Genomic DNA, 136,590 nt, shown 5'->3' with positions numbered 1-136,590 from the left:
GCGTCCCCAGCAACCTAAGGTCCCTTCTGGCTCTGATCCCCCCTCCGCCCCTCCCACCTCATGCCAAGTCAAAGCAGAGAAGGGGTCATGTACAGGCAGGGCATAGGGTTGATCTGCTGCAGAGGCTCCAGGGCCCCGCCAAAGAGAGGGTGTGGAATTGGTTTCTGCCCTAAGGAAAGGAAGTCTCAACCCTGAGGTCCTTTTTGAGGGCATCAGGCAACTTGAAGAAGCCGAGATGGGGGATCAGGGACAGGCTAGCAGGTTCGTGAGGAATGGTCACTTCCATGGCATGGGCTGGGCCTGCCAACCTAGCAACAGACCATGGTGGGGACTGGGGTGGATGGAGAAGTGAAAGCAGGTCTTGTTCTTCAACCTGCTGTTTAACCAGCAGTGGAGCCTGGGCCGCACCCAGGCACGAGGAGCCTGCCAGGGACCAGCCACAGCCCTGTCATTCACAGGCCTCTCCCACCTGTCCTGAGAGAATTAGCCACCACCGCCTCTTTCCACCCACCTGGGGTGCGGGTGCCCTAGGTGACAGGCCTAGATGACAGGATTGCCAGGAAGAATGTAAGAGAGGCCCAGCCCGGGGCCGCCCCAGGGACCTCACGCGTGACCTTTCTTCTCCAGGGCCTCTGGACAAGGACTGCGCGGGCATTTGGTAGACTGTGCAGAGAGGCAGCAATAGTCATTAGATCTGACTTCAGGTCTATAATGATGTGACCCAATTTCTCTGCCTCAGTCTCTCCTCCTGTAAAATGGACTCATAACCTGCCTGTTGGGATGCTTACATCAGATAACATGTGGGTAACACCGTATGCCCTGCTCATCTCCCAGCAGTGGCCAAGGAATGGAGCTTTTCTTCCCGATTAGAGCGGCCAGGCCCAGACTATGCCCCTACAGGAACCACCAAGCCCCAGAAGAGTCGCCTTGGCTAGCTGTGCCCCACCACTCCCAGCTTCCTGCCATCGATTGCTCAAAAACCCGAGCCCAGAAGAAGAAAGTCAACAAACACACGAGAACTTCGGTGTGGAAATGGAGCACACAGAAGGAAAACATTAGGAGCAGAACAAACAGGAATGCCATTTAGTTCAGCCACCCCACGGCAGCTCCAGAACCAAACAGCCCGCAAACAAGGCCACATTCAGCTCCCATCTCTGGTTTCTCCCCACAGTCAGGCTTTGCCCTCATCCCTGTGACGTTAGTTCTCTCAGCACTGCTTGCCAGACAGCTGCCCAACCCTTGGGGCTGCCCATTCGTGCCTGACACCTGAGATCTTGAGAGATAATAATGGTTCTTTTGCAGCCTCCCGTTAAACACACACACACACACTCACTCACTCATTCACATCCCACCTGATTCCCTACATTAGAAAGAATTCCCATAACCCTAAGCAGGTGGCGCCCTCTCCCACCACAAAGGAAAAGGACAGGAAGGCAAGGTCCCTGATAGCCAGATTTATTTTACATTCTCTTCCACGGGGGACTTGGGGGGTGGGGGCCGCTGGGCAGGCAGGAGGACAGCACACATCAGTCTCCCTGGAATGCATCTGGGACAGGCCAGTCCTCGGAGGCCCCACCCTTTCTGGGCGCTACAGCAGCAGGAGGATGAGCAGGACCCAGGTCCAGGGCTCGGCAGCCTGTGGGAAGAGGGAGCCTTCGGGCAAGACCTCTTGCCAGGCCTCGAATGCTAAGGAAGTGCTGCAGCCATCCTCCATCTCACTCCCAGGCCCAGCTGGAGGCAGGAAGACAAAGGGGATGGCAGGCAAGCTGGAGTGAAAGGGGAGGAATCCCTTCCAGGCGAAGACGGCCTTTGGTCTCTATTAGGTTAGGAAGCTGGTCCTTGTTAGAGGAACCCCATGGGGGTGAAGCTGGGAGCGGGCCCCTGTTAGAGGAAACGCCATAGCAGGGTGGGGTGGCGGACGCGGGGGTCTGGTCTCAATAAGGCCTGGAAATAGTCTCCACTTCAAAGCAGACCTCTATATTTGGGGAGTGGGGTAGGGGAGGAAATAAAAGGGCTGTTAGAGGAATGCTTGTGAATTGTGGGTGGGAATCAGTCCAGGGGGCTTCGAGGGAGGTTCCGTGGGAAAGGCTGCTGAGGTTGTCTGCAGATGCCAGCGGCTCAGGTCCTGGGGGAGGAGGATGGGGGGGCGACCTCTCTCCCGCCCATAAGTGCTCTGCTCCCCATCCCATCCTGGCTGGGCTCCGAGTTGCCATGGAGACCACTCACACCGGGGCTACATAATTTCCAGGGAACGTCCCAAATTTCTGGGTCCTCCGGGAGACACCTGAAATAGGAAAGACAGAAAGAGCATTCCCCACGTTTTACAAGAGGAATGGGGTTGGGGGAAGTGAGAGCCCTGCCCTCTGCTGGCAGAGCCCAGAACTGCAAGTGGAGTCCCGGTCCCAGGGAGGATTTGTTTTTTCTCGCTCCTGCCCCCTAGAGGCAGAAACTTAGGCGGGACAAGCCACACTTCATGATTTCGATAATGATAGACGAAACCTGAGCACTCAACAACTGTGTACAACTCTGCACACAGCACTGAATAACCCCACCCGTCCTTGGGAAAGCAAGGACACAGGAAGATGAATCACAGAACTTAAGCTGGGAGGAATCTCACTGGTCTAGTATGACACCCTAATTTTAGAGATGGGGCAGGTAAGGCCACATGAATTCCCCCAAAGCATTCAGCTGCTTAGAGGCAAAGGCGGGACTAAAATCCAGGCCTCTGTCTGCTACAACCCCAAAGAAACCTGTGTGCTGGGGTAGAGGAGGGAAAATGCTAGAAGACACAGGAATATAAAATGAAATTAAAGTCCTGGACCTTCCCTTCCCGGCAGGCAGCCATTCCATCCTCTCTTCTGAGCAGCCCAGGCCCATCTTGCCCACAGGCCTTGCTGATGCTCCTCCCCTGCCCGGAGTGCCTCCCCTCTCCCCTCTCCTCTCTCCTCCCCAAATCTTTCCCCTGTTCCCCTGCTTCCTCCAGAAAGCCTTCCCTGACCTGCACTATCCAAAATGATACCCACTAGCCACCCATCCAAGTAAGGACTGTTGACAAGGTGGTGCTTCATAATCACTGGTGTGTCCGCAGCTTAGTCAGCAATGAGGTGCTGGGATTCAGATGAGAAAGGGGGGTGCTGCCAGGTCAAGGGGCCACCCCTCCTCAGGCAGCCAGCCCTCCAACCCCTCAGGCCCTGCAGCCTGCTGAGTGGGAGCTTCTCCAGGATGTCCACTGCTCTCTGAGGACAGCCTCATCCTCTGAAGCTGAGGCCTGGACAGGGCCTGCCCACTCTGGGAAAAAGCCTGCTGGGTTGGTCACCTTGAACCAGGCCAAGGCCAACCTGAGGCTTCCTGCGTTAGTCCTTTGCCTGAGCTGCCCCTGGGAGCCGGGATCTTTCTCCTCTCTCTCCTCTTGGGGGTGGGAGGAGCTAGCTGCTAGCTGGGGGTGGGGATACACAGGTGTGAGACTTGCTCCTTCCCATCGGGGGCTTAGTGTCTCAGGAGATAGGACCCTTCCCCTGCAAGGACTGCTCCAGAGACAGAGGTGTATGATGGAAGGAGCAGGGGCCTGGGGGTTGGGAACCGTGCTGCCCTGAGTCCAGCTGGCTTCGCCAATGACCCTGAGCTGGTCTGCTTTCCTCCCAGGCCTCACCCCTCTTCAGGGAACGAAGGCAGGCAACAGAAGTGCTGGCTTTGGGGAAGCAGCCAGTGCCCGGCCGGAAGGGTGGGGGATGGTCAGTCCATGAACCTTTGCTGAACCAGCACTGGCCGCCAGTAGCAGTCACCCCAATCCCCCCAGGGACCCTGAGATACCCTTTCTGAACTGCCCTCAGCCCATCCCCCACAGGACCTGGAGATACCCCTTCTGGCCTGTCCCCCAACGCATCCCCCTAGCACCCTGAGATACACCTGGCCCCAGCCCACATACCTACAAACCAGCCGTCGTCACACTGCTGCATGACATCCACCCAATCCCCCTCCCGCAGCTCCAGCTCATCCTCATTCTGGGGCCTGTACTGGTACATCGCCCGGTACCTGCAGGAAACATCGCCATGGCAACCACCAGAGCCCTCACCCCTTCCCCAGACCAGGCCTGGAGTGTCTTAACACCAAGGTAGCCACATCCTCTGAATTTCCCAGCGTCTCTCCATGCTCCCATTAGCCCCTGGCCCAGTTCCAGGGATGGCGACTGTGTCTGGCTTTAGTGCATTCTTCCCCAGGCCTGCTCCCTGCTCTCCAAGCCCTAATCACCCAAACCCCACCTCCTCTGAGTTCCCAGTGCCTTCAAATCTGTCCTACCACTTCCCACACTTTGCGCACACACGCGCTGACCTCAGGGCTGGAAACGCAGTGAGGAGACGAAGGTCAGGGACCCAGTGTGGGAGGCTTGCTTTAAGGCCCAGGGCTGGCAGGGACAGGTCAGGAAGACCGCAGACAAGCACCCTCCCGCCCCCGCACCCCCCCACCCCACCAAAATCACCCGTAAGCACTGTAAGGACAAGCACTCTTTGGTAGGAATTTACCAACTCTATCCTGGGATGGGGGGAAGAGCAGGTTAGGGGGTCCGTGTGCTCAACACTCCCTGCGGGGCAGCCCCCCCACCCTGACCAAGCACCCCAGACAATACTCACAGGGTCCAGTGTATCTGAGTGGTGTTGGGGGGTGAGGTCCCCAGCTCCAGGGGACGGCTGGAGCCTCCAGGGTGGGACAGAGCTGACCCAAGGGTGCTGAGACTCTGGGGTCCACGGGAAGGCAGGCAGACACATGCAAGCATGAAGGAGGAGAAGTGAACGGGCCTGCCCACCTCACCAGGAGCAGCTTCCCATGATGCCTCATCTTATCTCGCAATCCCCACAGCACAGGGAGATCTGTCTGACTGTTTCCCTTCACAAGTGCTGAGAAGTTGGGCCCAGGTAGGGTAGATGGCTGATTTGAACACGTGCACGGACAAAGCCGGGAGCAGGAGAAGTCCTATGCGCTGGCTCTGTCTGCCCATAACAGTTTGCTGAGTGAGTGGATGAACCCAGGAGCAGATGCACTTGTCTGTGGGCTATGTCAGCACGAGGACCAATGGCTATCATTTACCCATCAGCTACTACCTACCAACTACCCTCTGCACCTCTGCAGTGGGGATTACTATCCCCATTCTACAGGCGAGGAAACCTAGAACCAGAGAGGGCAAGTCATCTGCCCAAGGTCACACAGCAGGTGAATGGCAGACCCCCGACTCATGGCACACCCTGTCCCAGAGGCTGATATAGGGAAATCCCAAGAGTGGATTCTGGAAGGTCAGGAGGTTGGTGCTGCCTTTGGGTCCTACCTAGAAACTCCTGCCTCCCTGGGCTGCAGCTCAAGGACAGAACCAAGGGTCTGAGGTCCTCAAGGCCAGGATGGGGCTGCAACACAAGGTTCTGCCCAGTCACCCCACTAGTCTGTCCTGAGCAGTCTGGGAGGGATTCCGAAGCACAGACCATCACAGGAATGGGAAATACAGTGCGCGGAGCAGGGCTCAGCTCTCCGGTCTAAGGCAGGTCACCTTACCTGGGTCTGGGGTCTGGGCTCCTGGGTGGGGAAGGAGAAGCCAGTGCGGCGGGGGGAGGTCCGGCCCCCCCAGTCGGTGGGGTCAAATGGGCTGCGCGGCATTAATGGGGAGCTGGGGTGATGGGCCAGGCGGGCAGTGGTCAGGCGGGGAGATGCAGGGAGCTGGGGGCTGTCGTCGCAGACCCGAATCCGGGGCTCCCGGGTCACTTGCACGTAGCTGGCAGGGAAGATGCCCTGGCGCCCGGTGCCTGAGATGCGGCCCTCGTACCAGTGCTCGTTCACCTTGCGGATCAGGCAGATGCGCTCCCCCTGGTCGCAGAGAGGGAGTTAGTACCTGCAGGGCCCTCCCGGGTGCCACGTACCAGAGGGAGCCTACGTGGAACAGTGTTATTTAAACCTAACACCTTGCACGAAGGGATCAGGTTCAGAGTGTGTCAGCAGGTTATACAGAGGTCACACAGCTCAATGCCAGGCTGGTAAGAAGCACTGGGCAGGCATTAGCCACCCCTGCCGTGACTGGGTCCTTCCCTGCCTCCGCCCTGGGTTATCCGGTCACCACTGCATAAAGCAACAAACTCTCTGAGGGCAGCTGGTGCGTCCTCAAGCCCCCATGCTGACTAGTGTTAGTGGGGCTGCCCTGGGAAGGATGGTCTCTGGCCTCCACCTGCCCCCACCTCTCTCCATCCAGCCACCTCCTTCCCCCTCTCTCCCTGGGCCAGTTCTTCTGGGGAAACATTCGCTAGTGGCAGTCATAGCCTCTGCCCCCAAAATCAGCCAAGGAGACCAGTTCCCTGCTTTCCAGGACAACATTTTTCAAGCTTTCTGAACCATGATCTATAGTAAAAAATGTCGTAACAACAATCTAGTACACACACAAACATATATACATAACTGTCCAAAAGTCTGTAAAACACCTTTCTACATGCAAGGCATTCTAAGATTTCCATTCTATTAAACATGCTGAGGAAATTCCCTGGCAGTCCAGTGGTTAGAACTCGATGCTCTCACTGCCATGGGCCCAGGTTCGATCCCTGGTTGGGGAACTATGAGGATCCCGCAAGCTATGAGGATCCCGCCACCAGAAAAAAAAAGAAAAAAGCTGACTGTGATCCTCACAGCCTATCAAACTGCAATTTGAACAAAGCACAACTACTCTAGAAGTTTTGAACATTTAAAAAATGGGCAAAATTAAGGGAAATATATCCAAAGAGACTGAGGAAAAAAATCTGAAATACTACTGAAGATGGGCACACCTGATTTTTTTTTTAATGTTTTTACTGCACATACTTACCTGTGTCTTCACCTGCCCCCGCCCTGCACCCACACTCCCTGCCTGGCCGCACCTTTCGGAAGGAAAGCTCCACCTCCAGGTCCCCCTTGAAGTTGTACTGGGCCACGGCTTCTCCATACTCCAGCACCTGGTAGGTCGGAGGCTTGATGGGCTTGGGGATCTCATCTGCAGGCAGCACCTGTGGGAAGACAGGGCATGAGAAAGAGTCACCTTGGGTATCAACTGGGCACAGACCTGGGGCTCCTGGGAGGGTGAGGCAATATGGGCAAGATCTGTCCCCAGCCCAGAGAGGAGACAGACACCAGACACAAGACTGAGGGTGGCCAGGGGTGAGCACAGGCAAGGGGGTGGTCGGTCCCAGAATGCTCCTGGAGGAAGAATTTCCATCGGAGGTATGTGGAGTGGGCATTATTAGAGTGGACCACAGCAGTGCAAATAGGAGACAGTTTAAATTGGAGCACAGAAGGACATGAGGAGTTCCAAGGAGCAGGGAACTCCTGGTTACCTAAAAGTGAGGCTCTACCATTTCACTGCTGCTGAGAACCAAGTGTCCCTCCTCCTCCTCCTCCTCCCCTTCTACCCCACCAGGTGCCCTGAGTCCCCACACTCTCTCTGCTTCACCCTACCCAGGAAATCAAGACACTAATAAACTAGTTCCTACTAAGATATAAATGCCTGATGACATAGAATACTATATATGCTTTGTGGAACTTCAGAATCAGGGACATCGTTCTGAGGATACGGGAGGTCTACTGATGCCTATGAGATGAAGAGCCTGAATTAGATGACCCAATCCATGAGTCAAAAAGGAAGCCACAGGGCTTCCCTGGTGGCGCAGTGGTTGAGAGTCTGCCTGCCGAGGCAGGGGACACAGGTCCGTGCCCTGGTCCGGGAAGATCCCACATGCCGCGGAGCGGCTGGGCCCGTGAGCCATAGCCGCTGAGCCTGCGCGTCCGGAGCCTGTGCTCCACAACGGGAGAGGCCACAGCAGTGAGAGGCCGGCGTACCGCAAAAAAAAAAAAAATAGAAAACCAATGAGTTGAAGTATTTCCAGCAGTAAGAGGCCTGTGTACCGTGGGGGAAAAAAAAAAAAAAAGAAGCCACAAAGGAAATGAGAATAGTTTGAGTTGAGTGAAAAAAACAAAATATCAAAATCTGTGGGATGTAGTTAAAGCAGTGCTTAGAGGAAAATTTATAGCATTACATGTTTCCATTAGGGGAAAAAGGTTTCAAATCAATAATCTGAACTACCACCCTAAAAAACTAGAAAAAGAACCTAATGCAAGCTGAAGGAAGGAAATAACGAAGTGGCAGAAATCAATGAAACTGAAAACAAAAATAGAGAAAAATCAGTGAAATCAAAAGTTGGTTCTTTGAAAAGATCAATAAAATTAACAAATCTCTAGCCAGGATAAGGAAAGATACAGATTACCAATATCGTGAATGAAAGAAAGGACATCACTCTGCATCTTACTGACATTAAAAGGATAATTAGGGGACTTCCCTGGTGGCACAGTGGTTAAGAATCCGCCTGCCAATGCAGGGGACACAGGTTCGATCCCTGGTCCAGGAAGATCCCACATGCCGCGGAACAACTAAGCCAGTGTGCCACAACTACAGAGCCTGTGCTTTAGAGCCCATGTGCCACAACTACTGGAGCTCGTGCTCCGCAACAAGAGAAGCCACTGCAATGAAGACGGAATGCAGCCAAAAATAAATAAATTTTTTTAGAAAAAGGATAATCAGAAAACATTATGAACAACTTTATGCCAATAAATTAGATAATTTAAAATTCCTTAAAAGATGCAAATACCAGAGATAACCTGTAGCCCTATATTTATCAAATCCAGAACCTGTCTCTGGATTCAGATTCTAGATCTTCTACTTAACGACTTGTCTCTGAACCTTAGCAAGTGCATCTGCAAAATGGGGATGATTTATCACTTTCCCACGTTAATGAGGGGAACAAGGGAAGTAATAACACGTGAAGAAGGTGATGCAAGTATATGTGATTTGTGAACTGTCACACGATTCGTACTCTTGCCAGTTGCAATTAGAATTCTTCCCAAAGATAGCTTGAGACAGGTAGATTCTGAGTGGTGAAAGTGGGGGAGGCCGACAGGGCTGGTGGCCTCTGGTACAGGAACTGAGTTGTTTGGTTCTTCCCCCCTGGGCTGGGCTCCACCTTTAGCCCTCATTTAACAAACATTTCCTGAGGGCATGAATGAGGCTGAGACTTGGCCCCTGCCCGGAGCTCACAGTTTTACGTCTTAGGAAACTTGCCATTTGTGAGGGAGCAGCCAGCTCCAGAGAGAGGGGCCCGGGATGGTTAAAGGGGTCTCCACTCTCTGCAAATCCATCCGCCCGCCCAGCCAGGCCCCTGCTTGTTGTTGCCCTGCTCACCTCCACGTAATTAGCAGGGAAGATGCCCAGCCGGCCGTGGTGCTCCCCCTCCAGCCAGTTCTTGTCCACCTCCTTGTGGATGTAGACAATGTCACCCTTCTTTAGAGTCAGCTCCCTGAAGGCCAGAGCAAGGACATCTAGCAACCTGAGGTCCTCCGGGTCCTCCTTCCGTTCGGACCCTGCGCAGGGCACCCAGAGTCCCCTCCGCCCTCTGGGGGGCCCACTGCAGCTCTGTCCTCCCAGAGACTGCCCCAGAGGGAAGGGGAGGGAAGAGAAGGGCACTTACTTCGGGGACTGTGCCTGGAAGTCAAACTTGAGCCGCGCGGCCTTCCTCTGGGCAGGGGGAGAGGACAGAGGGACTGACCTCAGTCAAGCAGCTGGCAGGTCGGGAAGAGCAGCCACCGGGACCCACCCCAGGCCCTCCTTGCACCCTGACCCTAACGCTCCCACCCCCCTTACCTTCTTCTCTTCCTTCCTGGCAGGGCTGCCCCCTGGTTCAGAGGCACTAGGGTCTGTGGAGAAGCACTACCTCAGCTTGGGAAGGCCATGTCTGGGGGGCAGGGTTGGGATGGGGTTCTGCTCCCCCTCCCCGCCCAGGACAGGAACCAGTGGAAGCAGGGGGCTCCATGACCTTCCTGCCACCTCCCCCGGGGCCCCAGCATATCTGGTGCCTGGTGGTGGTGGTGGGCGTCTGCCTGGGTGACAACAAGAGCAAGATCTGGTTCTTACCTCGGGTTGAGGAAGGGTAGTCGAAGTCCCTCCGACCTAGGAACGGGCTTCCTCCGTCCGCCATCCTGTGGGCGCTCAGGGAGGAACCCTGGTAAAGTGCATTCGGGGAACTGGAGCTCCAGGCGGAGGCCGGGCTGCGCGGGGGCACACGAGTGAGCCACCGGTCTGGAGCTTCACAGCCTACCCGGCTCACCCCTGACCACCCAGATGTCCCACCCACCCCCTTCTCCCATCTCCCGCCGCCTCCTCCCAAGGCGTCTCCCAGATCCCGGGCTCTCAGCAGGATGTCCTACTTCCCGAGCGGTAAAGGCCTGGAAAGGGTGCGGCCCGGGGTGGGGAGGCGGGAGTGCGCGGCAGGATCCCCTCGCCGCCACTACCCGAGTCCCGAGCTGGGGTTAGGCTTCCCTCTGCGGGCCAGGGACGGCCCCCCTGGCGGCGACCGGTGGATCGGGCCCCCGCCGGCCACTTTCCGCGCTCCGGGCCCCTCCTCCCGCCGTCAGTGTCCCGGGCTCGCCCCCTCCCCGCGCCACGTCCCCGCCGGCGGCCCTCCCGCCCCGCCCCGCTCCGCCGCCACTCACCGCGCGGGGGGCCGCGGCTCCCGGGACCGTCGGGGCGCCTGCGAGCTCTGTGCGGGAGACGGGCGCGGTCAGGGCCCGGGACGCCGGTGCCCGACACAGCCGAGGCCGCCGCCTCCGGAAAAGTTTGCGGCTCGTAGGAGAGCGGGAGGGGGAGGAGAGGGGCGGGAGGGGGAGGGGTCCTAGAGTCGCCTGCGCGGGCGGCGGGCTGGGAACTGGAGGAGCGAGGAGCCGGGGGAGGAACCGCGGGTGCGGAAGGGGGAGGGAGGCCGGGAAATCGGGGCCTGGTTGGGGTTGGGGTCCCAGCGGGCTGAGGTCTAGGGGGCGGGGCGAGGCGGGGGACCCCTCCGGCTCCGTACGGCAGGCTGCCGTGGAGTCGGCCTGGGAGGGTTCTTAGGGGTCACTAGGAACAGTGAACGCCTTGCATTTTAGGAAGGAGAGAGCAAACAGGGATGAAGTCTCCCAAGGTCGCGAGTGCAGCTGGAGGCGACGCCTCTCGTCGGCCTGCGCCTCCCACCCAAGCCCGGCAGCCGCGGCTCCGGGTTCCTGTGTACCCACCCCCCCGGGAGGGGCCTGGGAGGCCGGTACCTTGGGGGATGGCTGCCCGGTCTCAATGGCACGCAGGTCCTTGTCCAGCTCGGCGCTCAGCTTGGCCAGCTCTCTCTCCAGCAGGACCTGGCGGCGGGTTATGGGGGGAGACTTGGACAGCGGGGAGGGGCGGGGGGCAGTGCACCGTGGGGGCCACTGGTCAAAGGTCAGATGTGCGAAGCCCAGTGGGCAGCGGGACAAAGCACACGGTGCTTGGGTAAAGGGCAGGCTCAGGGCACAGGGCCAGGCCAGGCTGCCTACTTTTGGGCCTGCCAGGAGGTGCGTCTCAGGGTGTCAGGAGGGCCCTGCCCGCTGACCAAGCTCACCCATCCCCTACTCCCATAGTAATACTTTAGTACTTCCTGATGTGCCTCAGTACCATTTTCTGTTGTATTAGTTCTCTGTTCAAGAGCCTACAGGACTCCCTACTTCCTCGCCCATCAAGTCTTCTACGGCCTTCCACAGCCTGGCTTCACTCTACGCAACCTGCTTTCCCTCCCACTGCCCGTCCAGCAGGCTGTTACACACACACACACACACACACACACACACACACACGCCCCTCCAGCCTTTGCCTGTGTCTCCCCCATCCTGAGCCCCTCTCTCTGCCTGTCCTCCAAGCTCCACCTCCAAGAACATTTCCTGACAATTCCAGTCCACACTAATCACTCCCTTCTCAGCTCCTGTTTTCAACACACGTTTACTGAGCGCCTACTGTACGCCAGGCACTGTCCTGGGTGCTGGGGGTATAGAGGTAAACTGTATGGGACTGGAGAGGGTCAGAGTTTTGGGTCCGTGGCCTTTGCCCACGGTCACTGGGACCAACACCACCCATGATCTCCCTCGTTGTTCCCCCAACATGCTGTCTCCCCTCCTGCCCACCTGCCCGCAACACTCACCTCGATGGGCTGGGAAGGCTTCTCAACAGGGTCATCTACCAGTGGTTTCTTGGGCTAAGAGTGGGACGAGTGAGTCAGAGGGGGTGAACTTGCTCCCCAAATGCACTAGCTGAGGGTGCATCCTATTCCAGAGAACCAGGCCCACACTCACCTTCTTCCCAGTCTCTAGTTCTTGCAGAAACTGGTTCCAAGATTCTTCCGTCCAGACATTGTCTGCTTTGTCTCGGTGTCTGGACACCTGCATAGGGGTGGGTAGGCATCAGCCTGAGTAGAGAGGTACTGGGACACTGGCCAGGCTCAAAAAGCAGGCTTTCAGGCCACTGTCCCACCCCATCAGTGCCCTCCTAAGGATTCTGGGCTCTTCTGGCTGCACAGGCCCCAAGCTGAAAAAAAAGCCTTATCTGCGCTATTGCAGCCGAGGGCCTGGCCAAAGAGTGTGGTGGCCGGAGAAGTGGGGAGGCGGGGGACGAGGGGGGGGATGGAGGGGACGGGGAGGGCGGTGGGGGGGATGCTGGGCGAGCTACCTGATTTGGGGTCTGGTGCAGGGAGGAGGATGCTCCAGCATTGCAATTGAAGGTGTTTCTAAGAAACTCTTCGGAGATATCCCAGCTTCTTCTAAAAGAAGGGAAGGACATCTCTTCAGTTTCCTTTTAGGGAAACTGAGGCATGCGTGAGCACACAATCCTGGGGAGGGAGCTGCACCCCCTCCCCACCTGCCTCCGGGCTGTGGAAGCAGTGTTAAATAGTAAAACGTTATAAGCTCTGAGTTCGAATCCCAGCTGGCCCCACCACTTAGCTGTGTCACCTTTTGGCAAGTTAATGAATTCTCAGAGTCTCTGATTCAACACCTATAATATGAGAATGATTCCCACCTTCGTAAGGGTGTGGTAAAGCTTAGGTGGGGGAACATAATGTGAGACACCCAGGAGAAGGGCTGACACACACATCTGCTCCAGGAGTGGCCAGTCCCTTTCCTGCTGGCCTTGGAATACCCCGCATTTGTGTTCCGTCTGGCCCCGTGACTGTGGGTGTGTATGTTTGGGCAGCTTCGATGAAGCTGGTCGCCATGACTAAGTGCCTTGCACCAATGCCCAACGGTGTGGGACTATGTCTTAGCCCCAGGAAAACCCAGGACAGGGCAGAGAGCCTGCAGGCCTGACCCTGGAGCTCTGAGCAAGTTACTTCTGATCCGTGGGCCTCAGTTCCCTGAGGTGCTGGATCAGCGATGTCATCTGTCACATTTGCCTTAGTTCCCCTCCAGGGCTTCCTTCTTGGCTGGCTGAAATGTTCTAGCCTCTGCTGCGTTTAAATGTTTCCACCAAGTAGAACCATTGTACCAAGGTTATCAAATGATGGAATGTCTGACGGGAGGGTCAGTATTTGTTGGCTGTAACTATGACTCGATTCTCTATTTTAGAAAGAACATCAGTCATAACCCTGATAATGAGAATGGAATACATTGTTCCTAATTTAAGGAAGCTCTAGTCATAACTAAGCCTGTATAATAATGTTTGTGGAGACTTGCAATGTACCTTGATCTTCACGACCACCCTCTGATGCCCACTTAACAGATGGGGCTAGTGAGGCGTAGACTGGTTACCTCGGTCAAGGTCACATGGCTAGTGGCCGCACACCGGCTTTAATCCAGAACTCTGGGTCCAAATCTTGAGCAAATCTTAGTCTCTACCTTATCGATGATGCCAAGAGCCACAGCCCAGTTAAGACCGTGCTGATGAGGTCACCCCCTCCCCATAAAGGAATCAGAAACTCATTGATTACACTGTGACAGACAAGCTCCTGATTCTTAAGCTTGGGCCGAGCTCCTATAGGGCCCTGCAGCCCGGGCTGGGCTCAGGTGGTTTGCACAGAGAAAAGGAACTCCGTCCTTGACCTATCTGGAGGGTTCCTCTCTCAGCGGCATCTGGGAGAAAGCTTGGGATCCTCTGTGCCCCTTGTTTTCTTCCAGGCTTCCGAGTGGATGGCCACAGGTCCCAGGTCCACGCCTAGTCATGGGCTGCCCCACTCTCCACCCCATATGATGAGTGGATCTTTGGGGTGATGAGTTCCTGCTGCCAACCACAAAGGCATCACAGGCAGTCCTGACCAGGAATGGCGCAAAGTCCATCCCTGCCCGCCATTCCCCTTTGGCTCTGGCGGGGAGGGGAGCATCTGGAGCCGTGGGGACCCCGAGAAGGGGCAGAGCCATGGAGGGGAGCCAGCCGCCCTGCTCCAAGACTGTGCCAGCTGTGGCCACCAGGGGGCGCCAATCCCCACAAGGAAGCCAGCGCCCCTCTGCAGCTCCTCCCCACGTTGGCTCACCCGCTCAGAGACGACGTCTGGCCTGGCCTGGCAGCAGGTCTTTGCTGGGGCCCTGGATGCCTTGAATCTGCTGAGGTGGCACAAGAAGAAGCCACTGAAAGTGGGAGAAAACAAGCAGGGGTGGCGGCAGGTGACAGCTGGGGTTGAGGGCGCCTGGGTGACCCTTGAAGGTTCTGGCCCACACCCACCCGTGCTCCTGGATGGCTGATGGGAATGGGGGTGATAGTCTGGACCACGAAATATGGGCTTGGGGCCAAGAGCTTTACATTCTTCACTGAACCTTCCAAACATCTCTGGGGTGTTCCCGTTTTACACGTGAGGAAAGAGAGGCCCAGAGAAATCACGGCCAGGGCTAGGCGTCCGCTGGACAGTGAAGCAGAGGCTCTTAATTACCATCTACCAGGGCATTTGGAGCTCGTGGAAATGGGCTATATAAACTTCTCGAGCTGAGCTCAGCCAACTGGGGAGCCCCAAAGCCAGGTGTGGCTGCAGGGAAGGGCAGATGCAGGCGCCAGGCTGGGGTGGGACACCCGCACCCCCTCACCTTTGGGGGCTTCCTTGAAGGTCCGGTCCAGCTGCAGGTCTGTGGGAGCAGAAAGGACCAGGTCAGGGCTGGGGCAACAAGCGAGGATGGGGAGCCCCATGAGGCTGCCCCAGAGGCTCCCAGCACCCCTCCTGCCTAGAGCAGGGGCCAAGGGGCTGAGTCAGAGCCTGAAGAATGTCCCGAGGGAGGGAAGGAATTAGGTTTCTGGGAGGGCTTGAAATGCCTCTGGCCGACTTAGGGCCTGAGCGAGCCAACAGGGGCAGTGGCCTCGCCCAAACCCTCCTGGCCCTCCCTCCTGGCGTTCCCACACACACCCTCTCCCTGACCTTTGCTGACCTGCCCTCACCAGGTCAGTTTGGGGAATCCCACTTCCCCTTCACCCTCTTTCCCTTTCTGCACCCTCTTCTAAACACCTGTCCTTCCCCCTTTGCCCAGACCCACTCCTCAAGGTGCTCAGGACTTTCTGGGGCCCCCTAGGAAGAGCTGCTGACCAGGCAACCCACTTGATCCCCTTGGCACGCAGACACACGACCACAGTTCTGACCTCAAACGCAAACCAAAATGCCCCTCTCCGGATCCCACACCTTCCTCCAGCTCCCGGAGTTTTCTGCTTTCCTTTGCAGCAAACTGCTGGCCGTACGGAACTCAGTGTCTCCAGTTCCCCTTCCCGTTAAGCAGGCTTTCAGCCTGAGCCACCCTCCTCAAGTACCCCAGTGACCTCCGCCTTACCAGGTCAAAGGGCAGTCCCGCCTGACCATCAGCAGCATCTGTCACAGTGGATCACTTCCTCCTTTTGAAATTCCTTTTCACTTGGCTTCAGGGAGACCACTCCGGTTTTCCTCCTGCCTCCCCCCGGGCTGCCCCTTCCCAGGCTGCATAGCTGATGCCTGCCCATCTCTCAAACCAAGTGCTTCAGGGCTCAGTCCCTGGGCCTCTGTCTCTCTGTCTCCCTGGGTGACCTGGTCTAGTCTTCTACCTTAAAGATCACTGTCTATTCCAGGGACTCATAACCTTAGCTGCACATCGGAGTTACTTGGGGGAACCTTTACATCAAAATCTCTTTGAGTGGGTCCCAGGTATTAACAGCTGCAGCTTAAGCCTCGCCTCTGAACTGCAGACTTGTATGTCAGTTGCCACTTTGGGTGAACCTTATCGAAAACTGAACGCCCCTTAGACCTGCACCTCTCGCAGCCTCCCCTGTGTGTGTACATGCATTTACAAAGGGCAACTCCATCGACTCACTCAGGTTTAAAGTCATCCCTGACTCACCTCTTTGAATCCATCAGCAAATTCCCATGACTCTGTCTCCGGAATCGCACCAGGCCCGCTGCTACTGCCCTGGTCCGAGACTCTTTACTGGTCCCCCACCTCCGCCCAGCCCCACCTCTTCCCCGCCTGGCAGCCAGAGGGAGCCTCTTCAGCCATCACTTGTCAGAGCCTGTCACTCACTCTTCCGCTCAGAGCCTCTGGGTGGCTCCTCAGTTCTCACAGGGTAAAAGCCAAAGGCTCTGGGCGACCAGATCCCAGCACCTCTGTGATCCATCTCCTGACACGTGCCCCTCTCACTGTGGTCCAGCCCCTCCCTGCGGCTCCAGAACATGCCGGCCTGCTCTGCCTCGGGGTGTCTGGTGCTCCCCAAGCGGCAACGCTCCTCCCCCAGCCCTGCAGGCCAACTCCTTCACACCCTTAGCTCTCCGCTCAGATGCCACTTCTCAGGGGCCTTTCCCGACCAGCCTGCGTGAGGTGGCAGCCTCCCTGCACTGGGCACTCCCCCGGCTTTTTTTCCCTAGCCCTTCCCACCACCTGCCATGTTAAATACTTATCTGTTTATTCTGTGACAGCCCCCCCCCCCCCCGCCTTAAGCTTCGCTGGGCAGAGACATTCTCTTTTGCTCCCTGTTTTGTCCTCAGCACCTAGAATAGTGCTTAGCACACAGCAAGTGCTCAACAGTTGGTTAAGGGACTGACTGAACAAATGTGTGACCTCATGGCTTCCCAGGTCCTCAGAGGACACCGGGAACAGTGTCTGGTCATTGTACCCCGAGTACAGAAGGGAGATTGGCGGCTCCTTCCTTGGGCCTGTTTTAGCAACCACTCAACACAGAGCCTGGGGTGGGTGGAGAGACTTCCCTGGGCAGGTAAGTTCCCTTTTCTACCCCTTACTCCCCAAGCCCCAGGGGTCCGAGCCCACGTAGGCAGAGAGAGGGCTCTGGAAGGGTGTCTCACCCGGCATTTTCCGGTGAATCTGCTGGAACATTCTCCGGTACCAGTCCCTGGGGCTGTCAACACTCTGGGATGAGAGAAGGCGAAGTCAGGCTACCCTCCCAATATCAAACCACAGAAGTTTTCTCCTCCCTGAGTCCTTTCTCTGGCCACCCTTGAAGCCCCAGCGGGTGGGCTGCGGTGACATCTTTAACAACCATAACTTCGTGTAGCGTGTTACGTTTGAACAAGATATATGGAAGGATCTCCACCAGTGATGGTCCCTAAGCTGTGAGATTTGGGGTAGTTTCCATTTTTTTCTCTTAGCTTTTCTGTATTTCTGATGATTCCACACAGAACATGTGTTTCTATGTAATGAAAAATAAATGCAACAGTATCGGTGGGGGGATGGGGTGGGAATGGTATTTCACATCCTCTGCCTCACCTGTGACGCAAAAGTACCCTGGGAGGCAGAAGGGTATGTTACCAACTTGAGTTTCACTTGAGGGCGAGGAGGTGGAGAACTAGAGGAGGCGACTGGCTCAGGACAGGCCTGGGGGTGGAGGAAGGGCAGGTCCCCCACGCCTGGACCCCACCCCCGGATCCTCCCACGCCTGCCACCCCTTGAGGCCTTCTCAATCAGGACTCTCCCGTTCATCCCTTCAGCCGGTAACTTACTCAGCACCTGTTTCACGAGTGCCGTGCCAGGCCCTGGGGCCGTGAAAATGGGGGTCCCTGCCAGGGTCAACCCTTACACTAGTGGCGCTCTACCACTGAGAACCTGGTGGGCAGTCTAGAACCCCCCCCAAAAAAACCACTGTGCAACTCAGACGTGCAAGAGTGCCTGTAATTTTATGGGGCTCATGATCCCCCAAACCCATCATGGTTGAACCCCTGCTTTAGTCGGGCACGGCTTGGGTACAGCCTTTGTTGTCAGAGGTGGAGCTCAGCGTGGGTCCCTGGGCCCCATCGATCAGTGGCCCCAACCCTGGACTCACAGATCGGGGTGCAATAGGCATGCCGCTCTCATCCACAGGCCCGATTCCCTCATACTTGACCCAGCGCTTGTTCAGACGTTTGCTATCCTTGGTCCACGTGGCTGACCAGTTCTGGAGATGCTGGGAGGCAGGGGTCTTCTGGTTCCCAGAAGGCCGGCTCCCAGGACCTGGCCAGGTCTGATACCAGGCAGGGTCTGTGGGGCATGTACAGGGGAGCTTTAGCAAAGAGCAGGGGTCCCACCTGGGCTTGTTTGTCCCTTAGCTTCTCAGAACGCCGATCCCTGTGGGTTCAAAAGTTTCAACATCTCCTTGTCTGTCTGAGTTGACGACACAGATTGTCCAAATGTCCCCATCCCCAGCAGGACCACAGGCCTCTGTTTATTTTTTAGTAGTTAAAGTGAATGAAAATGGATTTTATCTTGAGAAATCTGTGCCCGTCCCCACTCCACCCTGCTTTGCTGGGGATGTCCTAAAAGTTTTCAGAATGAGAGCCAGGATCGTCACTTGCAGAGGATGCTGGGGGGAGACAGTCCAGGTGAGGAGGCAGCGGGGTGTGGCAGAAAAGGCCCTGGGGCCGGGGGCGAAGACTGAAACCAGACCTGGGCTCTGCCACCTACCGGCTGTGTGACCATGGGCACAGCAGTCAACCTCTCAGTGCCTGTTTCCACTTCTGTAAAATGAGGGTAGTCATGGCAGAGATGCAGGGAGAGCTAGTGCGTATGACTGTATTCAGGACAGTGCCTGACACACAGTCAACGGGCAAGGGACAGAAACTCATTCACCAGAACTTTCAGCCCCCAGGTGTAAAAACGTAAGGGCTTCAGGGCAGGATGGACGAGGGTTTGAATCTCAGTTCAGCCTCTGTGACTGAACATCCCTGAGACTCAGGTTCTTCAACGGGGAAGATGTTGATAATCACACCTTACCTTGTCAGGATATCAAGGGATGACGTGAGATAAGGCCTGTAGAGTGCCTGTACAGTGTCACAGAATTCTCTACGTGCTTAACAGCTATTTGTTAAATGAATGAACTACTTGACACAGGGCCTGCCTCAAGGGAATGCTCAGTAAAGGTTGCCACCCGCCTCAGGAGAGGGGCCCTTGGGATGGGCCTGCACCCAGGAGGCCCCAGGATCTCCCAGACCCCGTGGCCCAGGCGGGGCTGACTCACAGGATCCCGGGAGCTGGCAGGCTCCCAGAGCTGCTTCTCCGGCCTTCTGCTGGGCCAACGAGTACAGACCGGAGCAGCCCTTAGGGGGCCTGTCTTGAGTTCAGCCCCCTCCCCTTCTATTGGCAACACACACTCGCATTCCTTCACCCTCCATCCCCAGTCCAAGCTATCTCCTGGCCATCTGGAGGTCCGCCGGACCCCTGAGGCTATGTCCCCTGCACAGGGCCTTCCCCTGGCACTGGGTGGGGCAGGCAGGGGAAGGGATGTGTCAGCCGGGTCTCTCCCACAGCAGTTTCCCTCTCACAGGCCAGCAGGCTCACACGGGAGGGGCAGCTGGCTGAGCTAACTGGCCCCAGGCCCTCGAGAGGCCTCCATCCACCTCCTGCCCCTCCAGCCTGACCCAGGGTGGATCCGTAAGGCAGGGCCCAGGAAGCTCTGACCCCCACCTCCACGGCGCTCCTGGAGCACGTTTTCCTGAGCAGACCCACCTGGGTGCCTGGAAGCATCTCTCCTTGGTGGGAAGTACCCATTGCACACGGTCCTGGGCGCAGGGTCATGGAACTGGAAATTAAGGGTGTTGGAGCCACCATTCCGGATCACGGGCACCTGTGGGGAGGGGCCGGGAGCAGCAGGCAGCTCAGGCCCAGAGGGCTCTGCAGAGGGGTGGGAGGGATGGCTACCAGGGCACAGCCATACCCCATGGGGACGGCTTGACCCTCTCCAGGAAACCAGCGAGGCTCTCTAGAGCGATCACCCACCTCCTTCCCTCCCTCCATCCCTTTAATCCTCCCTCTGCTCCCCAACCTGTCCTGAGAGCCCCCCACCAACTACAGGCCCCCAGTAACGCGCTCTCTCTCTGTTTCACTCACCCGTGTCCCCCGGGGGGATGACCCTACATGGGCCCGGAGGTGGCTGGGGATGAAGTCATCCAGGCTGAGCGCAGCTGGGAGGCTGCGGGCTGAGGCCTGCATGCTTGGGTCAAGGCGGGGGGACCCCGGGGGTACCAGCTGCTCCTCTGCGTGTCCTCTGTGGGGAAGGGAGGGGGAAGGGAGAGCCCTGCTGGATCCAGGCTGCCCGTGCCCTCTGGGCCCGACCTCGGGGTCAGGCCAGCTGGGTGGGAGCTCACGGGCCCGGGAGAAAGGCCAGTGCGGGCACCCGCCTGCAGGCTTCCCGGGCCGGCTCCCAAAGTCACAATGGACCGCTTGTTAGGCCGCGGGCAGGAGCTCCGGGTGGGAGTGGGGGAGGGGAGGCCGGGCCGGGAGGAGGGGAGGCTGGCCGGGAGCGCGCCTGCTGGCCAGCCTCTCTGGGGCTCTCAGTGCACAGCGGGGCCCTCTCCCCCGGAGCGAAGGCACAGGGAACTGGGGCAGCTGGCAGGGAACGGCCTGGGCACTGGGACTTTGTTTCAGTTCCCTCTGCCACCCCCAGGCCCTGTGTGGGCATCTGCTTGTCAGCGGGCACAAGGGGCTCCTCAGGCGGGGAGGGGGCGGAGAGGCCCCGGGCCACGGTGAGGCCATCCGCGCACTGCCCAACAGGGCCAACGTTCCGGGGAGGCGGAGCGCGCCGAGCATTTCCAGGCCGCGGGAACCATTCCTTCTGAGCTCAGTGGAGTATCAGCTCTCTTCTTTGGCCTCTTTGCTCGGGCGGAAGCCTCAGAGGGCTCAGGGTGCCCGTGAGGGGTGGGGCGGGAGCAGAGCAGCGGGGGAGCAGGAAGGTGGACCTGCTCACGCGCAGGCGGTGCTGAGTGTCACGCACATGCACGCACACGCACAGATGTGCGCACACGACCCTCTTTCTCCTACACCTCCAGGCTGGTTTTTGAACAGAGGGTCTTCCTGGGAGTACCATGCCTGACTGGTCAGCTGGGTTCTTCTGCCCCGGGCAAAGGTTAGGTCAGGGGAAAGGGCTCCCAGCAGCCAGGAGAGGAGCCGGTGGGGTTTTCCACCAGAGAGCTCAGCTGTCCTGCCTCACCTGTCCTATTGGACATGGCCAGAGGCTGAGCCAACCTCTGCCACCTTCCGGCGCTGGACCAATTCTGGCACTTTTGTTCAGAGTTAAGGCTTGCGCGTGCCTGTGTGGTCTGGGGACTCACAGGAGGGCGGCGAGGGCCTTGTGAGGTGCTGTGTGTGCGGGGTGGAGTGTAAGCACAGTGCTCCGAATGTGACTTGTGCAGGGGGTACCATGAGGGGGGTGATGTGAGCAGCATGGGCATTGTGGGTACAGAGGGGGGTCAGCTGAATAGTAGGCGGGGGGGGTGCAGTGGAGGTGTGTGTGTGCACTGGAGGTGTGTGTGTGTGTAGTGGGGTGTGTGTGTGCAGTGCAGGGGTGTGTGTGCCGTGGAGGTGTGTGTGTGCAGTGGAGGTGTGTGTGTGTTGTAGTGGGGTGTGTGTGTGCAGTGTGTGTGTGTGTGCAGTGCGGGAGTGTGTGTGCCGTGGAGGTGTGTGTGTGCAGTGGGGGTGTGTGCAGTGGAGGTGTGCAGTGGAGATGTGTGTGCAGTGCAGGTGTGTGTGCAATGGGGGTGTGTGTGCAGTGGAGATGTGTGCGCATTGCAGGTGTGTGTGTGCAGTGTGTGTGTGTGCAGTGCAGGTGTGTTGTGCAGTGGGGGTGTATGTGTGCAGTGCAGGTGTGTGTGCAGTGGGGGTGCAGTGAAGATGTGTGTGTGCAGTGAAGGTGTGTGCAGTGGGGGTACGTGTGTGCAGTGGGGGTATGTATGTGCAGTGCAGGTGTGTGTGCAGAGTGTGTGCGCAGTGTGGGTGTGTGTGTGCAGTGTGGGTGTATGTGTGCAGTGCAGGTGCATGTGCAGTGTGGGTGGGTGTGCAGTGCAGGTGTGTGTGTGCAGTGGAGATGTGTGTGTGCAGTGCAGGTGTGTGTGTGCAGTGGGTGTATGTGTGTGCAGTGGGGGGCTCATATGAGCAGCACAAGTGTGGAGGCCAGAGAGGATGAAGGTGCAATGGGGGCTGTGATTACTGCTGTACCCAGTTCCTGCTCAGCCATGGTAGGGGGGCGGTGCTGCAGGGTACACACTAGGCTGGGGGCAGCTCCCTGACTCTAGTCTGAGTGGGGATTCCCTCTGACATTCGAAAAGACCTGCTGGGACCCAGCTTCTCCGGGCCCACCTCTAGCTGTGAGGGGAGTAGAGGGCTGAGGCTGGAGGAGGGGCCTCTCACCAGCTGGATCCAATTAGGACTCCTACCAAAACCGAAACAGGCAGACACACCCCTGTTCCTGCTGCTCTCCCTCCCTTTGCGGGGGAAATTGAGGCGGGGGAGAGCGGGAGATCCGAGGGCTGGGGCAGGCTGGTTCCTAGCCGCAGCCCCTCCCCCGCCAGCTGACCACCGGAGGCCAAGTTGCGAGGTCAGCACTGGCAGTCCTGCCCATCAGCTGACCCAGCCTGCTTCCCTCTCCCTGAGGCCCACCCTGCTGTGCTCACTGAGAAGGGCCCTCCAGTAAGGAAGGGGCGGGCAGGAGCTCTGCCCACACCACCTGATTTTCCAGGGTCTGCTGATCCTTGGTGGCCCAGCCTGACCCTCCCCAACACAGCTCCCGGGGACGCACGTCTCAGGATATGCAGGGGTGGGTGGGGAAGGGTGGGCTGAGTTTTCCTCCTGGCGGCTGCACCAGGAGACGATAAGGAGGACTTCTCGCAGGGAAGATGGAGGCACGGGGGTCAATGGGTCCAGCATCTGGCAGGGGACAGGGGTGCCAGGAAATTCCTGGGGTCCTCCCAGGATTCAGGCAGCCTTTCACCCCGGCAGCCAGCTCCAAAGGGCTAGAAGAGGTGAAGTAGCCCTGCTGTGGCTGGCAGACGCCTTCCTCCCTCTAAGTACTGCCCTGACCTTGGGGGCCTGGCCCTAGGCGTATTCCGGGGTATTTTCCAGCTACAAGTCCACGTGGACAAGGACAGGTTTTCTCGAATTTCACCTTATCTGGATTGAGGGGGGGACTTCTCACCTCTCTCCTCCCCGGAGTTTGGGACCAGGACCCCGGGGGGAGGGGCTCCTTGCCTTCCCCTCGTGTTGGATGCGGGTCCCTCCTCGACTGCGCCCCCCCGCCGCGTCTCCTCTCCACCGCCTCTCCTTCCCGGCACCTACCTTCCCAGGCAAGCAGGTGGCGGGGACTGAGGACGCCCGAGAAGACAGGAGCATCTCTGCGCGGCTCCTGCCTGGTGCAGCCGCGACGGGCCCTCGGGGAGGGAGGGCGGGCAGGGAGAAGTCCGGGCTGTGCCGTCCGCCCTCGTGACCGGGTCAGGACAGGCTCCGCTAGGCCGGCCCCAGAGGAGGAAGAGGGGAATCGACTGAGCCGGAGTTGGGGGAGGGGGGCGAGGGCCAGCGCTGGGAGGAAGGACCGTGAGAGGCGCGCGCGCGGCGTAATGTGTCTCCCTGCGATCTGGTCCGTGGGCCGGGCTGGAGTGGAGGGCGGGGGCTCGGGCCGGCCGGCCCGGAGCGGGCGAGTGCTCCCCGTCGGGGCGCGGGCGGGCGGGCGGGCAGCGAGGACGGCGTGGGCCCTGCCGGGGGCCGGGCCGGCCGCGAGGCGGCGCCGGGAGGAACCGCCCAGGGTCCCCGGGGAGCCCGCTCCGGTTTCCCAGCTGCTTCCCCGGCCCCCACCGCAGGGCGAGGGCCAGCGAGCGCCACTCAGAGTTTCCAGCGACATTTCCAGCGGGTGGGAAGGGAGCCGCTGCACGGCGGAGCCAGGACAGAGGGCAGGAATGATTAAAGAACCCGGGTCAGCCAGCAACTGATACGGAGCCGGCGGCCTCGGAAACGGGACCGGGATGCAGACAGGCTGGGGCCGTGATAAAGGCGCCGCACAGGCAGAGTGGCCTAGCGGGCCGAGTTTAGGCCCTGCCGCCTCTCTGCCCACTTGGGGAGAGAGTTTGTGATTGCGTGAGCGCGCGTCCGGGCGAGTGTAAACACACACACATGCGCGCATGCACTGGCAAACGGGCGGATGCTCACACACGTGCAAGGCCCGCGGAGGACAGCGCGGGAGGAAATCGGCCTAAAACAGCGACTCGCTGGGCGTGCCGCGCCCCTGAAGAGGACGAGGGCGGGGTCCCTTTGGCGGGGATGGGGTTACCAGGGTCCTGGTGTTCCCATACACCGTCCTTGTTTTGATCTTGCTGCTTTTCCGCTGTTCCTGCTGCTCTGACAACAGGTCCCAAGAGCCCACGCGCGCCAGTTGGCTCCCAACCCCTCTGGCCATCCCATCTTCCCCTTCTCCCCCAAGCCTCTGTGCCGGCATAGGGCCTGTTACAGCGAGGGTACTTAATGAATGCTTAACTGCTAGTGGACAGACTCTGGGGTACCACTTCTTAGCCCCCGGCTTGGCTCTGGGACCCCAAGCCCACCAGATAGCAAATACCTGCTGGACAATCTCAGATCTATTTTGGGAGTGATCAATTATAGATTATGAAAATATGAAAATGTTTATCGCAGACCTACTGGGAGTTAGATTGGTGCCCTAAGGTCACCATGCACTTCAGAGTGTTTCCCAAGCACATCGTTCAACTCAAAAGTTGAGAAAAAAGGGAATGGAGAAAGATGAAACCGTATTTTTAAATCCCTACCATCACTGATGCTATCAGCTATATCTTTTCCCAGTTCAGGTAAAAGAGCTATCCGGGTTGTGGGGAACCAGCTCGGAACAGTCTCACGTGTGAAAAGCGGAAGGAGAGGCTTAGGTTGAGAAGAGGCTTGAGAGAGAGAGGCATGCCACCTAGCTTCCAGTGTCTGCAGGGCTGTCAGTGTGGCAACAGACTGGCTGCACTAGCAGACTGGCTGCATGCTCCGAAGCAGATCCAAGGTCTCCAAGAAAGAGATTTCAGAGGTTCCAAGTCTGCCACTTGCGGGGCATCTTCGTAAAGGCAACTATTGCACTGAATAAGGGAACTGAACCAGATCCCCCTTTAAGGCCCCTTCCAAGAATCTCTGATTCACCAGGAAAGCTGAAGGGATGGGGGTGGGATGGGTAGCCCCTGCCCACAGAAGTCAGCTTCAGAAAGGAGGGAGGAGATCTGGGACTACCTGAGGGCAGGCAGCAGTGCATCTCCCCTCTCCTAAAGCTTGGATACCTGCCCACCCTTAGGCGCCATCCTCTTCCCTCCCTCAGGGACAAAGTATGTGCCTGCCTAGCCCGTCACCAGTTTTTTTCCCCACCTGTCAGGATCCTTGCGATTAAGGGCCACATCTCTTTCATGTTCTTCCTTTTCTCCAAAGATGGTGAAGCTGAAATCTTCCAACTCCAGGAATCCTGGCCATACCCCCTCTCACCAGCAGTGAGCTTCTCTTATTCTCTAGGGCTCTGACCTGGACTCCAAGATAAATATTTAATGTAGAGGGTGCAGCTGAGCCGACAAAGGTCCCAACTTCCTGTTTCTCACAAGGGGAGGTGGCAGCCATGGGCGAAGAGCTGGGGACTGGCTACCAGCCTCATCTCTATGGGGGTGGGGAGTCCGGTAAACAGCTTTGTAGGAGGAGGTGTGGTAGGCCCCGCTGGAGCCTTCCTCCTAAGCTGCTTTGACTTCTTCCCGTCCGCTTAGGCCCTGCTGGGCTCATCACCTTCTCTCTCAGGTCAGAACCTGCTTTGCCCTGGCACCACTGGAAATAACTCTCCCTCTCAGGAGTCACAGGCTGTGTGCTTGGACCAAGGAGGAGCTCTAACAGGATCCCTCCCACACACAGCCTCACGGGAGACAGGATGAGAGACCGGTGGGAGCACAGAGCCTAAGGAACCTGGACCGACGACTCCTTTTCTGCCCATGTTTAGGGAGAAGAATCCCTCCTCTTTGAAAAGTGGGAGATTAAAGGAAAAAGAGGAGTGAAATCCGAGATTCAGCCAAAAACCAGGTGTCTGATTTCTCTGCTCCTCCCCCCAGCCTCAGCTCTGCTTGCGGCTGGCCTGACCGGGCAGAGAGCTGGCATGGCTTAGGGAGAAGCTGAAGATAGGGAAGGCCGTGCTAGGTGACCTAGCTGTTGTCAACAACAGAGCAGATTCCTTTCATCCCAATGCACTATCTCCTCTGGCCAACTCGCTTATCGCCTGACAGGGACCTCTGTTCCTGTGAGTCTTCCCCATCTCTGGCACGGCCTTCTGTCAGGGGACTGCCTCTGCCTTCTCAGGGCCACCTGAGCCATAGTAAACACTGTTACATAACCGCTGTGTTTTTTCTAGCTATCTGATCCTGGTCGCAGCGGGCCCTACCCTCACCCTGCTCCTTGAGGCCGCCACCTTTTGTTCCACGGATTATCCCCCAGGGGCCCCCGTGTCAACTCAGGTCCGTCCACGCCCACCACACTACAGGATGATTAGCCAAGGGACTAGCAATAGATGTGGTGGCTCTTCACACGGAGGGGGAGAGGCGTGCTGGCTGTTCATACAGGAATGTGGGTCGCTCTGAACACCAGCCTCCGTCACCAAGAGGAAGGATGAATGGAAAGAGCACTTAGGTAGCTTTTTATTTAAGTGAGTAGGGTGAGCAGAGAATTCAGTTTCATTTCTCCAATGGGAAAAAGGAAGCCAGGGATCCCAGAAGACGCAAACCTGAACTCTCAGTTCTTGAGGAGTGTCTGTGTCTGGTGCTGGCGGTCTGGCATTTGAATGTCACACTCAGATGGACCCTGAGCAGGCAAGTGGCTCCCCGGCTCTGTGCCTCAGTCCCCCCCACGTTAGACAAAGGAAGAGCATCTGCTATTCCTTCTTTTCTCCTCCACAGGAATGAACGAACTCTCGTATATTCTTTAGTTAGGCTATGAGCGGGTGTTTAATTTGTGCTCTCAGAAGAGTGTTTTCTCCCCACCAGGGATACTGAGCAAAGTCCACCCGAATGGACTAGCAAAGAAAGCACTGTCCCATTTGAGGATTTTGGACTTCTCTACAGGGGGAGACCACAGTGACCCATTAGTGAGGAACTGAAACCAAGTCCCATCAGAGACAGGAGTACAGATCTGGACTGTTTCATCCCCTGGGCTCCATCCCTTTCTCCTGGGTCCACTCCTGATTCCAGCTCTTGCTAATGTTGCCAGCCAAGTTCTACCCAAGGTCCTCATCAGGCCAAACACTCATGGGAACAGGAGCAACAGAAGGGGAACACAAGTGACCCACTGTGGGTCTTGGAAGACCCTCTGAAGCTGACAATGGCATGGCCTAACCCAAGTGTTTTGGTGTAGTTGCTGTAAAGCAAGGGATCTCTGTGAGTGAAAAAATACCCATTACAGGTCAGGGATAGTCAGTGTTGGAGGCTGGCAGCCAGGGTGAGTGGATCCCCATGGGATACAGAATGAGGCCTTCAGGCCTGCCTGGCACAGATCTCTCCATAGCACACACATGATGTAACAGCAGTCTATTCAAGGTTCTCAGAGTCAGCCGCATCCAAACCCCGAAGACTGGGAGAGAACTCAGCCTTTTGACCAACTATCTAGTCTATCTTCAAGGAGGCCTTTACACTGACATCACACCAGCCACTGTTCTCTCTCTCCCTCCTTTTATAGATGAGCAAACAAGCACAATGTGCAGATGGGGTGTCTTTGAGAAGAACTGGGCTACAGATGAACCTCTTTTAGTTCTCAGGAAAGAAAGAAAGAGCAAGTGGCTGTCAGCTCTTCAGAAAGCAGATTTTATAAGGGAAAGATAAATAAGCAATGACCTCAGAGGGAAAACCCAGCCAAGTTAACTCAGCCACAAAGAAGGGCACACAGACCAAGAGCTGGAAAACTAGGTCTGCATCACCCTTTCCTAGCAGGTAAACTGAGATAAGGAAGATAAGACGGCTTGATTTGCTAGCCAGTGGACACCACGAGGTCTGGCCTCCAAACAAAGAATGACCTTGTCTTCCCACCTCCTTGAATTCTAAAATGAACCTTCTCCTGAACTGCAGCAACGTTAAAAAGGATAATTTACCATTATTAATCCACTGTATCAAAATTGAACCGACTTTCTAAAACCTGAAAGTTGTGATAGAAAAACAAAAAGACCAGGCGATTACACATAGCAGGCAAGAAAGTAGGCATTGGATCTAGATGTAGTGAGAGGTAAATATGACTTTGCATTTGAGTTCTTAATTTCCAGGCTTAAATTTTTTTTTTTTCACAACTCTGAAATAAGGGCAAATATGACCTCGTTTTACTGAAGCTTTAGCTGAGGTATAAGGACATTGCTAAGTTAGGATGCTATTGGGATAAACAAAGATCCCCAAATGCACACTTAACCATTTGGAATGAGAAATCTGGGCTCGTTTTTGAGCCTGTATGTGGCCCTTGGTGTGTCTGTACCGATGGTGAAATTGCCTTACTTAGGCCTGGCTGCTCCTGATTTAGACTTTCTGCCTCTACTGCCATAGCTCATAGAATCCCCTCACTGATGCATTTTCCTCTCTGAAGAGCCTATCCCCTAACCCCCACCTGCCCAGAGGAGTTATTTTTCCTTGTGAGTCCACAGCACCTCATGGTATTTCGACTTTCCAGAGGAATCAAGGCTGGTCTGACACTTCCTTTCTTGGGGGGTTCAACTCCACATTCAATTCCTCTCTGGCTTCTTCTTCTTCAACTTCTCCCAAGATGGAATTTATCTGTGTCTATTATTAGGACCATGTGCAGAGTTATTAAATTGCTCTAATAAAAATTATTTTTATCTTTTGTAAAGACTGTACATTTTCTGGGATGTCTTTCTTCCTTTTCTTCAAGTAGCGGCCTCTGCCGGAGAAACCACAGAAGGAGCTGGGACTTGAGTGTGATTTCGTGGTGGGCAAAGTGCCAGGAATGAGGCCAGGGCAAGGGAACGGGTTCTGAGTGGGAAAAATAGAACCACCACCGCAGCCAGCAAAGCAGATTGAAAACTAGGGAGCTGAAGACGTGAAGAAAAGAGGTTCCTTTTATTGTGATGGGATTCCTTTCCTTGAGGGGAGAATTCCTTGGCATTGTCAGGGACCAGACCAGACATCAAACATCAGGCTTTCCCTTGACTTCCAGAATTACTGAATGGGTAAGAGCCAAATACAAGTGTGCTCCACAAGGAAATAAAGACACAGGGAGCCAATAAAGTTATCATTTAATTTCTTCTTTTTTTCAAGATGACTTCTAATGTACAGTAAGAAAGTTTTAACAAATTAATTTCTTGTTCACAAAAAAGACTTATGATTTCTGCCAATAAATAACATTTCCACCATTTGCCTTAACATAACTGAAACAAGAAAAAGCCAGTAACCTCTAAGCACAAGCAAATAATTCATCATTCAGAAACGCCTTAAAAAATGTACACCACTAGCTAGTCTCATGTGTCTGACCCCCTCATTTAGGAAACAAAACCAGGATCCTTTCTTGGAAAATGCCTGCTGACATTTCTGTTAGGAAACAGAGCTATTGGTCACAGTACACTGAGAAAGGAAAAGTGGGGCATTCATGATGGTATCTTCAAAAAGTTTCTTTGACAGACAAAACCCACATCTTTATTGCCACGAATCAAAATGTACAGTAGAGTTCCTTCTTATTACAGACACTTCACTTTAACATGAACACACACACACACACACACAAGTTATGTGGAGACAGCTACGTTAAGGGAGTGAAGGGAATTTGGGCAAGAACTTACAAGAAGGCAGCGTACGTGGCCCTCCTTTAGAGCTGCTCAGAGGGACGATCCACATCCACTCCTCACTTCTTGATCTTAAACCACCTCGGCTTGTCATGGGGGTGTAGAAGACGAGAAGATGCATAACCCCGTCTTGGACAAAGGTGTTATTTAGCAAGTCTTGCCAAGGTTGATGGGGCGTGAGGCCACGGCCTCCCGGGAGGGAATATAGTCTCCAGTATCATCTTTACCTTTGTGACTGCATAGATGAAGGCAGCTAACCCTGACCCCATTCACTTTGGCTGGCTAGACATAGGCAGGTCAGGTCACAAGTCTCAGAGTAATATAGGTTTCCTCTTTCACACTCTATCAGTGGCACAAAGCTCTACTGTGAATGCAGTTCTCTGCTGGACTCAAGATAAGAGTAACAACCACGTTTTTCGACTACACAACTTGCTCTATGCGCGTCTGCCCTTTCTTATGGCTTTCCTCTGAGTGTTTGATCACAGCAGTGCTGAAGAGGGACTGTGGCATTACAATGCTTCGGAGGTGTCCTCCAGGTAATCCAAACCCTCCTCCAGCTATTGTTGGGCTCCCTAGACTGCCCTTTACTCTCTGCTATAGCAGATTTCAGAAAAGATATGGACCTGGGTGCCAGACAAGGTGGTATCCATGTTTATAACCACAAGTGATTTAGGAAATTGGAGCCTCATTCCCACAACTGGGGCTCTGGGTTCACGCTCCCTCTGAAGTCTTTTCTCCCAGGGCAGGGAAAGCTGAATAATGCTTTGAAAAACACTTGGGTTCCACTGTTACTATAACAACTATAATAAATATCGGAGATTCTAGAATGATATCTCAACAAGTCTTTCTGGGTACGAAAGTAATTTTCAATACAAAAACTGGGGGAAAAAATCTGAAAATTAATACAAAGAAAAACTATGAATCAGTCAATCTGGTACAAGCTCTTCCTACACCATTTTAACTAACTGGTCACCCAGATTGGTCAGGATGAACGTAACTCTCAAGAGCTTGAGTTTTGTATTTCTAGATATGGTACAGTCAAAACTTCTGGAGATCAGCTACAATATTTACATAAAACAAGGGAGGGTAGAGGGAACAGATTTCAGCCTTACTTACTCCAAGAGGCTAGAGGGACTATTGAGTAATGACCATGAGCAGTAAGTCTGGCTGTATCTCATGTAGGCATGGTTTGCAATATTTTTCTTACAGAGAGCAGCTGCCTCAAACTTTGTTTTGTTTTTTAATCTTTTGGCCGCACCCCAAGGCATGTGGAATCTTAGTTCCCCGACCAGGGATCGAACCCACGTCCCCTGTGTTGGAAGTGTGGAGTCTTAACCACTGGACCACCAGGGAAGTCCCAAACTTTGTGTTTTAAAATTACTCAGAAGAGGATCTAAGGGACAATGCCAAGGCCCCAAGTTATCCAATTTGAAGAAATCCCACCCTTGCTCCATAATGACATTAAATAATAATAATCTGTTTACAATACAATTAAGAGCTTTCCTTTTCCTATTCTGAATAGTGTCACGAAGTCAGTTATCCTGTTATCAGGATGAGAAAGCAAATCTTTGCTATTGAGAAAAACTTGATTCATGGAACTGCAAATGTTCTGTAGGAACAGAAAAGGCAAGGTAAATATAGATAAAAGGGTATGAAAAATACTGATATTCCTGGAGAGTCTGATTCTTCTATCCCTAGGCAAGAAGCCACATCATACCCATCCATAAGCCATTTTCACCCTGCTGGTCAATATCTAGTCAAAAAAGGCCAGCGAATCAGCAATGTCTGTACCCATAACCTAAGTGTTACCTTGAGGTTTTAAAGAAAACAGGCTGCTTTTGTTTTAGCATTCCGTCTCTCTCTCTCTCTCTCACACACACTACACGCACACGCACATGCACACACACGCGGCTTATTCTTTTACTTTTTCTCTAAATATTCAGAACACAGAGATTAAAAAAAGATGTATGTTTTGAACTTGTATTAGATGAGTTCTAAAATTTTTATTAACAAGAACTGTCATCTGATCAATTTGTAACTTCATATGACGTGGATGTAAACAAAATTGGGAAAACTGGTCTTCGGGAAGTGTCATTTCTAAACTGGTATTTCAGAAAAGTTTACAAAGGAGCCCTCTGATGCGTCCCCCCAACCCCCATGAGAGAAGTTGAATAACGTCTCTGTGGACTTTAAAGTGAAGGAGAACAAGAGAAAAGTATTTTTAGTATCTTTAGAACATTCAAGGGGGAAGATTTAGTAAAAACAGAAGAGGCTTTGAAAACAGCAACACCACAGAGCGCTGACAGCAGTCAAAATGTTTGTTTGAAATGATGGCCCCAGTCAGACTATCAGGCCCCAGGCAGTTTTATGGCAAACTCAGGGCAGGCCACCAGCCATCTCGGGAGCTACTATTCAGATTAAAACATTAAAAAATGTTAAAACCCTCCAATGAAGTCTAAAGGGAAGAACAAGTGCTGTTATATCAATATATTCCTAAGGTTCACACCTTCTATTATTATCTATTTATTTTTACCTTTTAAAAAAATTTATCTATTTTAATTATTTATTTTTGGCTGCGTTGGGTCTTCGTTGCTGCGCACAGGCTTTCTCTAGTTGCAGCGAGCGGGGGCTACTCTTCATTGTGGTGCGCGGGCTTCTCTCATTGTGGTGGCTTCTCTTGTTGCGGAGCACAGGCTCTAGGTGCGCAGGCTTCAGTCGTTGTGGCACGTGGGCTCAGTAGTTGTGGCTCATGGGCTGTAGAGTGCAGGCTCGGTAGTTGTGGCGCACGGGCTTAGTTGCTCCGCGGCATGTGGGATCTTCCTGGACCAGGGCTCAAACGCGTGTCCCCTGCATTGTCAGGAGGATTCTTAACCACTGCGCCACCAGGGAAGCACCGGTTTATGCCTTCTAAACTGTCTTGAATCACAGGTACAAATGCATATATAGGTGCACTGCCTGCTGGTCTGGCTTTAAGAAGCTACTTGTAGGACTTCCCTGGTGGGGCAGTGGATAAGAATCTGCCTGCCAATACAGGGGACACGCGTTCGAGCCCTGGTCCGGGAATATCCCACATGACGTGGAGCAACTAAGCATGTGAGCCACAACTACTGAGCCTGCGCTCTAGAGCCCGCGTGCCACAACTACTGAGCCTGTGTGCCACAAATACTGAAGCCCGCGCGCCTAGAGCCCGTGCTCCACAACAAGAGAAGCCACCGCAGTGAGAAGCCTGCGCACCGCAACGAAGAGTAGCCCCCGCTCACCGCAACTAGAGAGAGCCCAGGCGCAGCAACCAAGACCCAACGCAGCCAAAAATAAATAAATAAATTAATTAATTAAAAAAAAAAAAGCTACTTATACCAGACAGACACACTCACCACACAACTTTCTAAAGTGCTGAAATACACACCCCAGCTTTCTACAGAACATAAGAAATGCCTTTACCTTTAGAATTCAACAGGATCTTCAAACCTAACTTCCTTCCAGAGCTGCTGCTATGCTCTTTTAAACCCCCTCCAATTTTCTTGAATCGTGACCACTTAACTCTCTACTCCGGCTGAACCTTCAACAGCTCAAAAGTTACCTGTAAAATACATCTTTTCACATGGCTCTGTCAAGGAAAATTGCTTTATCGTACTACTTCATTTTGGGAAGAAAATGAAGACCTTCCTAAGTAATTGTCTTTTTTTTTTTTTCCTAATACTATTTTTTGCTTATAAGGATTTGTAGTAACTATTTCACTACTTGCCTGCTGATTGAAGTCCTTAAGATTGAAGCCCACGGTTTCTACCTGTGGACTGTGTGTGTATAACAATAGCCTCAATGGAAAAGAGAAAGGAATCAGGGACTCCCATCTATCAAACCTGTCCTGTGAACTGACTGTCACATTAGGTGAGATTTCCAAAACAGTGGCTCTTTCCCTATCGGGATTGGGGGAGGGAGGAGTATGAGGATATCCAGGTGATGAATTCCTCTTTGATTATAAAGAAATGATGATCAGTAAAGACAGCTACTGGAGACTCTTTCTCTCCTCTTTCAAAGATTTTACTCACAACCCAGTAAGAGATCTTTTATCTCCTTCCCAATATCCTTCCTATCTTTTTTGTTAACAGAGCACTCTACGCCACCAGATTCCAATCTCCAAAGTGCTTTGATCTCTGTCATAAACAAATTGGGAACTGTTAGCAAGGCATAGGAGAAAGAGATAGATGGGCTAAATCCTCATTCTTCTAATGAAATTATGTTTTGTTTTGAACCGTGCCACACGGCTTGTGGGATCCTAGTTCCCCGACCAGGGACTGAACCTGGGCCCTCAGCAGTGAAAGCCTAGAGTCCTAACCACTGGACTGCCAGGGAATTCCCTGAAATTATGTTTTTTGAAAAGAGGTTTCTGGTGTCCTTGAAGCTCCAAACATAAAGTACTACTGTCTGGGATACTTGCTTTAATGCTGGACTCCTATATCCCAAATGACATTAAGGAATTCCACAAATATGCAGTTTGATGTAGTGTGGCCCAGACATGCACTTTCACTACAGGCTGACCAATGAGTATTATGACATGGCACCTGTCATCAGGCTAAACCAAAAATGGGAGCCTAAGGATCCCTGAAATTTCCTTCACTAGTTGGCTGTGACTTGAAAAACTAAGGAAAGATTATTCAAACCTTGTATTTGATCACTTGTTTTTGTATTCCAAAATACGCTGACAGAGACCGACACACAGTTCAATATAATGAGTGCTGAAACATGGAGGAACATTCCAGTAATTGATAGACAGGAAATCCTCACTCATCCAATGCCCTTTAGCAAGACTTCCAGTTCACAGGGGGACCATGTTAACCTAGTCAGTTTCCATTACCCCTGTTGGTTTCAAAAATGCTGACACAGAAAAACAGATGGACGACGGGGAGGATAGATGTGAGAGCTGATGCAGTAACACAGAAGGGCATAAACACTTCCTACCATCGAAGGCTCTACAGAGGGCATTTATATTTAGAAATGTCGCTTCCTTTGCAGATGGCGTAAATCACCTAGTGTTCAAAAATAAAAGCAAGGGTGCTTCCCTGGTGGCGTGGTGGTTGAGAGGCCGCCTGCCGATGCAGGGGACATGGGTTCGTGCCCCGGTCCGGGAAGATCCCACATGCCGCGGAGCGGCTGGGCCCGTGAGCCATGGCCGCTGAGCCTGCGCGTCCGGAGCCTGTGCTCCGCAATGGGAGAGGCCACAGCAGTGAGAGGCCCGCGTACCGCAAAAAATTAAAATAAAAAAAAAAAAAAAAAGCAAAAGGATCTGGCAACAGTTAAGAAACCTCCAAAGTTCTAAGGGAAGTTTAAACCAATCATGCCCACGGTTAGATGAACAAATTTTAAGTAATTCTACGAAAATCCCTCATTATTTTTTATTTCGCCATACTAGAATACATTGAGTAATTGAGAGTCCAGAAGAAAGTAGGTTATCATGGAAAACATTTCCCTTGGCCCTTAAAATCACTGGGTTTGGGTTATTCACTTAGGAGTTCTACTATAATCAAGTTTTCCATAAGAAGAGAAGTTTTAGCCACTGAAATCTAAGAGATCTTCAATGGTACCCTGTAGAAAGGAAAAAAAAAAAAATAGAAAAGAAAAAACCCTTTTGTGTTTGAAAAATGATTAGTCTGAAATTAAAGATATTACCCTCCAAAAACAAGAGAAAAGGCTGGCTAGTTCAAGTCAGAAACCCAGGGTAGAGGTTTCCAAGGCCCTTTTATTAGGGGGAAGGTCCCCTTTATAGCACAAGACTTCACTATGTATCAGACAATCAGATCAGTTCCTAAAAATTAGGGGGGGGAAAAAAAGGAAAAACAAAACACATTCACTTTTTATGTATATATTAAACATAAATTAAAAGAATTTATAAAATGGTCACCTTTCTTACAGAGTAAATGCAGAGTGTATTATGAATGCACCTCCAGGTTTAAGTTGTTTCAGTTGTTTTTGTTTTGTTTTCCAATAATAAATAAATAAAATTGATTGTTAAGTCTTGGATCCACCTGTGCCACAGCAGGGCTCTGAGTCATTACTGGCTCTTCTCCCCTTGTCACTCCTGTGCGCAGCGTTTGGTTGGACTAATTTCACCGGCCCATCAAAGTACTGGCTATCTTTGCGGGGTGGCATCCGCTCATTAATTCGGTCCAGACCTCGGGCTTCTTCAAAACTCCGGATCCTGTGCTGAAGCGAAAACCCTCTGATGGCTACAGAAAAACAGGAAAGGGAGGAGCTCAATTAGACAGTAAAGCGACCAGCTTTAAGTTTCTTAGCATACAGCAACCTCCTAGAGAAAAACACAGAAGGGTGGCTGTGGAGCACATGTCTGGTGAAGGGATTGAGCAATATTTGATTTCAATTAGCCTGGTCTGAAGCTACTGCTTCCTTAAGGCCCAAAGGGCCACGGAAACTGTGAAAGTCATTTTCATAGCTCAATTAATCATAGCAGAAGTAGACCTGACAAAAAGCCCCAATACATTTGAAAGAGTCTCTTATGGGCCAGAAACGTGCTCAGTGAGAGAGAAAAAAAGGCAACACTAGAATAACAGAACAAGTTAAGCAGAGTAGCTGCTCTAACACAAACATCACATAGACCACACAAAAAAGTTTGTTTAGAAGGACAGCTTTTTATCTTGCACAACCAGGAGCTGAATGTAAGTTAAAAGCCATCTAAAAAATAGTTCCTAGATATTTTCTTTCTGATTGAACTTTTGTATTACCAAGGAAAGGCATTCCCATTGTGAACCATCTTATCTAACAGAACAATTAAATTTATAACACAAGTATATCGATTCCAATGGTTTTCATCCTCAGAATTCATAGATAATTTGTTACTTAAAATTTGTTTTCATAGAAACAAAGATAATTTAGCTTGACTGACTTAGGGCAACCTCAAAAACAAATCAAACTAAATCCTATCTACTTTTGCCTCCACTTTTGATGTCATTTGGAATCATTAGATAAAGAGGCTGAGGGTTTGAATTTCTGATAATCAAATGGATGCCTCTTGGATATGGAAGGGCTATGAGATTACACCATTTGAACCCCCATGACCAGTTGCTTAAGCTTCAGTCATTGCATTAAAACTGAGAGAGCCCAGAAAGGACTTCAGCTGTAGAGAAGATCATTTAAATTAATACAAATACAGGACACAAAGGAAATACTTTGTGAGCACGCCTGGAGATATCTCTTCCTTTCCTCACTGTTACAGTTCTGGTGATGCAATAATAAAAGATTTCGAATGTTGACAAAGCTTTTAAAACCAGTAGACAGACACATGATCACATCTATCATAGGAATATGGCCATACCTTCCCGGGCCTCTACCGCTTCTACTGTGGCTGTAAGAGGCAGGAGCAGTGGCATGCAAAAATGAAGGCAGAAAAAGAGTGAGTAAACCAACAGCACTGCTGCCAGCACAGACATCCCAGCGTCCCACCTTTAAGCCTATTCCCATCCCTAATAAAAGTCGACTAGTTAGAGAAGCGACAGGATTACTGCGAAAAACTAAATTGGGGGAAAATATGAGGCGGGGAGAGTTTCTAAGATTGTTCACATTGTGAGTGGCACGAGAACCTTTTAGCTAATGTCATCCATAGCTAAGACAATGGGGTCAATCAAGCTGACTAGAAGAAACAAGAGTTACGACGTTTTCCTCATTTTAAATAGCCAGCTGCTAATCTACGTCTTAACGTTCACATATCAAAATATGTCCAGTCAAATCATTTAATATTACAACTGTTCTTTAGTTTGTGATAGTTCAGATGATATTAGATCTGTAGCTGCTGTGTCCTATTTTAAAAAGTTATTTAAAACTATTTCTTAATGATTTCAAGCAACTTGTGTGGGGTCCAACTGTCCTTAATGAAAAGGAGTGGCCGTTGAATAACAGACTGGCATTTGGAAGGAGAGAAAAGTGGGTTATAAGTGAAGGGTTATTTCTTTTCCGGGGGTGGAGTACTAAGCTGGCAAAGGCATAAATCTATTCAATTCTGAATACAAATTCATGTACCATCTGGGAGGAGAGACACAGCAGAGGCTGACATTTCCAACCCACATGGCTTCCATTCGCTGTGCAAGACAGCAGGCCAATTACTAAGAAGGCCCTCTTCTTCCTCACTTTTGGAAAAGGAAGCTATTTAAGAATTAGTATCAACAGGTAAACTTTCTTGCATCTTCATTTTAAGACAGTAAAAGCGCTAATATATGAAAAGGTTACCAGTTGTAGCAAGAAAGATCTTATTAGGAGAACCCTGTTAGTTCCTCCAATACCAATTTTTTAAAAGAAGGCAGGGAAGAATAATGAACAGTAACAGTTTGCTGTTCCTGAGGCTTTTTATATCCATCAGAGAGGAGAAACTGGAAGAACTGAAAATTAACTTCCCAAGGCAATGGGGAAAATGGAAACTTGGAATCAACTTATCAACTGCTTACATTTGTCAACCATGTGTTGGCATGTGTTAAGGCAATGTCACACCCTCTCAAACCTCCTCACACAGAACAAATTTTCACAAGAAAACAATAATGCCTTCAAACAGTACATCACAAAAGCAACTGTTAAGAAGTGGGAGAACAAGGCTTTACCTGAAATTGTATACACAGTGTTGGTTAATTAGAATTTAAAAGCTATGTGTGTGGCAAAATGTGTCCTAGTATCACATTGTTTTGGGTCCTCCTAGAATTGCTTTTTGCATTGGGTATTAAGATAGCCTGCACTGAAGGATATTCCTTACAAGAAACAGTCGTATAAAACTGAGAAACTCTTTTTTCTTTTCCTTTACTGAAATATACTTTTCTTTACTGAATGAGATTTCTTTACTGAAACATAATTCACATAACCATAAAATTCACTTGTTCAAAGTGATAGTTCAATGATTTTAAGAGTTGTGCAGCCATTACCACAATCTATGGTTAGAATATTTTCATCACCTCCTAAAACCCCATTTCCCTCCCTCATCCCTTTCCCTAACTTTACAGTCAACCACTAAAGTACTTTCCGTCTCTACAGATTTGCCTGTTCTGGACATTTCGCATAAGTGGAATCATATAATATGTGGTTTTAGTGATTGGCTTCTTTCACTTAGCATAATGTTTTCAAGGTTCATTCATGTTGAGGATTGTATCAGTACATAATTCCTTTTTATGACTGAATAGTATTCCACTGTATGAATACACCACATTTTGTTTATCCATTCATCAGGTGATAGACATTTGTGTTGTTTCCACTTATTGGCTATTACAGAGCATGTTACTATGAACATTTGTGTACAAGTTTTTGTGTGGCTATGTTTTCATTTCTCTGGGTATGTAACTAGGAGTGTAACTGCTGGGTCATATGATTAACGGTATGTTTAATCATCTAAGAAACTGCCAGATTGGTTTCCAATGTGCTGCTCCATTTTAAATCCCCACCAGCAGTGTATGAGGGTCCTACTTTCTCTCCATTCTCACCAACACTTGTTTCTATCTGCCTTTTTGATTACAACTATCCAGTGGGCTTAAAGTGGTATCTCATTGTGGTTAATGTCTAATGATGTGGAACATCATTTCACATGCTTATTGGCCATTTGTATGTCTTCTTTGGAAAAATGTCTATTCAATTTTTTACCCATTTTAATTGGGTTATTTGCCTTTTTATTATTCAGTTACAAGAATTCTTTACAGTTTCTAGATACTAGTCTCTTATCAGATATATGCTTTGTAAATATTTTCACCCATGCTGTGGGTTGTGTTTTCACTTTCTTGATGGTTCCATTTTCAGCACAAAACTTTAAAACTTTTGATGGAGTCCAATTTATAACTGACCTGTTTTTTATCTTATGGTCTTTCCTCTTTATTTTGGCTACTAGGAAGCTTGGAGTCAAATTTGTGACTGACTACTGGCTTTCACTGGTTTGTTTTCCTTTGTGCTCCAATTTCCAAGCATATTTATTTCCCTTCACTGTGTTGGATGTATACTGTAGCTTACTCAAATCCCCCTTGGGACAAGGTGGGGTATAAATGAATGTAGGCTATAAGGCCATATAGGATGGGATATTGTTGGTTGAAGGCTCTCCAAGTAAAGTTACATGAACAATAAAAGATCTTTTTCAGCTAACGCTCCAGTTTGCCAGTGAACCTGTGGAACTGAGACTCTGATGGGAAAATGACAAATAAACTCAGTTCTTGTCAATCAATAAGAGAGAATAAGAAGCTCTACTGGCTGCAACTTTAGTTTTGTTCTTACACATTCCTGAGATTTCTATCAATTTTGGAGTACCAATAAACAATCCTATAGTGATTAAAACACTCATATTCAAATCAGGAATGAAGAGAAACTGCATATATTTGGGACTGAGAACAAAAGATAGACCAAGGATTATAAACAACAAATCTCCAAATAACACATCCATAGAATTCTCTTTGCTACTTAACTCAGATTTGCAGATTTACTCTTTCAAATCAAGGTCTAGAAAAATTTCATTCAGATTAAAACAACAACTCTGTGGATCAGCAAATTTCCAAAACTTTTCAAGAAAGGAGGTATAGGATGTTCCTTTCTTTCTTTACCCGTATTACTACCCATTAACTCTAAAATGCTTTGTCAGAGCTGCTCTCAGAATACTTCACATGACTAATAAGCAGAGCAATGACAGAAAAGTATTTTGCTTACAAGAAACTGCGCATCTGAGAGGGAAAATTCAGTCTGAAACAGTTTACTGATTCTTCCTATGAAACTACAGAACTTAAGAAAATTAATTTTATACTTCCAAGGAGAAAATGTTCACTCTTCCTTATAAATAACTAAACTCTAATATTTCAGTATTCAATTTGAAAGAGAAGGAGGAAATCAATCCTATAAAAAGAAGAGGGGGATGGGCTTCCCTGGTGGCGCAGTGGTTGAGAGTCCACCTGCCGATGCAGGGGACACGGGTTCGTGCCCCGGTCCGGGAAGATCCCACATGCCGTGGAGCGGCTGGGCCCATGAGCCATGGCCGCTGAGCCTGTGCGTCCGGAGCCTGTGCTCTGCGATGGGAGAGGCCACAACAGTGAGAGGCCCGCGTACCGCAAAAAAAAAAAAAAAAGAAGAGGGGGAAAAGGGGCTGTTCCTATTAATCAATAGCCCTGGAATGTTCACAAAATGCAAAGAATTCCTATAAGAGGCAGGGTGACAAGGAAAAGAAAAACTTAAGTAGAAGCAATTCAAAAAACAAGGGGGGCAAAAAAGCACTGAAACTCTACTTTAAGTTGTTGATGCTTCAACTCCAGTTTTCTTGCCTAGAATTAGTCATCCAATGACTTGATCTCACATTTCTTCCCCTTGCTTGACCAGATCTGTTTATTCTGACAAATATCGACCTTATCATTCCTGGGTTCCATAAAGTCCTCTCCTTAAAGTCAACGCCCACGTAATTTTCAGAACTGACACTCTGGTTGAAGCGGTGACTGAGGCACTGTTGTAGGATATGGTTTGCAGGCAAAGAGGCAAACTCCCTTTCTGACTGAGAAACTCTAACCCCCCAAAATTAAGGTATAAAACACACAAGTGAGGCATATGATGTGCATAAATCTGAAGTGTACTCATTAATACATTTTTATATATGCATGCACTTGTGTAACTACCACCTAGGTAGTGATATAGAACATTCCCACTACTCCAGAAGTCCCCTGGGCTCCTTCTGGGTCCATATGCTCCCACCAGAGGACGTGCCATTCTGACTTCTTTTACCATTGATGAGCCTGCCAGTTCCTTTTTTGTTGTTGTTGCTTGTGTTTCTGAGAACAGAAAGCACAAATACCTATCGAGTGTTTCACTTCAGTGCCTGGGACACGGTGAAGCTCTTTTTAAAAAATAATTATTTATTTATTTTTGGCTGCTCTGGGTCTTCGTTGCGGTGCGTGGGCTTTCTCTAATTGGAGCAAGCGGGGGCTACTCTTCGTTGCAGTGCGCAAGCTTCTCATTGCGGTGGATTGTCTTGTTGCAGAGCACGGGCTCTAGGCGCGCGGGCTTCAGTAGTTGCAGCATGCGGGTTCAGCAGCTGTGGCTCGCGGGCTTAGCTGCTCCATGGCATGGGGGATCTTCCTAGACCAGGGCTCAAAACCATGTCCCCTGCATTGACAGGCAGATTTTTAACCACTGTGCCACCAGGAAGTCCCAGTTCTTTTTTTTTTTTTTTTTTTGAAAACAGAAAAATAATTTATTCCAAAAGATAGCAGAAATAAATTCATCCTAAAAATATACTTTGGCATAATTCTGGTGGGACAGATCTTCCCTCTGAACGTGTTCTCCTATTGACCGCCCCACTGGAGTCTTCCTGTCTTGTAACAGCTCTTAAACACTTTGCTGATTCCCATGTAGTGAGCAGGCAGGAGCCACCTTCAAATCCACAGGTTCCAAAGAGAGAGTCATATATTTCTCAGAAGAACAGCATTTTCTATCTCAGAGCAGTGCACAGACATTTTATGGAGCCTGCACAGTTTAAGTAGGTACATAATTCATCAAAGTGTAAAAAAGGTGATGGGAAAAAAAATACTGCATTGTAGAATAAGATGTTCAAATGTGCTGTGAATGTTTAAGGAAGCTGATGGCCAAAATAGGCAAGTCAACAAAGGTGGTCTAGGTATGGAGGTGATTTAACAACTCTTCATGACTAGAGATAACAGCAAACTGAACAGGTCACCAACAAGGTGATGATAACTCCCAGTTGGGACCCTCAGGGATGAACCAGGGCTCCAAGAAGCTGACGAAGTCCCAGAACACGCTCATCATGATGAGAGGCACTGTGAGGCCCATATACGCCACGGTTGCTTCCCCGCCGCCTCACTTTGATCCCACCCAGAAATGTTAGTCTGCCTGTTCTTGCACATCATATAAATCAGACAGTCTGTGCTCTTTTCGGTGTAACTTTTTTAGTTTACCATGATGTCTGTGAGATTCAACCACGTTTTGCATGTATTCATAATGTTATTTTTTATTGCTGAGTAAATTCCATTGTATAAATATAACACAATTTATCTATTCTACTATTGATGGACATTTGGTTGTTTCCCATTTTGGACTATTATGAGTAAAGCTAAGGTGAGCATTCTTATGCACGTCCTTCGGTGGACATATGCACTAATTTCTCTTCTATAGAAACCAGGCATGGGGGCTTCCCTGGTGGCGCAGTGTTAAGAATCTGTCTGCCAATGCAGGGGACATGGGCTCGAGCCCTGGTCCGGGAAGATCCCACATGCCATGGAGCAACTGGGCCTGTGAGCCACAACTACTGAGCCCGCGTGCCTAGAGCCCATGCTCCACAACAAGAGAAGCCACTGCAATGAGAAGCCCGTGCACTGGAAGGAAGAGTAGCCCCTGCTCACCGCAACTAGAGAAAGCCCGCGTGCAGCAACAAAGACCCAATGCAGCCAAAAATAAAATAAAATAAACAAAAAAAAAACAGGCATGGATTTGCTGGGTTGTAGGGTAGACATATGTTTTGCTTTATTGCCCAACAGTTTTCCAAAGTGGTTGAACCAATTTACAAACCCACTAGCAATGTATCTAGTTTTAGTTCTCCACAAACTCATCAACACTTGGTATTGTCACACTTACAAATTTTAGCCATTCTAGAGAATATGTAGTGGTACCTCACTGTGGTTTTACATCCATTTCCCAGATGGGTAACTATTTTAAGCACCTTTTCATATGCTTTTTGGCCATTTTAATACCCTCTTTTGTGAAGTGTCTGTTAAAATCTTTTGACCATTAAAAAAATTTGGTTGTTTTGTGTTTTTCTTATTGAGTTGTACTTTTTTTTTTTTTTGCCACGGGGTGCGGCATGCGGGATCTTAGCTCCCCGACCAAGGATCAAACCCATGCCCCTTGTGATGGAAGCATGGAGTCTTAACCACTGGACCACCAGGAAGTCCCTGAGTTATGGTTCTTTATAGAACTACAGACTTTATAGAACTGTAGACTCTGAATATAAGTCCTTAGTCAGACATATGTACTGCAAAAATCTTCTCCCAGTTTATGGTTTGTATTTTTCCTTTCTTAATCATGAATTTCTGTGAATACACATTCTTAATTTTCATGAAAGTCATTTATTCAATTTTTCTTTTAAGGTTAGTATTTTTTGTGTCATATTTAAGGACTCTTTATCTACCCCAGTGCCTAGTTTCCATACCTTCTTCTGGGAGTTTTACTGTTTTAGATTTTACATTTAAGTTATAATTCATTTTGATTTAGTTTTTGTGTATGGAGATCCATTTTCCCCCAGAGATAGATATCCAATTACTTTAGTACCATTTATTGGAAGAAGCCCTAAGTTTCAATTTGACATTGACTGCTAGGTAACGGGAGCACACCTTCCATGAAAGGAGCATTTCTCATACTCACCTGTCTCAATAGTCTGCTTTCCTCCTGAGAGTACACCCAAAGGGAGTGTACCTGTAGGAGTCAGGCCCTTGAGAGTCAGCACACTCTCACTCTCTTCCCTGCAAAGGAAGATCAAAGCCCAGGGTTAATGCTAGGGTGTCTACCTCTCAGTACCTACAAAGATACTTGAAAGAAGTTAAGAAAAGATGTGCAGAGATGGAAGATAGCTTCTCCTTCTCCCTACCCCTTCCCTGACCCAAAGAAAGGGATGTTTTCTGTAAATATTCCAATTAACAACAATTAGCCAGGTCTTGTTTTCAATTAAAGCCATTTAATAATCAGGTGCTGTTCTAACGTTTTCCATATATTACCCCATATAATCCTCCAAAGAACCTTGTAAGGCAGATCTGCTATTATCACTCTTTTACAGACCAGGAAAATGAGGCACAAGATCACACAGCTGAGAAGATGCAGAGCCAGTATATGAACACAGGCAACCTGGCTCCAGAATCCACACTAAATCACTGCACTCACTGCACTGTATCTAAGCTCATACCAAATAAATGTTTGCCAGGCGTTTCTAGGCACTTTAACATGTAGGTCTGATTCAAATTGTACTCAACCCAAAGACCAACAGTTCTAATACCAAACTCCAATTCTAAAAAAACTGTTCTGAAATCAACTTCTAAATTACTCTCAAAATGCTTTTATCCCACAGTGTAATGACAGAGTTATCCTTACCGAAGAATTGAAAAGACCCGTGCCATCTTCCCAATGGCTCTGATTTTATTCTTGATGATCTCCTTTCGAACTGTAGTGCCTCCTTAGAGAATACAAAGAATAAGTGAGTTAAAGGAATATGTTAACAGGTTAGTTTTAAAAAATGCAGGATGAAGCGTCTTTCTAAGTTAAAGGAATTGTTTTTAAAAAAGAAATCAAGGCCTAAGTTTGTTTAAACAAACCAAAGTCCCAGGAAGTTGTAAGGAGCAAGAGAAAAAAAAAAATAACCCAGAAGAGAGAAAAAAAAAGGTGATGTAAAAAATGGAGGGGCCACAGAAAAGACAGACTGAGTGGATCTATGAGGTAGGAACTTATTTGTGGTTCTGGAATGTAAAACACAGGGAAGAATGAAATACACACATATAAACAAAGACAGTTGCTACAGCAAAGATCTCTTTTGAGAATGCTGTGGGCCACCTCAGGATGCAGGGTTTGGCCTGCCAAATGGCAAGTGATGACTTGAGCAGTTGTCTTCTGCATGTAAACACAACACACAGCTAGCTCTCCTGAACTTACTGAGAGCTGCTTTCATTTTACAGTCCTCACTTACTCACAAACTGGTGAGTTATTTCCTACCATAGACAACTGTGCAGTGTAAATTATGATGATGGGTAAGGTATTTTATAAAGCAACATCAAAAAAGTTAACGTTAAGACTTTATGGCCTTTTCTCATCCAAGATTTAGGAAACAGCTCACACATGAGAAGCCAATGTCCAGGCATGCATCAGGTGACCGCATTCAAACGTCAGAAACTAAGAAATGTGGCCTCTCCTTCCTCGCCCCCCAGTTCTAAATATCCTGCAGGATCATACAGCAGGGTTCAGAGAAAACATATACATTGAAACAGAAAGGGAGGATGGAGGGCCTGTCTGAAATTATTCAACTACAACTAAAAAAGTCTAATTAATAGATTGTGGTGGGACAGACAGCGAGTAGTAAGCTCATAGCACATTTTGGTCAGATACCTTTCTGATAGCTTGAAATGTAGTGATCTTCAGGGAGAAGAGACACCAAGAAACAAGGAGATGAAAATAGAAATATGGGAAGAGAAATTTAAGTTTGCATGGAAGAGAGAAAAGAAAAAATCAAAGCGAAATGCAATGAGAGAAGCAGGCTTTTATCTTTATCAGCTCAAAAGAGACATCCTTGGTATCATGATAGAATATTAAATTACAGATTTCTTGCCAGGAGTGTTTCTATTTCTTAAAAGTTTTACATTAATTCACATCTATTATTTTCCAACATGGTCTATCCCCATAGATCATGAAAATAAAATTAGACAAAGAAAAAGATACTATTTGGGGAACAAATAATGCTGAAACAATGAATAAAAACAAAGGACAGAATGAACAGCTTACAAATCTCTTAATAAGAGCATCATGCTTTTATATAATGGATTCAATATATTCTCATCTCTTTCTAGAGATATTACAGTTTTTCCATTTTTAAGTTTTATATTTTCTTCAGAATCTCACGTTCATTTGAGTTGTTTTTGCTGCTTTTGTTGTTGTCTCTCTTAGAGACTTTCCCGAAGAGTCCTATAATCCTTGGTGCCTGCTCATCATTAAGAATGAGGGGCTAGAAAGCTTTCAGAGTTGGTAGGTGGGCTGCTGACTTGGAGCTTTACATACACAGAATGACCAGGGGGGGGTCTTTGTTAGGGAATTCTCTGTATCAGTACTGAGATTGCGTATGGTCACGTAATTCGCCTGTTTTTGGCAAAGTATCGATGCCCTCAGTTGTATCCTGGTCCAGAAATTCTTTGCTTTACGCTTTTTAGAGGTTAGCCTCCAGTCTTGGAGAAGAGGCAGCTAGGACCTCAGCTGCCTTTCAAACAGCTTTTACCTACTCATTTTAGCTCAGCCCCCATCTCCCTCTTCCAATCAACTCAAGGTCCCCAATTCTAGCAACTGGTGTAGGCTACCAATTCCTTTGCTTTTTGAGGATTCTGTACTGGAACTCGGTATTCCCCATTACTAAACTGGTCTTTAGCTTTCTTGAATCAGCCAAGTCAGTAATACTAATTCATTTGTTTTCCAGCTTCCAAAATCCCTATAGAAATCTCCACATCTTCGTAGGCTTATAAATTTGTAAAAATCTTTTATTGTGAAGTATGATAAACATACAGAAAAGTACACAAAACAAATGTATAACTCAATGATTTATTAAAAGCAAGTGGCCATATAACCAGTCAGGACAATAAACAGAACCCTGCCAGCACCCCAGATTCCCCACCTTGGGCCCTTCCTAATAATTAGAGTCTCCCTCTTCCCAAAGAAAATCATTCTCTTGACTTCTATTGAAATCACTTTCTTGCTCTTCTTTATAGTTTTATCATTTAAGCATGTATCCACAAGTACAAGTTTTAATTTTTTTTTAATTTTATGTAATTGGAACAATCAAGTAATGTATTTTTGTGTCTGGCTTCTTTTGCTCAACATTATGTTTGTAAGACGCATCCATGTTTTCCCTGTTCCTGTAGTTCACTGTCATTATTGTATACAATTCCACTATATGAATATGCCACAACTTATTTATCCTTTCTTCTGTCAGTGGTCACTTGGGCTGATTCCAATTTTTGGCTATGTTGAATTCAGCTGCTGTGAATATTCCAGTGCATTTCTCTTTGCTGCACATATTTCTCTTAAGTACATTCCTATAATTAGAATGCTCAGTTATAGGGTATGTATATGTTCAATTCTGGATAACAGTTTAGCATTATCTACTAAAGTGTATGTACCAATTTACACTTCAGTATATGAGCATTCCTGTTGCTACACATTCTGGCCAACACTTGATGTTATTCATCTTCATTTTTAGCCAATTTGGTAGGTGTGTAGAATCATCCATTGTGGTTTTAATTTGCATTTTCATGATGACTAATGTGGTTGGATAACTTTTCATATTTTTACTGGCCATTTGGATACCCTCATTTGTGAAGTGCTCATTCAAGTCTCATCTCACTGATCTGTAGTTCTTTATATATTCTGCATGAGTCACTTTTTGGTTGTGTAGCAAATATCCTCTCCCACTCTGTAGCTTGTCTTTTCACACTCTTTTTTTAAATTTTAATTTAATTTTATTTATTTTTTTCCACCCCGCTGCATGCGGGATCTTAGTCTCCTGACCAGGGATCGAACCCATGCCCCCTGCAGTGGAAGCACAGAGTCTTAACCACTGGACTGCCAGGGAAGTCCCTTCACACTCTTTAAATAGAGTCTTTTGATAAATACAAGTTCTAATTATTATTATTTTTTTTTTTTGCGGTACGTAGGCCTCTCACTGTTGTGGCCTCTCCCGTTGCGGAGCATAGGCACCGAACGCGCAGGCTCAGCGGCCATGGCTCATGGGCCCAGCCGCTCCGCGGCAGGTGGCATCTTCCCGGACCGGGGCATAAACCCGTGTCCCCTTCATCTGCAGGCGGACTCTCAACCACTGTGCCACCAGGGAAGCCCCATTGGTTATTTCTGTCTTATCTTTTTTACTTCATAAGACTTGCCATGGATTTATCAATTTTATTAGTCTCTTGAAAAGAGTACATTCTGGTTTTACTGTTCCTCTATACTATATCTTATTTATTTATTTATTTATTTATTTATTTTGGGGGGCTACACCGCACAGCTTGTGGGATCTTAGTTCCCTGACCAGGGATCAAACCTGAGCCCTCAGCTGTGAAAGTGTGGAGTCCTAACCACTGGACCACCAGGGAATTCCCTATATTATATTTTATTTTCTGTTTTCTTATGCTGCTCTTAATTTTTTATTTCATTCCACCTCCTTTCTTTAGGTTTAATGTGCTATCCATTTTTTTCCCTTAACTTCCTTAGATGTTGATTTTTCACCTTTCTTCTTTTCCAATTTATGCATTTAAGGCTATAAATTTTCCTCTATGCATGGCTTTAGATGCATCCCTCAAGTTTTGTTGTTCTATGTTTTTCTTTCAATTTATATCATTTTGTATTTAAGCACTGATTTTACAAAAAGTGGTATAAAGGTGAACTAAATTTACAACTTAATTTGTTCATGTAAATTGCCTTCAAAATACATTGCAGCTAAGATGTGTATAAAATTTTACATACATTTGGAAGAAATCACACAGAAACAGTTGCTTTTTCAACAAACTTGGCTAATTTCACATCCCTTTTGGTCAGTCCCCCACGGACATGTGAGGTGAGGGGCATATGGACCTTGTACACACTGAACCATTCTGATGATGATTCATCTTCTCTGCTTGTAGGGTAATTTGAGACATAAAGCCAGATGCCTGATTACAATATTTGAAAGAGAACTCCTTGTAGACGGCACCTCTCTCACTTAATTCTGACCATCCTGCTGCTTTAAGGTCAACTTGGTTCCTCTCCTCTGCTGTCAACCAGTGAACATCTGCTGAGGTTCTGGTTCCAGCCCCAAACCCAGGCCTGCCTGGTGCACTGCCTGCCCTCAAGTTTTAATATGTACTGCTTTTTATTTTCATTCAGTTCAAAATATTTTGAAATTTTAATTGTGATATATGACCCATGGGTAATTCATTTCATTTCATTTTATTTTATTTTAATTTTTGGCTGCTCCATGTGGCATGCAGGATCTTAGTTCCCCGACCAGGGATTGAACCCACATCCTCAGCAGCGAAAGCGTGAAGTCCTAACTACTGGGCCGCCAGGGAATTCCCCATGTTATTTTTGTTTTAGCATTTATTTCATGTAATATTAGTCTATCTACAACAGCTTTTCTTTGGTTAGTATTTGGACTATATATTTATTCTCCTTTTACTTTCAAATTTTCTGTATCTTTATGTTTTAGATGTCTCTTATAAACCATCATAAAATGTTTTTTAAAAAATCTTACCTGACAATTTGTCTTTTATTCATTTACATTTAATGAAGTTGCTGATAAATTTATCAACATAATTTATTCTATTTGTCCTAGTGTTATAGGTACCTTCCCTCCTTTCTTGCCTTCTAGGTTATTTTTTTTATCATGCCATTTTTTCTATAACTTAAAGGGTACATACTTTTTAAAAAGCCCTCCTTTCTTTTTTTTTTTTTTTTGCGGTACACGGGCCTCTCACTGTTGTGGCCTCTCTCATTGCAGAGCACAGGCTCCAGACGCGCAGGCTCAGCGGCCATGGCTCACGGGCCCAGCCGCTCTGCGGCATGTGGGATATTCCCAGACCGGGGCACGAACCCGTGTCCCCTGCTTCAGCAGGCGGACTCTCAACCACTGCGCCACCAGGGAAGCCCCGCCCTCCTTTCTTGAAAATTACTCTTACACCATGCATCTCTTACTTATCAAAGTATAATGTTAACAGGTACTTTTCTCCTCTCCCCAGATAATATAGCGTCCTCACACACTTTAACTCTATCCCACTGCCGACTATTATGGTCATATATTTTAATTGTCTTTTAAATCCAACAAAAATTATTATTGTTTAATAAGGTCTAAATTCACTTGATTTACCCACATATTTTCTACTATTTGTACTCTTTATTTCTTCCTGATTCTCCAAGCTTCCATCTGGTATTTTCCTTCTGTTTGAATAATATTCTTCAGAACTTCATTTAGTGTGGGTTTCCTGGTAATTCTCTTAGTACCTTTTTTAAAGGGAAGAATAGCTGAAAAATGCTTATTTCTTCTTCATTTTTGAAGGGTATTTCTGCTAGGTATAGAATTCTAGATGTACCAATTATTATCTTTCAGTACTTTGAATATGTCATTCCATGGTTTCCTGCTTCCATTGTTTCCACTGAGAATCTACTGTCAGTTTAATTGTTCTCTTTTGAAGGTAATCGATTTTTTTTTTTCCTGGCTGCTTTAAGATTTTTTTCTTTGTCTTTCACCTGAAGCACTTTTACTATGATGTGCTTAGATATTGTTTTCTTTGTATTCATTCTGCTTTGGTTTGGGGAACTTCTTCGATCTGTGGCTTAACTTGTCAGTTTTAGAAAAATTTCAATCCATTATCTCTTCAAATACTGGTTCTACCCCATTCTCTCTCTCTTCTCTAGGATTCCAAACACACAGGTGATACCTATTCACTGTATCCTCCATGTCTCTTATACTTTTTGGGGTATTTTATTTTTTCTCTTTGTGATTTATTCCAGGTTGTTTCTTCTTATATTCTAGTTCATTTATTCTTTGTTTAGCTTTATTGAATCTGCTGTTAATTCATCTGCTGTGTTTTTTATTTTTCATTCCTAGAACTTTCTTTTTGTGCTTTATCAACTCTGCTACATCTCTTCTTATAATTCACAGTTCTCTGCCAAAATTTTTAATCTAGTCTTTTATGTTCTTGAATAGTTAGCATTGTTTTATTTTTTAGAATAGTTATTTTAAAGTTTGGTCTGATAAAGCCAGTGTCTGGAGAACCTGAGGGTCTGTTTTTATTTTTTGCTCTTTCTGCTGGTTCTCATTCATTTTGTTATGTCTCCTCATATGCCTAGTTATTTTTGGTTGTGAGCCATGTATTATATTTGAAAGACAGTTTGCAGTAGTTTAAAGTTCTACATAATGCTACCTTAGTCTAAAGAGGTTTGCTTTTGCCAGATGCTTGGGACTACCCTATTTAAATTTCAGAGACTGAAATGACTTGAAGACAGGCTGTAGTCCCTTCCAGGGCATTCTATTTCCAGTTCACCCTTACTCTTACATAGATGCAACCTCTGGGGGTCCCAAACCAATGAGCAGAAGCTTACCAGCACTCAATTCATCTTTGGCAAGTCATGAACCCCAACTTTTTCTAGCTTCTATCAAGAGGGCTGGTCAACCTCTCAGCCCCCTCTTTTGATATTCATGAATGCCTTTAGGAGAAAATTGGTCCCATACGTAACCAAATGTCTTACCTCTCTGGATTTATGCCTTTCTCCAGATCTCTACTTGGTAATTCTTTATTACTTTCTTAGTTTTCTGAATGCCTTTGAAGCAACTTTTTAAAATATTTTGTCTACCTTTTCTAGTTGTCTTAAGAGTCAGGATTGCTTTAAACTATCTGTCTGGCATTACTAAAGTGAAAATCCTTAGTTTATATCACTTAGATAAGACCAAAATTGTACTGTAGTTTTAGTGTGGTTTCAGGAAGGAATGGAATTAGAAGTGTGTTCAATTCACCAGCGTAACCTAAAGGTTATTCTTCATTTCCTTTCAGAAAAAAAGTCTTAAAATCCTGTATCAGTTTATACCCACATACCTTGTAAAAAATGGGAATAAGAGGATTCTATCCATTTACTTTTGTACTTAACATCTAATACACTTTCCATATCAGCACCAACAGCTCTACTCCATTCTTTTATTTTTTTAATAGTTGTACTTCATACCACAAATATTTACCTACTATGCTCATTGCACTATACTTGGCTTTAAGGTGATAATGGTAAGCAAGAACGAATTTTGTCCCAGCACTCAGGGAATTTACTGTTGAGTGACTTAACAGTATTAAGTCACTTATTAAATACATTAATATATTAATCTTGTAACAGTATAAATAAATGTAAAATCGCAACTCTATCAAATGCTAAGAAGTTAGCACCATTGATATGAGAGCATGACAGGGGTGTTGGATCTAGTCAGGGAGATCAGAAATATCTTCCATGACGAAGTAACAATAAGCTGAATAGGAACTAACTAGAAGAGAAGGGGAGAAGAAAGGAGGCTTACAGAAGAGAAATAATATTCCATGTGGAGAATCTATCATATGGATATATCGTGATTGATTTACCCAGCTCTCCACTGAGGGATATTTAGATTGTTTGACTCTTTTGCTACTACAGATGATACTTCAATAAATATATCCATATATAACTTTGGGCATAATTTAGTAAGCATGTCCTTATGATAATCAAGGATACATACACACAATAGAGTTAATACATACAATAGAGTTCACAATAATTTCCATTTCCACTTAGATTTAAATATAAAATTTACTAGATGTATTTCTTACATATTTCATCCTTTCCTAACTTAAATTCTTTGTTTTAATTTTCACTTGGCTGCACTATTTTCTCAAGACCTGGTTCCCTGCAGTGATCTCCTATCCCATTCATAAAGGTAAACACAAGCTATGCTCCATCTGCTCTGCACCTTCAATGTGGAATCTGAAGCATAAGTATGTATAGGACTCTCATCTATATTCTCAAAGTAAGCTAGGCTTTCTCCACTATGTACATAGCTCATCCTAACAGTTGAGTGAATCACCTTAGCATAAGCTTGGGGAGAATGAGACGGTCAGAGGTTTGTGCTAAGGTGCTACCATCTCTCCAGAATCTTCTGCATTCTCAGATAAGTTAGGATCTATCTTTAAAATCAAACCTCCTGAAACATATTAGGGAAAAAATACTTGGCTATGTATACAACAAAATGTAACTATATAAATATCGCTCACAGGCCAATAAGAAGAAAAACAAACAAACATGCACATAACAGTAGAAAAGTGGGCAAAATAAATGAATTGACAACTCATAAAAAGAAATAAAGGTGGTAAATAAATACAAGAAAAAAACTTCATTAGTCATCATAAAAATAAATATTTAAGTTAAAAAAAACAGCAGACTACAAAAATTATAATAAATAGTATTGGAGAGAACACTGTGAACTATGTATCACATACACAAAATGTAAACTGTTATAGCTTTTCTAGGTCATCTGTATCCAATTTAAAACTGTTAAGTACTAATTGACACAAATTTTCAATTTCTAGAAATTTATCCTATGGAAATAATCAAGAAAGTGTTAATTTTCATTTCCTAGTATTGTTTTCCTTTCTTTCATACCACATATCAATATTTGACTCATATGCATTGTTTGTTTGTTTTCCCACCACCAGAATGTAAGCTTTTTGAGAGCTTAGGACCTATACAATTGCTGGCACATATAAGGCGTATAATAAACATTGGTTGTTCAACAGAACAGGTAAAGATTTATCTATAAAAATTTTCAAAACTGTGGGGTTTTAAAAGAAAATTTGGAAAAAATCTAATATCCAACAGCAGGGGATTGGATAAAACAAAGAATGACTGACATGGATAACTACGTAACCATTAAAAAGTAGTCTACAAAAAACCCAGGAAATGTTTGTGAAACTATCACATGACTTCATTTTTGTTTAAAAGAAAAAAGAAAAAAAGACACTAATACAGTATTTATATCAAGATGTTAACAGTGGATATCTATGAGATGGTAGGATTATGGGTGACTTTTTTTTCTTATTTATGGTTTCCTGTATTTTTCAAATTTTATTTTTTCTACAATGAGCAGAATTCTTTTTTTAATTAGACAAAGAAAATTATTCACAACAAACTAAAACCAAAACCAAAACTTCTTCGTTTCTGATTCAAAGGAGGAAAAGGCAAGTTTACCTTCAATTTCATCATCGGAAATCAATTCATCATCAGAGCATATGTTGAGAATGTTAACCAGCATCTCTGTGACTAGATGATAAGACAAAATAACCCAAAATTTATATAATTAATAAGGTACTTTCTCTAAAATGATGTGGATATATAAACATACATGTTAAATAAACATAGATAAAAATGATTTGCCATTTTGCTATTCAGAGTAGCTGTAAGGAACAGCATTAAATGCAGACCTTCAAGTTTATATAGATTTGGGGGAGATTATTTGCTCCAGTTAAAGTATGGAGTCTTTGAAGATTCCATTGCATAACTACTACTTGATCTCATTAGACTGCTGCCAGAGCCTTTTCTTCACTGATATACATATGAAAGGATTTCCTCCCATTTTACAAAGAAGTTAAGCCACCAGGCCTATGTACAACAGGCTTATATATTTGCATAGCTTATTTGTATAGGTGCACAAATAAAATTCCAAGAAAAATAATTCCTATTTAAATCTCTTTATCACTGCAGAAATCACTGAAGGAATGGTTATTTTATTGTTACTTATGTTATTTTAACATCTTGATTATAGGACGACAGCTATTTTAAATTGATATTTAGAATAAGAAAAGCATAATCAACTAGAATTACAATTTAAAAACCAATTAAGCGCCACTTAAACATCTTTGTAGAGAACAATGAAAATAGAAAACATTTCTGATAACTTTAAGAAAAACATTTCTGAACCATCAGGGGACTCATGCAAATATAAGGGTGCTCAGTCACTAGTTAGGACAATTGATGGTCCAGATGCTTTAGTTCTCTTACCTTTTTCCCCAACAAAAGGCAAAGACCACGTGAAAACATCCATAAAGTTTGGAAGCCAGTATGGGTGTGGAGAACAGTTAAACTGCCTGATATTCATGACATTGTTTTCATATTTTAACACAGCAGCTAAAAAGGAAAAAGGAGGAAAGTCTGGCACAGAGGAAAATGACATGGCAACTGGTACACTTTGTACAGCTGTGTACCTATTACACAGAATTCAAGAACTTACTTTCCATTTATAAATTCAAGACAGATGGAAAATCTTAAAGCATGTTATATAGTTCATTCTTTTAAGAATTATCCCAAGAAACAAAGTTACCTGAAGAGCTCTTATATATAATAAAAGTACAAAAGAAACTAAACTCTGAAACTTCAAAGGGTCTTGCACAGTAACTATCTATAGAAATCTCAGATTCCACATGAGAAAAATTTCATCATAATTTCCCTTTATAGGCCAAGTGGTTACAATTACAACCTTCCTCTGAGGGCAAACATTTCTCATTAAATGAACACAGCCTGTTTTCCTAGTCATTAGCCAGAGCCAAAGATTTTATAAACTTTTTAGGAGTTTATAACATAGCAGTTATTAATTCATAGTGGGGGATACAGATAGATGGTAAACTTGGAGCAATTTAATAAGGTTCAAAGTAGATTAAATCATCTCTGCATACAGTATGTGAAGAAAAAAATGCCCGTCTCTCCTATACACAGTATATTGCTCACACTCTATAAATGTTTAATATTAACCAGTTCATATATATATTTTGGTACCAAACTGATTTTCTTTATATTTAAAACTTTTTAAAATCCAATCCCTTAGTTTTCATCACCAGAATGCAATGTGGTTTGCATTATTCTCCTAATTATTCTTACTATGATCATAAATAGAATAGGGTATAATAGTTCTCTAGAAATGACAGTTATAGGTCATCTCCTGATTCCTGTCTCTTTGCTTATTGCAGGATAGCCTAGTATTCTCAAAATTAAAGTCACTGGATGTTTAAAATGTACACCATAGATTATAAAGAAAATATATGAAAATAGGATTTTCAGCTTTTAAGAAGCTTCTAATATTGGTTACAATGTACATGTCCCATTATTTTCAAGTATATGTATTTTACTTAGGTTAGATGAATATGTAAATATTCAACAACTCCCTCAATCTACACAAGAAAAAGAGGTGGGAAGTGGACACAAAAATAGAAATAGAGATGTTTAAAAATCATGACTTAAAGGTCTTTCATGTAACCAGTGGAACTAAGAAATGCCTGTTGGTACCAATAAGTCTAAAGAATATACAAGAAAGAAAAACAACAGTAAAAGAAAGAGAAGAAGGAAAGGGGGATAGAGTTGCCTTCTTCAAGAAAAGAGGTACTTGTGCGGTGAATAACTGAGTACCACCAGAGATTATTTTAGATGCCACATGCCCCCCTCTCCCCGGCCAAAGGTTAAGAAACAACCAAGGAAAATAAGATTGTTTCAAGGTAAAGTATGTTACCAATTATGTCAAAGCCAACAAAAAACTCAGAATCAACTGTGACTTTAACAGTTTACTAAAGGAATAATCAAGAACAAGACCAGATTAGAATATGGCAAAGAATGAACTGGCAGTTAGTAAGCTAGTAAAGTGATTGCTGATTTAGATGACATGTTTCAGATTAGCACACTGATAAATCCATGGGGCAATCAATAGACACTTTTTTTTTTTTTGGCCAATGCTGTGCAGCTTGCAGGATCTTGGTTCTCCGACCAGGGACTGAACCCGGGCCCCTGGCAGTGAAAGCGCCAAGTCCTAACCACTGGACTGCCAGGGAATTCCCTCAATAGACACTTTTAATAGTAAGGTTAATAAAGGAAGTAAGAAGGGAAAGTCTTCTTCATAGATAAGAGGACTAGGGACACTGTCCTTGAGGAAGTTTGACAACATAAGTGGCACATACTATTCATAAGGGAGGAAACGAGAACAAAAACTAAGTCTCTAATGTATTGGAAATATTAGGAAAAAGGAAATAAGAAAGAATGGAGTTAGGGAGAAGCAGAGTATTATAGAATAGCTAAGACTCAGGAAAGATTGACGAGTAGCAAAAAGAAAATATAAGACTGGAAGAGAATTTAAGTCAAAGAAATGTCTTTTTAAAATGGACAGCAAGTCACGAAGGACATTCAGAGATAACTGTTCTAAAACAGACTGAAATGAGATGTGCCATTTCATAGTCTACTCTGAAATAGAGGAAGTAGTAAATATATTGTGGGCCTCTTTTAAACTTCTCTCCCAAACTGCATATACAAGATATGACTATAAAGTAATGAGACTTAAGAAACCACCAACGACAAACACACCAGACCTTATATATCAGATGAGTGTGGTCCTTTGCTGTAATCACACCAGGCACAATAACAGTAGAATGTTATAGTAGTAGAGCAATTTATAGTTTGACCAATGCTTTTAATATTCATTTTGATTATTCCAACTTATCTCCAACAAGCCTATATCACAGTTATTTTAAGGACAAACTGAGGCTCAGAGAAGTTAAGTATCTCATTAACTGTGAATTTAAAAGTGAAGCAGGACTAGACTAGGATTTCTGACTCCTAGCTCAGTGCTCTTATCAATATACCTTGCTGCCTTACCGTATATTTAATCCAAAGATGCTGCCATCACTCAAAACGTTTCTGGAACTCCTCTTTTGGAATTGCCTCCAGAGCCATTTTATGAGCAACACAAGAAAAACCAGTCTCATTACCTTATAATCATACCTTGTTCCTGACCCCAAATGGTATCGTCTAGCTTGATCACTCACCTTATTCATCAGTCTTGACTCCGAATGACTTTTGGCTGTTCCAAAAATCAAATCCACCCTCAAAGGACGAAGATTTCCCATCATTGAGGATAATCAAAAGAATGTGTCGCAGACTCTGAAGGCAATGCCAAAAGAGGAGTTCCAAAAATGTTTGAACAATGGGCAGCATTGTTGGAATAAGTGTATAACCTCCCAAGGTAACTACCTTGAAGGGACAATACTCACTTGGATATATTTGTTCTGGCATGTTTGTTTAAAAGTTCTATTATTTTATAGTCATACAGCAAAATAGTTACAGAGGCATGTTACAGAGGAGGTTTTTAAGTAGACCACTGCCCTGATACAAAACTTATGAACTAGGAATCATAAAAGTTAAATTTAAAAAAATGACTAAAATAGACTAAAAGTCTTAGAAGTAGAATTTCTGGATCAAAAGGCATGTGTATATCCAATTATCTTTTTTATATGGGAAACTGAGGTTAAGAAAGATTATATGACTTACCCAAAGTCACACTATTAGTTTCTGGCAGGGCTTGGACTAAAATGAAGATTTTTCTGACTTTTTGTAGAGTATTCATTCTAACAGTATTATTTCTTAAGAGCAAAAACAGCTTAACGGACAGACATTAAAACACTAAACAGTGACATTTTATTGAGGTAGTACTGTTATAAATAAATTAAATTCACCAAAGCCAATAATTTATGCTGACTGTTCTAACCTGAACCTGAAGTAATTTATTCTTCTTATATTTTGATTCAGTAGTATAAATCAGACCTATTGTAATCATTATTTATACTCACAAAGAGCCCAGTAATCCTTAGGAGATGAAAACCAAGCAGAAGCCCAAATTCTAAGTTTCTTGGCCTTTGTTTCAATTAAGACCCTTTTTTTTCTTATTTAAAATTTATATATATTCAGAAAATTACCTATGCACATACATATTCAACTAGAGCTCACATATACTCACTCACAAATTCAAACTCAAATATTGCTGGTCTCCTTTACCTTTATTGTTATAGACATCTAGGTAATTGGGGGCAGAGAAAATAGTAATGAGTGATGGAAAGCCTGTCGTTTGGCTCTTCCTGTACATTCGATACCTGGAAGAAAAATGACAGCCCGTCTGTCTTGATGTTAAAGGCAAAAACTTTGCAGTGCTGTTTGGTACAGTTGGTTGTTTTTGTTTGTTTGGTTTTGGTTTTGGCCACGCCACACCACAAGTAGGATCTTACTTCCCTGACCAGGGATTGAACCCGTGCCCCCCTGCAGTGGAATGTGGAGTCTTAACCACTGGACCACCAGGGAAGTCATGGTACAGTTTTAATATAACTTACCCAGCATCTTGGGCTTCATGGGCTCTGATTATTGATAACAGATTATTGTTCTGCAAAAATTCACAAACTGCAGGGTAACTGAAAAAGAAAATAGAAAACACAAATCCAGAATTAAAACACTTGTTTTTTAATAGGAGAAAGGGGAAAAGTCAAGATGAAATGAGTTGAACTTGTTTCAAAATTATAGGTTTTCATTACCACTGAACTTTTATTAATAGCTTAGCAATCATCGCTCTCGTTTTTCCATGTCACTGATATTCCTCATTCCAGATCAAGGACACAGATAACAGACAACCCTAGGACAGAAGCAGAGTTCCCCCACCTTTTTTTTTTTCTTAACCCACACAATAATAATACAACACCAAAACTTTTCTTGGTATCTTGATATAAAAAAAAGTATCACAGCAGTGTGTGTGTGTGTGTGTGTGTGTGTGTGTGTGCGCGTGTGTGTGTGTGTGTAGTAGGTGCTAAAAACTGAACACACAATTTTCAAATTGTCAAACTGTTAGAAAAGTTAAAGAACCTACTTATAGCTTCACAGGTAATATCAATATCAAGATGATATTATGCAGGAATATTTCAGGAGCAAATACAAATACTATATCCAACCTTATTCAAATGAAAGGTATGATATTTGCATCTCTCCTATCATATTCTTTTAGCACTAGTACCTTTCTGAATGGCAAATGTTTGATACGAAGAACTGGAGAATACAAAATTATCCTGGAATTATCCAAGTGTTAATTATTTAATTTATGTTTAATCTTTGTTTCTTATTATGTTCACTAGAAAAAGTAAGTTTTAAAATAGGTTGCACATTCACGTGGCATAAAATTAAAAGATATAAAAAGTTATACAGTGAAATGTCTCCCTCCATCTTACCTCTATCTTCCAGCTACCCTGGAAGCAACCAATGTTCTTGGTTTCTTTGAGTGCCCTTTCAGAGATACCATATTCAATTTCAAGCAATTATGCACACACATATGCACACCCCCCCTTTTAGAAATGTCATCAGACGGTACACATAGCTTTTTACTATGTCTTTTTTTTCACTTTACACTAGTGATTATTCCAACCAGTATATAAAGGATTTGTTTTCTTTTTTTCATTTTTAAAAAACAGCCTCATTGCATTGTCTGGTACATTCCATTGTCTGGATGTACAAGCATTTATTTAACTAGTCTCCTATTGAACGTTTAGGTTGTTTAAAACCATCATCATAAATAATGCAACAATGAAAAACTTGTACATGCATTTTACACGTTTTCAAGTAGAGTTGATTCCTATCATTTGCAGTAGCTGTGTTCTGTAAAGTTGCTGCAAAAACTGAGTTAGTGAATACTGAACGACTGCTCCTAGGGGAAATACAGGGTTTCGGTTCTGTGAGCCTCTGGTCACAACGTTTTCGTCAACTAATCAACACATAACCTTGTTTTATGTGTGTTTCTGTGTAAAATCACCTTATTTAATGTATATTGTTGATTCATTAACATGGGCCTCATGGCCAACAGTGCCACAACTCATTCCTGAATGGAGCTTATATAACACATCACAGCCTTCTTGCACATAGGAACACTAGATAGCACTTCAGCAGTATGCTTGGGGCCATTTTAAACAGCAAAACACCAACAAAAAATGTGGGAAATGTTTCACTAAATAGACCACAAAAAGAATACTTGCTTACAGTATGAGAGCTGAAACAAGAGGCAGAGCAGCTGCACGTTCAACCTCAGCCGGAACGTGCACAGGGTGTCTCAAATTTTCCGTTGCTCTGTACACTTGAATGTCTGTGAATGACTGGAAGTGTTGTGAGTATTGATTCCAGGGTTACAAATAAATCTTAGCAAGTAGGCAAATTTGCAAATCAGAATTCTTGAATAATGAGGACTGACTATATAGCCACAGGATTACATTTTAGAAGTAGAAATTCTGGAACAAAAGCCATGGCCATTTATAATTGAGAGATGTTGTCAAGCTCACTGCCATAGAAATTGTACCAATTTATAATGTGCTAAAAATAGAAGTTTTATATTCCTTATTTTAAGCAATGTAAAGAGAAGTAAAATTTAAATGACTTCATCATATTAGTCACTGCTAAAGTTGGCAGAATGGAATGAAAAAAGTTTACTTAGAAGAATGTTAAAACTATGGCAAAACTGAGGCTTCCTTTTGTGTGCAGGATTTCATTTAATGAATGCATTATCTTAGGCAATTATCAAAGATTTTTCAGGGTACTAAATACAGGTATTATTTATCAGAATAAAATATTTGGATTTTTAAAAAATTCAGGCTTCAAACTTCCCTGAATCTCCCTAATTTGGAGTGGCAAAGCACAATGGAAGCTCACATATGAGATTTAAGACAACAATCAACTTCCAGGAAATGTCCTGGGCTTAGTTCACAATGTCCTGTTCTTTTTATATCTTTGCCAATACCGGTGGTTCCAAAAGCTGGAGAGCTTTCTAAAAAAATAACAGGATTCCCTTGTCTCAGGCTTACTGAATCAGAATCTCTGAGGGAAGAGCCAAGAAATCTTTATTTTTAAAAAAAGTCAATAGATGATGTTTGGGAACAAATAATCTAGATCATTTAAAGTCAGACAACAATATTTAAGCACTGCAAGATGTTCTATTCAGTCATGTTCAGTATATTACACTTATTAGGGCATAATACTGAGTAAAATATAAAAAACAAAACAGAGTTTTCTGCCTTCAATTAATCAAAAAATTAAATAGAAGTCCCTGAGCGACACAAATTCAAGATACAAAATATGTAGTTAAAAATAATTTTGATAAAATATGTTACAATTTCCTTTTTCTAATTTTCTAACTGAGGATTAGCTTACCTGTAAAAATAAGAGCACCCTCGGACCGTGTTGTGGGTATAGTGTTCCAAGGTCTTTTCATTGCCATAATCCTCTGAGGGATCAGACCAAAGCAGGTCACACACTGGCCCAAAGGCTGGAGGTTCTTTAAACCTGTCTAACTAGAAGACACGTAAAAGCCAAAAGAAGAAAAATCATGAAAGCAAAAGAGCTTTTGGAAAATGGTATGGGTCAAAAAACACCTTTCCACCCATAAGAATGTATTAGGAGAGTGGGCGGTAAGCCCCTAAAGAATTTTCCTTTAGGAAGAAAATGAACATTTAATAAATGTAGATACAATTTTTATTTGTTTTTGGTATTAAATTTTAATAAATATCCCTATCCCTACAGTAGAAAAGGACCTCCTTACATCCTAATCTTAAAAGCGGTGCTCATTTAATTTGAATGTGAAATCAATCACTATAGAAACATACTATTTATTAGAAAGACCCTGTAAAGTTTATTTCAATTGCCTAGGTGAGCCAATGTTACCATGACAGCAGGAAGGGTTTTGAGTGTTTCTGTTCATTGTTTATCTCATTCCAATGGAGATTTCTTTATTTTAAAGAATGCTAGTTTTATTTTGCAAAAGGCTTTCATCCTTTCCATTCTATTCAGTGGAGGCATTTCAATATAAGTTATTAATTCAAGCCTTTAGTCACTGCTGCTTTGGTTAACGCATGAAAGCCAAGAGAAAACAAGTAACTAGGATAACTGAATGCCAAGAAGAGAACCTCTACTAAGTGAAAAGGGAGCTTTATATTAATACAATTGATTCAGAATTGTAAAATTCAAGATTTACTATGTAAAAGAGAAATGTTGTTTATTTAATAACAACACGGCAGCAGAAAAGGCTGTGCATACAGGCATACACCCTCTTACCTTGAGGACAGTAACTTTAATTCAGAGAAATTTTACAAACAGAAAATTTTTTAGTTTCAGTACCTATATAAGAGAGGTAAGAGAATACAAGGTACAGAAGAGAAGATGGTGATGTAGAACAATATAAATGAAAAACGACTGATCACCTTTTTTCAGTCATGAAGATACATAATCCTGAAAAATCACAATTACCAACTAAGGCAAGTGTAGCAATTAAACTCTATCATCTGAAATGTCAAAGTCAATGAATTTCAGAGCTGAGAGAGTCCTCAGACCATCCATTTCAACGTCCTCATTTTACAGAGAAGAAAATCTAAGAGGTTAAGTGATTTGGTAAAGGTTACACAATTAATGGCAGTACAGGGATTAGAACCCTGGCTTTTTTCCTTCCTATTGCTACATAATTTAAAGTTTCAGGGTTATACTCAAAATATGTTTCTAGTTGGTAAAAGCACAGACTTCGTTAAAAATTAGACATTTTCTGGGCTTCCCTGGTGGAGCAGTCGTTAAGAATCCGCCTGCCAATGCAGGGGACATGGGTTTGAACCCTGCTCCAGAAAGATCCCACATGCTGGGGAGCAACTAAGTCCGTGAGCCATAACTACTGAGCCTGCACTCTAGAGCTCGCGAGCCACAACTACTGAGCCTGCATGCCACAACTACTGAAGCCTGCATGCCTAGAGCCCGTGCTCCACAACAAGAGAAGCCACCGCAATGAGAAGCTTGCGCACTGCAATGAGGAGTGGCCCCCGCTCGCTGCAACTGGAGAAAGCCCGTGCGCAGCAACGAAGACCCAATGCAGCCAAAAATAAATAAATAAATAAAATAAATTTATTTAAAAAAATTAGACATTTTCTGGAAGATATATAGGAAAATGTTAACAGTAGTTATTGCCCAATGACAAGATCACAGGTGATTTCCATTTTCTTACTTTTAATTATCTGTATTTAAAAATTTTCAGCAATAAAGACATATTAGTTGACTGTAATAAAAAACAAAATTAAAAGCATATTTACTCCATGAGACTAATGAAAGATTACTTACTTTCCGAATGTCATCTAAACAAGTAATTTCAGGTGACATTCCTCCATGTACACACAGAAACTGCTGGTTTAAGAGGGCAGCAAGAGGAAGACAGTCAAATGTTTCCATACACGCATCATACACCTGTTCAGAATATTTGATTCGACCTATCAAAAAAGGAAAAACAAAGGAAGAGAGTTAAAATTTATCATACATGAAAAAGGATATATGCCAGTTGATTATGAAGCTACTCCAAAGCCATTTGTTACAGGCAAATTTGAAAACACAATCATCTTTGTACAGATATTTCTGAAAAGTTGTGGATAAAGGGCAAACAAAATCTCCCTCTTTTTCTACAAGTGTGACCTTGGATTAACTTTCTAGCTCTGTTGTCCTGGAAACCTGATAAGGTGAATGTAATCAGCTGTGTTATTAGGCAACATTTCTTATGGTAAAAATTACCCAATTACCTGGCGGAAGCTATAGCTTTGGGCTTCTCTGAGTGTGGTGACTCGTAAGGTATGTCCCTCGTGGGATCCTGGAAGCTATGCCAATAAAACTTTTACAAGAGATACTGGCATTTGTGATGCATGAGGCTTCTAAGCCAGGGTGGCTCCCTAATCTGCCCAATGTGGGTACTGTTTCCTTGCACCTGAGCTGTGACTAGGAGAGGGTGGGAGAAATGGAGGCAAAAGGCAGAAAAGCTCCAGACTGCGGCATGTACTTCTATGACGACTACTCCATGAAAAGGGATGCCTGATGCTGCCCTTCCTGAACTGTACTCTTCTAGGATGGACACCATGTATGCCCCATGGTCTCTCGTGAGTCTGCATTGGGTCTAAAAAGACTTCCTGGTGGTATTGAAGATATATAAATAGAAACTGAAGTTTTAGGCATCATCAATAAAATGTCAATAATATTTTTGCTCATGATTTTTAAGGTCTTCAACCAAATTATGTCCTGATTTTATTTTATGTAAAAATGTTCATCTCAGTGAACTGTATTTTGATGTGGTTGTCATTTTGAGGCTACAGAACAAAAAAACACTCCAGTGGGCAGACAGTGGGTTGGCTTCCACAATTATCTAAAAAGAACAGGTCATGAAATAGTAGTTGGCAGATGGCTTTAATTTAAAGAGAAAGGGAACGTTTTCTTCTTTGGCCTTGGGTTCAAAAAGCCAGTATGCTAGGAGGCGCATACTGGTGGAGACGGCCACAAGTTATACAGGCAGGCAGCCCTACAGAACTGTGAGCTCCTTCTCTTCCAAGATTCTGTGAAGATGAGACAAAGCCTACAGGCCCCAGAGAACAACACTATAGCAACTGAGTCAGATTATCTAGTTGGTAATTATTTCTGTGTTTATTTTCTTCTTGTAATCTCCATGCTTTTAGAAAAGACATGTTCAAGTACCAGAGCCTGGTCTTGGCAAGGCTCTGGGGAATAATGTGAAGGGTGATGTGTCCAGATTTGGGCCAGAGTGCAGTACATGGGTAGCAGGAATGACTGGAGAGAGATCCCTAAAGGGAAGGTGTAACCAGTGGACCACACTTAAGGTGCTTCATCCCAGAAGGTGAAGACTGTCTACTGCCAATACTGATCAGGATTTGAGGGCATTAAGGGAGGAGTGAGTTCCTTTATAAACTTTTAGAGCATTCTGTATTACCACAAAGGCAGTTAAGATCATCTATTTCACAATATATGCTAACTCTATTATGACATTCAAGTTAATAAAAGCCATATCTTCTGCATCTTTCTATCTCCTTGCAATTACATCCTTATATTCTGCTTTGTATCTGAGCACTACACGTTTGGCTATCTCTGAAGTAGACCCAGCACTGGCCAAAAAGTGTGTTAAAGGAAAAAAAATTAAGGGGAAAAAACCCTTTCATTTGTGGCCAGTGATTTGACTTTTTCTCCTGTAAATCCATGGAGCCAGAGTTCCCCCTGTTGCCAACATCAATAAGGAATTCCTTTGTAAGAGTCCTAAGGTTGCATATAGGCAGGGATTTTAATTAGTTATTAATTCATGCTCCAAATACCATTTTACATCAATAAGATGCCTTTCAACCCAAAGAATGACTCAAAGGAGTTCCTTAGCCTACTTCCAGAAGACTACCAAGTCTGGAGAAAGACAGAAAGTAATACAGTGTCCTAACCCATTTTGTAAATTAAAACAGAAAGTCACAAATCAAATTAAACAAAGTGCACAACCAAAATGGGTTACAGAATGTTACCATTTTAATTTTCTTAAAGTTTATGAATATGTATATAAATACCAACATTTTTATTTTCTGAGGGGTTAGATTGAAGATGACTTAGTTTAGCTGTATTTTCTAGGATGGATATATAATCCTTGTATAGTAATATTTATTGTTATATCACCTTTATTTTTGAAATCTGTTGAAGGCTCACAATGTACCTGTGCCATCAGTGAGTTAAGTGTTCAACACAGTGGAATGGAGTCTGGAACCTGACTGCCTGGATTCGAACCTCAGCTCCGCCACTTACTAGCAATAGTACTTTGGACGAATTACTTGACTCTCTGTGCCTTTACTTCCTCATCTATAATATAGGCCTAATAATAATACCCACCTACATTACAAGGTTGCTGTGAGGATTAAATGAATTCACATATGTAAAATGCTTTGAATAATGTATGACACAAAGTTGGTTCTATATAAGTGTTAACCAATAAAATTACCTTATTTTATCCTCACTGAAACCCTGTGAAGTAGGTACATAATCTTCATTAAAAAGCTGAGGAAGGGCTTCCCTGGTGGCGCAGTGGTTGAGAGTCCACCTGCCGATGCAGGGGATGCGGGTTCGTGGCCCAGTCCGGGAAGATCCCACATGCCGCGGAGCGGCTGGGCCCGTGAGCCATGGCCGCTGAGCCTGCGGGTCCAGAGCCTGTGCTCCGCAACGGGAGAGGCCACAACAGTGAGAGGCCCGCGTACCGCAAAAAAATAAAATAAAATAAAAATAAAAAGCTGAGGAAACTGGGCTCAGTTGTCCAAAGCTGCAACTAGTAAGTGGCAAAACTAGAACCTGTTCATGCTCTTAACATGATGCAATACTCCTCCCAATCATTACTTTTAAATTAAATATTTAGTAGGAGAATCTAAAGAGCCAAATATATAATTACCAAAGGTTAAATTAGCTGACTCAAGTGTTTTATTTTCATGATAAATTGTAAGATATATCCCACAATGAAGGAAACATGCACCTCAGTCATAGGTTCACACTGATACAAGTTCTAACTAGTATCAATAATATAACATTAACAAAACAAAATTTTCAACAATATTCTTTGAACGTAATTTTGAGAGTCAGCACTATTTGCAGGAAACCATGACCCGGTCTAAACAGTGATTATATATTTGTTTTAATTTTTATTTGCTTTCACTGTTTTTTTAAAACAAAGGTAATAGGTTCAAAAAAAGAAAGGTTCAGAATTAGTGCCTCCTCCCCCTCTTTGCAGGCAATTAGCTTCCTGGGTGTCTTTATAAAGATATTCTACGCATACATATGCAGATATGTATATTTATTCCATTTTCACAACATCCTTTTGTTTTTTAACATAAATGTAGAATATGTACACTGTTTTCACTTGCTCTTTGGACTTCTTTTTTTAAATAAATTTATTTATTTTGTTTTATTTATTTTACTTTTGGCTGCGTTGAGTCTTCATTGCTGCACGTGGGCTTTTCTCTGGTTGCAGCGAGCGGGGCCTACTCTTCGTTGCGGTGTGCAGGCCTCTTATTGTGGTGGCTTCTGTTGCAGAGCATGGGCTCTAGGCGTGCGGGCTTCAGTAGTTGTGGCTTGCAGGCTCAGTAGTTGTGGCTCTCGGGCTCAAGAGCACAAGCTCAGTAGATGTGCCACACGGGCTTAGTTGCTCCGCTGCTCGAACCCGTGTCTCCTGCATTGGCAGGCGAATTCTTAACCACTGAGCCACCAGGGATGCCCCTTTTTGTACTTTTCTTTTTTGGCTGCGCTGTGCAGCACGAGGGGTCTTAGTTCCCGGATCAGGGATTGAACCCAGGCACCTGGCAGTGAGAGCACGGAGTCCTAACCACTGCACCGCCAGGGAATTCCTATTTTTTGGACTTAGTAACATATTTTGGAGATCATGCCATATAGTTATATGAAGAGTTTTGGTTTTTTTTAATATCTATATAATATTTCACTTTATGGATATACCACAATCTAACCACACCAATCTCTTGCTACTATAAGTAATGAACAATGGCAAACATTTGTTTATTTCAAAAAAAAAATCAACCTGTCATAACAATACTGTTTTCATTAACAAAATTACAGGAGTTTCTGGAACCTCCTGTAATTTCAGTAAGCTGTTTAACTACACATCAAAAAAGGGGCCCTTGGAAATAAGAAATTAATTTACTTTAGAAATATGGACCCAGAGCTATGAGATGGAATCACAAAACCACTAGGTTTCTTGCTTTCCAAGTACATAACAATAAAGAGATGTTTTTGCAAAGATAAATGATATGTCAAAAATTAACTGTTATACTTTGCTACTCAAATTATCTCTGGATTTGAAAGAAATTTTAAAAATCTCTGCAATATAAAGCACTTTAAAACTTGATATAAGAAAAGAAACGCCTCCACCTGCCCCTCCTAGAAATATTAACAAGATTGCAGCTGCACAATTTGGAACTAAGCATCACTTAACAGTAGTTATAAGGTGCTGATTCTAAATGTTACAGTGGCCCTTTAAGAAAGATCAGCTTATCAGTAAAAACACTCATGCAAAGTGGCACACATGCTCTTTCCTTATATAGGAACAAAATTTGAAATTGTACTTGAATTTGTGTGCTTATTCCAAGATTTATTAACATTTCGGATGCAGCATTAGAATGAAACAGGAGTATATTGGCAGATAAGAGAAAAAGAAAGAAACGTGGTTTAAATTACAGCTGTGAAAAGCAAAGAAAAACCTGAGATAAGAAATCCTGTGCAAAATGACACACTCAAAATGTTTCCCAAACCTATTGTTCTATTTTCTGAAAACAGTCTGAACCAATTATACTAATCAAAAAAAGAACTCTGAAAAAACAGAGGAAGAATTACATAGAATGTTACCGAAAAAACATGAATCTTAATTCAGAGGCATCCATACACAGTTTTTTCTTCATTACTTATCTATTGCCAAATATTGAGCATTCCAGGGCCTTTGTTAACTGCTTGATAGGCACTGTTTAATTTTCCCAAGTAAGGAAACAGAGGTGTAATGAGGACCACCTTAATATTTGGCTTAGAAAAACAATGCAAAATATTTCCAATTTTTAAAGTACTTGATGAAGTGGTTCTCAAATGACAAACAGTAGATACTTTCCAAGCCTCTGGAAGAGGTGTTCTTAACCAGCAGTGTGCTACAGAATTACCTGGGATGCTTTAAAAAGCCTTTTAAATGCTTGGCCCTAAATGGATAATTTGAAAGTTACCAGTTTAAAAAATTGGTATAATAGTATTACATGGTGGTGGTGAAAAGCTAATTCACGGAGTCCTATGGGAAGGTAAAAAATTAAAAGTACTAGTCCTCCTGATCCAGTTTCCCACAGGTAATCACTGTTACCAATTACTTCTGCACCTTATATATTTTTAATTTACAAAGGAGATCACACCATACGTGTTCTGCAAATGGCTTCCATCACCTAACAATATATCTGAACAGCTCTCCATATCAGTACATCTAGATCCACCTTGATCTTACAACAGCTGCCTACCATTCCATTTTTTAGATATATTATCCCTTATTATTTTTTTTTTGCTATTACAATTAACACTATAATGAACATCCTTATACATCCATATCTTCTTATCTTTTTGAGTATATAGTGTGGTAGGCAGAATTCTAAAATGACCTGCAATGACCTATACCTTTGTATAATCTGTGCCCCTTTGAGTGGGTGGAACTTGGAAATACACTGAGACTCCCATGATTATGTATCATTATGGCAAAAGGGAGATTTTCCTGGATGGGCCTGACCTAATCAGGTGAGCCTCTGAAAAGCAGAGGGTTTTCTCCAGCTGGCTGATCACAGAAGAGGAAGGCAGAGAGATGCATTTGGGCTCTAGAAACTGAGGGCAGTTTCTAGCCAACAGCTAGCAGGAAAATAGGGGCCTTAATCCTACAGTCAATGAGGACCACCAACAACTAGTGAGCTTGGAAGACACCAAGCTCCAAATGAGAACACAGCCCTTGGTGACACCTTAATTTTGGCCCATTGAGACCCAGAGCAGCAAATTTAGCCATACTGTGCCTGGACTTCTGACCTGCAGTAACTATGAGATAACAAATGTGCTGTTTTAAGCAGCTGAATTTGTGGTAATTTGTTATGCAGTATTAAAAAATAAAGATACAGGGCTTCCCTGGTGGTGCAGCGGTTAAGAATCCGCCTGCCAATGCAGGGGACACGGGTTCGAGCCCTGGTCCAGGAAGATCCCACATGCCACAGAGCAACTAAGCCAGTGCGCCACAACTGAAGCCTGCACACCTAGAGCCTGTGCTGCACAACAAGAGAAGCCACCACAATGAGAAGACCGTGCACCACAACGAAGAGTAGCCCCTGCTCTCCGCAGCTAGAGAAAGCCCGCATGCAGCAACAAAGACCCGACGCAGCCAAAAATAAATAAAAATAAATAAATTAAAAAAAGAAAAGATACAATCTGCATGATAAACTCCTAGAAGCCAAACTGCTGGGTCAGAAATTTTTACGGATATTGCAAAATTACTCTTCAAGTACTTTACACCAATTTAAACACTCACCAACAGTAGATCTAATTTGTTTTAAACTTCCTGGTTAATTACTGATTTAAAGTGTTTATTTCAATAAGTTCCAAGGCCTGGAATGATCTATATCTTGCCCATTTGTAGCTGACTTTTCTCTCACAGGGTTTTTAAGTGTTCACACTCTAAAATTTCTTTCAATAAGAAAGACCTTTCATTTCAGGCGTTACTAGGAGGAAGGCTGTCATCACAACTGCTAACTTCAATGTAGGAAGCTACTGGTAACGAGTTAAAATGAGCATTGGGAACATTCTCAAGTTGTAAGTAGAGGGATTTTGTGGCAGCTGAATAAACTGAGTCTCTGAAAACAAATTTCAAAGTTTTTTTCAACTTTGAATATTCTTTTGGTAATAAAACTTCAAATATAATATATTCCTCCAAGATGATAATCTGAAGAGAAATCTGAATAGGACACAAAGTAAAATCCATGATCAAAATATCAATTATATGAACAATAAAGGTTTTTTTTTTTTTTTTGCCACACCACATGGCAGGTGGGATCTTACTTCCCTGACCAGGGGAGGAACCCTTGGCCCCTCGCAGTGGAAGTGCAGTCTTAACCAGTCGATCGCCAGGGAAGTCCCAAAGCATTTTTATATATTCAGGATTATGGGGGGAAAGAGGTAGACTTTAGAGCTAGACAAGAGATTATTCTACCTTTCTTGTTTTATAAAGAATGTACTAACACTTTAGAAATAAAAAAGGTATAATTCTGTTTTTTATTTCACTATTTTCCTTTCACTATAACAAAGGAATAGTGAATTTTGTATAGTAATACAAAAATTCCATGTAGTATAAACTGATATATAATTTTTCTGAGTGCTAGAGTATGTACCAAAAGTCTTTAAAATGTTCATGCCCTGACACCTAGTAATTCTTTTCTGAGAGTCTATTCTAAAGATATAAATCACAAAGAATCATTCATTCAACAATTTAATTCAATCAATATTTGTTAAGCATCTACTATGACTTATTAGATAGTGTTCTGGAAAAACAACAGAGAACAAAACACCTCCCTGCTGTCATGCAGCTTAAATTCTGGTGGGAGAGAAAGACAGTAAATAAATAAATATATTAAAAATATATAAATTATATATATATAGGATATATAAAAATTTCAGGTATTGATAGATGCTATGGGAAAAAAAAGTAGGGTATGAGAATAAAGTGATGAGATTTTAATTTAGAAAAAGCAACCAGGGAAGAAAATCTCTGAGGCTATGACACGAATGAAGTAAGGATGTAGGTCTTCTAAGCAGATAGACACCTGGGGAAACAAGAGATGATACGTGCAAATGTCCAGAGGCAAGTTCTCCCAAACAAGCCCAATATAGTCACCATCATGCTGCATGTTACTTAGAGCCAATTGTGAGTACCTAGATTCTGGTCAAAGAAATCTGTGAGGTTTTTGTTTTTGTTTTGGCTTCGCCTCACGGCTTGAGGCTTTGCAGGATCTTAGTTGGGCCTCGTGGAAGTGGAAGTGGAAGCACGGCATCCTGACCACTGGACCACCAGGGAATTCCCTGTTTTTGTTTTTTAAATCAGCTTGTAATGTTTTGAGTTTCAAAAAAATTCTACCTTTAATAATAAATTTTTTTTTACTATTACAGTATTATTTATAGTTGGAATCAACCTAAATGCCCTACAGTTGCTACTAAATTGGCCACACACGATAGTACATTCATGAGATGGAATACTTTAAAAACATTAATATTATATTTTAAAGTCATGTTAAAAAATATTTAATAAAATGGAAAAATGCTATTATATAACATGAAAAGAGCAGTTTATTAAACAGTACATATACTATGAGCCCAACTTTATTGCAAAAATATATACAGTTGGCTCTCCATAGCCACAGGTTCTGCATCCACGGATTCAACCAACTGCGGAACTAAAATATTTGGGGGGGGCTTCCCTGGTGGCGCAGTGGTTGAGAGTCCGCCTGCCGATGCAGGGGACACGGGTTCGTGCCCCGGTCCGGGAAGATCCCACATACCACGGAGCGGCTGGGCCCGTGAGCCATGGCCGCTGAGCCTGCGCGTCCGGAGCCTGGGCTCCGCAACGGGAGAGGCCACAACAGTGAGAGGCCCGCGTACCGCAAAAAAAAAAATAAATAAATAAAATAAAATAAAATAAAATAAAATATTTGGGGGAAAAAAAATTCCAGAAAGTTCCAACATGCAAAACTTAAATTTGCAGTGGGCCAGCAACTATTTACATAACATTTACATTGTATTTACAACTATTTACATGGCATTTGTATTAGGTATTATGAATAATCTAGAGATGACTTAAAGAATACAGGAGAATACATGAAGGTTATATGGAAATACTATATACCATTTTAGATAAGAGACTTGAGAATCTGCGGATGTGGGTATCTGTGGGGGTCCTGGAACCAATTCCCCGGAAATCAAGGGAGGATTGTATGGATATAGATATATCTGAACTATTTCATGATAGGTTTGTTTTTTTTTGTTTTCTTTTTTGCAGTACACGGGCCTCTCACTGCTGTGGCCTCTCCCGTTGCAGAGCACAGGCTCCAGACGCACAGGCTCAGCGGCCATGGCTCACGGGCCCAGCCCCTCCGCGGCATGTGGGATCTTCCCGGACCGGGGCACGAACCCACGTCCCCTGCATTGGCAGGTGGACTCTCAATCACTGCGCCACCAAGGAAGCCCAATGATAGGTTTTTATGTATACAGAAAAGAATAGAAGACTATATACCAAATAGTGAGATAATAGTGATTAATTTTAAGTGGTGTAATTGTGGACAATTTATATCTTTGGACTTTTTAACGTTTTCCAAATATCCTAAATGTATTACTTATAGACCCAGGGGGATACTCAAAAGTTATTTTCAAAACAAGTGTTAAAAAGTGGAATCTAGGTTCTCACCAGAAAACAAAACAAAACAAAAACAAAAACAGAACAGGAAGCATTTGAGGTCCATTAGTTTCTTTTCTTTGTGTTTAATTCGCTGGGACTGGCTAAAGGATAACTTAAAAAGTTCTGGAGGAGTGATTATACTTACATTCCTGTTTGAAGGTGAAATATTCTGTAAGATGCCTGCATTCATGATTTCCTCGAAGCAGAAACAATGTTTTGGGATGATTAATCTTTAAACTCCATAAAAACAGCACACACTACAAGACAAACACAAGGATAAAACTTTTATTTTTGAACACAATAACACATAAAGACAATTTATACAAATTCAAATGACTTGCTATAATGGCGTATCTCTTTGATATTCCCAAGTTGAAACATGAAGAATTCCAGCTTTTGAGTGTGTTGTGTTGTTGCCCTAGAATTTGTCTTTTTTGTTGTTTTTGGTTTTGTGGGTTTTTTTTTTTTTTTTGGCTGTGCCACATGGCATGTGGGATCTTAGTTCCCCGACCAGGGATTGAACCCGTGCCCCCTGAAGTGGAAGCACAGAGTCCCAACCACTAGACCTCCAGGGAACTCCCTGCCCTAGAATTTGAAAGAACGTAAGAGCGTAGCCTTCATAGAAATCTCTTAATTTCTGTTCCCATGTTCCATCCAAATATCTAGATCTCTACAATAAAGTCACCCACACACATACCTTAGTCCTAAAACCTGTATTTTATTTAGTGGAGAAACAGTAGAGACATTTCGACTAAAATCAGGAACAAGGCAAGGATATCCACTAATACCACTACTATTCAACACTGTACTAGAGGTATTAGCCAACTGAATTAGACAAATCAGTTAGAGGCTTAACAATGAGTAAAGAAAAACAAAAACTATCTGTATTTGCAGATGATATAATAGCATACCTGATAAACTCCAGAAGAATCAATGATACAACTAACTAAACTAATAAAAAATTCAGTAACATGCAAGGATATAAAATTAACACACAAAATAGCCTTCATATACACAAACAATAAGTGGGACACAATGCTAGACAAAACTCCATTTACAATAGCAGCAAAGAAGATTAACTACATAGGAATAAATTTAACAAGAAATGTATAAAACTCATACCAGGAAAAAGTTAAAAAAACACTCCTGAAAGACACAAAAGTAGACATGAACAAATGGAAAGACATTCCCTGTTTTTGGATAGGATGATTCAGCATTAAAAGATTACAGTTCTTGGGACTTCCCTGGCAGTCCAGTGGTTAAGCCTCTGCGCTCCCACTGCAGGGGGCGAGGGTTCTATCCCTGGTCGGGGAACTAAGATCCCACATGCTGCACAGTGCAGCCAAAAAAAAAGAAAAAAGAAAAGATTATAGTTTTTCCTAGTTTATAAACCCATTACATTTCCAATAAAAATACCATAAGCTATTTTATGGAGTTAGACAAGTTGATAATAAAATTTATATGGCAAAATAAACATGTAAGAACAGCCAGGAAACAGCCAGAAAAACACTGAAAAAGATGGTTAAAGCATACTATAAACTTCCTAAATTAAAATAGTGGTCCTGGCACTATATGTAGATAAATATACCAGTGGAATAAAATGGGTCAGAAATTAATGCACGTACATATAAAAATTTGAGATATAAGAAAGGTGGGCACCCTAAATCACTGGAGAAATGATGAGCTTCTTAAGAAATGTCTCTGGGACAACTGGTGCTATTTCAAAAAAAAAATTAGAACCATATCTCACATAATGAATAACAAATGGATAAGGGATCTAAATATCAAAATGCAACCATACAAGTTCTAGAAGAAAACATGAGGTGAGTTTTCTTTAGCTTTAGTGTACGGAAAAACTTTAAAACTAATGACTAAAAGTTCAAAGGCAAGAAAAGAAAAGATGGGTAAATCTGGCTACATAAAAATAATTTGCATGGTATAAAACAATTCGGCAAGAACTGACAAAACCACATATACATTTAACTTTTGACCACATCTAGGAGCCTACCCTGAAGATACACTTCCAACAATAAGAAAATACATACACACAGGCTGCAGTGTTGTTTGTAATAGCAAAGTATTTGAAACAACCTAAATGACCATACAAAGGAGAGAGGCTGAGCAAATTATGATACATCCACACAATGAAGTACTATGAAGCTATGAAAAAAAACATGAGAAAGATCTCTCTATAAACTTATTTGGGGCAATTTCTAGGATACACTGTTAAGAAAAAAGCAAAATGAAAGAGTATCTACAGTATGCTACTGTTTATGTAATAAAGAAGGGGTATAAGAAAAACATATATTAGCTGCTCATTTGTGCATAAGAAATAAGGGAAAGATAAATCATAAACTAAAGAGACTGGTTACCTAGAGCAGGCATAGAGGAAATGGGTGGAAAGAAGTGGGGACTGGGAACAGGTTAGGAGGGATGAGGCCGGAGTGACACTTCTCAAAGCATACCTCTTCAGATAGGTTTGACCTCTAGAACCACAGTAATTAAAATTATTTGGGTATTAAAATTACTCAAAATAAGTATTTAAATCAACCAGCATGTGATAGAAACCCCAAATATAATATGAACAGTAACAAATGAGCCTAACTGTATTATAAATGGATAACAAAGTAACAAAGAAAGGGATGGGATGGGGGAGAACTAACCCAAGTTATATATGTATATAATATATAATATATATATATATATACACACGCTATATATAACCAAGCTACATATATATATATTATATATATATAGTGTGTGTACATATATATACATATGCGTGTATATATATATATATATATGCATACATATATATATCTCCTAGATCCTTCTGCTGAGAGGGCCTAGGACCTCAAAATCACTATGTGTATTGATTTGGGGATTACAAATAAATTTTAGTAGGGAGGCATATATACAAATACAGAATCCGTGAATAATGAAAATCAATCGTATAGTCTAATCATAAAATATACATATCTCATTCATATACAGCTTCAAAACATAAGCAAAAATTGACAGAACTATTGTGAGAAACAGATAAATCAATAACTGTAACTGGAGATTTTGACGCAGACCCAAAAAATCATAGTTCAAGCAAACAAAAATAATCAAACTTATAGAGAACAAGTGAACAAGTACAGAATGCATTATTTTCAAGTATATATGGGATAGTCACAAAAATCTACTGGGTACCACAATAAATTCCAAAGGGAGTCTCAATAAATTCCAAAGAATGAATATTATTCAGATTATGTTCTCTAATTAAATTATGCTAATTAGAATCAGTAACAAAATACTAACTCTAAAAAAATCCCACATGACTGGAAACAAAAAACATACTGCTTCATTGTCTTAGGGTTTAAAGATAATTCTTTAAAAAATGCTGAATGATAATAAAAACAATACATGTCAAAATCTGTGGGACCCAGATAAAGCAGCACTTAAAGGGCAATGTACCTTAATAAGTACATTTATTTTTTAAAACAGATATGCAAATATGTTTGTATATGCTTAACCTATCTCTGAAATGTCATACAAGAAACTCTTAACAGTGATTGTATGGGTGGAATGGCTAATATATGAGAAGATGCTCAGTGTCATTAGTAATTAAAGAAATATTAATTGAAATGACAATAAGATACTACTTTATCATTTTGGTAAATATTAGAAAATGAGATAAAACCAAATTCTGGAAGAGGGACAGGAGGAAATATCAACTCTTAGGTGCTACTGGTAGGAGTATAAACTGGTACAGCTGTTCTGAAGACTGATCTACAATAATCAGTTCAAGTGTTATATGAAGGTAGGTACCCTTTTCCCTAGCAATCCCACTCTTGTTCATAAACCATAGAGAAACTAAAACATGGGACCATAAGTGGATTTATATAAGGGTGTGCTTCACAGCAGTGTTCATGATAGAAAGAAACTGGAGGCAACCTAGTGTCCACCACTGAGAACAGAGAACTAAAATGTCATAGATGTATACTATGGGATACTATGGAGCAGACAGAAACCCAGATAGATCTTAAAAACATACTGACATGTAAAAACAAAAATCAACAGAAAGACAGCTACAGCAGTGATTCTCAGGGTGGTCACATTCATATCAAAGTGTGGTACATCAGCATCACACAGGAACTTGTTAGAATATACATTCTCAGGGTCTATTCCAGACCTAAAGAATCAGAAATTCTGGGTGGGCTCCAGCAATCTGTTTTTGAACAAGCCCTCCAGGTAATTATGATGCATGCTAAAGTTTGAGAACGACTGAATAGCACCATAACATTTATGTAAAATTAAAATATTTTTCCCACCAAAACGTTATATATTAAAAAATTAATAATATATGTATTCTGAGGCATATACTAAATACAATAGCAACATGTATAGTTGGGAGAGGGAGTAAGGAAAATAGAGGTCACAGATAAGAAAAACAAAACAAAACAATAGAGGGACTTAGAAAAGACTAGTAATAAATGTGCCATGACCTTAAGAGCTTAATTCAACCAAGACTTCCCTCCTTTTTGAAAGGAAAGACTTCAAAATCCTGAATCCAAATGCTTCTCAAAATGCCTACTCTAAGTCACCAACATCTCCTGCCTATGCTTACTGGATAAGATTACTATCTAGTCTTTCTGGGCTCCCATAGTCAGTCCACCACGTAACAGCCAGAGTAATTGTTTTAAAACATAAATAAATGTGAATATGTCACTTCCATGCTTAACAAACAAATAAACAAACAAAAAAGCTCTAATGGCTTCCCACTGCATTCAGAATAAAACCCAAACTCTACCATGGTTTGCAAGGCCTGACATCATGTAAACCCTGCCTATGTCTCTGATACACTGTCTACATTGTCCCCTTACTCATTCTGTCTAGCCACACTGACCTTGTTTCTATTCCTGGGCTGCCTTAGGCTTGCTCCTTCCTCAGAGCTTTTACACTTGATATGCCCTTTGCCTGAGATGTACTCACCCCACCCCTCCATCTACGCATGGCTCATTCCCTCAGGTCATTCAAGTTTTTGTTCAAATATTACCTCTTCAGATAGGACTTCCCTGATCTCCAACTAAATTAGCTACTCCTGTCCCCCTTTTGTCCCTTACTCTGATTTGATTTTCATAGACACTAAGCAAATATAAGATGCCATCTCTCTCACTAGGAAACACAGTAGGGACTTCCCTGGTGTCGCAGTGGTTAAGATTCCGCACTCCCAATGCAGGGGGCCCGAGTTCGATCTCTGGTCAGGAACTAGATCCCACGTGCATGCCACAACTAAGAAGCCTGACTGCCGCAACTAAGGAGCCCACCTGACACAACTAAGACCCGGTGCAACCAAATAAATAAATAAATATTAAAAAAAAAAAACAAAATAATAAAGGACTTGGCTTTGCTTGTTTATCTCCGCATCCCCAGAATTTAACAATGCCTCTCAACTTAGGTACTATTAACAAGCATAATTCTTTGTTGCAGGATGTTTTGTATTCCTGAACCCTGCTCATTAAATGCCAGTAGAACTTCTCAATTATTGTGACAAACCATTCATATGTCATTGTACATAATTATGAGTACATCTGCAGTATAGTTTCTCAAAAATGAAATTGTTGGATCAAAATAATGTACATTTTGAGACACACCTTGCAAAATAAACTTTATAAAATGTAAATATATAGACACATACGAATATAATTGGATGGCTTTTTCCTTTTTTGGGTTGACTTTTGTTTTCAACATAATATTTCAAATTTCACAAAATATTCCAAGGAAAAAGTACATTAAATTCATATATAAACATAGAAAGCACTTTCTCTCTTCCTACTTACCTTTCCCAACCAAGAACATGATATATCTTTTGAATTATTTGGTCTTTATCTCTGCCTCCTGTAACGATCAACTAAACTTTTTGAAGTAATGAGTTATAATGCCCATCCACACTACAATGTAATTTGGTTGATATACTTCTCAGCCTCTAATCTCAAGTTTTATTTCCTCGTATTATACATCAGTATGCAACTGTACAATTATCTTGTACACATCAATTAAAGGTCATGATTATCAAAAAATCTGTTCGATACTCTTTGTATTCCTATGTGAACAGAATTTTTACTCCATCTCAAGAATCATTTCTATATGTCAACAACTGTTCATTAGTTGTCCGTCTGATAACATTTACATCACCTAAACATCTGATAACATTTTCTCTTTGGTGGCTCCTGTGCATTTAGTACAACACATCCTATGCTGAAAAGGTTCCCTTTAATCCTTTCTCTTATTATAAAATCAATGAAAGGAAACTAAAATTTAGCTTCCCCTACCACAGAGGAAGTACTTTATAATGGGTGCAAATGAAGAAGGAATATCAAAAGGCTCAGACAAAAGTGAAACTTTACTATTCTGTTTTATCAGTCACATTTGGACCAGTCCCTGGTGTACTACCAAAGCCCACGTTACTTCAGGAAAGATCAATGCTTGCTCTGGGCATGGAAAAAAAAAATATCATCATGCCTTGATTCTCTCATACAGGCTCAAGGAAAGAGAAATTATTAAGTATGGAAGAGAAAATAAAGTTCTGTGAAAACGATTTGGCAATACATATCAAAAGTCTTAGAAATGCTCACACTCTTAAAAATACTCATTCTATTATAAGAATCCAATCTAAGGAAATATCAGAAATGCTATTAAAGATGTATTCAAAAAGATGTTAATTGCAGCAATATGCAGAATGGAAACAACTGGAAAACAACGTTGTACCACTTACAGTACAAGTGATACAATATCCAATTAACTGCTGCTTAAGCCATAAAGACATTTAAACATCTCAGAAAACAAACAGTCTGGAGGCAAGATGTCTAGGTTTAGTGTACCAGCTCAACATCTTCACCAAGAAATCATGCCCCCTCTCCCTCTTTGATCTGCTATTCACAGCAGGTCTGCTTTTCATTCTTAGTTATAGCACCTCCTCATGGTCACAAAATGGCTGCTACAGTACACACACCCACATTTGACATGACATAGGGGAATGGGGGTCCAAAAGCTTTCACCTTGCAAGAGTCTTTTCATCTGGAAAGAAAAAATTTCAAAACAACACACACAAATAACAATGACAACACAACATGCAGAAGTCCCTTTATATATTACTGGGCAAAAGAGGATCTCATGTTTACCCTGGACTAGTCACTGGTAACAGGGAATGGATTGCCATGACTAGTTCAAACCAACCAGAATTCATTCCCTTGGGCTGGGATAAGGGCCTTCCCTCTCTGAAATTAAAAGTTCTCCCTGAGAACTTTTAAATAGGTAGAGTGTGCAATGTTACAATCTGCAAGTATGACCTCCACCCATCCCAGGTACCTATTTAGTTATCCCTGACAACCCCCAATCCTATTTATCTGAACAAAACAGGGATTTGATAGTAAGGAAGGAGGAGAGAAAAGGTAGGCAAATAAGCAGTACCTGCTACAAACCAAATTATCCAAAGAGAAATGGTGAAATAAACTACGGTATTTATACCACTAATCATACTTTTGGAGAAATTTTAATGATAGAGAAAAGTGCTCTCAAGACAATGATGAGTCGGGGGGAAAGACTACAAAAGAGAATGCACACAACGATCTCAACTTTCTTTAAAAAATATACACATGTAAAAGAAGAAAAAGACTGTGAGGAAATACAACAAAATGTTAACAGTAATTTCATTATAATTCATTTATAACTTTATTTGTAAGAATTTTTTTCTTAGATTCTGCATTTCCCAATTTTTCTACAAAAAAATGACTCTTTATAACAACAAATTATAATAGGGACACCATCACCTTATTTTCATCTGTTTGACAAAAACATCACCACTCATGCTTATCAAGCACATTGATAAAAATTTATTGTTCAAGTATATACTTGTATCATGTTAGACTAAGTTGTAGCTTACAGAAATCTATATAATCTTAGTGGTCTATAAGTGGCTTCCAACAAACATGAGATATATCCTACAGTTCAGTTTTAAAACTGGTATAATACAGCATTGTCAATTTAAAGTTTTGATTCATTTATCTCTTAAGCTGTTCCAGAAAAATGCTTTGTTAGCCAAACATCAAATAGCATGATAAAGCCAAATATAAACTATGATTTATTAACATTCATTCAGTCAACAAATATTGAGTGCCTACTATGTGTCAGGCACTGTGCTCAGTCCTAATATGAAGAATATTGCTAATAATTAAATAAGTACTTTTGGGGACTTCCCTGGTGGTTCAGTGGGTAAGACTCCATGCTCGCAAGGCAGGGGGCTGGGGTTCAACCCCTGGTCGGGGAACTAGATCCCGTATGCATGCCGCAACTAAGAGTTCACACGCTACAACTGAGAACCCACATGCTGCAACTAAGAAGTCTGCATGCCACAACTAAAAGATACCGCATGCTGCAACAAAGACCCGGCACAGCCAAAATACATAAATAAATATTAAAATAAATAAATATTTTCATATCATACTGAGCGATCTATTCATAAGTAATCTTTTCTATTAGACTGTCAGCTCCCATAGAGACCATGAATCCTACTCATTATTTGATGCTCAGAGCCTGCCATAAAGTTGGCACTCAGGAAACATTTGTTGATGAGTGACAGAAAAAATATGTTAACACAAAATATTCTGAATATGGCATATGTGTACAAAACTCATCGTGGGTCTGTGTGTGTGTGTGTGTGTGTGTGTGTGTGTGTGTATTGTGAATATACTGATGCATTGAAACTATTTTTAAAGTATGTAATCAGAGGATGATTTGGCACAATATTTATCCTTTTAAAAAGTTATTTCTGGGCTTCCCTGGAGGCGCAGTAGTTGAGAATCTGCCTGCCAATGCAGGGGACACGGGTTCGAGTCCTGGTCTGGGAAGATCCCACATGCCGCGGAGCAACTGGGCCCATGAGCCACAACTACTGAGCCTGTGCGTCTGGAGCTTGTGCTCCACAACAAGAGACGCTGCGACAGTGAGAGACCTGCGAACCGCGATGTAGAGTGGCCCCCGCTTGCCGCAACTAGAGGAAGCCAAAGCACAGAAACGAAGACCCAACACAGCCAAAAATAAAAATATATAAATAAAATTTTTTAAAAAAGTTATTTCATTAAATAAAATTAATTACAAATTCAGTAAGTTCTGTATTCTTTTCTTCAGCCTCTAAAACTTCCTCATGCTACTAAACACAAAGAACTAAGCATTCAGTGAGTCTTTCAAACACCCATACTTTTGACATACTGTCTATTAAAATAGGATGTGGATAGGAATATGGGAAGCTTTTAATGTTACAGTCTGCAAGTATGATCTCCACCCATCCCAGGTACCTATTTAGAAATCTTGGGAAATTACTGAGCAGCAGGGAGAATGTGCTTATTTCCTTAGCTTCTATCATTAACTTTCGAACTCATAGATGACACTAAATGAATTTGAGACACTGGCAAGATAACACTGAACTTTTCTGATTCATGCACTTAGACTATCTATCTAACTAAAGAGTAAGATATATTTCTCTTGTTGTTTATTTTTCTGGCAGCTTTAGTATCACAGCTGCTTTTTTGGTTGAGTACCAGGTGAGAGGGTTGACTTGTATTTAGGAGTGATGCTGCATGAACAATAAACCTTTAACCACATAGTACAGTGAGGGTCCCACACTACGAGGGAGAGGCAGAACTAAAGATTGCAAGAACAGCAAGCAGACTCAATTTCTCATCTCATGCTTATTCTGGGGATATTATAAATTCGATTACCTGCACTATTTCAAAAGTTACTTCTCTTTTATTTGCCAAGCATGTACAGCTGAATCAACGGACATTAAATATGAATGTACTGTGGTTCCACTGTACTCAAGTCATTCTGTTAGGTTTTGAAATAGTTTTATCTTTTGTACATAAAAACTTATACTTTGTTTTAAATCTAACCATTTTCCTGTCATCATACAATTTTCAAAATATATAAATTGTGAGTTTTCATTAACTTCATTAACTGTAATCATTTTTTCCTTCAATGAACATGTACTTCCTATGTGTAACAGTATCATAAATTATTCCTACAAGAGGCTAAGTGCCCGATTATTCAGCATTGGCAGTTAATCTAAGCGTTCAATGTAGCTCAGCAGCTTATAGTTTTATAATTAAGGTGAGCTAATCCAAACCCCACTTAGGGTGAACAGCAATTTATATCATTTATATACAGCCTGTACACTATCTACAAAGAGGAAAGGCTGGTAAACACTTAAGTTATTTGCAAAGCAGGGTTAACATAGCCTTCTATATGTCAGATTTTTACTGGCTAATAAAAGGAATAGTTCTTTTTATATCAATTAAAACGTATCTCTATCACTTTAATTATTGAAAGTAACAAAGTTTATAAATTCTGCCAGTGTGTTCTCATTTTAATTTCTTCTACTGAAGAATGGAAAGAAATTTTTTTAAAAAGATAATATGATAGTTCCAACACACCAGTTTAATATTTACCTCTATACTGAAATAGCCTCTGTCCACATAGTCACCCAGAAAGAGGTAGCGTGTATTACTAGGTGATCCTCCAACTTCAAACAACTTCATCAGGTCAAAAAACTGTCCATGAATGTCACCACATACTAGGAAAAAAAAACAGACCTAGGGTGAGGTGAAAAATTATGTCTTAGAAGAGAAAGGGCATTACACCAATAGGACCACAGTTTAACTTTTAACTTAAATCAGTCTAGCTTTTGACTGGACTGCTCGATAATTGCAGGCAATCTATCAATACGAAATAGTCCTACTGGAAATATTAGACATTTTAAATTGTATTTCTTCAATGAATAACACATACTAAACAACCCTAAGACTGCTCACAATTCCTAGAATAATGATCACACATTTTAGTTGGTTATTTGTAATCACTTCTCAAATTAGCTCAAATCTAAGTACCACCATGCGAATACTTCTCATACCTGTGATTGGAGCATCTACTTCTATCATAGTCTTCTCTTGTCTCAGGATGGCAGCCCCATCATTGATTATCTTTAAGGCTACTTCCTCTTCCAGTCGCCCTTCCTTCACCAAATGGTTTTTCAAAACATCAATTTTAGGTTTCCCATTCTCAAATACTTCCTTCAAAGTAAGCCGCTGTGTTGGAGGAAAAGGGACAGCTAGGAAGAGAGAAAAAAAATTTTTTAACAGTTAAAGGTATAGAGAAAAACCATAAACACATTACTTTTATGTAACAAATTAAACCTAATGCATCACCACGATTTCACATCCACAGCACGAGAACTACATAGGAAAACAAATCGAAGATACTATATATTATAGATGATCGATTCTAATTTTTTAAAAGGCCACAGTTAAAGTCATTTAAAAGATATATGTGTGTGTGCGTGTATATATTATGTTATACATATAAAGATGAAAGACTTGAAGTTGATTCAGTAGATAAGCTAAAAGTGAGACAAGGGACTAGATGATATGAGTATCTTTTATCTATGGAAAATGTGTTAAAAATGAAACTATGGTTTAAAAAAATGAAGGAAAATAAATCACAACACTAAAAGGGTATTTATTTCTTCCAAAGAACAGACCTAATGAAACCATGTCTTGGAAGTTTGACTTCAGTTCCTGATCAGGGGAATCAGATGTTTTTTATGTACGTACGTATGTATTAATAAAAGGTAGTTGCTTAAAATATTACTAATAACAAGAACACAACTAACAGGATGGAGCTCTTTCACAGAATAACTTGCTCTAGTAACAGAGCATAAACTTGAGAAAAATAGGTATGGGAGGTCTAGCTGTGTTTTCTAATCTCGAAATTCTAACAACTAACTTCAGTGTACACTGGATATAAAGTTTATATACAACATCATGGTAAATTAGCAACTTGAACAGAAAAATTTTTTTGACATTTTAAAATTGGCTATCACCTCTTCTTTTACCTATCTTATAATGTAGTCTACTTTAGATTCCCTGTGACCTGATAGCCAAAAGTCTATAAACCATAAGTTTTAAAGGAGGGATTCATTTCAATTTGTGGTTACTGTCTGATTATTCCACTTCTAGCTTTATGGAAGTATTATTAAGAACCAAGTTGAAATCTACAGGCACTTAAACAATTTTAGACTTGATCTAGCCATTCCATTTTGTATTTTTTACAAGTAAAGAAAATCCTATGGTAAGTTTTATAATGCTCTTAGCTATAATTTGACTCATTTTGACTATTCAAAGCCCATTGAAAATATCATAGTAGCTATCCAACCAGCAAATATTATCCTGAGATGGGGACCATACACATCCCAGTTTACTCAGGACAGTCCTAGGTTTCAGCTGCTCTCCTAGTATAACTGTTAATAGCATCCCCTTTCCCTCTTAAAACTGTCTCAATTTAAAGGACAAATTAGTCTTAATTTGTGTAATTCATATGGAATATCAATATACTATTTTAGTAGGATAATCTAAATCTAAAATAAGACAAAAATAAAATATTATGATGAGTCTTTTATTCATTCATCTGGTGAGTCTATAAGACAGGGTGAAGGTTAGTCCTGAACAAGTTTACTTAAATTTTTACTAAATTGTTTTTAATTGCCCACTTTGTAAATCAAAGAAATTGGTCAAAAAACTAAAAACAGGGCTTCCCTGGTGGTGCAGTGGTTGAGAGTCCGCCTGCCGATGCAGGGGACACGGGTTTGTGCCCCGGTCCGGGAAGATCCCACATGCCACGGAGCGGCTGGGCCCGTGAGCCATGGCCGCTGAGCCTGCACGTCTGGAGCCTGTGCTCCGCAACAGGAGAGGCCACAACAGTGAGAGGCCCGCATATCGCAAAAAAAAAAAAAAAAACTAAAAACAAGATGAAATAATACAAAATCAAATATGTTGGAATTGACAAAAATGTATCATAACAGAGGTAGTATGAGAGACAAGAGATCCACAGATATTACTTGACTTCTACCAGTAGTATTATTACTTACTAATAAAAATCATTTTCCTCTAACCTCAGTTGTAATCAGAGAACAGTTTACAAAACAGGAAACCCGTTTTTCTTATATATCATAAAAGTCACGTAAGTAAAGGTGACAACAACCTAAAGAGCTCCTGAGGAGGAAATTTAGAAAGATATTTTTTCTTTCTCTCAAATTCTTCAGTTGTAATTTATTTAAAACAAGTAAATAAGTCAGTTAAATGAAAGTAAGGATGAAATGGATCAAGGGGATTATGCCTAGCTAAGAGAAATGGGACACAGCTGAGCCAGGAACACTAAGAGGAATTAAGATTGGCTTGGGACAACATGCATAAAAGAAAGTTCCAGGAGAGTCCTAAGTTTTTAGGTAAGGGTTATTTTTTTTTTAATTTTTGAATTTTATTTTATTTTTATACAGCAAGTTATTAGTCATCAATTTTATACACATCAGTGTATATATGTCACTCCCAATCGCCCAGTTCAGCACACCACCACCCCCACCCCACTGCGGCTTTCCCCCCTTGGTGTCCATATGTTTGTTCTCTACATCTGTGGCTAAACTTCTGCCCTGCAAACTGGTTCATCTGTCCCATTTTTCCAGGTTCCACATACATGCGTTAATATACGATATTTGTTTTTCTCTTTCTGACTTACTTCACTTGGTATGGCAGTCTCTAGATCCATCCGTGTCTCAACAAATGACTTAATTTCATTCCTTTTTATGGCTGAGTAATATTCCAGTGTATATATGTACCACAACTTCTTTATCCATTCGTATGTCGATGGGCATTTAGGTTGCTTCCATGACCTGGCTATTGTAAACAGTGCTACAATGAACATTGGGGTGCATGTGTCTTTTTGAATTATGGTTTTCTCTGGGTATATGCCCAGTAGTGGGATTGCTGGATCATATGGTAATTCTATTTTTAGTTTTTTAAGGAACCTCCATACTATTCTCCATAGTGGCTGTATCAATTTACATTCCCACCAACAATGCAAAAGGGTTCCCTTTTCTCCACACCCCCTCCAGCATTTGTTGTTTGTAGATTTTCTGATGATGCCCTTTCTAACTGGTGTGAGGGGATACCTCATTGTAGTTTTGATTTGCATTTCTCTAATAATTAGTGATGTTGAGAAGCTTTTCATGTGCTTCTTGGCCATCTGTACGGCTTCTTTGGAGAAATGTCTATTTAGGTCTTCTGCCCATTTTTGGATTAGCTTGTTTATTTGTTTAATATTGAGCTGCATGAGCTGTTTATATACTTTGGAGATTAATCCTTTGTCCGTTGATTTGTTTGCAAATATTTTCTCCCATTCTGAGGGTTGTCTTTTCGTCTTGTTTATGGTTTCCTTTGCTGTGCAAAAGCTTTGAAGTTTCATTAGGTCCCATTTGCTTATTTTTGTTTTTATTTCCATTACTCTAGGAGGTGGATCAAAAAAGATCTTGCTGTGATTTATGTCAAAGAGTGTTCTTCCTATGTTTTCCTCTAAGAGTTTTAGAGTGTCCGGTCTTACATTTAGGTCTCAAATCCATTTTGAGTTTATTTTTGTGCATGGTGTTAGGGAGTGTTCTAATTTCATTCTTTTACATGCAGCTGTCCAGTTTTCCCAGCACCACTTATTGAAGAGACTGTCTTTTCTCCATTGTATATCCGTGCCTCCTTTGTCATAGATTAGTTGACCATAGGTGCGTGGGTTTATCTCTGGGCTTTCTATCTTGTTCCATTGATCTATGTTTCTGTTTTTGTGCCAGTACCCTATTGTCTTGATTACTGTAGCTTTGTAGTACAGTCTGAATTCAGGGAGTCTGATCCTCCAGCTCTGTTTTTCTCCCTCAGGACTGCTTTGGCTATTCAGGGTCTTTTTTGCCTCCATACAAATTGTAAGATTTTTTGTTCTAGTTCCGTAAAAAATGCCATTGGTAATTTGATAAGAATTGCATTGAATCTGTAGATTGCTTTGGGTAGTGTAGTCATTTTCACAATATTGTTTCTTCCAATCCAAGAACATGGTATATCTCTCCATCTGTTGGTATCATCTTTAATTTCTTTCATCAGTGTCGCATAGTTTTCTGCATACAGGTCTTTTGTCTCCCTAGGTAGGTTTATTCCTAGGTATTTTATTCTTTTTGTTGCAGTGGTAAATGGGAGTGTTTCCTTAATTTCTCTTTCAGATTTTTCATCGTTAGTGTACAGGAATGCAAGAGATTTCTGTGCATTAATTTTGTATCCTGCAACTTTACCAAACTCATTGATTAGCTCTAGTAGTTTTCTGGTGGCATTTTTAGGATTCTCTATGTATAGTATCATGTCATCTGTAAACAGTTACAGTTCTTCTTTTCCAAATTGTATTCCTTTTATTTCTTTTTCTTCTCTGATTGCCGTGGCTAGGACTTCCAAAACTCTGTTGAATAATAGTGGTGAGAGTGGACATCCTTGTCTTGTTCCTGATCTTAGAGGAAATGCTTTCAGTTTTTCACCATTGAGAATGATGTTTGCTGTGGGTCTGTCGTATATGGCCTTTATTATGTTGAGGTAGGTTCCCTCTATGCCCACTTTCTGGAGAGTTTTATCATAAATGGTAAGGGTTATTTAAAAAATCAATACCCTTCAAATCAGAATAAAAGAATCTTCAACTTTAAAGGAGTGGGTCTTACCACCCTCTAAGTTACCCCTAGCTATGTTTAGAGTCCTGAATTCCATTTCCCTTCTTGTACTGGATAGTTCTATACATACGTTAGCTGAGATTGATTCACAGAAGACTGGGAAGAGCCACAATCCAGAGAAGACTAAAGGAAATCGAGCTAAGTTTGCTAATGAAAGGAAACAGTAGAAACTTTCCAAGTAAACTTTAAACGTCTGTGTAAAAAAATATGCCCCAGACAAGAGTGACCATTACGTCTGAGTATCCTGGTTTATTTATTTTGTCCTGATGTAATTATTAATAATGCTTCCTTTTACTCTCAAGTATCCAGAAACAAAATTAATCAGAATCAACTGATCAGAGGCATTTGTTTAGAGCACAGATTCTTAGGTCTCATACGTGTGGAATCAGGATCTTTGGAGATCTACACAGACCTCCGCATGGTTAACAAGTACCCCAGGCAAATCTCATGCTCACTAATCTCAGATAATCAGCACCTGTATTCCCAGTCATCACATAGTCATAGTTTACTGGTCTTCATGTCCCTTGCCCCAGCCCCTATGTGGCCACATGAATACACGGAGTTCAGAATTTCTGAGTGGAAAATAGAGGATCTAGAGTAGTGCTTTGTAAACTGTCTGTTGGAACTGCCCCCACCCCAGCATCAACAAGTGGAAAACTATACTTTGTAAAATGCAATAAAAATAAATTACTAGAAAAATGATCACATGCATAGATGTTGTGCCAATGTCAAGCTGCTATAAAAGTTTTTAAATGCTAACTCTCTGTATTTACTGCAGTTAGTAACAATTCGTGGACAGACATTGGTCCACGGACCATACTTTTGGGTAACACTGGTTTGGATAAACGTGGATTTGGGGGAACAAGAATAAGACTAGAGGGTTTCCCTGGTGGCGCAGTGGTTAAGAGTCCGCCTGCCGATGCAGGGGACACGGGTTTGTGCCCCGGTCCGGGAGGATCCCACAGGCTGCGGAGCGGCTGGGCCCGTGAGCCATGGCCGCTGAGCCTGCGCGTCTGGAGCCTATGCTCCGCAACGAGAGAGGCCACAACAGTGAGAGGCCCACGTACCGCAAAAAAAAAAAAAAAAAAAAAAGAATAAGACTAGAATCAAAACTTAAATACTACGCATATACATGTCTCTAAGCCCAAGTTTGGAGATTTTATTATGTCTTATGTCTAATGTATACAAAAGATGATATTCAACTGGCTTCACTTCTCACTTCACAGTGGATGATAATCTAAACCCAAATCTCTGACAAGTTCATTTCAAACTGCCTTTAATGGCACACAGGATTTCATTAATAAGAAATACAACTTAAACACTTGGACTCTGAAGTTGTAGCCTCTAACATCTTATCCATGCTTTAAACTATGAAGTATTTGAACTGTAACACAGAGGTTCAATTCTTGCATCCTTTCAAATTATAAATAAACCACTCACCACCACACATGGAAGTTTCCCTTCATTTCTGTGGCTGTGTGTTGCCTCTCTAAATACTCCATTTATAAAGCTGTCATCCTTCCAAAATCATGTCTTAGCACAATTTTTCAAATTTCAAAGAAAAGGTACTCAAGTGATTACAAGGCTAATAAGTAATTCCAGACATTTTATTTGTTCAAAAAATTAAATAGGCATTTTTAAATAAAAGAGTCAAAATGTCAGTAGTGTCAGAGCTCAAGTTACTACTTTATTGGTTTCTTCATATTGTCACTTGGGGTTCCTGGTTCCTTCATTTTTAATATAGGCATGTTATTTTATAAACTATAATCATTACCAACAAGAAAGTAGGGTTAACAGAGGGATTAAAGGGTCTCAAAACACGAGCATAGAGTTAAAAATATTTTTTGACTATGAATCAAAAGGCCATTTATCCAGAAATGTGATCATTTAGGGGTTATAAAACTACAGTACTTCTTTTTAAGAGTAGAGGAGGTTCTTGTTACTCAAAGATGATTGGTGGGCTTCCCTGGTGGTGCAGTGGTTGGGAGTCCGCCTGCCGATGCAGGGGACACGGGTTCGTGCCCCGGTCCGGGAGGATCCCACATGCCGCAGAGCGGCTGGGTCCGTGAGCCATGGCCGCTGAGCCTTCGCATCCGGAGCCCGTGATCCGCAACGGGAGAGGCCACAACGGCGAGAGGCCCGCGTACAGCCAAAAAAAAAAAAAAAAAAAAAAAGATGATTGGTGATAGAAAAGGCCACTTTAAGTGTATCCACATTAAAAAAAACAAAACAAAACAGTCATTCTAACAGGTCTGAGGTGATATCTTGCTATGATTTTAATTTGCATTTCCCTGATGATTAGTGATGTTGAGCACCTTTTCATGTACCTGTTGGCCATCTGTAATGTCTCCTTTGGGAAAATGTCTATTCAGTTCCTCTTTCCATTTTTAAATTGGATTGTTTGGGTTTTTTGCTATTGAGTTGTATGAGTTTATTATATACTTTGGATATTAACCTCTTATCAGACATATGATTTATAAATACTTTCTCCCATTCTGTAGGTTGCCTTTTCACTTGGTTGATGGTTTCTTTTTCTCTGCAGAAGTTTTTTAGTTTGATGTAGTCCCAGTTATTTTTGCTTTTGATGTCATACCCCCAAAATTGTCACCAAGACCAATGTCAAACAGCTTTTTCCCTATGTTTCCTTCTAGGAGTTTTACAGTTTCAGGTCTCATGTTTAAGTCTTTAATCCATTTTGAGTTAATTTTTGTGAGTGGTCTAATTTCATTCTTCTGCACTGTAGTTATACAGCTTTCCCAACACCACTTATTGAAAAGATTATCCTTTCCCTCATTGAATATTCTTGGCTCCCTTGTCAAATATTAGTTGACTGTATATGTGAGGGTTTATTTCTGAGCTCTTGATTCTGTTCCATTGGCCCGTGTGTCTGTTTTTATTTTATGCCAATACCATACCGTTTTGACTACTAGAGGTTTGCAGTATAGTTTGAAATCAGGACGTATGATGCCTCAAACTTTGTTCTTCTTTCTCCAGATTGCTTTGGTTATTCAGGGTCTTTTGTGGCTCCACACAAACTTTAGGATTGTTTTTTCTATTTCTGTGAAAAAAACCATTGGCTTTTTTTTTTTTTTTTTTTTGCGGTATGAGGGCCTCTCACTGTTGTGGCCTCTCCCGTTGTGGGGCACAGGCTCCGGACGCACAGGCTCAGTGGCCATGGTTCATGGGCCCAGCCGCTCCGCGGCATGTGGGATCTTCCCGGACCGGGGCACGAACCCATGCCCCTGCATCGGCAGGCGGACTCTCAACCACTGTGCCACCAGGGAAGCCCAAAACCATTGGCATTTTGATAGGAATTGGATTGAATCTCCAGACAACTTTGGGTAGTATAGACATTTTAAAAATATTAATTCTTCTGATCTATGAATATAGGATGTCTTTCCATTTGTTTATGTCTTCTTCAATTTCATCAAAATTTTGTAGTTTTCAGTGTACAGATCTTTCACCTCCTTGATTAAATTTATTCCTAAGTATTTTATTGTTTTTGATGTTATTGTAAATGGAATTGTTTTATTTCTTTTTCAGATATTGCATTGTTAGTGTATAGCAACACAAGTTATTTCTGTATGTTGATTTTGTATCCTCAAACAACTGAATTTGTTTATTAGTTCTAACAGTTTGTTTGTTTTTTGTTTTGGTGGAGTCTTTAGGATTTTCTCTATGTAAGACCATGTCATCTGCAAACTAAGACAATTTTACATCTTACTTTCTGACCTGGATTGATTGATTTTCTTACCTGATTGCTCTGGCTAGGACTTCAAGTACTATGTTGAATAAGAAAGGTGAGAGTAAGCACCCTTATTTTACTCCTGATCTTAGACGAAAAGCTTTCAACCTTTCATTGATGAATATGATGTTGGCTGTGGGCTGGTCATATATGGCTTTTATTAAGTTGAGGTATGTTCCTTCTATATGCAATTTGTTGGGTGTATTTATCAAGAAAAGATGCTGTATTTTGTCAAATGCTTTTTTTGCATCTATTGAGATGATCATATGATTTTTATCTTTTATCCCATTAATGTGATGTATATCACATTTGTTGATTTGCATATGTTGAATTACCCTTGCATCCTAGGGATAAATATCACTTGATTGTGGTGAATGATCTTTCTAACATGCTGTTAATTAGATTTGCTAATATTTTGTTGAGAAGTTTTGCATCTCTATTCATCAGGGATATTGGTCTGCAGTTATCTTTTCTTATAGTTTCCTTATCTGGCCTTTGTATCAGAGTAATGCTGGCCTCAAAAAAAATGAGTTTGGGAGCATTCCCTCCCCCTCAATTTTTTGGAAGACTTTGAGAAGGATTGGTATGAATTCTTTTTTTAAATGTTTGATAGATTTCACCAATGAAACCATCTGGTCTTGGGCTTTTCTTTGTTGGGAGGTTTTAGATTACTGATTCAGTCTCCTTATTTGTTATTGGTCTGTTCAGAGTTTTCCACTTCTTCATAATTCAGCCTTCATAGGTTAAATGTGTCTAGAAATTTATCCATTTCTTCTAGGCTACCCAATTTGTAGTGGATAATTGTTCACAGTAGTCTCTTATAATCCTTTATATTTCTGTGGCATCAGTTGTAATGTCTCCTTTTTTCATTTCTTATTTATTTGTCTTTTCTCTTTTATTCTCAGTCTAAAGTCTGTCAATTATGTTAATCATTTCAAAAACCAATTCTTAATTCTGTTAATCTTTTCTATTGTTTTCCTGGTCCCTATTTCACTTACTTCTACTCTTATCTTTGTTATTTCAGTGGTGAAAGCTGCTGGGTTATCTGTTGAGCTGGTTGCCATGAACCTCATTCACGCCCACTGCATACCTGCCATGGTAGCCCCTTCATTCTACTCAATTCTCTGCTCAAATGTTACTTCTTCAGAGAGCTCTTCCCTATTTTATCCAAACAAAACAAAACAAAACAAAACCTCTTCCCTAGACACTGATCAGAGAAAAGGTTTGGTTCTTCATCAATTTCTAATTAAGTACTTTGAGGTATATATTATGTACACACCATTGTTGAGACATATAGAAACTAAGTCTGAGCCAGATATCAACTGTTGAATTCGACAATTGTTCATTTCAGATATGGTAAACTCCTGCTCAACCTTTCATCCTAAAATTCTTTCCTCCTCAAAGTTTAGTCTGGGGATCAAAAATATCAGAATCACCCAGGAGCTTGTTAGAAGTGCAGGATACCTGGCCTAACTCAGATATATTGAAATCAGAATCTGCATTTTAACAAGATGTTCAGGTGCACATTAAGAAGCACTACTATAATTTACTGATTTTTAACTCCAATTGTACATTAGCATAACCTAGGAAGTTTCTGAAAATATAATGCCCTCATCCATTTCTAGAAATCTGGATTCAACTGGTTTTAGATTAGTGTCCCAGAAACTGGTAGTTTCAAAAATCTCTCCAGGTAATCCTAACATGCAGCCTAATGTGCAGATTGAGAACCAATGTTCTAAGTTAAATGATAAATGCATTTTTTCCTAATTTCATATCATTCTAAATTCTTGTCTTTTTCTCAATTCATCCTTCTTAACTCTAGAGCTACACTGTCTAATAAGGTAGCTACTAGCTACATGTGGCCATTTAGACTTAAATTTAAATTAATTAAAATTAAATAAAATTTAAAATTTAGTTCCTCAGTTGCACTGACCACATTTCAATGCTCAATAACCTCATGTGCTCAGTGACTGCCATATTGGAGAGCATAAATACACAACATTTCTATCAGTTCAGAAAGTTATATTGAACAGCACTGCTCTTTAGTATTTATTCAAAAAATGAAACAGCATTAACAAGTTAATCTGAGCAAGCAACTAGTGCAGTGAGCAATAAATAAATAAATAAATGCACCATTCAAATGGGAAAGTAACGTGTAAGATTCAAAAAGCAGTTAAAATTAATGAAACTTAAGAATGATCCAAGAATAAAAGAGTATTTGGGCTAAATGCAGACCAAAAGTTGGCATTTTTATAATTGGTGCTCTAGGCTATCTGTGCAACAAATTTTCTTTTAGTGCTCCAAAATCAAACTAGTTTAAAGAAAAAAGTTTTAAGAAATTTGAAAAACATTTCAAAAATTAGAAAATTGGGGGGGGATACCCTACATAAATTTTCATTAATAGCACATATTAACCTAAAAGCAGATTGCTACATGTTTAGCACGACTGCATTAATAAGGCTAGGGGCAGCAAAATGTGTTAGATAACCTTTCCAATTCTGAGCCACTATGAATAATGTTGCTATGAACATTCTTCTATCTGTCTTATGGTGGATGTAAGCACCCGTTTTACCCAGGATTGGGAATGCAAGGTTAGGGGGGTAGGCATAGGTTTCATCAAACAGTTCACTGAAGTCTTATACCATTTTAGCCACACCAGCAAGGTGTGAGGGTTCCAGTTACTCCTTGCCAACACTTAGTATTGGTCACTTTTAAATTTTACTCCATTATAGTGAGTGTCTACTTCTCTTTGTGGTTCTAATTTACATTTCATTGGTGAATAGTGATGCTGAGCACGCTTCCACTTGTTTACTGGCTATCTTCCTTTTGGGACATGCCTAATCAACCAATTTTTTGTCCATTTAACAATTTATTCAGGGGGCTTCCCTGGTGGCGCAGTGGCTGAGAGTCTGCCTGCTGATGCGGGGGACACGGGTTCGTGCCCCGGTCAGGGAGGATCCCACGTGCCGCGGAGCGCCTGGGCCCGTGAGCCACGGCCGCTGAGCCAGCGCGTCCGGAGCCTGTGCTCCGCAACGGGAGAGGCCACAATGGTGAGAGGCCCGTGTACGGCAAAAAAAAAAAAAATTCTTCAATATATTTTTTCCATTGACTGATAAAAGTTCTTATATATTCTGAGTATGTCCTTTATCAGATATATGCTTTTTTTCTTAATCATCTTTACATAGCATACAATTCAATGAATTTTGACAATCATTACAACAGAACTGACTGTGTAACAATTCTAGGAGAACGCTAGGAGAGAGCAAAGAACAGAAATGAAACTGATAAAAATAAAGTATATAATATGTAAGACAAACTAGAAAAGTTCTTTTGGAATACAAAGGAAAAGGACAAATATGAAAATGGTGAGAGACAATGACATACAGAGAATAGAGGATGGAGAGCCAAAATAAGAGGTTAATGATATTCCTGAAAAACTAAACTAGAAAAAATGTAACAGGAAAAATACTCAAAACAAATTAGAAAACTTTTCTGAGCTATATAGAAAGGTTTGCTTAAACACACTGAATCACTGCATTTCAGGAAAAACTAATCAAGAGGCACATTCTTGAAAAAATTCTGAATTATAAGGATAAAGAAGAAACTTAAATCATGATGGTCTACAGTTTTTTTTTCTAGAATATTAGATTTCTAACATCACTGGAATATGTGTAGAACTCTAAGGAGAAAAGGTTGTAACTTGTAAGTTTTGTACTCAGCCAAATACTTTATATTATCTGTGAAGGTCATAGAATGACATTCAGAAAATCAAAGGGACTCAGAAAATATATCACCTACAGAGCCTTCTTGAAAGAAAATTACCTCAACACTTACTGTAGGTAATGTTGTGTTTTCTTGATTGGAATACTGGCTACACAAGTATGTTTCCTTTGTGAAAATTTATCAAGCTGTACAGTTAGGATCTGTGCACTTTTGTATATTATACGTCAATAATTTTTTAAAAACCTTTTTAATGCAAAAACACTTGAGCCTAGCTGACCCCAGTCAGAGTTGAATTAAAATTAAGGAAAAAACTGCAAAAGTCATGATACCAAAGATTTTCAAGTCTAGCTTTATTCACTTTGAACCCCAGACTCAGAAGTCTAGGTTGATTTCAGGAAGATTATGTAACTCAGAGATCAAATTTCCACTCATGTGCAAATTCTATGTTTCAGTTCCTTCCCAGTCCTAAGAAATGTGTTTCTAGAATGATTTTTTCATGCCGCTGTTAAAATAGAATCATTCTTGACATGGTTGATGACCACATCCAAATCACATTTTGGACACTTTGCAAGGAACATTACAAAACAAAATATTTGTCTTTACCTCACCTCTCTCCTCAAAAACAGAAGGATAGTAAGTAATAAAACAAACTATTTTCATTAACAAGTAACTCAAATAATGATTTTCTGTATTCTTTAAAAATTCATATAGCAAGTGCCCAGTCTATCAATGTTTCAGCAGGGAAATACTGCCCAATATCAGTCTGCACCTTCAGCTGAGACATTTTGGCATTCTAGTCAGTATGAGAAGCCAAGAGAAGACGGGAAAGGAGGCACAAGGTGCTCTCTTTCACTCTCTAAGTCTGGAATGTTCTTTAAAGACCTCTTTTCAAAGCATTTTCTTCTCCTGAGCTGCTGTTCCCCACAGGGAGGCCAGAGCCATGGTATTTTGTCTCAAAAAGCAAGAGGGAAGAAGAGCCAATGGAAACGCTGATGTCCTTGGTCCACTGATAATATTAAAATATAAGGTATCGTGAAAACTCAGCTGTCAGGGACCCTGAGGGAGTGAGTCAATTTGAACAGACAATGGAATGCTTTGTCTATTTTTTTCCCTCTCTATTTTTTCCCCCATAAGATACTGATCATAAATATACATATATGTACATACACACGTAAAATTTTAAAAATAAAAGGCATATTTATGAATCTAAAATTCACACAGAATTAAAGAAGTCACTTTTAAAGGTTAGGATACAAAAAACTCATAGGTGATGAGTAATATGCCAAATACCTTTTATTTAAAATTGACAAGTGGTCCAGTGTTTAGCTCTGTTTAAAAATAAATCTAAATAAATAAATAAATAAATAAATCCATACGATATGATCTAAATTGTGACTAAATAATGCATTAGAAAAGGCAATAAGGAAATATACCCAAGTATTAGTGCTAGGTAACAAGATTCTAAATTATCTTATTCTTCCGACTTGCCTATTTTTAAACTTTCTCTGATTACCCTGTATCACTTTTATAATCAGAAAAAAAGTATATAAGAAGTCAGTATACAATTATTTTGTACACTATATGATCATAATGATATTCTTTTAATTGAACAATAAAAATTGGAAGAAAAGGATGAAAGTATAAGCAAGAGTGTTTGGACTACAGACAGCTTTTTTTTTTTCCTATCTGCTCTGCCCTACATTTTTCCAAGTTTTTATAAAAAACTTTATTAAAAGAAAAGTAACAGATACCAAGGGCAAAAAGAAAGGCAATCCCACTGGCAATAACTTTCCTTATGTTAATCCGTTTTATACATAAATAAGACTTCTCTCAAATCAGCAGAGCTATACCCCAAACTGACTCTTACCAGCAACATTAAAATTTAAGTTACACCTATAAGCAACCAAGAGTTACTAAGATGACAAAGAGGAAATTCTGTGGCTTATGCTTCAAAACACACAAAGGCACTATGGTTAGCAGAAGGCAGACCCCACAAGATGCCTGGTCCATGGTATATACACACCTTCTCCCAGTTACTCCATCAATCATCTAGGTACTGCTGGAAGGAAGTCTGCAAGCATAATTAAGGTCCCATATTAGATGACCTTAAAATAGGGAGACTGTCCAGGTGCACCTGACCTAATCACAGAAGACCTTTTAATCTGGATTTAGAGGTCAGATATAGGAGTTCAGAGAGCTGAAGCATGAGAGGGATTTGATGTGCAATTTCTCCATTGTTAGCTTGAAGACAGAGCAGGCCACGGAGCAAGGAATGAAGGCAGACTCTAGGAGCTGGGAGTGGCCCCCAGCTAAAAATAAGGACTTCACTCCTACCACCACAAGGAACTGCCAGCAACCTGAATGTGCTAAAGATCAGATTCTTCCCCCAGCCTCCACATGTAAACTCAGCCTGGTAGGCACCTTGATTTCAGCCTTTGAGCCCTGAGAAGTCTATGCCATGAATCTACCTCTGACCCACAAAACTAGGAGCTAAAAAAACGTTGTTTTAAGCCACTAAGTTTGTGGTAATTTGTTACACAGCAATAGAAAACTAATACTGAATTCTTGAAGTCAAAGTTTTTTCCTAAAGCCGTTCAACAATTACAAATATACTTTTATACACATAAGAAACTAACACCAGCAGCCTCTCAGAATCAAAACAGAAGTCCCAACTTATAACTGTACTATGACTCATAAAACAGATGAAGTGAACCAAACCAAACCACAGCATGCATCACAGACTATCTAAGCTCAAATTCTTTTTAATACCAGATACTTCAGATCCATGTTTCAAGATAAGACCTCAGGCAAACTAATTTAACAGTAACTCTGCATAGACACTAGATCTGATCTAACACTAGAACTTCATGAGTTCTAGCAACTCATCTAGTCTACAAATTCTAACTAGTCCTTGCCCAGATTACAAACTTCCACCCTAAAATCCAACAACAGTCCTTCATCTAACAAGAGTATCCAATGAGTAGCCTTCCTAACTGCCACCCCCTATAGAGAAGATCCCTATTTCCTCTAGTTCTCTGCTTGTTGCAGCAAGTTAAACAAACCTAACTTTTTTTTCTTTAACTATAAATAAATCCTTCAGCTGACCTTGTTTCTAGGGAGACCCATGACTTTGTAACAGTGTGCACATATGAGACCACTTGATTTCCACCTGCTCAAGGCCACTCTGCCTACTAGAGTGAGTTACCTGATCTTCAATAATTTTCTCAAGCACTTCAGGGTTAAGGTGATACGGTGGGTCCTCTGACTTTCAGTCTTATCAGATTGTTCTGTTCAGGAGTGAAATCTGGCTTCTACCTAATTAACAGCATTCCTATCATCTGTCTGCTTGTTCAGTATCTTGAGTGTCATTCATCTATAAGAGGAAGCCCATAGGCAGAGGACAGACTAGGACCTAATAAGTGTATTTTCCAGCCAGCCCCAAAGGCTGACAAGTTCAGAAGGTCTCATTAGACCAGTATCTTTAGGCAAACTCTGCATTGGGTCAATTTTTCTAAAACTTCCTAAGGACCTTCCTTAGTCCTTACAATCCTGAGAAGTGTTTTGCTTAGTTCTGTCTAGCTGGGGCTGAGGCTCTGATCGGCCCTCAATTGATGACGGCTTATCTTTGGTGTCACTTCATGTCTTCTGGAGACATATGGTTGCAAAAGTGCCACCCTTAACAATCGTTGCAGGTCACATGGTGTTTTCTCAACCTGAATCTCTGCCTCCTCTGTGCCTCCTCGATCTGCTTCCTTCACATTTTCAGATTATGAATATACTCAATAAACGGCATAATTTCACCAAGGAAAAATTTCAAATTACAAATGGCCTCTTGGGGACTTTTTTTTTTTTAATTTATTTTTGGCTGCACTGGGCCTTTGTTGCTGCGCGCGGGCTTTCTCTAGTTGTGGCGAATGGGGGGCTACTCTTCATTGCGGTTCACGGGCTTCTCTTGATGCGGAGCACGGGCTCTAGGCGCATGGGCTTCAGTAGTTGTGGCTTGGGGCTCTAGAGTGCAGTCTCAGTAGTTGTGGCACACGGGCTCAGTAGTTGTGTCTCACGGGCTCTTAAGCACAGGCTCAGTAGTTGTGGCACACGGGCTTAGTTGCTCCGCAGCATGTGGGATCTTCTCACACCAGGGCTTGAACCTATGTCCCCTGCATTGGCAGGTGGATTCTTTTTTTTTTCTTCAATACGCGGGCCTCTCACTGCTGTGGCCTCTCCCGTTGCGGAGCACAGGCTCAGGACGCGCAGGCTCAGCAGCCATGGCTCATGGGCCCAGCCGCTCCGCAGCATGTGGGATCTTCCCAGACCAGGGCACGAACCCATGTCCCCTGCCTCGGCAGGCGGACTCTCAACGACTGCGCCACCAGGGAAGCCCTGGCAGGTGGATTCTTAACCACTGTGCCACCAGGGAAGTCCTCTTGGGGAACTTTTAACATGAACAAAGTTGTTTATTTGAGAGGCACCTTAAAACAAGATAGGAAACAGAATTCTAAATACCCAGTGGTCTGCATTCTTTAATATGAGGAGGCTTCCAAATGCAATTCAAATTCTAAAAGTGCCTCCCTGAAAGACTTCCCAAACACCAGGAAAAAAGAACATTTATTGAAGAAATCAGGCTTTTGTAGGCTTCCCCGATCTCTAGCAATTAGTCCCTATTTTGATGTGCCTAGGAGATACAAAACCTGGAAAAGACTAATTGGCCTCACCCTAAAGAGAATTTAGAGATTAATTAATGCTTAAGAAACAAGGAAAGCCCTTACAATTTGTAACTCTCTGGAAGTTATAAGATTACTCATTTCTAACGCCCTCAGAATTTCCCTCTCATTCAACCTTTAACTCTTTTTTTTTTTTTTTTGCGGTACACGGGCCTCTCACTGTTGTGGCCTCTCCCGTTGCGGAGCACAGGCTCTGGACGCACAGGCTTCGTGGCCATGGCTCACGGGCCCAGCTGCTCCACGGCATGTGGGATCTTCCCAGACCGGGGCACGAACACGTGTCCCCTGCATCGGCAGGCGGACTCTCAACCACTGCACCACCAGGGAAGCCCTTAACTTTTTTTATATATACATATATTTTAATATTAATTTATTTGGCTGTGTCAGATTTTAGTTGCGGCAGGCGGCATGTGGGGTCTTTCATTGAGGCATGCGGGTTTCTCTCTACTCGTGGCGCACGGGCTCAGTAGTTGCAGCTCGCGGGTATAGTTGCCCTGTGGCATGTGGGATCCCAGGTCCTCGACCAGGGATTGAACCCGTGTCCCCTGCATTGGAAGGCGGATTCCTAACCACTGGACCATGGGGAAGTCCCTCAACTTTTAACTCTTAACAATGTCTTCTGTTATTGATTTTGAATGAATGTAAAAGAATGTGTGTGAAGACAGGGGAATGTGAATGTATGGTATCAGATGTGCTTTTGCTCAACTAGAAATAGAGAGAATAATTTGGTCTTCAAATAAGAAATGTCTGTCTCACCACAAGAAAGAAATGGTAATTATATGGTGTTACACATTGTTAGCTAATGCTATTGTGGTAATCATTTTGCAAAATATATCAAATCAACACATTGTACACCTTAAACTCACACAATGTTATATGTCAATTATACCTCAATAAAGCTGGGGGAAAAAAGAGAAATTTCTGGTCGTGCCAAAATGTGACAGAATATAGTGAAAGACAAATGAGACAGCATACCATAAGGGTAGACAGTATGAGAATTAGTATACTTTATTTGTCTGGGTTTGTAGTAGCTACAAAAACCAAACCAGAACAAACCAAACAAAAAAAAAACCTTTGAAGGGAGAAAGAAAATACGTTAAAATTTCTGACAAAACTGGTCAGATGTGAGGGATTTTTCATAAGGAATAATGGCTTATAAATCCTTTTAATGCAAATTCTTTCATGAATAATAAACAGAGTAAAACTAGAATTTGATTTTCTTTCTGTTAAAAGAGCAAAGTTATTCTGTGCCCAGGGAAGACATTCCTTAAATCATCAAAATATTCTATTAACTCTGTGCTTTTTCACAAACTCATAAATCTTCTTTTTTTAAGTTCCTTACTTTTGGAAACAAGTTGACATTCCTAATAAACAGTCACTTATTGTTGTGCTTTTAAAGATACTGCCTGTAACTACTTCTCACCTTTGGATAGTCACAGCTAATATTTTGTCACATAACAATTCTCTTTGATTTTGTTTTTCTCCAAATTCAGAATAATAAAACTGTGAAGATGTTTCTCACACCTACAATATCTTTGGGTTTACACTAAATGACCATTAGGTTACACAAAGACTTGATCCTTTACCTTATTAAAAATATTTTTGAAGGATTACAGAAATTATTAGCTCTGTTTGGCATTCTCCAACTTTTAGCTAACTCAAACTATTGTGAGAGCTCTTTGCTTTATTAAAATGGGGTAAAAGGAAAAAAAAAACTAATGAATGAAAAGAGTACAGCCTTCCTAAGGCAATCATGTGTAAGTAAAATGTGTTAAAAGTAGATATGCTTCAATGTTTGTACATCTTTCAGGTTAAAGATACATTTATATACAAAGACTGACACAATAGCTGTCTACAAAAAGATTTTATCTCTAGGTTTAAATAAGCTTGTATTGGTGAAATTCTTAATACATTTTATAGGATAAATCAAAGGCCTGGAGATGTGTCAATGTCCTCTGTTCAGAACATATTCTTACTTTCAGAATAATCAATGACTGACTCCTTATAAAACTGATTATGTACTTTAACAGAAGATTCCACTCTCTTCCATTCTGATAAGGCTGGTTAATAATAATAAATAAACTAAAACCTACAGACTCAACATCAACAAGTAGTTTCTGCTTCTTCCTTACATTCACCTAAAGCTCCCAGTGATAATCTAAAGATCAAGAATTGAGCCTTGTGGAGACATGTCAAAAGAACTTCTGTTAAGGTATGTATCATGTACTTGTAACTATTAACACTACGGAGAAAAAATTAATTATGTGTATTACTGACATCATTGCTATGGCCAGACACTGTGTCTGAGCTAGGATTTCCAGAATTGTTTTGGTCCAAAAGCAGAAGATAATGTGAATAGACCATTTACGGCCAAGATCAACAGAACACAATCTCTCAGACGCCAGAAGCCACTGATTACCATGCAGTTTCCATGATTCTGCCCTTTATTCTTTTGGCTATTTCTTCTCTCTCTGCTGGTTCAAGATTCTAGACTGTCAATAAACACCCTGCCCTTTATTCCTAGTACTACCAAGACCTTTATCCTTGATAATCACCAAATGCAAGACTAATTCTTCAGACACAGGCAAAGGTGAATAATCCATATCCAAATTAAAGGGGAAAAAATGATTTGGTTACCAAAGGAAGATCCAAATAGATATGGGATATATGGGACATTATTTGAAACTTTAATAATAATTCTTGTTTGAGGTTTTGTCTGCTACAGATGCCATGTGTGTGATCGCCAGAGCCTTAAATGCTGCAGTCAGCCATTATCATGCCAGGTGATTCAAAAAACAATCATCTAGGGCTTCCCTGGTGGCGCAGTGGTTGGGAGTCTGCCTGCCAATGCAGGGGACACGTGTTCGTGCCCCGGTCCGGGAAGATCCCACATGCCGCAGAGCGGCTGGGCCCGTGAGCCATGGCCGCTGAGCCTGCGCGTCCGGAGCCTGTGCTCCGCAACGGGAGAGGCCACAACAGTGAGAGGCCCGTGTACAGCAAAAAAAAAACAAAAAACAAAAACAAAACAAAAAAAACAATCATCTAGGGCTTCCCTGGTGGTGCAGTGGTTGAGAGTCCGCCTGTCGATGCAGGGAACACGGGTTTGCGCCCCGGTCCGGGAAGATCCCACATGCCGCGGAGCGGCTAGGCCTGTGAGCCATGGCCGCTGAGCCTGCGCGTCCGGAGCCTGTGCTCCGCAACGGGAGAGGCCACAACAGTGAGAGGCCTGCGCGTACCGCAAAAAAAAAAAAACCCAATCATCTAAGAAAAAGAAAAAAATGGCTTGGTGCTTACAGAGGTCAAAATTACTACCATCAAAAGCTTGATAAACACTCACAGCCTATCTAACAAAGATACAGATCTTGATTGATCACTTACCCTAAATGGTAAATCCCCCAGCTTAGTTAACAAATGATCAGAAGCAAAGAGTAAAAATTGAAACAGAAACTACAAATTGCTCCCAAACGCTCAGAAAAACACTATGACTTAAAAGTCAGATAGGGCTTTCCTGGTGGCACAGGGCTTAAGAATCCGCCTGCCAATGCAGAGGACATGGGTTCAAGCCCTGGTCCAGGAAGATCCCACATGCCGCGGAGCAACTAAGCCCGTGCACCGCAACTACTGAGCCTGTGCTCTAGAGCCTGCGAGCCACAACTACTGAAGCCCACATATCTAGAGCCCATGCTCCACAACAAGAGAAGCCACTACAGTGAGAAGCCCTCGCGCCGCAACTAAAGAAAGCCCGCAGCAACGAAGACCCAGCACAGCCAAAAAAAAAAAAAAAGTCAGCGTGAACCAAACCAAACCACAATATGCATTACAGACTATCTAAGTTCTAACTTTTTTTTTTTAACATCGGCTCATTATGTTCCAGTACCACAGACAAACTGATCTGACAGTAACTCCTCAGGGACTCAGTTGTACCAAAGATAAAACCATTGACCATTCCAGCAATTCACCTAAATTACATATTCTAGCCAGTCCCTGCCCAGACTACTAACTTCCACCCTAAAATCACTCTATGACCAGTCTCAGTTCCTAAAACCCTGTAGAGCCTCTTTTCTAACTCCTTCCTTCTGAGATGCCCCACAGTTATTCTAGTATATGTTATTCCTTGCTGCAACAAGCTAAATGTAACTTATTTTTCTTAAGATACAGATGTGTTCCTGGTGGTCGGCTTTAACATCCCCAAGGCAGGGAACTGGTGGCCCAGAGTCAGGGAATAGAAGAAGACTTTTTGCTACACACCTTTTAAAATTTTATACCATATTATTTATTCAAAAAATAAATAAAATTAGAATTTAGAAATGTATATAACTATTATAAATGAATTAATCAAGAGAAATACTACCAATATCCAATTTGGCTGCAACTCACCTAGGAATCAGAGTATTGCTGGATGTCAAAGAGGAAAATTCACCATCTGTTTCTACAAGGCTAGAAAGATTACTGACTTTTTGGGGCGGGGGGCGCGGATGCCATGCCGCATGGCTTGCGGGATCTTAGTTCCCCGACCAGGGATTGAACCCAGGCCCAGGCAGTGAAAGCACCGAGTCCTAACCACTGGACAGCCAGGGAATTCCCAAAGATTACTGACCATTAATGGATCATCAATACATCATCAACAGATCTTTGTGTCCAAACTCAAAATCTCTTCCTGTTTGGAAGTTAAATCTAAATCAGCCAGCAGTTAGAGGTGATAATTTGCTTTGTATTTAATGTGAATAAATTTTTATTATACTATGCATTTATTAAAATCAAGCTTAAAGACCCTTTAACCTGCCATTAAATAGCCTCATAAATGGAGTTATGCTTGATAAATATGGCTCATACAGTGCTGTAAATAAAATGAAGGTTTTCAAGCTATTTTAAAACTTTTTTAACATTCTCAAAGAATTTACAAAAATAGAAAGAACAGTATAATGAATACTATAGTATTAATGTTCAACCTTCTGCTAATCTTCAAGCTACTCTTTATTTCTCTACATCGAAGAAACTATATACTCAATGCAGAAGAATTTTTTTAATAGCAGATACAAACTACTATACCTAAAATAGATAAGCAATAAGGATTTACTGTAGGGCTTCCCTGGTAGCACAGTAGTTAAGAATCCACCTGCCAATGCAGGGGACACGGGCTTGATCCCTGGTCCAGGAAGATCCCACATGCTGCGGAGCAACTAAGCCCATGTGCGACAACTACTGAGCCTGCGCTCTACAGCCCGCGAGCCACAACTACTGAGCCCACGTGCCACAGCTACTGAAGCCCGTGCGCCTAGAGCCTGTGCTCCGCAACAAGAGAAGCCACCGCAATGAGAAGCCCTTGCACTGCAACGAAGAGTAGCCCTGCTCGCCACAACTAGAGAAAGCCCACGCACAGCAACGAAGACCCAACACAGCCAAAAATAAAATAAATAAAATTTTTTTAAAAAATAAGGATTTACTGTATAGCACAGGGAACTATATTTAATATCTTATAATAACGTATAACGGAAAACAATATAAAAATATAAATATATTATATATAACTGAATCACTTTGCTAGACACCTGAAACTAACAAAATATTGTAAATCAACTATACTTCAATTTAAAAATTTTTTTAAAACTGCACAAAAAACAATAACTACCATAAAAACAAAAACAAATTTCTTAGAATGCCATCAACCAAAGATAACCACTGTTAAAATTCTGGTGTGTATCTTAAAATTTTTAATATTGAAATATATTATTTTATAATCAGTTGTAGTATACAATCTAGTAATCTGTCTTTTGGAAAATATTCCAGAATCCTTCAATGGTAATCTGTCTTTTGAATTTTGTATTACACTACTAAAATTTTCTCACACCAACAAACATTCTTCTACAATATAATTCTCAAAGTTTGCGTCATGGAAATAATATAATTCACCTAATTAATCTGCTATTATTAAACATTGCAGTTATTCTTATTTATTTTTGCTATTATGAATAATGTGGGAACAAATATCTTTGTCCATACATCTATAATCTCACATGTTCACTGGCCATTTGAATTTATTCATTTATAAATTATCTATACACATCATATCCCTTGTTCATTTCTTTTGTCCTTCTGTGTGATTTGCAGTTCTTTAGTAAGTATAAAAGATGACTAAAAATACATCCATGTTTTGAAGCTAGCCATAAAGTGCAAATATTTTATCCCTAAAGCATACTCTTAAAAGGAGGCATTTCAACTCTAGGCAATATTTCAAAGTAAATTGTATCCTTCTAAAGCAAACTACTAATCCCTAGTTCAGAGGGAGTCTCTATTTCCTTCTTTCAGGTTTTCAATTCAATTTTGCAGTAGTCTATCAACCTGCAATCTTGTTTTAGCCAAAGTAAGTCATCTGCACTAAATCCTGTGTTAATTTTAGGGTACAGCTTCCATAACTTCTTTTTTAAAAATAAGCTTTATTGAGGTACTTAGGTACAATAAACTGTATCCACTGAAGTGTACAATTTGATAAAATTTGACGTCTCTATTTGTCAAACCACAACTACGATCAAGATATAAAACATTTCTATTACTCCTGAAGAATCCTGTCCTCTGCCTCCAGCACCAGGCAACCACTGATCTGTCAGTACACATAAATTTGCACTTTCTAGTTTTATATGAATGGAACTGTCCAGTGTATAGTCTTTTGTGTCTGGTGTTTTGTTTTGTTTTGTTTTTTTTTTGCGTCACGCGGGCCTGTCACTGTTTTGGCCTCTCCCGTTGCGGAGCACAGGCTCCAGACGCGCAGGCCCAGCGGCCACGGCTCACGGGCCCAGCTGCTCCGCAGCATGTGGGATCTTCCCGGACCGGGGTACGAACCCATGTCCCCTGCATCGGCAGGCGGACTCTCAACCACTGCGCCACCAGGGAAGCCCGTGTCTGGTGTTTTTCATAAGCATAATGATTTTGTCATTCACCTGTGCTATTGCATATATCAGTAGTTTATATCTTTTTATTGCTGAGTAGTACTCCATTGTGAGGATATACCATATGGTTATCCATTTACCTGTTGAATATTTCCTGGTTTTGGCTATTATGACTAAAGCTGCTATAAACATTTGTGTATAAATCTTATTTTCATTTCTCTTGGGTAAATACCTAGGGGTGGAAAGCCAGGGATGTACGACAGGTGTATAATTAACATATGAGGAGACTGTCAAGTAATTTTCCCAAGTAGTTTTACAACTTTACATTCCCACCAGCAGTGCCTGAGAGTTCCAGTCACTCCACATCCTTGTTAAAACTTGTTAACTGTCTTTTGAATTTCAGCCATTCTAATGGGTGTGTAGCGGTAGTTCATTGTGGGTTTTTTTTTAAATTTTTATTTATTTATTTATTTGTTTTTGGCTGTGTTGGGTCTTTGTTGCTGCGCATGGGCTTTCTCTAGTTGCAGTGAGCGGGGGCTACTCTTCGTTGAGGTGTGCAGGCTTCTCATTGCAGTGGCTTCTCTTGTTGCGGAGCACGGGCTCTAGGCGCGCAGGCTTCAGTAGTTGTGGCTCGCGGGCTCTAGAGTGCAGGCTCAGTAGTTGTGGCGCACGGGCTTAGTTGATCCGCGGCATGTGGGATCTTCCTGGACCAGGGCTCGAACCCGTGTCCCCTGCATTGGCAGGCGGATTCTTAACCACTGCGCCACCAGGGAAGCCCTCATTGTGGTTTTAATTTGTACTTCCCTAATAGTTAATGATGTCGAATATCCTCTTTTATGCTACTAGCTATTTGTTATATCTTCATTTGGGACTTGTCTGTTCAAATCTTTTGTCCATTTTAAAATTCTGCTGGTTGGCTTATTAGTGAATTGTAAGTTCTTTATATATTCTTGACACAAGTCCTTTGTAAGACACATAGAGTGTGAATATTTTCTCCCAGTCCATGGCTTGTCTTTTCATTCTCTTAACAAAACATATTTAGAAGAACAAAAGATTTTAATTTTGACGATGTCCAATTATCAGTTTTTATAGTTCATGCTTTTTGTGACTTAAGAAAAGTCTGTCCACCCCAAGGTCACAAAGATTTCTTCTATGTTTTCTTCTAGAAGTTTATAAAAATGGTAACGTTTAGCTTTTACATTTAAGTCTATAATGCATTATTAATTAAGTTTTGTGTAGGGTATGTGTCAGATTTCACTTTTTTCCATATGGATAGCCAGCTGTTCCAACACCATTTGTTGTAAAGTTTTTCTTTTCACTGCTGAATTGCTTTGTCAAAAATCAAGTGACCATTTATGTGTGGGTCTATTTCTGGACTCTACTCCTTTCCATTTATCTATAAGTCTATCCTTTTACCTTTACCACACTGTCTTGATTACTGTAGCTTTATAGTGAGTCCTGAAACCAGGTAATATGAGTTCTTCAACCTCGTTCTTCCCTTTTAAAATTGGTTTACTTACTATTTACAGTAGCCAAGTCATGGAAGCAACCTAAACGTCCATCAACAGATGAATGGATAAAGATATGGTACATGCACGTGCACACACACACACACACACACATACACACACACACACACACGATGGAATACTACTCAGCTATGAAAAAGAATGAAATAACGCCATTTGCAGCAACATGAATGGACGTAGAGATAATCATACTAAGTGAAGTCAGAAAGAGAAAGACAAATGTCATATGATATCACTTATATGTGGAAACTAAAATATGATACAAATGAATTTATTTACAAAACAGAAGCAGACACACAGACAGACAATAAACTTAGGGTTACAAAAGTGGGAAGGGGGGGATAAATTAGGAGTTTGGGAATAGCAGATACAAACTACTATGTATAAAACAGATAAACAATAAGGTCCTACTGTATAGCACAGGGAACTATACTCAAAATCTTGTAATATGGGCTTCCCTGGTGGCACCAGTGGTTGAGAGTCCACCTGCCGATGCAGGGGACATGGGTTCGTGCCCTGGTCCGGGAAGATCCCACATGCCGTGGAGCGGCTGGGCCCGGGAGCCATGGCCGCTGAGCCTGCGCGTCCGGAGCCTGTGCTCCGCAACGGGAGAGGCCGCAACAGTGAGAGGCCCACGTACGGCAAAAAAAAAAAAAAATCTTGTAATAAACCATAATAGAAAAGAATATAAAAAAGAATATATAGATAATATATATGTATAACTGAATAACTTTGCTGTACACCAGAAACTAAATTATAACTCAACTATAATTAAAAATTAAGAAAAAAATTTCAATTGTCCTCCCCCTACAAAAAAATAATAAAACAAAATAATTGGTTTGCTTTTCTCAGCCTTTTTTATTTTCATATAAATTTTAGAATCAGCTTACCAATTGCTATTAAAAAATCCTTTTAGGGGATTTCCCTGGTGGCGCAGTAGTTAACAATCCGCCTGCCAATGTAGGGGACACGGGTTCGATCCCAGGTCTGGGAAGATTCCCACATGCCACGAAGCAACTTAGCCTGTGCGCCACAACTACTGAGCTCTGCGCTCCAGAGGCTGCAAGCCACAACTACGAAGCCCGCGGGCCTAGAGGCCGTGCTCTGCAACAAGAGAAGCCACTGCAATGAGAAGCCTGTGCACCGCAACGAAGAGTAGCCCCTGCTCACCGCAACTAGAGAAAGCCCATGCGCAGCAACGAAGACCGAATGCAGCCAAAAATAAAAAAATAAACTTATTTTTTTTAAAAAAATCCTTTTAGGATTTTGATTGAGATTGCATTGTATCTATAAATCAGTTTGGGGAACTGACATCTTAACTATATTGTATGGTCTGATTCATGAACATAATATAACTCTCCCTATATTTAGGTTTTAAATTTCTCCTAGCAATGTCCTGTGGTTTTCAATGAAGAGATCTGACATATTTTTGTCAAATTTATTCCTAAGTATTTTACGTTTTTTGGTTGATATTCTAAGTAAAATTTTTAAAAATTTCATTTATGAATTGTTTGCTGATGGTATATAAAAATGCAATTCATTTTTGTATATTCACTTTGTTTCCCTTGACCTTGCTAAATTCAATTACTAATGATTATTTTGTAGATTCCTTTGTATTTTCTACATAAACAATCTCACAGTTTGCAAATGAGACGGTTTTACTTCTTTTCAATCTGTGTGCATTTTAGTTTAATTTCTTGCCTTATTTCAATAGCTAGGACTATTAGTTAGAATGCTGAACAGAAGTGGCAAGATAGGCCATTCTTATATTATTCCTAACCTTAGGGGAAAGACATCCAATAGTTTACCATTAAGTATGACATTGGCTATAGGTTTTTCATAGATGATCATCAGTTAAGGAAGTTTCCCCTATTCCTAGTTTTCTAGAGGTATGTTTGTTTAAATCATGAATGGGGTGTTGAATTTTTGTCAAAGTTTTTCTGAATTTATTGAAGTAATCATATACATTTTCTCCTTTATTGTTAATATGTAGATTATATTCATTGATTTTCAAATGTTAACACAACTTTGCATTCCTGGGATAAACACTACTTGGTAATAATGTGTTATTCTTCTTATTAATAAATTTGCTAATACAAGTTAGCTAAAGTCTCTGATGCTAAATTATTTATGTTGTGCTAAGTTGTCCAAAGCATCTAAAAAACGCTTTTTAATATAGGTTTCAGATTTCAACTTTCGTAACTGGAGTCGCAATAATACTAGCGACCATAATGTTTATTGGTTGTGTGCTAACTACATAACAGGCATTGCTAAGGGCTTTACATACATAGTCGCATCTAACCTAATAACACTCTATGAAGTATTACTATCCCCATTTGACAGATGTGGAAACCAAGGTTTAGGGAAGTTAGAAACTCTGTCCAAAATCTCACAACTAGTAACTGGAGGAGCTGGAATTTGACCCCAGGTCAACTGATTCCAAGATTAAGTTCTTTTGCTATAGTGCTTCACCAAATAATCTGTAATACTTTTTCTTAACACATAAATCAAAGTAAAATAAGACAGGTTAGAATGAAAATAATCTCTCTGAGAAGCCACTAAAATTTAAGTTCAAACGAGAACTACGTAGACATAAGACAAATAACATTCATACACAAGGTATGAGCAAAAGCAAAAGAATTTTTCACAATCCAGGATTTTACACAATTCTAGATTTTACGGAATTCATGGTTATACAATGTTACTAACTGAAAAATAAAACATTCAATACCTGGATAGATCTAAGTTCCTATATCTAGCCTTCCTAAAATCCTGGATAATAGTGATATTTGTTAAAACCTGAAGTTCTGAAATCTATAGCAGACAAAGAACTGGAAGGGTTCTTTGAGGAAAATTCAAAAATACTAGGGAGGTAATTATATTCTAAGTTAAATAATTCAATATTTATCTGGCATCTACTACATGCTCATACTGTGTAGGTAAGGTATAGCTTATATAATTTTAACATATGGAGTCTACCTTAAAGAAATTTATGTTCTATTTAAGTAGACAAAATAATTCATATAAAACAAGATGTAATATCAACACAGAACAGTTAAGCAATACACTGTATGGTACAGACTGTATGGAAGATTATAAAGGGGATTATCAGTAGATGGCTACAGAAATCATGGAAGGGCATCAGAAAGTTGAAATTTGAGCTGGATCTTCTGGAAGTTACAAAGCCACTTTCTCATTTTTGGGTATTTGTTATAGAAGCACTCCACTCTTGGCACCAAAATAAAATTAAATAGAAGGTATAGTAAAAGGGAGAAAAGAGGAAATTCCAGACACATGTAATATACTACATGTATACAAATTTTAATGAAATATTTCAAAAAATAATTTTACATAAAATGATATAGGAAATAATACAAATAGTACAAACACCCATGTACCTACCATGTAGATTTAAAATATTAAGTTTGTCATATCTGTTTCAAATATTTTTCAAGAACTAAAATGTTACAGATATAATTGAAGAGAACCTTCATCCTTTTCCTTCATCCCAGGGGTAATTAGTACCTTTAAGTACTTGTGTATCCTTCCCACATGTATATAATTTTTTGTTATAAATATATCTATACACAATATTAAAATTTTTACATATGTGGTGTCATACTGTGTAACCATTTTTAAAAATTTTATTTATTATTTATTTTTGGCTGTGTTGGGTCTTTGTTGCTGCACACGGGCTTTCTTTTTTTTTTTTGCGTTACGCGGGCCTCTCACCGTTGTGGCCTCTCCCGTTGCGGAGCACAAGCTCCGGACGCGCAGGCTCAGTGGCCATGGCTCCCGGGCCCAGCCGCTCTGCGGCATGTGGGATCTTCCCGGACCGGGGCACGAACCCGTGTCTCCTGCCTCGGCAGGCGGACTCTCAACCACTGCGCCACCAGGGAAGCCCCGGGCTTTCTTTAGTTGCCGCGAGTGGGGGCTACTCTTCGTTGCGGTGCGCAGGCTTCTCATTGCCATGGCTTCTCTTGCTGCAGAGCACGGGCTCTAGGCGAGCGGGCTCAGTAGTTGTGGCTCACGGGCTCTAGAGCACAGGCTCAGTAGTTGTAGCACACGGGCTTAGTTGCTCCGTGGCATGTGGGATCTTCCCGGACCAGGGCTCGAACCCGTGTCACCAGCATTGACAGGCAGATTCTTAACCTCTGCGCCACCAGGGAAGTCCCTGTGTATCCTTCTGTAACTTGCATTTTTATATTCAACATTGCTTGCCAGATTTATCTGGAATGAGGCCAAGGTACCCATGTTTTCTTCATGTTTTTTTTAAGCTCCACAGGTGATTCTGGTTGGTAACCAGAGTTCAGAATCATCATTCTAAGTCTATATATATTTAGCCAAGAAAGTTTTCAGTGTTTCCAAACTGCTAACACATTTTAACCTAGTTTTTACCATGAGTCAGTTGCTGTTAGACTACCTGTATTGCAATAAAGATTACTTTACAATGCTTCCAACTCAGAAGCAAAAACCCTAATCAAATTAGGTTTGCACATGATTCAAAACAATAACCAAACTATAAAAATGAGTTTCTGAAGGGGATGGGTGTGGCTACAAAGGGGTAGTAACACAAGAGTCTTGTGGTGATGATACAGTTGAGTATCTTGATTGTGGTGGTAGTTATACACATGTGAAATTGCACAGAGCTACACACACACACACACACACACACACACACAAGTCCATGTATAACTGGTGAAACTTGAATAAGCTATCTGGATAGTGCCAATGTCAATTTCTTGATTTTTGTATAGTACTGTGGTAGTGTGGGACACTGACATTGTGGAACAGACCTAGGGGAGGATGTATAGGACCTTCCTGTACCTTTCTCTGCAATATCCTGTGAATCTATAATTATCAAAATAAAAATTTAATAAATTTTTAAAACTAAGTTCCTAAAGTACACTGAAGAAATTCTGCAGCCTTTCCATGGTCAAATTCAATTCAATTCAGTATACTGCTTCAATATACATCCAATACATAAATGACACATATTTTCATACACCTAACATCTGATGCAGAACTGCATTAAAGAGAAAGACCACATTGGTGACAACCACTTTAATCCTACAGTAAGTATAAAAGATAACCCTTAAAAGTTATTGGCCTATAAGCTATTATTTTTAGATTACTGTGTGGTCTTATCCTCACGGGACACTAGGATTTACCTAAATAGCTATCTCTGTTCACTCCAAATAACCCTGCTTTCATTCCTATTTTAAGCCAGCAAGCCTGCCCTACTTTTGCAGACTTATTTCCTAATCTACTCACCTGCGTTTCCAATCATGAACCAGTTAAACACTGCTTAAGAGGTTATATTAGATATTATTAGTGAAAGTCATATGTACCTTTCAGGTCCTTTCATAACTGATCAGAACAAATAATTTTATTTCAATAATCTGAAATAGCTCTTTCAGATTATTCCCTCTGTTCTTTGATAGTCACAGAACTCACTAGTCTGACAGAAACAATAACTTTATAGTGATCATATGTGTTCAATAAAACAATGCACAATAGTAAAAAACAACTAACTTGCTTTCATGAATAAATCCACCAATTACCGTTATTACTCTGGCCATTCATTAAAACTATCTTATTTTATTTTTAAACTTCCACAAAGCCTTAGGCCACAAGAATAAAATGTACCTAGGCATACACACAAAAAAACACAAATTAAGTCTTACCTCTTTAGGCCACTGATCAAACATTAAAGTTTAAACCTGAAAGGATTATCAATTTATAGAGTGAAGGAGCAAACATTTCTTACGAGATATAGTCTACGGTTTAGTCATCTGCTCTTCCCGGTGGTTATTAGTCATAGGAAGCTCCAGAGTTCTAATTTTCTGTCACATTTTTGGGAAGTTATCATATGCTATACTGAGGACTTTTCAAGACAGTATTTAAGCTTCTGAGTATAACCACAAATGTGTTGCTTGTAGTGGGAACTCATCAAATATCTGTTTCTGAATACATGATTTCCAAAATTCTATCTATACTATAGAAAAGGAAATGTTCACCATTTTTATTAAGGATTTTATGTTTACGTCCTTTCAAAAGCTAAGGAGATTAAGGTTGGAAAATATAAAATATAACACTGTTAAACTACCATTGCACATATGCCACTTAAAGTCAAACAGACCTGCTGTCAGATCTCACCAAGATTCAAGAAGAATTCATTTAATAAAGAACAGCTAACATTTATTAAGCACCCACTATGGGCACTATGCTAAGCACTCTACATAATATTGTACAATATGAAATACAATCTTTAAATTCTGAGGTAGGTACTGTAATCTCCCATTTTAAACTTGAAGCAAGGAAAACAAATGACAAAAGTCACACAACTAGTAATTAGCAGCGCCTGTGCTCTTTCCTACACCGTCTTCAATAAAATAAGCTTTTAATGCTTTCACTTAAACAATTACTAAGCGCCTATGTGCTAGGCACTGTATTCAACATTAAGAACACACAGTTCTTGGACTTCTTTGGAGGTCCAGTGGTTAAGACTCCACGCTTCCAACGCAGGGAGCGTGGGTTTGATCCCTGGTGGGGGAACTAAGATCCCACATACTCCACAGTGCGGCCAGATAAATAAAATAAAATAAAAATATTTAAAGAAATTTGTAAAGCAATAAGACTGCTCATGGGAGCACACGGGAGGCAATATCTAATTCTTCTTCTGATGATGATAGCAGCTAACATGTACTGACCACTTACTATGTGCCTGTCACTGTACTTTGTGGAGTTTATTTCATCCTTACAACTATCCTGCAAGCTAAGTTTTATTATCCCTCTCCCTCAAATAGGGAAACGGAGGTAAAACAAAGTTAAGTGATTTGTCCAAGGTCACACAGATACCAAAAAGAGGCAGAATTTGAATCCAGCTTCACCTGACTTCAAAGCCCATGTTCTAAAACCATTACTCATACAACCTCCTAGTAAAGGGGAAAAAGCTTCTCAGATGTCCTCTTGGCTAAATCTTGAAAGATAGATAGGAGCTAGTCAAGCTGGGGGACAAGATTCTTCAGAGAAGTAAGGCAAAGAGCCCATTCACAGATACAACATGACATGGCATTCTGGGGAACCACAAGAAGTAGGAAAGTAAGTTTGGGAATGGGGGTGTGAAACGAGGAGGAACTAACACAAGGTTAGAGGTTTAGCACGAAGGAACTTCTACATCAACAAAGTTAGAGTTTATCCTACGGGCTGGAAACGTTCATGAAGGATTTCAAGCACAAGAATGATCCTTTATATTATCCAAAGATCATGATGGCAGCATGGAGATTAGATTAAAGAGCCCTAGCAAGTGGCTACTGCAATAATACAAGCAAGAAGTAAGAGAGGGAGATGAAGCAGAAGTTTATGCAGAAACCAGAAGTCCAGAGAACTGATTCTGGTAGAACGGGATATGAAGTGAAAGGGATAGGAGAGTCTGGCCTGACTCCCAGGCTTGTCATGTGAGCCAGTGACTAAATGGGTAAGTGGTATGATTAACAGGGATGGGAAATATACTTAGGAAATCCTTTCCATCTTCTCTCCTTATTAGTGCTTTTTAATATTTATTTTATCCCTCTACCGCCTTACTCACTTGAATCTCTCCAAAAAACAAGAACAAGTCTGTCACTGTATCTGTTTGGGTAATGTTTGCATTTTCCATAATTTTGGATTACATTTATAAGCCAACTAAGCCTCAGTTGTTTGTTTGTTTTTAACATATAGCCATCAAAATAATCTTGCTATCTCCTAAATGGGATCACTGTCAACTGATCACTGATAGATTTCAGCTATTCCTCTTCCTTCTCCTTTGCTTCATTTAACCTCTTCCCATTCTCTGACACTTCTAGTTTAACCACCCTCTCAAGTCCTTAGTCAAGTATACTTGCTTTCTCCATCCTTACTTCTGCATGTTCTTCCAAGACCCATCATGTAGTTACAACAACCTCTTTTCCTACTAAGCAAGTTGTCTTCACGCCACATCAGCTATAATATACTTTAAAACTCATGTTCTTCTCTTTAGCTTGCCTTCACTAAGACACCACTGAATCCTCAAATATGATAGTGCCTTTCCTGAGTCTGGTTATGTGAGGCATTTCTTAACTGCACTCCTTTTTCTCTCAACTTTATATTTTGAAAAACTGAAATCCTATCAAAAAGTGAAAGAATAGTAAAATGAATATCCATTTGCTCTTTACCCATATTCACCATGGTAAACATTTTGCCACTTTTGCTTTCTCTCTTAACAAGTACATTTTTTTTTTCCAGAACCATTTGAAAACAAATTGCAGACATCATGACATTTCAACCTAAATACTTCATCAGGTATTGCCTAAGAATAAGAACATTGTCCTTTATAACCACAATACCATATCACACACCCAAGACATTTCCCATTGATATACTATATCTAATATATACTCCATATTCAAATTTCCCCAGTTGTCCCCAAAATGTCCTCTATGACTTTTTTTATTTTCCCAATCCAGGCTTGGCACTGTACTTGACTGTCATTTCTCTTTCATCTTCTCTCATCTAGAATAGTCCTCTTGCCTTTTTACTTTTTCATCACTTTGACATTTTTTTAAGTAAAATTAAAAATGTAGCTCTGCAATACCATTAGCCACATTTCAACTGATCAGTAGTCACATTTGACTAGTGCCTACTCTATTGGACAGTGTGGAGAACACTGTTGCCATTGTTATAAGATCTATTGGACAGCCACAGAATTCTACCATTAAAATTGATGTTTACTGTTATCATTTTGACACTTTTGAAGAGTTCAGACCATTTGTCTTGTAGAAAGTCCCATATCATTTACTATAACTAGATACAAGTTAAACATTTTTAGCAAGGATTCCATTGGCAATTCTTGAATGAATTCTTAAATTATCTCCTAGTGTTTACTTCATTCAGAATTTCACTCTCTTGGGCTGACATTGTCTAGACACTGCACAAAAACATCATGAATTCTTAGTATTCAATAAATCTAATAATGATCACCAAAGATACACATTCCCTTGGCCAGCTAATATAGCATATTTTTCTGTCACCCAGTCTAGAGAGCCTAATTACCAAGTTATACCCTCTTCTAATAATAAACAAAGACTCAAGAAACTAAAAGATTTCATGATAAAAATCTAGTTTGCCAACAAAATAAAACTGAATATAGGAAACTAAAAGTTCTCTCTGCATACATCTGAATAATTAGGTAGACTATAAAGATAACTAAGTCAGATATCACTTAGGTTAGGTTGAAATTTTTAGACCTCAGTTTTGCAATTTCAAATGAAGCTAAAATTTAACATGAAAACTTAAAACAGAGTGTTATATTCTATTAATGATTGCACCAAAGGATGAAAAGATTAAAAGACACCTCTTTATTGCCATTAGTAGCAGCAAAGCTCTGAAATGACCACAAATATGAGAATTAGCTGAATAATTCTGTCTCTCATAGACGTATGTCTAAAAATTAGCTTTTCCCCAAAATGTCACTTTAATGGAAAAATACTCTATTATCAAATACTGCTTAGGAAAAGTGTTTTAATTAATTCTTTTTAAAAAAATTTTATTGAAGTATAGTTGATTTACAATGTTGTGTTTAATTTCTGCTGTACAGCAAAGTGACTCAGTTATACATATATATATTCTTTTTCATATTCTTTTCCATTATAGTTTATCACAGGATATTGAATATAGTCCCCTGTGTTAATTCTTTAATTCACTTTAAGTAATGAGTCCTTAGCACTTGTCTCTCCAATAATCCGATAGCTTTTTTTTTTTAATTTTACAGTAAAATGTGATAATGTTACTTAACGGAAGAAAGCTTTATTACCAAATGTCTGATATACATAAGGCTTCAATCACAACCATTATCACACGGGTAAAAAAGAACACCTTATTCCTGCTTGGAAAAAAAAAAGTGTTTAAATTAAGATGTCCTTTCTGAGGTTTGAGACTTTCACTCAGAGGTGTGAATCTCAAAGAGCATCAATTTCCAGTGTTTAAATATTATAGTTTGTACAATGAGATATCATCTCACACCAGTCAGAATGGCCATCATCAAAAAATCTAGAAACAATAAATGCTGGAGAGGGTGTGGAGAAAAGGGAACCCTCTTGCACTGTTGGTGGGAATGTAAATTGATACAGCCACTATGGAGAACAGTATGGAGGTTCCTTAAAAAACTGCAAATAGAACTACCATACGACCCAGCAATCCCACTACTGGGCATATACCCTGAGAAAACCATAATTCAAAAAGAGTCATGCACCACAATGTTCACTGCAGCTCTATTTACAATAGCCAGGACATGGAACCAACCTAAGTGTCCATCGACAGATGAATGGATAAAGAAGATGTGGCACATACATACAATGGAATATTACTCAGCCATAAAAAGAAATGAAATTGAGTTGTTTGTAGTGAGGTGGATGGACCTAGAGTCTGTCATACAGAGTGAAGTAAGTCAGAAAGAGAAAAACAAATACCGTATGCTAACACATATATATGGAATCTAAAAAAAAAAAAAAAAAGGTCATGCAGAACCTAGGGGCAGGACAGGAATAAAGACACAGACCTACTAGAGAATGGACTTGAGGACATGGGGAGAGGGAAGGGTAAGGTGGGACAAAGTAAGAGAGTGGCATGGACATATATACACTACCAAACGTAAAATAGATAGCTAGTGGGAAGCAGCCGCATAGCACAGGGAGACCAGCTCGGTGCTCTGTGACCACCTAGAGGGGTGGGATAGGGAGGGTGGGAGGGAGGGAGCTGCAAGAGGGAAGAGATACAGGGATATATGTGTATGTATAGCTGATTCACTTTCTTATAAAGCAGAAACTAACACACCATTGTAAAGCAATTATACTCCAATAAAGATGTAAAAAAAAAAAAAAAGAGAAATGTATACACCAAAAAAAATTAAAAAATAACTATTATAGTTTGGCAGTTGTTAATTACAATGGTAAACTAAGTACAACTTAAATAATGTTAACAAATTCAACAGATGTGTGCTATATGACTTGCTCACATCGAATATTTATACTTGAAAATGTTTCTTCTGGGTTGGCATTGTATCAAATGACTGAAAATATAAAGGACCAAAATATGAATACAGGGCTTCCCTGGTGGCGCAGTGGCTGAGAGGCCGCCTGCCGATGCAGGGGACACGGGTTCGTGCCCTGGTCCGGGAAGATCCCACATGCCGCGGAGCGGCTAGGCCCGTGAGCCATGGCCGCTGAGCCTGTGCGTCCGGAGCCTGTGCTCTGCGATGGGAGAGGCCACAACAGTGAGAGGCCCGCGTACCGAGAAAAAAAAAAAAAAAAAATGAATACAAGCACTTTCAAATCATTTTCATGCTGATTGAAACCAATATGAAAGAATTTAGGTAAAATTACAACATTTATGTTAAAATAATATGAGATATTTGAATAATAAAAGGTTTAATATATGTCATCCATTTTCCTTTTAATTTAAAATATACCAGTAGATGGAAATACAGTTGACCCTTGAATAAAGAGGTGGTTAGACGTGCTAACCTTCCACACAATAGAAAATCCAAGTACATCTTACAATCAGCCCTCTGTATATACACGGGTGGTTCCCCCATACCCAAAGTTCCTCCCTATGCGTGGTTCCACATCCTTAGATTCAACCATCCTCGGATCATGTAGTACTGTAGTATTTACTATTGAAAAAAAATCCACGTATAAATGGGCCCACAGTTCAAACCTGTATTGTTCAAGGGTCAACTGTATTGAAAAGTATTAATGAAAGTATAGTAATGAAAAGTATTAAGAGTAGTTTCTGGAAGGAAGGAATATGAAGCCTTTGTTTTCTTCCCTTTTGCCTTTCAAATTTTATAATTAGCAGGGTTAAGCTTACATTTAAAAGAAAAAAAATTTTTTTAATTCTTGGTAAATCCATTCTCATAATATGAAAAACGGAGAGAGGGGACAGAGGGGAAATAAATGAGGTATAGGTACCAGAGGCTGAAATGGGGTTCAGAATATACTTGTGGAAATAGCCATTTCTGTCCATACTACTCTCAGTAAAATTTTTTAAGAAAGCTATAGCCACACTGTTCCCACTGCCAGGATATCAAAGAACCAGCAGCCTTCAATGCTGTGCTACAAATGGCAGTACATTCTACATTTGAATTCCAAGAGAATGGGAGAACTCTATCAGTATCCTCCTGGAAAGAAGTCTGGAGCTTCCCTAGTGGTGCAGTGGTTAAGAATCCCCCTGCCAATGCAGGGAACATGGGTTTGAGCCCTGGCCCGGGAAGTTCCCGCATGCCGCGCGCAGAGCAACTAAGCCCGTGCGCCACAACTACCAAGCCCGCGCTCTAGGGCCCGCGAGCCACAACTACTGAGCCAGCGTGCCTAGAGTCCGTGCTCTGCAACAAGAGAAGCCACCGCAATGAGATGCCCGCGTACCACAACAAAGAGTAGCCCCCGCTCACCACAACTAGAGAAAGCCCACGCACAGCAACAAAGACCCAACACAGCCAAAAATAAATAAATAAAATAAATTTATTTTTAAAATAAATAAAAATAAAGTGCACATACATTTGTAAGTTGAGAAGGTGTACTGAACTGCTTTCTTGAAAAACTCCACTAAGTGGCAGAATACCTATTGAATATTGGTTGCTGTATTTTGCTGTTTGTCATTAAAACTTATCTGTCCATATTCTAGAAAATATTTATATTTTAATAAAGAAGATAGATCGCAGTCAGATGTTTCCATTCTTGAAAGAAAACGGAAAGGTAATATAAATCATAACAAAGTCAAGGATATAAACAAAGAGTAAGAGGGGTGTGAACATTGCTGTTTCATATATAGACAACTAAGCATAGACTGTGGGCATCCGTCTAACTCTTGGGAAGCTAAATTGAGAGTACCATTTCTTTCTTTTTCTTTACCTCTTTTTTGAGAACTTCCAGTTGTACAGTGTTTAACATGTGGGGATCAAATGTATCTATACTTTAAGATATTCTAAATATGGATAATTTCTAACCTAGGAAAACATGTAGTTTAAGTAAGTGAAAAGTTCAGGAAAATTTTTTTCTTGTAATCCTTCATTTGGCATTTGATTTATTAATTGAAAGTTTTATTTTAATACTTATTAAAAGTATGTGCTTTATAATATATAGAAAATAGCCACAAGAAAAAATAGAAAATTACTATATTTTATCTTGTTCTACCACTCTTTGTCTAGTAGTATGTGTACATGTATGTTCTAATGTATCATAATTTTTCATTTTCATTTAAAAATCTAATGTCCCCAATTCTATTCAGTTTTAAACTATAACAACTTTAACTTCGTATTTTGTAAAGGGCTAAAAGTATGATTTAAACTACAGATGGATATTATATTTTAAACCTAAATGAAAGATAATGTAAATAATAAGCATAGATCTGATTTGAATAAAGATTTTTAAATAGTAAAAATAAATAAATAAATAAAGTGCACAATTCAATGATTAAAAAAAAAAAAAAAGAAGAAGTCTGACTTCTGTTAAAACCCCTTCGGCCACCAAAGAGCAAACTCAGACAATGGATTCTCTATATTTGTTATGTAATGCCTAGTGAAATTTCCTTGCTGTTTCTGAAAAGATTCAGCTTACAGGAATAAACTTTTTATAAAAATCACTGTCAAAGAAAAAAAATTCCTTCAAACAGGAAAAGAAACTTGGAAACCAGAAAAAAAAATCAAGCTGAAAGATTTTCAAAATGCAGTTATCTGGGTTTCTCGTTTTCTGCTCCAGATACGAGTAGTGTTGCCCCCAGTGTATATGGACTGTTCTGGAGGCTCATACAAATTTTAATTTTTAAAACAAAGAAGCAGCAAATGAGCACCAATTGGGAATACATTACAGATGGCTCTCCATAAACATTTAATAAATGAGTGAAATCATAAGAATGTTTATATTTTTAAACACAAAATAAATACCTTCAACTGCTAGAGAAGAAACCAGCTGCCAGAGAAGTACTAGACAGACTGTATTATTGGTTTGTATGCTGTTATCCATGGGATTCCACCCAGATATCCTTTATATTGTAGAAGAGGTATTTTCCTGACTGGGAACAGTTTCCTAACTTATAATTTCATATGCTTTCCGATTCTGATATTTTTTGAATGTTAATGATTTCTCTATTATCCACTTATGAAGCAGCTGATTTATTCTCACACTACTATCATGTTTCATAATACTACCTTGTCTTAAGCTTTTCACATCCATTATGTCATTTGCGTGGCTGAGATGTTTGACAAAGAAGGTATTATTAACCCTATTTTGCAGATGAGATTATTGAAGCAAAAAAAGAGAGAGTTTAAGTAAAAAGGCAAGGTTAAAAAAAAAAGGCAAGGTCACAAGTAAGCCCGAGAAGTAGGAGTAAAACCTCCAATCTAGTCCTTCATTTTAGGAAGGCTGCTATTTAAAAGACACAAAATACAAATCACTCCCACCCACCCACTCTTCTCCAAGATTTGCTCAAGCAAAACAATTAAGCAGAATTTAAAGTTAACAGGAAATGACAAAACCAAGAATAACTGGGGTGTGGTCTCACCTCTGAAAAAGATTTCCAGCTGTGAATAAATGCAAACAACTCTGGCCAGAAAAGATAATATTAGATCAGGATTTAGAACCCAGTACAGTACAACCGGACCTTAGCTATATATACAGTGACACCTTACTTTCTTAGAATAAACCTCAATATTTCAAACTCAGGAAAACCCAGAAAAAAAAAGCAACGTAAGTCACCAGGAAGCCAAAATTGCTGTGTTCAAGTTCTTATACTAAAGTTTTTATATATGAGACAAATCCACCCATTCTAAGGGCTTGAAATCATTTATGTTTCATTTTTTTAAGGGTAATCTTATAATAACATGCAGTAATTTATAAAATTTCACCAAAAAACAAATTTAAATCATATAGACTATGAGGGTATTCACTTAACTGTGGGCATGCCTAGCAATAAGCCAGCACCTGCATTTTAGCTACATATTGTTTTACTTTCCTTCTATATTTAAGGGTCTGAAAGGGTCATTTAAAAATTTCCTTGATATCTTACGGCACGTTATGGTAGAAATTACATACTACAATGGCGATCAGAATTTGAGATTCACGAAGGTCTGAGGACTACCACCACTAAGCTTCACTCAGATCCTATTTATTCTGACTTGACACACTATTCTGGTTTATCTGGTTTCCCTGCCTACTTCAGCTTAGAAGTGGCAGATTAGAAGGGCATATTTTGACAGATAGAGAGCAGTACTGCAGCAGATAAACTAAGAACAGACAAAAGCACTAAACTGGTATAGCAGTGAGGAGTCATTTCAGCACAGGAGGAAACTGCCAACACCCTTATACAGTAGAATGCACCAGCCATATTAACTGCATAGGACAGAAATTAATGTACATAATGATGACCTTGATTTATCAAAAAAGATTATGTTTAGTAGATTCTGAATCTTAAGAGAGGGTTATATACTCTTCATGGGTTATATACTATAAAGACTGACATTAAAATGGTCAAAAGAATTTAGCAGTTAAAGGGCTGTCAGTTCTATGAACAATTCTCTTAAATCCCTAATGATACCACACAAATGCTGAGTAGATAAATCTCAAAAACCTCATTACATTTAGTAAATATTATATAGTGTAGATAATTAACATTTATGATCAACACTTATGATGATGACTTTTTTGGGGGGAAAACTACATTACACACTAAAATTACATATTGCAGGCAATCAACATTTATGATGCTGAATTTTTTAGGGGAAAAAAAACACCTAAGTTATACACTAAAATTCTCTCCCTTCATTGAACATTCAATAATTTTTCTCCACTTAAAAAAAAAGTTTTCTTGTCACCAATCCTGGTTTCCTTTCTCCTTCTAATTACCAGAATGAAAAAATAAAAGTATTTTAATAGTTTTCCCCACTTACAATTAACCCCTTTATTCAGAGGTCACTAACACACCTGGTCTCGGTATATTCCCTTCTTACAAAATAGTGCTTTCAAACCGAGTATTAAAACTCAGAAGAGTTGTACTTGTCTTATGTCTGAACAAAAGAGGCACATAAATTAGTGGTTATATTTAAACCACTATTCTTAGTTTAAGGGCAGAAACAACTACAATGTAAAACCCTGTATGTATTAGTAAGGAACACTTTAGTTTATTTTGGACATCTGAAACAGGGAACATCATTCTCCAAGTCTCTATGGCCAAAAGGAAAATAAAACACCAAAAATCATGTCAAGAGATCTGTAGATCCCTTTCAAATATCACAATATGAATTTATTTGCATTTATTTCACTATATTGTTTCTTTTACTAACAGCAGTGACTTGTGATGATCTGAAGAAAGTGGGCTAAAAGGTACGTGGTATCCATCCTTAAAAAAAGGGTGGGGAAGAGGCAAGAAAGATCTGATCCTACAGAAGAGGAGCGGCAGAAAGATCTGACTTGGAAGGGTCTACTCAACTCCCTACCCACATCACCCTAGATGGTTTCCCCCAGGTAAGAGCCTAGAAAAGAGGAATCGTTTCTTTTAAAAAATATGTGGATCCAGACTCTTTGGGGGTGGTGGGAGAAGAGATCGCCACCCTGCCTGGAAATCCGACACTACGGGAGATAAATAAGCAATCTCCAGCTAGCTACTGGTCCAGGTGCAACAGAAAACGCCCGGCGCCCCCGCGGGGGAGCCCCGGTGGAGATCCCGGCCTCCCGTCTCCCACACCCCCTCCAGGTCCTCCTCCGGGATGGGCGCCGCCAGGGATCCCGCCGCCCTCCTGCCTCCTGTCCTCGGCTCCCTCCCTCCGGCCCCGAGCCTTCGCCCGGCCGAGGGCCGTTTGCCGCTGGTCGACTGGAAGGCCCGGCCCGCTTGGCACCTTTGATGACGCGTTCGGTGGTGGAGAGGTGGAGGTTCCTCCCGGACATGGTCCCCTCGGCCTCCTCCCGGTCCAGGAGACCGCCAGACGTGCGCCTCCGCCTTCGCCTCCAGCGGTCTCGGCTCCCCGGGGCCGGTCAGTCAGCCGTGCCCCGGCCCGGCTCCTCAGGGCGGCCCAGGCACCAGAAGGAGGCGGCCGCGGCAGCCCAGCCTCGAACCCCACGGACAGGATGCGGGCCCACCGGCCGCTCCCTCCTGAGGCGCGGACTCGCGAGCGCCCGCGACCGCAGTCGAGGGAGGCAACCCCAGCGGCCGCGGCTGCGCGCGGCCCGCCCCCGCGTGCGCGCGCGTGCGCGTTCCCGCTCGACGCCCTCCTAACTTCCCGGCGGCCCGCGCGCCGCCGGCGCCGGCGCCGCGCCGAGGCCCAGCGCGCGGCCCCGCTGCCTCAGCCGGCTGGGCCGCCTGACCTCCCACTCCCGGGCAGTCAGCGACCCCGGCTTTACCCTCCGCGCGGAGGCTCCCGGCCCGCGCGGCCGCCCTCCGCGCACGCGCGCTTCCTTCCGCTTTAGCTTCCGAGAGTAGTGTTCCCTTCTCTGCCTGCCCCTCCTGCAGCTGACTCCTTCTCGGCTGCCTGCGCCGCGCGGGCCTGGATCACCTAACAGCGGCCCCTCGGTCCTGCACCAAAAGCCCCAGTGGAGCAGCGGCCATCTTGTGACCCGGCCCGAGCGACCCAGCAGCCTCTCGGCGGAGCAGTGCACCTCCTGTCCGCTTGGGGCCACCTTGCAGGGAGCCCTTGTCTTCCCAGACCTTCCCCACGGGTGACCTCCCTCCCTTTCCTCGGGGTCTCCCCCCCACTCTGTCTGGGAGACGTTATCAAGTTGATCAGGCTCCTTCCCACAGTTTACCCTCCCCCCAGTCAGTAAAACCCATTTAAACCCCTGGTTTAAGTTGTCACATTTGTCGAGGGCGGTTAGTATAGTAAGAAGGACGATCGCGTCCATCCTAGTTCTAATCCGGTAGTGCGCGGGGAGGGGCGGTTTCCGAGTGGGTGGATAAGACCCTCCGCTAGGTGCCGTGGCCTCCTCTCTGCCTTTGCACTTGTCAGAAAGGGGACGGCAGCCGGCTCCATGGAGCCCCTGGGCCAGACCTCCTCTGTGCAAGGAACTGACCTTTTCATAAGTTCTGCGTGTCACCTACACAGCTAGGAGTGATCCCTTCTTCCCCTCTGACGCAGTGACACAGTACCTGCCTCCCCCGGTCATCCTTACTGTGGAACACGATGGGCAAGTCTCCGTAGATTTAGCAATCTGACTCCTCTCCAGGTTAAAAACTGACCTTTTCTCTCCTTAAATTGTAAGCCTAGAATAGAAACTGTCTTCCCTCATCGAGTATAGTGCCTGGTAAAGTCAAAAGTATTTTGATTTTAGCCGTGATAGTGGAATATTGAAACTGAGATCCAAGGAAGTATATGCAAATTACAGGCAAACCGGTCTTAACAGTTACTGTGGTGGCCAATGAGTAGTCATAGGTGGCTCTGTACATTTAAATTAAATAAAATTTAAATATTCATTTCTTTAAGTGCACTAGCCATGTAAGTGCTTGATAGCTACCTGTGGCTAGTGGCTAACTAATTGGATGTGGTAGAATAGGACACTTCCATCATAGCAGAAAGTTCTTTTGTACAGCTTCCTGGTAAAAGATTATAGGAGTTAAACCAAATCTCCTTTACTATAGATTTATGTATTGGGAGGAGATCTGGGGATACACACTGGAGTCAGACCCTGAATTATGCCTTGCAGTTTTGGCCTAAGGCCATTCATAGCAATCCCAGCAAGGCAGGAGCACCTGAGGGAGCTGAATAGATTTTGGTTCTGTTTTCTTGGGTCTTGACTTCAGGCTTCCACCCAAGAGAATTGTTCAGATATCCTGAGGAAGTTCTTCACTTAGGAAGTAATCAGAGCTCCACACGTCTATCAAACAGAGCAAATTTCTAATGGTCAAAAATAAATTGTTCCCTGCAGCGTAGTAGAGGCTAAACGTCATCTGGAAGAACAAACAGGATAGCTAAAAACAAAGAGTTTAGGAAAACATTGCAAACCAATGTGAAGAGATGGATTATCCAATAATAGTTGTGGAAGAAGTAACCAACTATCTGGATCTCAGATATATCTTTGTTTTTTTGGCCACACTGGGCAGCATGCAGGATCTTAGTTCCCCAACCAGGGATTGAACCTATGCCCCCTGCAGTGGAAGCACAGAGGTTTTTTTGGGTTTTTTTTTTGCGGTACGCAGGCCTCTCACTGCTGTGGCCTCTCCCGTTGCAGAGGACAGGCTCCGGACACGCAGGCTCAGCGGCCATGGCTCACGGGCCCAGCCGCTCCGCGGCATGTGGGATCTTCCTGGACCAGGGCACGAACCCGTGTCCCCTGCATCGGCAGGCGGACTCTCAACCACTGCGCCACCAGGGAAGCCCGAAGCACAGAGTCTTAACCACTGCACCGCCAGGGAAGTCCCTGGGTCTCAAATTGGAGCCACTCCTTAACACCAAACTTCATAAGTAATAAAATATGAGAATTAAAACAAGATGGTATTTTTCACAAAGCAAAATGGAAAACATTTTAAAAAGGTGACACTCTTGGTAGAATTATAAATTAGCACAATCTCTCTGGAAAGGGATTTGGCAGTATCAATCAAAGAAGATATATGTATAGCCAATGAAAAGATTCTCAACATTGTTAGTCATCAGGGAAATGCAAAATAAACCATACTGAGATACCACTTTACTAGCCTAGTAGAAGAGCTAAAGTTAAAGACTCTCGGGCTTCCCTGATGGCGCAGTGGTTAAGAATGCAGGGGACACGGTTCCGAGCTGTGGTCCGGGAAGATCCCACATGCCGCGGAACAACTAAGCCCGTGCGCCACAACTACCGAGCCTGTGCTCTAGAGCCTGCGAGCCACACCTACTGAGCCCACGTGCCACAACTACTGAAGCCCACCCACCTAGAGCCTGTGCTCCGCAACAAGAGAAGGCACCGCAATGAGAAAACTGCGCACCGCAATGAAGAGTAGCCCCCGCTCGCCGCAACTAGAGAAAGCCCGTGCGCAGCAACGAAGACCCAACGCAGCCAAAAATAATTAATTAATTAATTTTAGAAAATGACTCTCAACACGGAAGTGTTGGCAAGGATGGAAGCAACTCTCCTACATCGCTGGTGGGAGAGTAAAATGCTACAACTACTTTGAAAGTTTCTTGTAAAGTTAAATATACACCTACTCTATGATTCAGTAATTCTACTCTTGGGTATTTTACCCAACAGCAATAATTACCCAAACAGTAGAATACTACTCAGCTAATAAAAAGGAAATAATTACTGATGCATGCAACAGTATGGATGAATCTCAAAAACATTATGTTGAACAAAAGAAACAAGACAAAAAATAGTACTTACTATATGATTTCATTTGCATAGGAAAATGGTTAAATGAGGTATGAAATTGGATGCAACATTATGCATTATGCAAAATCATACTTTAGATGGGAAGATATTGGCTATCATGAGAAAAGCCTCAGGAGATAACGAAAAGTGAAAAAGTACAGTATGGACCCCATATTATTAAGACAAGCTAACGTATGCATAAAAATACTAGAAGGAAATATTAATATGTTCATTGAATAAATATTAATTAGGTGCCAACTGTTCCAGGCACTGTGCTAGGTAGTAGGGTTACAGTGATGAACTAAAATCAACACAGTTCATACCACCATGGAGCATTAGCTGGTGAGGAAAAAACTGTTAACAGTAGCCATCTCTTGGTGGTATGATTAAAAGTCACTTATAAAAAACAATTAATTTTCTGTATTTTACAGATTTTCTATGGTGAGAAAGTATTACTTTATAACTAGGAGAAAAAAATATTTAAATGCTCTTTTCTTTCAAAGGCCTGTTGTCCACGCCTATTTCCAGTAGCATTAAATATTCATTTGGGGAATTTTCTGAGAGACTTCTCTGATCAAAACAAAACATCTAGAACCACTCAATGAAAATATAAAAAGAAGAAAACTCTCATTAAGCTCCCTTCCCAGACAATTTTTTTTAATGAATAAGGCTTAAATGCATTGGTGGTGGTGGTAATGTTTTTAGTCATCACATCAATAGCTCCTGGCAACAACTGGAGTGTTCTATTTCACTCAGCTTGTACACGTATCCACCTGGCCTGGGTCAGCTGCATTTTCATTTAATTGATGAACTTGATTCTCTTTCCTTTGACTTTCTGCATTGGTCAGAATTGACTACTTAAACCATCAAGCTTCATGCTAAATTGGCAATTCTACTAATTTCTTCAAATCTAGGTTTCCATGTTACAGGGCTTGTGAGACTTGGTATATTTCCTTATGACACTCCCTAAGCACTTCATAAACCTTAATTAATGACTAACTCTTCTGAGAAATAATTAGGAATGCTTTTAATTTAACAAAAGCACAGGGAATCCTAGTTTCCACTGTTGTACAAAAGTAACCTGGCTTCAGTTTCTATGTGTATGAAGCCATTAAATATTAAACTTCTGTGTTAAATGCAGAGAACTGCAGAATATTTTTAAAACTGCAATAAAATAGCAAAAGGTATTTTATAGTGTATAATCTCTAATTTTATATGAAAAAGCACTACAGAAATGTTTTTATTAGTAATACATATTGTATGGACATTGTATACTATATTTTACTCATATCTTCCTATAAGTGCATTTAATTTTGATTAAATTACCTCAGAAAGGACTCGTCCCACCACAGTTGAGGTCTAAAAAAAATTAGCGGCTCCATATTAAAAAAATATTTTTTTTTGCAATTGGAAAAACATGGCCTAAAGCAACATTCTACCAATCATAGCCTGATATCAAATTTCTAATCTCTTTAGACTTTTTTTGTTTTGTTTTGGCTTTGCCGTGTGGCTTATGGGATCTCAGTTCCCTGACCAGAGATTGAACCCGGGCCCTCAGCAGTGAAAGCGTGGAGTCCTAACCACTGGGCGGCCAGGGAATTCCCCCCTTTAGACTCTTGTAAGTAAAAAATGCGAATGAAAGTTTTGCTGACTGGTAAATATATATTTACAGGTTGATATTCAGGCCATTTGGGGGGTAATATGCAAACCTCTTAACAGTGTGTTATCCCTTGGTCTTCCTGGGAGAACACAATACTGTAACTATGACAAGGATTGGGGAGCCCCAAAGCTGCCATCACCCCCTATTACTTTTGTTTAAATCCTTACGAAGTAGGAGAGAAAATGGTGGCAGTCATTACTGGCTACATAATACAGTACAGTCTAAGAGAATAGAATTTAATACCTCTCTCATACCTGGGCTCCAGCATTCCACAGGTAAGATGCCATAGGTAAACGTCACAGGCATTCATCAAGTTGCTTGGGCCACAAATTTAGAGTTGGGGGCCAGGCAGAGAGGAAGGCTCAATCCCTCACACACCATATCCTGTAAACCTACTCCCCCTACAGTCCATTCTTCCATACAACAGATCTTTCTCAACTTAAGTCTGATTTTTATCATTCCTCTGCTTAAAACCCGCAAGTGTCTCCTTTTTTCCTGAAAGTGGTCTACTTCTTAGTAGACTTCTGTCTACTTCTTTGAACTCAGCTCAAACCTCTTCCCTTACATCCACTACAATTCAGACATAGTGGCCTTGTTTATGCTGTATATACTGCAATTTATACAAATAACCTCAAACAGACCAAGCTCATTTCTGTCCCACAGCTCTTGCATTTGCTGTACCACAGGGTTTCAAATCATTCCCTCCCCATCCAGGTCCCAACTATAAATGAAATAAAGGTTTTGAGTATATTTTTAAGTGCTTTGGGGTATGTGTGAGAAGTGTGTAGGAAAGCATATATTTTTCAGTTTCTCAAAGGAATCCAGACAATAAAATGTTAATGACCACTGGTATAGAGTTTTAATTTATAAAGCACTTTCTTATACATTTACTTCTCATTACGTTTACGCAGGTAGATAGTATAGAAATGATCATTTCTACCTCGTAGATAGACATTGAGGTGGGAAGAGGTTAAACATATCAGAGTTCACACAGCCAGTCAGCGATGGAATTGACACAAATCCATTCTTTTGGACTCAAAATCCTGTGCCCTTTTGGCTGAAGACCAAGACAGAGTCCATTCTTGCTTATCTTCATTTGCTTCAAAAACATCAAAGTTAAACACTTTTCTAAGGGCTTTCTTATTTAAACTAGCTTATAAGCCTGCATTAAAATTTTCAATGAAAAAAATTTTATCATCAGCTAGATCAAGGCAGTTCTCAAGCAAAAATTTAATGTATGAACAAAGGAATGCAAGAGTTTTCTATTAAGCTAAGTAGAGCATAATTGGGGAAATAGCTTTGCAGGAATAAATTTAACACACCTTAAAACCGAATGAAAATAATGTTGAGATCTCTAATGTTTAGCTTTTACCTACCCTTCTAGTTAGCATACACAACTGAACCATCTATCCTGAAAAATCAATTTAATCTAATTTTTTTTAAAGTTAGTTTTCCCAGAAAAGAAAAATCTAAATTTAATCTCTTTCTCCTGCTCATGCAGTTTTCAACAGAAATGGGATAGGGGGGAATCTATAGTATTTGGAGAATTACCACAAAATATTTAAACCATGTGAATTTGGCAGCAAAGATATTTCGTCTCAAGGGCCATGCCTGTGTAATGACCTATATGGGAATCTAAAAAAGAATGGATATATGTACAGCTGATTCACTTTGCTGTACAGCAGAAACTAACCCAACATTGTAAATTGACTATACTCCAATAAAAAAAAAGGGGAGGGCATGCCTGTAGGATACAACCAGACACCAGCTTCAAAAGAGCTTGCTTCATTAATCTCAGAACTTAAAGGGAACACGTCACTTGAAAGAATTTCCTATTCTGGGAGGATACAGTAGATCAAAGAGACTTTTTTCCTTCCTTATGAGCATCTATAATTAAAGACCTAATCCTCTATTTTAAGGAAGAAAAAAATGTGTCCTTTATTGAATTAGTTGTTTTCTTTTCCTTAAAACCCACGAGGTTAACGTCATGTTTTGGAAGGAATTTCCTTTTAACCGGTCTGGGTGTCATTCTTAGATTTTGGTGCATATAAAAATGTTAGCCTAGCAGCGTGTCTGCCTGGCATCTTGGGACCTGCCACCTTCCCTGGACAATGTGAAGCCCAGCACCCAATCCCCACCGCCTGCAGAGGCCCAGCTTCACGCACAGCAAGGGCAGCAGAAGGAAGGACAGCCTGGAAGGGAGAAGCATGAATCCATCCACTTACAGGGTGTGTCCACAGCTAGGTGCAGGCAGCGATAACCATGGTACCAGGATTTCTCCAATGAGGACCAGTTCAAGTTCCACTATGGGGTTCGAGGGCCTCCCCTGGGCAGCTGCAGTGCCCATAGGTGTGGCAGTGGACACCGATGGAGACATTTTCAAGGCAGACTATGACAACCATTGGGTCAGCATCTTTTCTTCTGAGGGCAAGTTCAAGACCAAGATTGGAGCTGGTTGCCTCACAGGCCCCAAGGGAGTAGCCATAGAAGTGAATGGACATATCATTGTGTTTGAGAAGTTGCTGCATCTTTAACTTCTGGCCCAGTGGCAAGCTGGTTGGCCATTTGGGGGGCCATGAGGCCACTGACCAACACTTCGCAGGGCACCATCTTGTGAACAAGAATGAGATTGTAGCAATAGATTTCCATAACCATTCCATGAAGGTGGATGGGGCTGGCAGAGTTCCTCTTCAGGTCTGGCTCCCACAGGAGGGCAACGGGCAGTTCAATGCCCCCACAGGAGTAGCTGTGGATTCCAGCAGCAGCATCCTTGTGGCTGACCAGGGCAGCGTGGCACCCAGGCGTTGCATGGCTCTGGGCCCCTCCTGTCCTCATATCAAGTCTGCAGAGCCATTGTAGCACCCATGGAGCCTGGCACTGACCCCCGATGCCCTCGTCGTGGTGGCGGCCTATGCTGGTGTCAACGAAAATAATCAATTAACAATCTATAATAGGAATAGAAGAGTTCTTTTGAGCCAAACTGAGGACTACAGCTTCAAGAGAGCATCTCAGATAACTCTGAGGAACTGCTCCAGAGAAGCATGGTTTTCAGCAGTTTTATATGTTGTCAGAACAAAGAACATTAAACAAGTCAGGGATACATTCCTTCAAGGTTAAAAAAAAGAGCAGCACTACACAGCGAGTCAGTGTGACCTTGGCATCAGGGAAAGGAGTCTTATCATTGAAAGAGTATCAGCACTGGCATCCCGGGAATGAAGACATCTAATCTTTACTTTTAACATGGACATTCTTTACTTTAGGCCAATGGACCCTTTTCTTAATAATTGAAGCAGATGAGGCCTATGCTACACCCGTAGCTGCATGGAGGCCCGGCCTAGCTCACGCAGGGATGTACCTAGGGGTGACTGGACAAGAGGCTCTGGCCAGAATCTGGCAACTCTGAACGTCGGTTGTGGGCATGGGTGCCCTGGTGCCTTCCTCTTCCCCGTCTCCCAACCCCAGGGTTGCTATTTACTCATTTCTCACTTGTACTTTTTTTTTTTTTTTGCGCTACGCGGGGCCTCTCACTGTTGTGGCCTCTCCCGTTGTGGAGCACAGGCTCCGGACGCGCAGGCTCAGCGGCCATGGCTCACGGGCCTAGCTGCTCCGCTGCATGAGGGATCTTCCCGGACCGGGGCACGAACCCGCGTCCCCTGCATCGGCAGGCGGACTCTCAACCACTGCGCCACCAGGGAAGCCCTAGTTTTTTGCTTTTAACTGGGTGGGCCTAGACTGTGGTCTCAATGATGTCTGCAAAGCTTCCCCCTACCCTTTTTACACACCTCCCCCGTCCCCTCAATCTGCTCCCCACTCCCCCAGCCTAGGGCGGAACAGCCTCGTACTCCAGGGCAAAAGGCCCTCTGATGATCTGTTTGCCACCCTTCACACAAAGACAGCAATACCCCATCTCTCTTACGAAATGAGTTCACACAAAAAGCCAAATGTAGGACGACATGTATTTTAAGAGCACATTTCACATTTAGAATTACCTTATCAAAAAATTTCTTTCCAGGGGCCTCTGCTAGGAATTTCCTGATGGTTTTCTATTACATATGTGTATTTATGACAACCTGTGGATTATTGCCTAAGTTCATTCTTAGGCAACCTCAATAGAGAAGCAAACCACAGATGGAGAAAAAAAAAAAAAATCCAGAGCCTCATGGAAGAAAGAACTGCTTCTTGGCTCCTGATTTCCAGAATTAGAACACTTTTAGGTTATTCCTCAATTATAACTGATGCCACTGTTTCGGGATCCCATCCACTGCTAGGGTCAAAGATTGCTGTTATACAGGAAGGGTAGTCTAACTCCCTTCCTTCATTTAAAATAAACCTTGAAGAAACATCTGGCAAGAATTGTGATGTTGAAAAGAAAAATATTTTTTTGGTTGACTGATCTAAACACACTTAGCTGTGAGATGATAAGGACCTATGGATCTTTTCCAACCACTATTTTTAAAAAATATTTAAATGGACTATAATTCAGTTTATTTTAGAAGGATGAAAAGGATTCACTTCTGCTGGGATTCAAACCTATCATCCTTGAGAAGTCCGCATGTATCTCACTAGATCATTAAGAGTACAAATATCTTTAAAATAGATGAGCATTTTGTTTTCCCACAAATCAAAAACGCTGT

At 42.2% G+C, this 136,590-nt stretch overlaps 2 protein-coding genes and 1 pseudogene across 9 annotated transcripts; 1 reads left to right on the top strand and 2 right to left on the bottom strand.

Annotated features, from left to right (window-relative positions):
- Positions 1–1,439: 1,439 nt before the first annotated feature.
- Positions 1,440–25,527, bottom strand: SORBS3 (sorbin and SH3 domain containing 3). 5 transcript variants are annotated; one of them, XM_060015151.1, is made up of 21 exons: positions 25,408–25,527; positions 20,125–20,281; positions 19,744–19,861; positions 18,086–18,279; positions 17,112–17,175; positions 14,887–14,925; positions 14,343–14,436; positions 12,548–12,638; positions 12,175–12,261; positions 12,024–12,077; positions 11,125–11,211; positions 10,540–10,586; positions 9,962–10,095; positions 9,692–9,744; positions 9,519–9,565; positions 9,233–9,347; positions 6,882–7,007; positions 5,539–5,847; positions 4,629–4,732; positions 3,926–4,032; positions 1,440–2,284 (listed from the first exon to the last, which is right to left on the bottom strand). In XM_060015151.1, the coding sequence occupies exons 2-21, from the start codon at positions 20,224–20,226 to the stop codon at positions 2,223–2,225; spliced, it is 2,034 nt and encodes a 677-aa protein (XP_059871134.1). In that variant the 5' UTR covers positions 20,227–20,281; positions 25,408–25,527; the 3' UTR covers positions 1,440–2,222. The 5 variants fall into 5 exon arrangements, with proteins under 5 accessions (XP_059871134.1, XP_059871133.1, XP_059871130.1 ...); XM_060015150.1 differs by lacking the exon at positions 25,408–25,527 and adding an exon at positions 23,344–23,612; XM_060015147.1 differs by lacking the exon at positions 25,408–25,527 and having other exon boundaries at positions 14,343–14,412.
- An 8,129-nt stretch (positions 25,528–33,656) lies between these two features.
- On the bottom strand, positions 33,657–127,246 carry PPP3CC (protein phosphatase 3 catalytic subunit gamma). Of its 4 annotated transcripts, XM_060015143.1 has the most exons (15): positions 126,861–127,246; positions 84,688–84,885; positions 84,227–84,351; positions 73,885–73,996; positions 64,058–64,203; positions 62,114–62,253; positions 59,269–59,346; positions 58,940–59,034; positions 55,133–55,258; positions 54,323–54,394; positions 45,938–45,964; positions 44,933–45,014; positions 44,213–44,310; positions 37,164–37,193; positions 33,657–36,060 (listed from the first exon to the last, which is right to left on the bottom strand). In XM_060015143.1, exons 1-15 carry the CDS (start codon positions 126,907–126,909, stop codon positions 35,843–35,845), a joined length of 1,596 nt encoding a protein of 531 aa, XP_059871126.1. In that variant the 5' UTR covers positions 126,910–127,246; the 3' UTR covers positions 33,657–35,842. The 4 variants fall into 4 exon arrangements, with proteins under 4 accessions (XP_059871126.1, XP_059871128.1, XP_059871127.1 ...); XM_060015145.1 differs by lacking the exon at positions 37,164–37,193 and having other exon boundaries at positions 126,861–127,245; XM_060015144.1 differs by lacking the exon at positions 45,938–45,964 and having other exon boundaries at positions 126,861–127,243.
- A 6,450-nt stretch (positions 127,247–133,696) lies between these two features.
- LOC132427717 (tripartite motif-containing protein 3 pseudogene) lies at positions 133,697–134,815 on the top strand (annotated as a pseudogene).
- Positions 134,816–136,590: the final 1,775 nt, after the last annotated feature.

This window comes from Delphinus delphis, chromosome 6 (genome assembly GCF_949987515.2).
Source record: "Delphinus delphis chromosome 6, mDelDel1.2, whole genome shotgun sequence".
Taxonomy (NCBI): Eukaryota; Metazoa; Chordata; class Mammalia; order Artiodactyla; family Delphinidae; genus Delphinus; species Delphinus delphis.
The sequence above is the reverse complement of the archived record's forward strand: the minus strand, read 5'-3'. Positions and strand labels throughout refer to the sequence as shown.

What these genes read in the sequence shown, in the direction of transcription:
- PPP3CC (XM_060015143.1), bottom strand. Translation starts at nt 126,909, where the DNA reads ATGTCCGGGAGGAACCTCCACCTCTCCACCACCGAACGCGTCATCAAA. An exon ending in GCCTTTTGTTGGGGAAAAAG is followed by an intron (nt 54,395 to 55,132) that starts GTAAGAGAACTA and finishes CTTATCATCTAG; the next exon opens with TCACAGAGATGCTGGTTAAC. An exon ending in CGGGTCTTTTCAATTCTTCG is followed by an intron (nt 44,311 to 44,932) that starts GTAAGGATAACT and finishes CTTCCTTTGCAG; the next exon opens with GGAAGAGAGTGAGAGTGTGC.
- SORBS3 (XM_060015151.1), bottom strand. Translation starts at nt 20,226, where the DNA reads ATGCAGGCCTCAGCCCGCAGCCTCCCAGCTGCGCTCAGCCTGGATGAC. An exon ending in TTCCAGGCACAGTCCCCGAA is followed by an intron (nt 9,348 to 9,518) that starts GTAAGTGCCCTT and finishes TCTGGCCTTCAG; the next exon opens with GGAGCTGACTCTAAAGAAGG. An exon ending in AGCCCAGACCCCAGACCCAG is followed by an intron (nt 4,733 to 5,538) that starts GTAAGGTGACCT and finishes CGTGGACCCCAG; the next exon opens with AGTCTCAGCACCCTTGGGTC.